General features: G+C 36.1%; 7 protein-coding genes and 2 long non-coding RNA genes across 17 annotated transcripts; 4 read left to right on the top strand and 5 right to left on the bottom strand.

Moving 5' to 3' along the window:
* Positions 1-5,778: 5,778 nt before the first annotated feature.
* LOC109193339 (5'-3' exoribonuclease 3-like) lies at positions 5,779-12,702 on the bottom strand. Of its 4 annotated transcripts, XM_019344203.1 has the most exons (26): positions 12,364-12,702; positions 12,173-12,275; positions 11,909-11,985; positions 11,589-11,771; positions 11,371-11,490; positions 11,183-11,245; positions 10,976-11,086; positions 10,697-10,861; positions 10,519-10,596; positions 10,364-10,441; positions 10,227-10,271; positions 10,059-10,124; positions 9,864-9,959; positions 9,388-9,458; positions 9,164-9,292; positions 8,986-9,062; positions 8,866-8,906; positions 8,628-8,702; positions 8,382-8,539; positions 7,529-7,633; positions 7,364-7,439; positions 7,172-7,254; positions 6,938-7,072; positions 6,720-6,853; positions 6,360-6,602; positions 5,779-6,275 (listed from the first exon to the last, which is right to left on the bottom strand). In XM_019344203.1, the coding sequence occupies exons 1-26, from the start codon at positions 12,565-12,567 to the stop codon at positions 6,112-6,114; spliced, it is 2,880 nt and encodes a 959-aa protein (XP_019199748.1). In that variant the 5' UTR covers positions 12,568-12,702; the 3' UTR covers positions 5,779-6,111. The 4 variants fall into 4 exon arrangements, 3 of the variants coding, with proteins under 3 accessions (XP_019199748.1, XP_019199749.1, XP_019199750.1); XM_019344204.1 differs by lacking the exons at positions 6,360-6,602; positions 6,720-6,853 and having other exon boundaries at positions 5,779-6,277; positions 12,364-12,700; XM_019344205.1 differs by lacking the exons at positions 6,360-6,602; positions 6,720-6,853 and having other exon boundaries at positions 5,779-6,244; positions 7,031-7,072; positions 12,364-12,700.
* Positions 12,703-14,950: 2,248 nt separating this feature from the next.
* LOC109193331 lies at positions 14,951-36,486 on the bottom strand. The gene is made up of 4 exons (XR_002056262.1): positions 36,353-36,486; positions 32,902-32,914; positions 26,121-26,130; positions 14,951-14,960 (listed from the first exon to the last, which is right to left on the bottom strand). It is a non-coding gene; the product is annotated as an uncharacterized LOC109193331 (long non-coding RNA).
* Positions 36,487-51,260: 14,774 nt separating this feature from the next.
* Positions 51,261-52,522, bottom strand: LOC109193347. Its single transcript, XR_002056267.1, has 2 exons — positions 51,790-52,522; positions 51,261-51,697 (listed from the first exon to the last, which is right to left on the bottom strand). It is a non-coding gene; the product is annotated as an uncharacterized LOC109193347 (long non-coding RNA).
* Positions 51,301-53,378, top strand: LOC109193345. The gene is made up of 6 exons (XM_019344215.1): positions 51,301-51,373; positions 51,551-51,718; positions 51,905-52,403; positions 52,522-52,629; positions 52,728-52,829; positions 52,952-53,378. The coding sequence occupies exons 1-6, from the start codon at positions 51,341-51,343 to the stop codon at positions 53,116-53,118; spliced, it is 1,077 nt and encodes a 358-aa protein (XP_019199760.1). The 5' UTR covers positions 51,301-51,340; the 3' UTR covers positions 53,119-53,378.
* Positions 53,379-53,435: 57 nt separating this feature from the next.
* On the bottom strand, positions 53,436-55,673 carry LOC109193346. Its single transcript, XM_019344216.1, has 4 exons — positions 55,154-55,673; positions 54,947-55,000; positions 54,524-54,649; positions 53,436-53,868 (listed from the first exon to the last, which is right to left on the bottom strand). Exons 1-4 carry the CDS (start codon positions 55,532-55,534, stop codon positions 53,689-53,691), a joined length of 741 nt encoding a protein of 246 aa, XP_019199761.1. The 5' UTR covers positions 55,535-55,673; the 3' UTR covers positions 53,436-53,688.
* Positions 55,674-62,151: 6,478 nt separating this feature from the next.
* On the top strand, positions 62,152-67,215 carry LOC109193349 (transmembrane protein 120 homolog). Its single transcript, XM_019344219.1, has 10 exons — positions 62,152-62,560; positions 62,658-62,736; positions 62,842-62,936; positions 63,532-63,636; positions 63,719-63,798; positions 65,210-65,300; positions 65,461-65,568; positions 65,850-65,936; positions 66,578-66,646; positions 66,801-67,215. The coding sequence occupies exons 1-10, from the start codon at positions 62,333-62,335 to the stop codon at positions 66,954-66,956; spliced, it is 1,098 nt and encodes a 365-aa protein (XP_019199764.1). The 5' UTR covers positions 62,152-62,332; the 3' UTR covers positions 66,957-67,215.
* A 2,366-nt stretch (positions 67,216-69,581) lies between these two features.
* On the top strand, positions 69,582-70,933 carry LOC109193304. Its single transcript, XM_019344168.1, has 2 exons — positions 69,582-70,569; positions 70,674-70,933. Exons 1-2 carry the CDS (start codon positions 69,582-69,584, stop codon positions 70,931-70,933), a joined length of 1,248 nt encoding a protein of 415 aa, XP_019199713.1.
* Positions 70,934-73,199: 2,266 nt separating this feature from the next.
* Positions 73,200-75,149, top strand: LOC109193303. The gene has a single exon (XM_019344167.1). It carries the CDS (start codon positions 73,200-73,202, stop codon positions 75,147-75,149), a length of 1,950 nt encoding a protein of 649 aa, XP_019199712.1.
* A 37,743-nt stretch (positions 75,150-112,892) lies between these two features.
* On the bottom strand, positions 112,893-120,369 carry LOC109193290 (membrane protein of ER body 2-like). Of its 6 annotated transcripts, none has more exons than XM_019344147.1 (10): positions 119,786-120,369; positions 118,474-118,623; positions 117,111-117,689; positions 116,250-116,384; positions 115,774-116,028; positions 115,457-115,699; positions 115,188-115,358; positions 114,318-114,545; positions 114,078-114,139; positions 112,893-113,548 (listed from the first exon to the last, which is right to left on the bottom strand). In XM_019344147.1, exons 1-10 carry the CDS (start codon positions 120,093-120,095, stop codon positions 113,078-113,080), a joined length of 2,604 nt encoding a protein of 867 aa, XP_019199692.1. In that variant the 5' UTR covers positions 120,096-120,369; the 3' UTR covers positions 112,893-113,077. The 6 variants fall into 6 exon arrangements, with proteins under 6 accessions (XP_019199692.1, XP_019199693.1, XP_019199697.1 ...); XM_019344148.1 differs by having other exon boundaries at positions 115,188-115,310; positions 119,786-120,368; XM_019344152.1 differs by lacking the exon at positions 119,786-120,369 and adding an exon at positions 119,381-119,777.
* Between the last annotated feature and the right edge of the window lie 908 nt (positions 120,370-121,277).

Genomic DNA, 121,277 nt, shown 5'->3' with positions numbered 1-121,277 from the left:
ATTATTATTATTATTATTATTATTATTATTATTATTATTATTATTATTCTACTAAGCATTTGACCCAAAAAAAAAAAAAAAAAAAAAAAAAAAAAAAAAAAAAAACTAAGCATTATGACGAAATAATACCAGAGGTAACTGAGTTAAGTTTGACACCAATATATACCAGCCGATGTCATCCCATTTGATCTGTTACGGTTGGATAAACCATCAATGTTACGGTTGGATAAACCATCACAAAACAACACTCACCGTATATATGGATCTATATAGAAATGTGTCCCATGCGATGCATGGTATATTATTAATTTAACAAATGAGTGATGAATGTCTAAAACTAATGCTTTTTCCTTGCACATTTTGATATTTTTACTGGTTAATCATTATATTATGGAGTCAATATGGTAACTTATGGAATGATTGTTTGTGACTTTGTGCTTAGGTGACTTGACAAGAAAATGATGTTTTGAGCCAAACATTGAGTTATTTGATCAAGATTTCAAGTCATCATAGCATGAGGATATTTTTGTGAGGCAAAATAAAGAAAATAAGATTGAACAACACTCTTTCATGTGTCAAATATTTGTGTCGTAGTGGTCTTGATGATATAGGCAATTCAGTGCAAACGGCAAAGCAAAAGATAGTAAGGTGGCATTTCTCGCCTAGATTGGCGCTGTCTCCGTATTTTGACCATATCTCGATGTAGGAGTCTCCAAATTAAGTAATGTTTATATCATTGGAAAGCTAACTTCAAGGGCTACAACTTTGATGAAGACCACAAATGCTAATTCAAAGGTTTTGAGCGTGAAAACTTGCCTAGAAGAGGAACTCAGTGCACAGATAGTGCACACTGCCTATGGCCACACCCGTGGCCACTGGGCAGTGTAAACTGCATTTCTGGCCACGGGTGAAGCCACACCCGTGGGTCGTGGCCATCCCTCTGCAACTCATATCAGCTCGTTTTTGCTCATTTAAAATGGGGATTTTTTACCCCAAAAACACATCTTTCATTTTCCTTTTCATTCCTTAGTTAGGTTTAGCTCTAGTATAGCCTAGATTAGTGTAGATTTCTTGTTCCTTTCCATTTCCAAGCTCAAGAACACATTGCAATCTTGAATTTCAAAGCTTCAATAGAGAAGTTTTCTTATTATCTCTTATCTTTACTTTCCATCTATGCTTTTAATTACTCCTTTAATACTGTGTATCTATTGTTATATTATGAGTAGCTAAGTGTTTTGGGACTAGGATTTGGCGCCGTTGCCGGGGATGGCTTGGTTTTGATTGTTTTGAGGTAGTTAACATTAGTGAATGACTATTCTAGAAGACTAGACCATTTTTTCTATGTTTTTATTTTCTTTTTATTTGTCTTATGTGCTCAAGTGCTAATTGCTCAAATATGTATGGGTATGAGTTTCAAGGCTCCTTACCACCATTTCAAATTCCTCCCCATGGATATGAAATGAATTGGAATATGAGCCAAACATATGGAGGAATTGAACAACAAGAACCACATCTCAATCTTGCCTACATGAGTCAAGAAGCTTTTCAAGGAGGTACACCATCATTTACTATGTCACAAACTTTATGGTGTACCATTTGTGGAGGAGTACATGACGCCGAAAATTGCTATACATATGCTCCTAACTACCAACATCTGTGCCAATTTCAAGAGCCATCTTACCAAGAGCCTCAACAAGGATTTCAATCCCTTGATCAAGAGTCCGAGATGATGTCCAAGTTGATGAGTTTGATAATGCAAACACCTTCTCGATTGGATGAGTTACAAACCTCCACGGATAACATGATGGCTCAAATACAAAGTAGGGCAACTCAAAAGTCCATTCAAGATTCATTGTCCAAAGAAGAGGTTCAACAAGAGTTGCCCTTATCTAATGAAGGGAATGAGGTTGAGGGAGATGAGAATGTAAGGGAAAATCTTGAAAATGAAGTGCTTGAGGAGTGTTTTGAATCCAATCATTTGAATGAAGAAGATGACAAGATTGAGACTCAAATTGAGATTGAAGATAATGGGGCCAAGGAACTTTTGCAATATGACCCATTTGAAGAAGAAGAAGAAGTAAAGGAGAGTAAAGTTGATAACATACAAGGTGAATTTGAGGATTGCTCTTTAATGGATGACACTCTCCATAGTAAGAATTTTACAAGAGTTTGGGAACCGGGCGGAGTTGATGTTCTTGAAAGTGGAGGCCCACATTGGCCTATATTTATATCTAAGGACTCCCGATTCATATTGGTGCATGAGAAGGACCCACGGTTCCCATTGCTTGTTCAAGAGAAGTGGAATGTAGATCAAAGAGTTGACCAAGCTTATGTTTACTATCAAAGTCCAAGGTTTAGAAAGAAAACCTCATTTGATTTATGGATCAATATGGATTTGAAGAAGGATTAAACTTGAACTTTTATATGAAGAAGTGTCAATTCTTAAGCTTTAAAGTGGTGGAGTTGAGCTTAAAAGAATTTGTTGATGGCCACCACTTGAGAAAATATTTGGAGGACAAGTTTGCTAGGAAGGATGAGATGTTCTTTCTCCAATCCAATGATGGTTGATCTTGAGAGGTTGAGTCGAGCTAGCGACATTAAACTTAGCGCTTCATGGCAGGCACCACATGTTATCGTTCACTTTATTGCATTTTATTTTATTTTTTCTTTATATTTTGAATTTTGATATATTATGCTTTCACTTGTGCTTTCATGTGTATATTTCATTGACTCTAGGAGTGACACTAAGGAGTCTGCTCAATTTCAAGAAGGCTTTATGATGATTCTTTGGCACAAGAAGATTCATTAGGGGAGTCTCATCTACCTTTTCTACTTTGTTTAAATGTGTTTAGTGTTTTACTTAGTGTAAATAGTAGAGAATGTGCTCCTTGTGTTTATTGTGCCGTCATTTCTCCTCTTGTGCTTTATTTTCTTTCACATTGAGGACGATGTAGTCTTTAAGTGTGGGGGAGGGAATAATTTGGGTGTTTTCTAAAAAAAATTTAAAAAATTAAACTTTTTGAAACCTTGCTTGGATGACTCATTGTGCTTTGTGTTGAATAAATTACCTTTATATACTTGAATTTGTGATTACTCCCCTTTGTTGGTTTGTGGTTTGCCTTGGTGGGACTTGTTACAACGCAACTTGTGATTGATGAGTCAAGGTGTAACACATGATTGATCTATTCTCTTGCCAATGGTCTTGTTAACCCCTTAATAATTGAATAAATTCTTGATCTTGTGCGTTGCGCTTTGCTAGTGAAGGCTTATGTGAGATTCCGGTAATGGTTGCTTTGCTAGAACTTGCCTCATTACTCTCCAAGTGAAATCTAAGATTTGCATGTTTTGAAATGATTTATGCCCTTTTTGTTTAACACAAGCCTTTAAGCCTACCCTTGTACACATATGTTTACCCCTAGTTGTCCCCATTGAGCCTTTTGTGTTTGTTCAATAAGTGCTAAGCACTTAATCCCCTTTGTGTTTGTTTTTATTGTGTTAACCCTTGTCATTTAACCCTTAAACCTTAGCCAAAATGTTTCCATCCACCCTTGAGAGAATAAAGCACTTGTTTTTTTTCTTGGAAGTGATTTTTTTTCTTTTTGGAGCTTGTTTTGTTAGCAACACTCTCTATAATGTTATCTAAGTGTGGTGGTCTTGATTTATTGAAAAAGTTTCTTTGTTGATTTTTTTTTTTTTAAAAAAACAAAAAAAAATGATAAGAAAATTGAAAAAAAATCATGAAAATGTTGAAAAGAGATGAAGAAATGGAAAAGAAGAAGTTCAATAAAAGTTTGATAGTTTGCTTTGAAAATTGTTCTCAACCTCCACTACTTTAGAGTGTTGCTTTGTGTTTAGTTGTTAGTTGCTCCTTAGTTCTTTGATGTCATATATCTTCCAATCTCAATTGTGAATAAGTGTGAAGTTCTCTCTTTTGTTTGATTTTCTTACCCCTTCTTTGCCAACCATTCACCCTTAGCCACATTACAAGCCTAATAAAAGTCCTACTTGATCTTAGCATGCAATCTTAGAGTTGAACTAGTGGGAGTATGACGGGCAAGCCTATTGAATCTCATTCAAAATTCAAGTTTTGCATAATCTCAACTTAATATTTGTGCACACTTGATCCTCACGTTCTATAATAATTTTGGTGCTTGGTTATTGGCTTGAGAATGGAACTTGTGTGGAATGCTAAGATGATTCTTGAAACAAGTGTGTTGTTTCGAGTTGGATTGTAGTTTGTTAAGTTATGCAAAATGGGAGTATGATCAACTTCGGTGCTATATTGGTGATTTAGTTCTTGTTTTTGCTTGAGGACAAGCAAAAGTCTAAGTGTGGAGGGAGTTGATGAATGTCTAAAACTAATGCTTTTTCCTTGCACATTTTGGTATTTTTACTGGTTAATCATTATATTATGGAGTCAATTTGGTAACTTATGGAATGATTGTTTGTGCTTAGGTGACTTGACAAGAAAATGATATTTTGAGCCAAACATTGAGTTATTTGATCAAGATTTCAAGTCATCATAGCATGATGATATTTTTGTGAGGCAAAATGAAGAAAAAAAGATTGAACAACACTCTTTAATGTGCCAAATATTTGTGCCTTAGTGGTCTTGATGATATAGGCAATTCAATGCAAAGGCAAAGCAAAAGATAGTAAGGTGGCATTTCTTGTCCAGATTGGCGCTGTCTCCGTATTTTGACCATATCTTGGTGTTGGAGTGTCCAAATCAAGTGATTTTTATATCATTGGAAAGCTAACTTCAAGGTCTACAACTTTAATGAAGACCACAAATGCTAATTCAAAGAATTTGAGGGTGAACACTTGCATAGAAGACGAACTCAGTGCACACTACCTGTGGCCACTGGACAGTGTAAACTGCATTTCTGGCCACGATATCTAAACTCTATACTTTCAGTTGCTTTATAATAACAGTTAGCCAGCAGCAACTGTAGTGTTTCATAACAAACCATTTTGTGCACTGATCTATATCCACCCAATATAACGCATCATCTTCAGTATTCTTCCAGTTACTCTTTATATTATGTTAGATGGAGCAAACACAAATGTTACCGAGTCTCACATTAAAAATATAAAGAAAAATAGGAGTTAATACCCAAAATCGTCCTCGACTATAGTGGTTTTTCTCAATTTCGTCCTAAACGACTTTGGTGACCTAATATCGTCCCAGACTTTTGTGTTTCGCTCAATTTAGTCCCACATTTGTTATTCCGTCAAATTGGTGTTAAATAAATGGACAATTCAGTAACGTCAATATTGATCTCTCTTTACTTTCAATTTGTGAAGTGCGAAATTCCTCTTTCTTGTACGAATTACGCCCAGAATTACTCCCGGACCTACAAATCAAATTTTATATTCGCAGTTTTAGGAGTAATTCTGAGAGTAATTCGTAAAATAAAAGGGATTTCGCAGTTCACATGTCTATGAGTAAAGAGATGCCAATATTAAAATTAATGAATTGTCTATTTATTTAACACCAAATGGACAGAATAACAAATGAGGGACTAAATTGAGCAAAAATGCAAAAATCTGGGACTAAATTGAGCGAAACACGAAAGTCTAGGACGGTATTAGGTCACCAAAGTCGTTTAGGACGAAATTAAGAAAAACCACTATAGTCAAGGACGATTTTGGGTATTAACTCAAAAAAATAGATTGATTTATAAAGTTATGAGTTGAACTAACTAATTGATTGGATTTAGTCTTTTTAGTATTGATTTACCCACCCATGTACATAATAGTGACCTACACTCAATCTTAAATTCTAACATTACCCAACAACATATATCAAACTCAAACTCGTACATTCAGGAATGTTACTCAATAGAAAATTTTACACCGATATGGGTGTTAGGACTCAAGGGGTCAAAAGAACAAAATTGAAGCAATGGCCAGCTACAGCTACACAATACTAAACATACAACAAAACCTCAAATACAGCAACTTCAGGTAGGTTGGTAAATCAATAGACTAAAATGTCTCCTGCACAATAGCAAGAAGTAATCGAACCATCCAGAATTTGATACCTGCAAACAAGTGCTCAGGTCTTTTGTTATGCCAGGCACTCCTGATTACACGCAGGTTGATATATCACCAGATCGTTTTCCAGAAATCGCTGTACATTTGCTGGGGATCGTTATACGCTTCCTCTTCCTGTTGTTTAAGTTTCTGTATCTTGCGTTTGCGCTGAGCCTCTTTTTTTTCAGCCTTACGCTTCCTCTTCCTGCATTCATCAAGGTTTTCATTGTCAGGACATGTCTGGTTTGACACAGGTGCTTGCAATGCCATGTCAGGACATGGCTGGTTTGACACAGGTGCTTGCAATGCCATGTCAGGACATGTCTGGTTTGACAAAGGTGCTTGCAATGCCATGTTAATCCCATTTTCCTGTTGTTTAAGTTTCTGTATCTTGCGTTCGCGCTGAGCCTTTTTTCTTTCAGCCTTACGCTTCATCTTCCTGCATTCATCAAGGTTTTCATTGTCAGGACATGTCTGGTTTGACAAAGGTGCTTGCAATGCCATGTTAATCCCATTTTCCTGTTGTTTAAGTTTCTGTATCTTGCGTTCGCGCTGAGCCTTTTTTCTTTCAGCCTTACTCTTCATCTTCCTGCATTCATCAAGGTTTTCATTGTCAGGACATGTCTGGTTTGACAAAGGTCCTTGCAATGCCATGTTAATCCCATTTTCCTGTTGTTTAAGTTTCTGTATCTTGCGTTCGCGCTGAGCCTTTTTTCTTTCAGCCTTACTCTTCATCTTCCTGCATTCATCAAGGTTTTCATTGTCAGGACATGTCTGGTTTGACAAAGGTGCTTGCAATGCCATGTCAGCACATGTCTGGTTTGACACGGGTGCTTGCAATGCCATGTCAGGACATGGCTGGTTTGACAAAGGTGCTTGCAATGCCATGTCAGGACATGTCTGGTTTGACAAAGGTGCTTGCAATGCCATGTCAACCCCATTTCCTTGTCGCTTCACAATAAGATTTTCCAAAACAAGCCGATGAGCTAACCTCGCCAAACAAGATCCCGATATAGACTGGGGAGGCATAGGCCTGGAATGGTTTGTCAAGTAGAGAGATATTAGAGCTCAAAAGCATGATTCCTTTATAGAACTATTCATAACTCGTTGCAAACATAATAGAATTTCTTACTTTAAAGCGACTCTCCCTTTGGTAATGGCAGTCTTCTCATGCCACAGCACTGGAGGCGGCTGGATGTCATACTTTTTGATAGCCTGATATACAAAAATATATATAGCTTACAAGTTATGCAAGGAGAGATTTTGATTATAAAGACCCGAATTAGAATAGAGAGGAGCAAAACAGAGGATGAAAGTCACATACCTTTCCAGGCAATATTACTCCTTCAGGCAGTCTGCTAATATGAGAATGAAAAGAAGGGCCTTTATAAAATACACATCTGCAAAAGGGAATAAAATACAATCTTTCAGCTCCACTTCCACCAATGCCTAAAGTAAAAGCAAAGCCTCTACTGGGAGAACGCCATACATTACTTTGTTGTCTCTTATCATATCCATGCCATTGATTGGTGAAGGTATCTCTATAGGACACACGGGTTTATCAGAAATATACAAGTACCCATTCATTCCATGGCTGCAAAATTTAAATCTCAGCTTCAAAGTTGGAGAACCAAGAAAGCAGTACATAAATCTTAAACAAATAAATAAATCTAGTGTCTTAACTTGCACAATTATCATCAAACTGTAAATCCTAACACATAAAAGATTAGCAATAACCAGGAAAGAAAGAGAACTCCTTGCAGAATGTCTTTCCCTTTGTCTCAAGGGTTGTAGTGCAAAGGTAGACAGTATAAAAGATGAATGACCAGATAACTTCAAGTAAAGAAAAAGCGGCGCATCAGATTTAGTGAGCATTGAAGACTTTACAGTACTTCACATTCATCCAAATACACAACCAACCATTTCCCATCTTAAACACGCACACAAAACAGCAGTTCATGTTAGCAATGCTGCATTCCATGAATGGCCTTAGTACAGTGTGCATAATATTTGATACATGGCATCATTGTGTACAAAGTGCAGCCATACACCAATGTTAATCAGAATCTTACTCCATGTTCATCATGACTGTTATTTCATTTCATGCAAATTTGTAGCCTTTATGGAAGAGCATAATTCAATGAACATAGAGTACAATTGTGATGAACATCAGAGACAAGGATGTACCTTGCTCCATACACATGGTGCATGATATTTCAATTTCCCAGAGGTTAAACATTAAATTATGTGCATATCAATCAGTGAAATACCCTTTTTTCCCAAAACACACAGGTCAAAAGGTGAATTCTGCTCAATGTTATAGCTCCATGAACATATCAAACCTGAATTCTGGGTTGATTTTCCTCTTCACTTTTGCCTGTGTCAACTTTGGATTATCTTTATTCCGTTTACAGAATGAAAAGATCTTTCCAGCTAAAGGATGTGATCCATGAACAAATAGCATATCAAGTCCAAGGCTGTTTCTCTTCTTTTCTTCATCCTATATAACAAAGATACCATTCAAATTATCAAAGTTGCAACCAAAAAATGTAAAAATATGACTATTTATCCACAGCAAGAACAACTACCGTCAATGTATTCTCAACTTTTGCCAACTCTGAGAGAAGACGGAATTCATCAATAAATGGTAACTTACACACAGCCTGCATATCAAAGGAAAATAAACCGGAGCAATCAATGGATGCAATTAAGACAGGAGCAAAACTAACAAGTGGAAATGTGGAATTGCAGGAAAGTTAGTTTCAGAGGGGGCATTCCAGAACTGAGGATGTGCATAAATGAAGAAAGCAGGTTATCAACAAATACCTGCCATGAATGCCTTTTTCCATTGATGTCAAGCTCAAAATCTGCCATGAAAGAAGAATCATACTTCACAGAAGGAACTAATCAAGCAAAAAAAATTCAAATTAGTAGAATTCATCCTACCAGGAGGATAGAAGTCCAAAATGGGGGATAGTGGATCTGTCATCAACTTCCTGTACGAAAGAGGGAGTGCTTGTGCACTACGTGTGTGCAGCATTTTTGGTTACAATAAGAATATTAATATTTGCATATATAACTAATATAAGAATCTTTAAAAAAAAGTATAAATAAGTCCAAAAACCTTGCAGCTGGAAGGACACCCATCAACTGATCAAAAGGCTTGAAGGGCTTGCCTAGTGTGAAAGTTATGTCTAATTGATCAAAACCATGAAAATCAGATGCAAAGGGAGCATAGTGGTAAGGATAAAACCTGCAACATAACAAATTCAGGTTGAGTAAAGCAAAGATCATAATTATTACTAATATCATCGTCTGAAAACAGTGCACATTGGATACAGGGCATACCATTGCCAGGAGCAGACTCCTTGGTAGTAATAATGCATCACCCAACATATCCCTTCAGCATATTTCAAAACCTATGTAAAAATGAAAGCTGTTATTGAAAGGAAAATTGAAGATGAAGTTCAATTTCATGATAAGCGAGATGATTAGTTTGCAGCTGATTTGAGTATGAGATGCAGCAGGTACATGTAATATTCATTTATACCTTAAAACCAGCCCTAATTTAAACATGTTTTAGAAGTAAGAATGATATACAGAGTAATATTCTACATTGTAAGGACCATTGCAATTAAATCAGATGTAGTATAGAAGTCACAATCCACACAACCCAAGAGGAAAAATATAAATTAGACCAAACAAGAAAGAAAAACAAATGACCAAGTGAATCAACAAGACAAAAAATAATCCTTACAACTGGATTGGGATCTTCTAGTTTTTTTCATGTTTAAAGGCAGTACAGCAAGAATGAATACTCTTACCGTATCCCTACGAACCCTATCACAGTCTTCAACAGATTCAACCTCAAATTTTTCTGCATAATATCTGTCTTTCCAGCCCTCTTCCCCTAATTTAACCTGAAATTATAAGATTTAGAATAATGAATTAGAAACATGTCAATGCATGTTAATGATGTTTATAAAGTCACTTGAAAATAAAATAAAAGATCAACAGACCTTGTCATCTTCCAAAGCAGTCTTGAAATTTGCATGGCTTTTAGTCTGATTCCCTTTAGGATCTGACTGATTAGACAACCATCACAGCATATTCAATTCAAAATTCAATAACAAACTCCTTATTCACCAAGAACTCAAAATAAGGTTCAATGTTAAAATCATACTCACATTAGTGGAATGATGTCTCATTGGCCTCTCCCATTCTTTTCTTGCCTGAATTTACTCATACGTTCAGAATGAGGCAGTATTGCATTTACTCTTTAACATGTTAAGTAATACTGTCAATAAGTTCAAATAAACAGAACCTGTATGCGCCTTTTAAAGATCCTATTTTCATATGAACCAACAGCTTGTATGAAATGCTCCACCCTTTTCAAATTAACCTGCACAAGTTTGACGAAAAAAATAATGGAAATGACAGAAGAATTAGGAGGCAAGTTTTGAGGTTTAACATGTATACCTCAACAGAATTAGTCAGGTAACCACCCATTTGGACAAATTCCTTCTTGTAGACATTCATGAGCAAGTCAATGGCCCCCTGGAAGAAATCCAAATGAAGGAAGTTAGGTAAGAAATAGACCTTACTAATTCAAACACCCTCAATGAGAAACACTAACTAGCACTACAAGAAGACAAACCTCTGATATCTCCAACGAAGGCATGTGTGGTAGAAAATCGTTTCCAACAAATAAACACATAAAAATGAAATCATCTATCAATCGTTCCAGGTCTGTTTTAACTGCTGAATCTGGTATTTTTAAATCATAAGCTAGATAGTCCCTGAGAACCCATATTCTGAGAAGCTGGAAAAAGAAAGGGTGAGGGGATGTTTAAAATACAAGTGGAACATAATGTTAGGAAGATCATTGGTTATATGGAAAGGGTGGGAAAAGGAAAGAGGAAGAAGTTTTACCAACCTGAAACGTCTGTTGTGATATAAAATTTTCTAACTCCTTGCCACATTCTGCAACTTTGACATGTTTCTGATGTTTTGGACCTCTATCCTTGGAGTGTGCTTTGCGAACATCCTATGCACACCCCATAACATGACTTATTTAATCTCATACAACTTTGACAATATGCCAAGCATAATGGTAGCAAATAAAATTCAACATAATACATACTTCTCTTAGAACCGTGAAGTGAACTTCGTGGGTGGCAAGTGCAAGCATAATCAGATCTGCATCCTAAAACACAACCTCACAATGTGTTCATAAATTGGTAAGGAAATGCAACATGTACAATAAATGTGCAGAGGCACCATGTTGTTTGGGGTGCCAGGTGGGAATCAAAATTAGGCATCAATATTTACCAATCCATACAAGCAATGCCGTGTGTTAGGATCAAATCCATGCAGATTCCTTTGCAAGCGGATGTAAGAAACAATCTTGTGCTCTCCTTCACCAGGTACACTAGCATCAGAGAGAATAACCTAAAAAGGTCATACCATAAAATCAGAACAAATGAGAAAGAGCAAGTTCTGAGCAACAAAGAATCAGACAAAATGCTTTAGATGATACAAAATCCTACCTTGATTCCTTTCCAGCCCGGGTCCTCATTCATTCTGGTCTGTACATAGTATTGTAGTGCAGACGACAGCATAGCCATGAATTCAGTTCCAGGAGTGATTACATTAGAATCCAGTATTTGAGTATCTGATGAATCTTTCCCTTTTGATTCATGTATCCTTCTCAGATTCTCTGTTCCAGAAGCCTGATAGGATTCAAATTTCAATTTTCTTATAGAAGGGAGATAACTTGCGGAGATCATAGGATAAAATCTTGTAAAATCTTGTTTTAAAGTAGTACTCATATAATAAAAAAAAATTTAAAAAATATGAGAAAACTCACTGCATCAGCTGCATCTTTAGCAGCTCTAAAACGCCTTGCTCGCTGTTGATTCATTTTAGCACGCGGTGCAACTCCATCTGCAGACAACACGTCAAAACACAAGTTCTCAGTACTACAGCAAAATGTTACATACAACGTGCTTTCTAAACATCATATATCCTTTCAAATCCAAACCAGCTCGGTCACCCTAATTTCTGAATACCAAGCTGCTAATCCAAGAAATTAAAGATTATTTGCATAAATGAATTAAAGAAGCTCACTAACCAATCGCCATGAATAAAAGCTTCCGGGGCCTAATGATTGAAAAGACCCTATCAAGATACTTGAATACCGCCATGAACACATCATCGTAGGTCTTCGGAGGAGGCTGTGAACATCAAAGCACACTTCTCAATAAGACAACACTCCCAAATCAATCAAGGTAATTTGAAATTTTTGGAAATTTGTGAATTTACCAAGCCTTCAGGATGAAAACAAGGGTGCACAATCCCATTCATATCGAGATACAAGTTATCAAATTCATATCCGTTAGGATTTGGTCCGGAAGTGTCAATTGGGACGGTAACGCCGTTGAAGACCGCCGGAGTTTCTTCCACTGCCGGCTCAACGGAACGAGGGTACCGTTCGAGCAGCCATCGATAGAACGCAGGTATACCCATCTTGAGAAGCGGTTGGTTTTGCTGGGTTTTGTTGTTCAGAGAAAAGATATTGTTCAGAAATGCAGGGTTTAAGCTAGGGTTTGCGGACCAGCAAGGGTGGAATGATATATTGATATGACAAAGGGCTTTCGAAGAAAACCCTACAAAAGCTTAAAATTGTGATCAGGTAGTGTAAAATATTTTACAATAGATTTAAGTTGGATTTGTACATTTTGAAAAATATTTTTCGGAAAATAATTTCTAAAAAATATAACTCATTTTTTATAAAATATTTTAATATTTTTGTGTTTGGTTGAATGTTAAAAATTTATATTTTTTTATTTGGTTGAGAGTTAAAAATTTACATTTTTTTGTTTAGTTCATTTTCTTGAAAAATGAACATAATAATAATAATAATAATAACAATAATAATAATAATAATAATAATAATAATAATGAAAAAAAGTCAAATAGCCTTAGAAGTTTAGCTAAAAGTTAGTTAGCCCTTAAATTTTTTAAAAATGTAATTACACCATCAACAATTTATTTAAGTGCAATGAAGTCTAAAACAGGTTAATGACCTGCTATCACAGGTCATTAGGTTCAAGCCACCCTCCGACGAATTTTCTGACAAAAAAAAAAAAAAAAAAAAAAAAAAAAAAAAAAAGTGGCCGACAATTGACGAACGATCGCCAGTCACGGAGAAACACCAAGATCGCCTGCACTGTAGAGAAAGCAACCACTAGGTCACCTTTTCCTGGGAAAAGTGCCAAAATTAAGGGAAGTCGAACTTCGGCTCCCCATATGTTTTTTTTTTCTTTTATTAAATTATTATTATTATTATTTTTTAACAATTATTATTATTATTATTATTATTATTATTATTATTATTATTATTATTATTATTATTATTATTATTATTATTATTATTATTATATGTATATACTCTTAGGTCATTTTACATGTTAATTTTTTCAAATATCTTTTTACCAACCATTGATATAATTCGTTAGTCAAAACCGTTAACTGCTGATTGTCAAACAAGGACATTGCGTGATAGTTTCTCACTTCAATTTGTAGTGTGTTTTGAATACTCTATTTGTCAACAAACCCCTCAAGTAGTTAATATGATTGACTTTATTATTTTTTTTTCATGGTATTAATAAAATACTTTGTAACTAAATATATAGCATTGTTTTGTATTATAATTTTGATATTTAATTAAAAAATAGTGCACAAAAAAAGACAATGTAGTGAATATAATCAATTGATGAATTTGAATGTAAAGAATTTTTACATTGGAGAAAAATAAAGACAATATAACTAATAGAATTATTTCTCTTAATTAATTTATTGATAATGAATAATTTTTTTTTTTGAATAAAGACATTGTAGGAACAAGGTAGTGAATATAATCAATTGATGAATTTGAATGTAAAGAATTTTTATATTGGAGAAAAATAAAGACAATATAATTAATGAAATTATTTCTCCTATTTAATTTAGGGAAAAAGGTAAAATAGGCCCTCAAACTTTTGCTAAAAAGTCAATTAGACCCTCCAACTTTTTAAAGGTGCAATTACACCCATGAACAATGCATTTTGAGGCAATGAAGCCCAAATACAGGTAAATGACCTACTATCATAGGTCATTGAAGATCGGGCATATTTCCTATGTATTTTCCGGCAAAAAGTGACCGGCGACCTGTCGCCCCGGTCACTTTTTGTCGAAAAATACATCGAAAATATGTCCGATCTTCAATAACCTATGATAGCAGGTCATTTATCTGTATTTGGGCTTCATTGCCTCAAAATGCATTGTTCATGGGTGTAATTGCACCTTTAAAAAGTTAGAGGGTCTAATTGACTATTTAGCAAAAGTTTGAGGGCCTATTTGACCCTTTTCCCTTTAATTTATTAATAATGAATAATTTTTTTTAAGTAAAGACACGGTAGACATATAATTCTAAATTAAAGAAATGCATACATACATACATACATACATACATACATACATACATACATACATACATACATACATATATATATATATATATATATATATATATATATATACTAGTTTTTTACGCGCATTGCGCGATTGGGATAATGCCCAATGCTTTTTTGTTAAATAAGTACTTTAAAGTATATTAAAGCAAGATTATATTGCAATTGTTCATGCATAGATAATTGAAGGTTGAATTTGCATTTAAATAGGTAATTCTTCTCCCAAAGGTTGAGTCCCCAATCCCAAGGGCCCCCCACACTCCGACCCGACAGAGCATTGTGGGAAGTTGTAAATCACGGTGACTCAATGGTTCAGCAGACAGGGCCAAATGCTGATACGCACAAGGAATCTGCCCACTTTGGACATAATTCCCGCACTGCCGCCGCCGAGGTTCAAAACCTTGGTCTCTTCTCCCAAATACTACCCACTAAACCATTGAGCTAAGCCCGTGCGAGTTAAATAGGTAATTCTAAGTTTACAAATGCAAGATAATATAGTCAAGATTGATTATAATTGTCAATAAAATAATTGTATAGGTATAGTTGAAACCAAATACGGGACATAAGGAAAAACAAATAAAATTTAGGGCATAAAATATTAAATATATACTAATATTGTTTGAGGAGATTCCGACATTAGGATTTGTGGTTAAGTTCTATTAAGACTTTAATATTAGAATTAGATTAACGATGTAGTTATAATTCTATATTAGACTTTAATATTAGAATTAGACTAACGGTGAATTAACGGAAAAGTTAAATGGATAATCATATAATTAAGGATAAATTAGAAAATCTTAAAAGAAAAAAATTAAAACCTGAACAATATGAACCATTCATTTGATTTCATAATTTGGCGATCATTTTTTATACCCAATGTTAATAATTAAATAAATTCGCTGGTCAAATCCGCTAACGCTAACCGCTAACTGCTGATTGTCAAACAAGGACATTGCGAGGTAGTTCTCAGTTCAATTTGTTGTGTGATTTGAATACTCTCTTTGTCACAAAATCTCTCAAGTAGTTAATATGGTTGGCTTTATTAATTATATTTTTTAAATTTTTTCATGATATTAATAAAATACTTGGTAAATAAATATATAGCATTATTTTGTATTATAACTTTGATATTTAATTAGAAAAATAGTGCACAAAAAAGATAATAGATAATGTAGTGAATATAATCAATTGATGAATTTGAATGTAAAAATTTTTACATTTGAGAAAAATTAAGACAATATAACTAATGAAAATATTTCTTTTAATTAATTTATTGATAATTAATATTTTTTTTGCACTGAATAAAGACATTGTAAGGACAATGTAGCGAATATAATCAATTAATAAATTTGAATATAAAGAATTTTTATATTGAAGAAAAATAAAGACAATATAACTAATAAAATTATTTCTCTTATTTAATTTATTGATAATGAATATTTTTTTATTGAATAAAGGCATTGTGGACACATAATTATAAATTAAAGAAATGCATATGTATTATTTTTTGTTGTAACTACTAAATTATTATTTATATCTACTATACTAATAAGAGCCCAAGAGAGTTAGGCCTATAATGGGTAGAAAAAATGGCGGTCACAGATTTTAATCAAATGAATGGCTCAGATTGATTGAAAGATTGATCAGATTTAAATTTTACACTAAAATTTCCTAAAATACCCACACACCATTACTAATTCCGTTAAAATTTTAAGAATTGCCGTTAGTTCATCGTTAACTTACTCATTAATTTCAATAGAAAAAAGTCTTAGGTTCGAACCTCATCCCAATCAAAGTTGGCATAATTAGTACTCTATTTTACTCTTATTAAATTATATAAATAATAATTTAGTAGTTACAACAAAAAATAATACACTAATAAGAGCCCAAGAGAGTTAGGCCTATAATGGGTAGAAAAAATGGCGGTCACAGATTTTAATCAAATGAATGGCTCAGATTGATTGAAAGATTGATCAGATTTAAATTTTACACTAAAATTTCCTAAAATACCCACACACCATTACTAATTCCGTTAAAATTTTAAGAATTGCCGTTAGTTCATCGTTAACTTACTCATTAATTTCAATAGAAAAAGGTCTTAGGTTCGAACCTCATCCCAATCAAAGTTGGCATAATTAGTACTCTATTTTACTCTTATTAAATTATATATAAATAATAATTTAGTAGTTACAACAAAAAATAATACATATGCATTTCTTTAATTTATAATTATGTGTCCACAATGCCTTTATTCAAAAAAAAAAATTATTCATTATCAATAAATTAAATAAGAAAAATAATTTTATTATAGTTACTAATAAGAGCCCAAGAGAGTTAGGCCTATAATGGGTAGAAAAAATGGCGGTCACAGATTTTAATCAAATGAATGGCTCAGATTGATTGAAAGATTGATCAGATTTAAATTTAACACTAAAATTTCCTAAAATACCCACACACCGTTACTAATTCCGTTAAAATTTTAAGAATTGCCGTTAGTTCACCGTTAACTTACTCATTGATTTCAATAGAAAAAGGTCTTAGGTTCGAACCCCATCCCAATCAAAGTTGGCATAATTAGTACTCTATTTTACTCTTATTAAATTATATAAATAATAATTTAGTAGTTACAACAAAAAATAATACATATGCATTTATTTAATTTATAATTATGTGTCCACAATGCCTTTATTCAAAAAAAAAATTATTCATTATCAATAAATTAAATAAGAAAAATAATTTTATTAGTTATATTGTCTTTATTTTTCTTCAATATAAAAATTCTTTATATTCAAATTTATTAATTGATTATATTCGCTACATTATCCTTACAATGTCTTTATTCAGTGAAAAAAAAAATTATTAATTATCAATAAATTAATTAAAAGAAATATTTTCATTAGTTATATTGTCTTTATTTTTCTCAAATGTAAAGTTTTTACATTCAAATTCATCAATTGATTATATTCACTACATTATCTATTATCTTTTTTTGTGCACTATTTTTCTAATTAAATATCAAAGTTATAATACAAAATAATGCTATATATTTATTTACCAAGTATTTTATTAATACCATGAAAAAATTAAAAAAAATATAATTAATAAAGCCAAACATATTAACTACTTGAGAGATTTTGTGACAAAGAGAGTATTCAAATCACAGAACAAATTGAAGTGAGAACTACCTCGCAATGTCCTTGTTTGACAATCAGCAGTTAGCGGTTAGCGTTAGCGGATTATACTAGCGGATTTGACCAGCGAATTTATTTAATTATTAACATTGGGTAGAAAAAATGACCGCCAAATTATTAAATCAAATGAATGGTTCATATTGTTCAGGTTTTAATTTTTTTTTTAAAAGATTTTCTAATTTATCCTTAATTATATGATTATCCATTTAATTTTTCCATTAATTCACCGTTAGTCTAATTCTAATATTAAAGTCTAATATAGAATTATAACTACACCATTAATCTAATTCTAATACTAAAGCCTTAATAGAACTTAACCACAAATCCTAATGTCGGAATCTCCTCAAACAATATTAGTATATATTTAATATTTTATGCCCTAATTTTTATTTGTTCTCCCTTATGTCCCGTATTTGGTTTCAACCATACCTATACAATTATTTTATTGACAATTATAATCAATCTTGACTATATTATCTTGCATTTGTAAACTTAGAATTACCTATCTAACCCGCAGGGCTTAGCTCAATGGTTTAGTGGGTAGTATTAGGGAAAAGAGACCAAGGTTTGAACCTCAGCGGCGGCAGTGCGGGAATTATATCCAAAGTGGGCAGATTCCTTGTGCGTATCAGCATTTGACCCTGTCTGCTGAACCATTGAGTCACCGTGATTTACAACTTCCCACAATGCTCTGTCGGGTCGGAGTGTGGGGGGCCCTTGGGGTTGGGGACTCAACCTTTGGGAGAAGAATTACCTATTTAAATACGCAAATTCAACATTCAATTATCTATGCATGAACAATTTCAATATAATCCTGCCTTAATATACTTTAAAGTACTTATTTAAAAAAAAAAACATTGCGCATTATCCCAATTGCGCAATGCGCGTAAAAAAACTAGTAATTTAATAAGAGTAAAATAGAGTACTAATTATGCCAACTTTGATTCGGATGAAGTTCGAACCTAAGACTTTTTTTATTGAAATCAATGAGTAAGTTAACGGTGAACTAACGGCAATTCTTAAAATTTTAACGGAATTAGTAACGGTGTGTGGGTATTTTAGGAAATTTTAGTGTAAATTTTAAATCCGATCAATCTTTTAATCAATCTGAGCCATTCATTTGATTAAAATCTGTGACCGCCATTTTTTCTACCCATTATAGGCCTAACTCTCTTGGGCTCTTATTAGTATAGTAGATATATATATTATTGTAGCTACTAAATTATTATTTAATTTAATAAGAGTAAAATAGAGTACTAATTATGTCAACTTTGATTGGAATGAGATTCGAATCTAAGACCTTTATTGAAATCAATGAGTAAGTTAACGGTAAACTAACAGAAATTAACGGAAAATATAATATTTAACGGAAAAGTTAACGGATAATCATATTCATTAAGGATAAATTAGGAAATCTTAAGGAAAAATTAAAACCTGATCAATCTGAGTCATTAATTTGATTAAAAATTTTGACCGTCATTTTTTCTACCACTTATAGGCCTAACTCTCTTGGGCTCTTATTAGTGTACTAGTTTTTTACGCACATTGCGCGATTGAGATAATGCCCAATATTTTTACTTAAATAAGTATTTTAAAGTATATCAAGACAATATTATATTAAAATTGTTCATGCATAGATAATTAAATGTTGAATTTATGTATTTAAATTGGTAATACCATGTTTACAAATACAAGATAATATAGTCAAAATTGATTATAATTGTCAATAAAATAATTGTATGGGTATGGTTGAAACCAAATACGGGACATAAGGGAGAACAAATAAAAGTTAAAGCATAAAATATTAAATATATACTAATATTGTTTGAGGAGATTCCGGCAGTAGGATTTGTGATTAGAGTTCTATTAAGACTTTAATATTAGAATTAGATTAATGTTGTAGTTATAATTCTATATTAGACTTTAATATTATAATTAGACTAACAGTGAATTAACGGTACTTAATGGAAAAGTTAACGGATTGAATAATCATATAATTAATGATAAAGTATGAAATCTCAAGGAAAAATTAAAATCTAAACAATCTGAACTATTTATTTGATTTAATAATTTGACAGCATTTTTCTACCCAATGTTTATAATTAAATAAATATTTGAAAGTATATCAATGCAAGATTATATATGAGAAGTTCAACATAAGTAATTTAATGTCTAATTTGTTTATTTAAATATATAATTCATAGTATATGAATACAATGTAATATATGCTATTCATTATAATTGTTACTAAACTTTTTTTAAATAGTAACCAAGTATTTTTGTTGCAAAGGGTTCTAATATATTTAATGAATGCACATATGTACAAGATCAATGAATGAATTAACGATACCAATCATTTAGGTGTTTTGCTTAGTGTTCATTTAGTTCAACCATTATTGTAGAATAAATTATTATGAATAAATTATTATGGATAAATTATTATGGATAAAGAAATTCCTAATTTAATTATAATGCAACCCAAAGATATTGGACGATTGGTAAATATGATGTAACCCAAAGATCAAAATGCTAAAGAAAGTGTATTGGTTATTCAACAATTTGAAGCAACAATTTGTTCCAAACCACTGAAAATACAAACATTGCAATTTACAATATTTTCACTTAGCGTTTTTGAAAATGATTTACCCAAAACACATCTATATTTTTTTAAAAATTATTATTAAAACAATTATTATTATTATTATTATTATTATTATTATTATTATTATTATTATTATTATTATTATTATTATTATTATTATTATTATTATTATTATACCCTTAGATCATTTTAAATGTTAATTTAAACAGCTAATTTTTTCAAATATCTTTTTACCAACCGTTGATATAATCCACTAACGCTAACTGCTAACTACTGATTGTCAAACAAGGACATTGCGAGGTAGTTTCTCGCTTCAATTTGTTGTGTGATTTGAATACTCTCTTTGTTAACAAATCCCTCAAGTAGTTAATATGATTGGCTTTATAAATTTAAATTTTTAAAATTTTTTCATGATATTAATAAAATACTTGGTAAATAAATATATAGCATTATTTTGTATTATAACTTTGATATTTAATTAAAAAATAGTGCACAAAAAAATATAATAGACAATGTAGTGAATATAATTAATTGATGAATTTGAATGTAAAGAATTTTTACATTGGAGAAAAATAAAGACAATATAGCTAATGAAATTATTTATCTTAATTAATTTATTGATAATCAATAATATTTTTTAATAAAGACATTATAGGGACAATGTAGTGAATATAATCAATTGATAAATTTAAATTTTGAATGTAAAGAATTTTTATATTGGAGAAAAATAAAGAAAATATAATATAACTAATGAAATTATTTCTCTTATTTAATTTATTGATAATGAATAATTGTTTTTTAATAAAAGCATTGTAGACACATAATTCTAAATTAAAGAAATGCATATGTATTATTTTTTGTTGTAGCTACTAAATTATTATTATTATTTTATTTAATAAGAGTAAAATAGAGTACTAATTATGCCAACTTTGATTGGGATGAGGTTCGAACCTAAGACCTTTCTTATTGAAATCAATGAGTAAGTTAACAGTGAACTAACAGAAATTAACGGAAAAGATAATATTTAACGGAAAAGTTAACGGATAATTATGTTCATTAAGGATAAATTAGGAAATCTCAAGGAAAAATTAAAATTCTAATCAATCTGAGCAATTCATTTGATTAAAAAATTTGACCGCCATTTTTTCTACCCGTTATAGGCCTAACTCTCTTGGGCTCTTATTAGTATAGTAGATAGTAGATATATATATATATATATATATATATATATATATATATATATATATATATATATATATATATATATGATGCATAGAAAATGGTGCATGTGATGACCGAAATAGTCCCTTGACTATAGCAAAATTACCAATTGGTCCCGAGTTAACGGATTTCTAATAGAAAAACAAACGGAGGACCAAATTGGTTATGATTTTTAAAGTTGAGGGACTTAATTGGTCAAACAAAATAGTCAAGGACCAAATCGTAATTTCATTATAGTCAATGGACCATTTCAGTAATTAACTCTAATATGTTTATATCTACATCTACTCTACAAATTTAATAAAAGCTAATAAAGTTAGGTCCCTAACCGGAACTAAAAAATATTGGTGTAATTATTTGTTAAAATAAATGGTTCATATTATTTTGATTTTAGTATTTTTTTATGATTTCCCTTCTTTACCCTCTATTATATTATTTTCTTCTCCCGTAAATAACCTTGCATTTCGTTAGTATAAACTTGAGTAACGAAATATTCTGCTAACTATTTATTATTCTTAACTTACTCATTAATTTAAATAAGAAAGGTCTTAGGTTCGAACCACATCCCAATCAGAGTTGGCATAATTGTTAAACATATACTACGAATATATTTTTTTTGAATCTATGGTCATAATTTAGCCAACAGGCAATTATGTATCGGAATGTAGTTTAGTAGTTTTATTAGTGATGATAGAAATAAATCAATTTATTTGTAAATAATTTCCAATTCTATCATTAAGTTTAATTTTATGATGTAAACTTTAGATCATATTTCTTAATTTGTCCACAGGGATTAAGAAAAGGCACATGATTTCTTAAGTTTTATCATAATGGTTGTAATGAATCTTATTGAATAAAACTTTAGCCTATAAGCAAGTTTTATTTCACTTGATTCTTCAACTCATTTGATAACTGTTTCATCATAAATAAAATTTTTTAGTTGGATCTAATTGAGTAAATCTTTAACCCACAAGCAAGTTTTATGTCTCTAGATTCTTCTGACTATTCAGTAATTGTGAAAAATATTATCATAAGGGTTTCTTAATTGGATTTAATAGAATTAAAACTTTAGCCCACATGCAAGTTTTATGTCAATAAATCCCTCAACCCATTAGATAATAATTTTATCACAATTTCTTAGAATTTATAAATTTAGCTCAATTATAATTTTAAGTTTCATGGTTTGCATTGTCAAAACATGTTTTCAGTCACTTTCCAAAATTTAGCTACTTTAATTAATTGATTCACGAATCTTGCTCGGTTCTTCAGACTAACTGTAGTAACGTGATTTGACATACACCTTTTGGATTCCATTAATTTAAAAAATGTATCTTTTGAGCCAAATTCTATCTTGGTTTTGGAAGGTGTATTTTGTTTTTTAGTATGTCCAACTATGGTGGGGAAACATATCTTCATTATTTAGTTGGACTATAATTGGAACAAAAAATTGATTATCTAGTATGTCTAACTAATGATGGAGAATTATGTCTTCATTTGTTAGTTGGTCAAATCAATTATGAGTATGTATATTATTAAGTTCACTTTATTAATTTCGCTGAAGAATATCTTAATCAGTGGGAGTGATCATTTAGAAAAAGATCATTAAGATACTCCACTAAAGTTTATGGATTTAATTGGCTTCATACATTTCAAATTGGATTGTATGTTAAACAATAAGTCCATAAGATTCCACAAGTATTAATTTTGTATTTGTTCATATAAACTCATAAGTTCAAATTATTGAACATTTGGTTGTGCAACATATTTATGAAAATGTTGTAACAATATTAAGGAATTTATTAGAACAAAAGCATTTAACTTGTGGTGCACTGTAATTTAATAAATTCTTCAGTGATTATTAGAGTCTTTAGTTTCTTCAAAATTGATCCTGGGCCATTTTGGTTTGTAAGGCTTAAAACAATTTTGTGAGACATATAAGTAAGACTCATTATGTTCAGTTCATTTAAAATGGACATTGAAGTTATTTGGGAAGTTATGGTGTATGATTAAGATTCCAAATTTATGGACTTAGACGTTTGGTTTATTGTCTAAGTTATTGGAATGCTTCTGTGACTTGACTATCTTTTGGCTATTTTTTGATGAGTGGGAGTGACTGACGTGTCAACTCCAAGCTCTTAGCTGTTAGAGATAGTACTTAAAGTTAACTAATAAAGAAGTCATAGAATATAGTTAGCATTATGCTAACATTAAGAGATCTCTACTTAATGCATGCTTATAAAATTTTAGAGATCATACAGTGTACTCTTTTGTACAATTTGGATGTGTTTTCTCTTTCAGTTATGCACATAATGTATTTTGAGAAACATCCCTTAAGGTACCAAGAATAAACATAGGGTTTGTTCATAAAGGACCTAAGTTGGAGAATTGAAATGCATGTGACCATAATGGACACTACTCTGATTAAATAGAGGACATGTCACTATGATTCGTGTGTTTTGTTCTTTGATGAGGGTTGTGCTAGTACTTGCACCAAGTGGGAGAATGTAAGATTTTTCCTAATAATATATATTATATATTATATATTAGGCCTTAATTAAGTGGTGCAAGTTGACTAGACTTATTAAGTGGTCTGGTTAGACTGAATAACTAGAAGTTGTTAGTCAACCAGACTCTGTGCCTAATATAATCCTGGATTGATGGGATACAAGATGATTGATGTTATCACATTCAGTTATGGTACTCATACTGCTCAGTAGACACCAATACACCATCTAGGGTTCTGAGTTAGGTATGAGACAAATAATGGCTAACGGTCTACTGTTAAGAGGCAACATAACAGGAACGTCAACTGTGGCTGGAGATCAACATAGCTACGCTTCCGCTCTTATATGAGGGCAGATCTCTCGTATATTATTGTTCAGTATTAGTTAGATTATTTAGATCTAACATTTGTAAATAATTTCCAATTCTATCATTTGCCAAGCACCTTGTGCTCAGATGACACCCGGTGTAACACCCCACTTTTCTAACTCTTAATTACAACTCTAAACAACCAATAACATCACTAAGCAGCGGAAAAACTAAAAGATAATTAGTGCGAGTGTCACCGTCACAACCACCATTCCGTGGTGATTGCACAGGCTAAAGGGGTAAAACTAGAAATAAGATAAAATCTGGCATCCAAATATAAATACTGGAAACATAAGGGGGAAAAACGTCACCCCAAAAGTCTACATCATCCTCAAAAACATAAAGTCAATAAGTCTAAAATCCATAACATAATCATCGATAAAACTAGAGTTTAGATATCTCTAACTACGAGACTAATCTAACTCGACTTCTTCTCATTGTTGGGCCCACCTGAAAGGGGTTTTGCAAGCAACACGTAGACAAATAGGAAAACACCCGTTAGCACGAAGCTAAGTATAACCACACTCAACCTTGTAAAGCATTCTAGCATATACTTTGAAAACAAAGATTTCTTTATAAGCAATAAACTCATCTCAAATCATCTTTAGATCTAACACATACTTTCTAGATGCTTACACCCTATTATATCATCTGGCATGTTCATATATATATATATATATATATATATATATATATATATATATATATATATATATATATATATATATATATATATATATATATATATATATGAGTTAATACCATCTGAGGTCCTTCGAGTATAGTGGTTTTGCCACGTTTAGTCCTAAACTTTCAAATTGACCATTTGTGGTCCTTCGACTTTCAAATTTAACCATCCGTGGTCCAAGTTAACCACCTATGGTCCTTCAAGTTTCGAAATTTAACCAGTCGTGGTCCTCTTAAAAGGACCATGGTTGGTTAAAATTTAATAGTTGAAGGACCATGGGTGGTTAACTTGGACCACGGATGGTTAAATTTGAAAGTCGAAGGACCACATATGGCCAATTTGAAAGTTTAGGACTGAACGTGGCAAAACCACTATACTCGGAGGACCTCGGATGGTATTAACTCATATATATATATATATATATATAAGACTGTTCACTTAAATTCATCAGCATATAAACTTCTCAAATATCTTAACAAGCAAATCATGCTTACAGATAGGATCATGCTAATAAACCATATAACAGGTATTCTCATACTTTCATATTCTCATCTCATAATTCGATAAACAAGACTTCTAATACAACAAAACGATTATAAATCGACATTCTCATTATGTACTCTCATGCGATACTTTACTCAAACGAAAACTTGTGCAAGTATATACTCATACTCATATGCAATCTCGTGCAATGCTTTAATCATATGCAATCTCGTGCAATACTATAATCATACTCATATGCAATCTCGTGCAACTATATACTCATACTCATATGCAATCTCGTGCAACTATATATTCATACTCATATGCAATCTCGTGCAACTATATACTCATACTCATATGCAATCTCGTGCAATAATATACGCATACTCATATGCAATCTCGTGCAACTATATACTCATACTCATATGCAATCTCGTGCAATAATATATACATACTCGTATGCAATCTCGTGCAATACTATAAACATACTAATATGTAATCTCATGCCATACTATAATCATACTCTTATGCAATCTCGTGCAACAATATACTCATGCTCTTATGTAATTTCATGCAATACTATAAACATACTCATATGCAATCTCGTGCAACAATATACTCATGCTCTTATGCAATCTCATGCAATACTATAAACATACTCATACACTCTTTATAAAATAGAGTACTTTCTGTGGAGGTCTCATTCTTACTTTCTCGAGTCTCTCTCGACTCTCTTTCTTTCTCTTGAGTCTCTTTTGACTCTCTCTCTTTCTCTTGAGTCTCTTTTGACTCTATATCTTGAGTCTCTATTGACTCTCTTCTTTCTCTATACTCGTAGACGGCTTAGGGTTTCACCGAAGCGTGAATTACCCCATCGAGAACGGCATAAATCCGACCCAATATCTCCTACCGTCTACGGAACCAATCTCGTGGTTCAAACTATGTGGAATCAGGTATCGAACTATTAGTGTGCACACCCCCTAACCAGGATTCCAAGCCTGGCGGAAAGTTTCCAACCTCGTAACGTAGGAATACGCCGCGTTACATATACTGGGACCGCAATGTCCATAAATATCTCCCGAGAGGACATAGTCCAAACGGTATCCTCCAAAACCTCACCGATATAGATAATAAATAAATATATCTCTCATTCATCAGTCTCATGCATGCAACAACTCTACTACTTCTCAATGCATCAAAGAATGATATACCACATGCTTATGGTTTTTGAAAGTATTCTTGGGCTCACGCTGGCCCCTTATGCATTTTTGAAATATGACACATGTGAGATGTCAAAATGCTCTATAACATGCTTCTAAATCATGTATAAAATATCATGAAGTATTCAAAATATAAAGTCACGCTCGATTTGCAAATAGGCAACTTCTATACATTTCACTTCAACAAATATACTTCTATTCTCTTGGATCAAATAATACAATTTAATCATGCTATAATAGTGAATCACATTCTCAAATTATCATGCTTCTATACTTAATAAAAACATCAAACAGATCACAGAGATAATAATTCCTCATATACAGTGCATAGCAAAATACATACTTTATGTAGTATATCTTAACAATTTCCTTCATAACATACTCATTTTAGATCCAAATTCAACGAAATCAAAGCCAAAACGTGTGTCGAGACGGTCCCAAAGAGCCGAGCTACAAGGGCCCGTAACACTCGGCTCGAAACGACACGTAGCTGAGCCACAAAGGCCCGGCAACTGCACAGATTCTTCTCAGAATCAAAGTCAGGGACCTGGGGCGGGACTTCTCATGGTCCACCCCTTGTACCCCGTTACTTCACCGGGACTAGGCGGCGGCCCTCCTCTAGGGCTGTGCCCTTGTCCCGTGTAAGCACGGCTCTAGCCGGCGGCCCTCCTGATGGGCCGCGGCTAAGGCCGTTAATCTGATCTGGTGCACACTGTGTTGTGCACCAGAAGGTTTTTCATATGCAAAATCCAATCCAAACAAGTCCAAAACAATCTCAACAACTTACAAACAAATACTAAATCACTTCTAAGCATGAACACATCAAAAATTCATAGTTTCTACTCATTTCTACTTAATATAAAGGCTTCACAAAACCAAAATCAAAGAGGGAGTCCATGGGATTATACCTCTTGTTGTCTCTTCTTCTTGTATGGATTCCCCCTCTTCCCAAGCTAACTACACCCTCCTTCACCTCCTAAATACCCCAAACAAACCATACATCAACATACTAACAAGTCTCAGAGAAGAAAGAAGCTTAAGGAAATGGAAGACTAGGATTGAATGAAGAATGATGAAGAAACTTACTGTGTTGTCTTCTTGAATTGCAAAGCTGATAAATGGGAAGCAAGGAGTGGAATCAAAGAGGCAAATGGTTGATAAGGGTTCTATTTATAGGAGCACAAAACCCTAGGTTGATCCCATATGATTGGTTGATGACAAAAATGTAATTTCATATGGCTAGAGATTGAATCAGGCAAAGGTTTTGGATGTCTAGTGGTCCACCATGCTCCATGGAACAAGGGCTAAAAATGCTAACTTTAAATACTTTGGGGTTGAAAATGAATTTTCTCAAAAAGCCATTTGGATGAACACTTGTTTAAAATCTTTTTGAATTCTCCCGGTCTCACTCAGATAAATTTCTCGATTTAAATCTTGGTACGCGAAGTACCCGAAAGCTTAGGAATTTTCGAATAGAATCAAATTTTGATGTCGAATTAATTTAAAATGTGCCGAAAATATTTTATTCAAACACCAATTGATCGCAAAAATTTTTAATGGAGTGAAAAAAACTATTTTGGAATTTTTTAATACCTGATTTATAAAATGAAATTTTGGGTTGTTACACCCGGGTTGGACTCCCATATGGGAGGTTGTGAGTTCGAGCCTCCGTGGAGGCGTTATTGGCTCTTTGTGCCATTGTAATAGAGTCAGTAGCATTCAAAAAATATACTACGAATATATATGTTAAAATATATTTAAAAAAATACAATATAAAATTTAACATAAACTTTGGTCAAATAATTAGCCCGGCGACTAAATACATATCATTCAAAGTTGAGACTCAATATTTCAATTATGTTTTTGCATTATTGGAATGATTTAAGTCATTATGGTATTAATATTTTTTTTGTATGTATTTATATAATGGTATAATTGTACATTAATTTACAAATATCGTACTATTATTTTTTTTATCAGAAATAAAATTGTTCTTACATCATTGTCAGACCTGCACGACCTAACTAGTTACAAAGTTCTTGATCAGAAATACAACTGTTGGAAAAAATTGCTTGTAATATGTAATACATTTGAAATACAACAAAATACAGAAAACAACAGGGAACAAAAACTGGATCATTTGATATCCTCAGGCGTGTAATCACTTTCCTATATGCTTTAAATCTCCCTCTATAAAAGCAACAAGGTTCAAGATTTAATCTTATGGGATACAAGAAGATGAATGAAATTCTCAAGTTGCTTTGTTTAGGAATTTCCTGTTGAGATGCAGAACTGTGAAATATCCCAGTGTACTGCAATTTTGCTTTTTGTATATGTCTTTTTCAGATGATTCTCCAAATATTTATAGATGCAAATAAACCAGTTTGGAGAAGTTACCTGGAAGTTAATTATTTGAATTTAAAACTTAACTTCCATAAAATATATCTTAAATGATATATTTATCATAGGAGAATATTAATTACATAAATCATGTTCAACATGAATATATATGTAATTATGAACCTTTGTAAGGTTGTGAACCGCATGCAAATAACTGTGCAAATTAATATATATATATATATATATATATATATATATTAATTTTCTAGCACACTTTTGCATATAAGTTTGGGAAAATTGGAAGCTCACATGCTGTGTAATCATTTTTCAAATGAAACAAACAATTCCCCTATATTGGGTAATAAACTCCAATGTTGGGGAATAAACCCCAATGTTGGGGAATAGACAAAGTCATCCAACAAACTCGTTCTCCAATTAACTTTCTACCAAACTAAAATAATATTTATAACTCCACAACTCCAAATATTATTTAAGCTTTCATGGTAGTCCATCTGAACCATTAATCTCCATTACTATATAAATTTCCAACAACAACTACACCTTGACTCTAAACGGTAGGACCATTGCCCAAAGAATTGACAATGTTAACATCTCACTGGCTCCAATTGAACAAGTTTACACATCATTCTCCATAATTTTATCAATGCATAAAAAACTTCTAAAGAAATTTGTAAGTTAATTTTTACTATATCATTATAACAATATTTATTGTAACTATATATTTCGAATTATTTATTATCATCAATCCTCTATTAACAACAATTGTAGCAATTATCATTGACAGACTCCCAAAATAAATTGTCTCAACAACGAATGGAAATAAAAAATCAATGACTTCATTGTTGTGGATAAAAAGTAAAATTTTATTACTCTTATTAAATCAAATAAATTAGTAGCTACAACAAAAAATAATACATATGCATTTGATTGAGAAAGTAGAACAAATACTATATTGTAATAGAGTCAGTACTATTCAAAAAATACATATGCATTTATTTAATTTAGATTTACATGTCTATGATGCCTTTATTCAATTTTTTTGTATTCATTATCAAAAAATTAAAAAAGAGATATAATTTCATTAGTGATATTATCTTTATGTTCTACAATTCAAAGATTTGTTACTTTCAAATTCATTAGTTAATTATATTCACTATATTGTCCATTGTTTTCTTTTTACACCATCTTGTAATTAAGTATCAAAGTTATAATACAAAATATGTTATATATTTATTTACCAAGTATTTTATTCATACGATGGAAAAAAAAATACAGTTTGAAGTCAATCAAATTAACTACTTGGGGAGGATTTGTTGACAAAGAGGGTAGTCAAATAATCTAAGAAATTGAAGCAAGAAACTAGCTCGTAATATCTCTAAATTACATTACAGTTGTTCACTTTAAAGGCAAATCTTTTTTTTTTTTTATTAAGATGATTTAAAATGTATTAATTTTTATTATATTAGCTAATTTTATTCTATAAATAAACTAAGAATTTCTCTATCCACAAGAACTCATTTAACAATAATGGTTGAACCAAAAGTACATCGAGTAGAACACCTAAAAGACTGGTATGCTTATATGCTGATAATAGTATGTAAATGGTAATTAAATCATTATCTTACGTAACTACATTTAAAACTCATAAGAGGAAGAAGATAAAGGGGAACCATGGGCTCCCCTTTATAAATGATGTGAGATCATTTTTTATTTCACATAAAAAATATTTAGAAAAATGAGCTCTTGAGCTCTTGCTGATCAATGTGAGCAAGTATTGAAAAGTAAAAAAGGCTCTTATTTAAGAAGTCTTAGCTTGATGAATTCTTATTTTAGTTTTTTTTTTTTTTTTCATTTATTAGGGGGGTTTGGAAAAGATTAACCCAAAATGTATATGTGTTGTTTTAGGTTTTGGTAGTTTGGAGCAAATTACTGAGTTATTAAATAATATTTTTTGTGTTTTGATTAAAGACAAAATGTTAAAATGGTGAATTTGATACGATTTTGGTGAATTTGTCAATAATCAAACAAGGTCATTATCTAATAACAATATTATGCCATTTAACAAATTAATTGTATTGATATTAAAGTTCGTTTGAAAAATACGAAACGAAAATGATTTCTGGAAAATAAGTTATTTTTTAGAAAACTTTTTTTTTTTTATAAATGTTTGGCTACATAGCAGAAAATTGTCTATAAAAAAATTTATATTATTATTATGTAATAATGTAATAATAAAATAAATTACAATAATAATATTATTAATATAATAATAATAATAATAATAATAATAATAATAATAATAATAATAATAATAATAATAAAAACAAAACTATATACAAAATAAAATTTAAATTTAAAAACGAAAAGGCAAAGCGGAGCCCGTGGCCCCCCTTTGTAAATGACGTGGGATCATTTTGATCCCACATTGAAAATGTTTGGAAAATGTCTTTGTGTATTTGAAAAATTATCTTTGTGTATTTGAGTCATTTTTCAGAAAATGTCTTTGTGTATTTCGTTCTTTTTTCCATATATATTAATTGTCATAAATATATATTAAAAAAAAACAGTTTTACTGTTTTGTTTATTATATAACAACTTTTATTTTAAATTCCATGCAACATAAGTTTTAGCTGTATTCAGTGATGGTGGGCGGCGGTGGGTGATTGGCTGCTCCACTGCTGCAAACAGAAAAATGGGACTTCCTCTACAAAACAGGGGAAGTCATTTTCCAAAAAAATTCCCCTCTCAAGCCAAACAATGAACACCCAGAAAATGATTTATGAAATCATTTTTCGAGTTTCCAAACGCACCTTTAGTATAATTTACTAATAATTATTATGATAATTAAACCAATAATCTATTGATACTTATGATTAAAAACAAATTCCTTCTTTTATTCTTGCTCAAACATTTTTTCCCAAACAATAGAAAAGGAAAAATGAAAAAAGAAATGGAATTAACTTAATAATAATATTAATAATAATAATAATAATAATAATAATAATAATAATAATAATAATAATAATAATAATAATAAAATAAATAAATAAATAATCTACATCTATAATTAAAAACAAAATCCTATTTACTTAATTTTCCATCCAAACAATACTAAATTGTAAAAGTAAATTAAAAAAGGAACGTAAACTAAAAAATGAATATAAATATGTCACATTAATATTCTACATCATCAATTAAAAATGGAACGAAAATTATGTAATTGGAAAATGAAATGAATATTATTAATTAACTGAAAATTAAAATGAAAAAAAGAAATGGAAATTAGGAATGGACATTTGCCTAATTTATTAAAAAAAAAAATACTAAACAGTGATAAATAAAATCTCTAAAGTTACAGCACCGCATGCGTACATCTACACATTAGCTATTAATTTGACCAATTATTTGCTCAAATTCATGCAATGATAACATCAAAACACATAAATGATTCAAATCTCATCTTCAATTGCACTATATAATATTTGATGTTCTAATTTAAATAATTATATATCAATCCAAATATTTTTAATATATTACAACAAATCCATTCCGTGCACCGCACGGGGGTAAATACTAGTTATTAAAAATGCCAATGTAGGGCAATAGAACATCGTGACACACTTGATGTATCGAAAAGATGTGACTACAACAATGCTACAATCAACATTGCAAATCCAAAAAATGAAGAAATTTTAAAAATAGTTATCGTTACAACATTCATTGATCTTGTATGTAAAATACTTATTGTGCATCCTTTAAATATATTAGAACTAATATAGTTCATTTCATTTTCTAGACTCAACCTGTTTGGATTAAAAGCAAAATCAACATCAACCTTGACAATAAAACACTTAGTATTCGGACACCTCTACAGTCGTTGTTGTTACTATCAAGTAAATAAATTATGGAACTAGAACACGAGGTACTGCTCATGAACTTTTTACAAATATAATAAATATTAATATTTTGTTCAATACTTTCACATGAGATTCTACGACACATATCTCACAACACATGAAACATGTAGGAAAAAACTAGCATTGCCAAATATCAATAAGCGCTTGCAAAATAAAGAGTTCATAATACAAATAAGATCCCCGTCATATACACAATAGGACAAATCTAAAACTTTATACACCATAATCTCATTGAATGCCAATGTCCTCTATGCTACCACCAATAACTCAATTGCACATGACACACTACCAATAAAAAAGAAGATGACAAGTACTGAAGATGAAGACAATGACAATACTACTAAAAAATTAAGAAGATTTAGAGAAATTCAAATCAAAAGTTGTATTTATTTACACCATCATTTTTAGACTAAGTATTTACTATTTAGACTAGCGTTATTACAAAGTTGCAAACATTTATTTCAGTGACAATTATAATCAATCTCTCATATATTATCTTGCATTCATATACTTTGAATTACTAATTTAAATAAACAAATTCAACATTCAATTACCTATGCATGAACACCTCCTATATAATCGATCTTACATTGATATACTTTTAAATACTTATTTTAAAATAATCATTGGGCATTATCTCATTCACGCAATACGTGTGAAAAAGTAGTTTATATACATAATGTAATTTCCGTCAAAACTAACGAAATAATTATAACCATAGTTATATTTTAGGCAAATTATGTCGTGCAACCGTGTGCACCATGCATGGTGCACACGGAATTGGATCCATAATTTCTATACTATAGATTCATAATTTCTATACTATAGATTCATAATTTTTATACTATAAATTCATAATTATTGAACTCTATATTCACAATTACAAAACTCTATGTTCATAATTTTCAATGTTCATATTCCGAATTATTGAACTCTGTATTCACAAATCACTGAACTATATGTTCATAATTTGATAACTATACAGTTTAAAAATTATGAATCTATAGTATAAAAATTATGAATCTACAGTTTAGAAATTATAAATCTACAGTATAGAAATAATGAATTTATAGTATATAAATTATGAATCTATAGTATAGAAATTATGGATCCAATTCCGTGTGCACCTTGCATGGTACACACGATTGCACAACACAACACTCCAGAAACGCAAATTTTGCTGTGCAACCGTGTGCACCATGTAGTTGCAAAAACGATGTCGTTTTGACTAAAAACGCGCGTCCCACTTTTTTCTTTTAAAAAAAATCAGGTTCAATTCCCGGCAATAGCATTTTTTGTGCATAATTTGAATTATATATCCACAAATTCATAACTATATACCCACAGTGAATGAATAACACAAAATTCGGAATGAATGAACTAAATATCCACAATGAATGAACTAAATATCCATAATGAATGAACTAAATATCCATAAATTCATAACTATATATCCACAAATTCATAACTATATATCCACAATAATGTTGTTGAGGAGAATCAAAACTGTTTTTTTTTTTTTAAAATGGGACGCGCGTTTTTAATCAAAACAGTGTCGTTTTGCAACCGTATGCGGTTGCACAGCATAACTATTGTTAAAGAAAGCATGCCTTAATAACTTGGACGAACTAGGATGAGCCTGTCCCAAATTAGAAGCTCAGACACACAACCTAGGCAAATTATATTATGCACCGCGGTACATAATCGATTATGCACCGCGCGTTTTTTTTTAAAATGAAAATTAATAGTGTTTATTTCCGCTGTTTCGCACCCTTTTGCAAAAAGTAACTCTGTTATTCAGTGTCATTTTGTATACACTGCAGTTTCAGTTGAACACAACTACAGTTTCATTTCGATATAACTATAGTTTCATTCGATATTGAGGATACTCAAATATGTGAAAATATTATTTAATTTTATTTTATATACACTATAGTTTTATTAAAATACAACTACATGATCATTTTGATATAATTACAGCTTCATTGTACAATATACACTCAAATATGTGAAATGTTATTCAGTTTCAGTTTATATACACTGCAGTTTCATTTCACTATAACTACATTATTATTTTGATATAACTACAGTGTCGGTTTGGATATACTGTAGTGTCAGTTGGTGTTTAATACACCAAACAAACGGACTCCGTTAACTCTAACGGTGTACCGTTTCTTTACTTAAAGAAACGGCGCCGTATATGGGCCGCGGTGCATAATCGATTATGCACCGCGGTCTATAATATAACAACTGCACAACCTAGTCCAAACAAGCATCATTTTTCGACAATCAAGCATTCCTGGCATGAAAAATAGGCAATTTATATCGTGCATCAGGGCGCGCATTGCATTGTGTGTCCTGATGCAAAACGACGTCGTTTCACATAATTGTATAAAAAAATACACATAATTGTATAAACAAATATACATAATTGTATAAACAAACACACATAATTGTATAAAAAAATACACATAATCATGTCAACTCCCTACCGCGCCTCCAAAAACGACGTCGTTTTGGGAGGCGCGGGGCGCATAGTGCAATGTACGCCGTGGTGTAGGGTATAATGATTGTGAAAAATACTACTTAGAACTCTCAAATTTCACACATAATATTTATTTTTTCACTCAAAATTTTTATATAAATACTTTTTGAAACTCATAGAATAAAGATAACTTATCATTAATTGTTACTTCGAGAATAAAAGCAAAAAAGTAAAGATTAAAAGTTCATATAGTAGTAGAACTCTCATGGTATTGTTCAACATTACACGCTAAGTGAGACAACAACAACAAAAAAAGGTCAAAAACCAAGTAACATCAAGTGTTTGTGTACATATATAGTAGGGTTTTAAACGAGCCGAGCTCCAACTCGATAAATAATAGGTAGGCTCGAGCGTGATCAAGCTCAAAAATAGAAGCTCCAGCTCGGCTCGGTTATAAAACAAGCCAGCTCGAGCACGAAGTTGACCGAGTTCGAGCTGAACTTTGACCAAGCGGCTTGCGAGCTGTTCGGCTATATGCTCCGGTAGTTCAAGGGTGAGACAGTGTTGATGAACAAATGAATGTGACTTGCGAGCGAGGTACAACAATTATTGGGAAATAATCGAGTTAGAGCGGTAACTATGAGTGAATGAGTGATACAGATGGTCTAATGAGAGGAATGGAAGTGATTTACACGGGAGCTCTATAAGTGTTCCCGTTGGTGGATCGACTCTGGGATGAACTTTCAATGTGCTCGGAGAACTTGTTGATAATATTAGTATTAGGATTATGTGGGAATTTTGTGAAAGATTCATGTGATCAAGTCTCATTAACGCCGAATTCATGTCGAGTAGACCTTGTTGTTGTGATAATTCTTAATTCATGAGTTGTAGGGAGGGATTTAAAGTTGATTCCTCACTTTTATCTCACATCATGAGATAGGTGTTTCTCCCACCATGACATACGTATGCAGTTATATACAAGGTTGTAAAACTCGGCCGCCTAGGCGCCCGCCTAGGTACTAGGCGGCACCGAGCCTTAGAGTTTTGGCCTAAAGGCGGCCAAAACTCGGCCGGCCGCCTAGGCGGCCAAACTCGGCCGAGTCGACCGATTTCGTCCGATTTTGACCGTTTTTGACCGATTTTGACCGATTTTGTCTGATTTTGACCAATTTTGTTCGATTTTGACCGATGTCGTCTTTCATTAATTATTGATTTTAATATTATTATGACGTTATGACTTATAAATTATCATTATTTCATTTATTTAGATGTGTTATTTGAGTGAATGTTGAAAACAACCTCATTAAAATTGTCAAACTACAAGCTTGTCACTATTTTTTTAAATTTTTTTGGTGCCCGCCTAGCGCCGCCTAGATTCCGCCTAGGCGCTAGGCGCTGCCCGGCCGCCCGACTAGCGCCTACTGCAACCTTGGTTATATATATGACTCACTAGCAGTTCAACGAACCACGAGCCAAAAATATTTGAGCTCAAGCTCGACTTGATTACAAAACGAGCCGGTTTGAGTTCGACTCGAGCTCGAAATTGACCGAACTTGAGTCGAATTTGATCGAACTGCTCACGAGCCACTCGCAAACTGCTCAACTCATTTACACTCCTACTACATAGTTGATGGTTGCCCATAGTATATATCATACGAAGCGCGCTGAATGTTTGTCTTATATAATATATCAAGTGTATTTGTTAGGGTAGGAATCTTTAAGCACACATGAAACATAAATTTAGAACGCACTAACTTTCATGTTTATTGTTTACTATTACTACACCTCTGCATACTATCAATACTATGAGTACTGTAACATTCTCAATAAAATATGACTACTTTCACTACCATACTGTGCATTTATTTTTTTACTGTGCATTTTCATACCTCCATATTTTTCACACAAAGATCCTCATTTAATAATCAACAAATTAATTAGAGACAATTTGTAACCAGCTTGGTTGGCATGAGTGGCTGTACACTCTTGTTTCTTAAGAGAGGTTGGGACACTACTGGAAATTATGAAATTTCCGACCACCTGAAAGTGATCTTAAATCAAGTCGAAAGTCTTGTTCCGACCACTTTTGGTACCCGGAAAAACCTTTGTTGCTATTTTCGACCACTTTTTGGTATCAATTTGATTCAAGATCACTTTCAGGTGGTCGGAAATTTCATAATTTTCAGTAGTGGGAGTTCGAACCCCCTCTTGTATGGAAAAATCAATCTGGCTAGCACTTTGCATCTTAATTGCGCCGACCCGGTGCGAACATGAATTAGTTTGAATATGGTACGTGCTTAAAGATGCCCATACAGTTAGGGTCTACTCAGGACACCTCGTATTCTAATAAAAAATAGAAATTAGAGACAATTTGTAAGTTTACTAATACAATTACAAGATCATATACTAAATCAATATTAATTTCACAATGATGTAAACACCATGTGTTATATGCAAATAAATAAATCCTTATTTTCCTACTAATTTCATTTGCCATTCAAGTACGATTGGTTCTGCTAGATTAGAGGCTTTCAATCTTGCATGCCTTATTGTATTAGATTATGCCACATAAGGTATTCTTTTGTTTTGCTCTTTTAAAAAATAAAATAAAATAAAAATCAACTTTTGCAAGGGTTGCAAGTTGCAACATAGGAAAGTTTGCAACTCAGAAAAGCAGACTTTTTAGTTCTAAAAAAAACAAACAAACTTCAATTTTAATACTATTATGTTATATTTAAGTTAAAATTATATAGATATTAGAGAAAATGTCAAATTATATCATAGACCAAGGTACATCTTGCATCATGGATCTAGGTACATAAAAATAATATTACATGTTTATAAAAAGACACCAATTGATCAACTATCATTTAAATATATTATTCTCTATTTCTTGTTGTATAAATAAAATCAATATTTAAAATAAGCGCATTTATATATTTCAAATGACATATGCGATATATTTTTTCAGTATATTCTTTTCATAAATTAGACTCCGTAATAAATTTCTTGTAGTGAATTTACGTATTTTCAGTTGTGACTTCATGAACCAACGGTAATGTAGTAATTTTTTTTTTTTTCTATTTCTAAAAGGAGGGGGGTACCCACACAACAGGTTGATTTACACTTGCCGCCATACAGGGCAGCCAAACATATCATCCTCTAATACATGCACCAAATTGCCAGTAGGCTGGTCGATTAGTGAGCTACCTACCATCTTGCATTAAGGCTGCTTTCGCTAGATAGTCAACTGCAGTGTTTTGATCTCTTGTTACCAAGGTAAGCTGTCATTCGCCAACATCCTCTAATTCACTCCTGCACTTGAGGATGATATTATCCGTCGTATTGTTGAGGTTGACCTTGAGGTTTATGGCATCAACGATTACTTTAGTATCACTTTCAAATACGAAGCGTCTTCCTCCAGTCTGCTTTGCTAATTGTATTATTATTTGTATACCACGAAGGAGAGCCCATGCTTCCGCTATGGCTGGTGAGCATGCGCCGAGCCTATGCACAAGGCCCTTGATCCAAAACCCTTTGTCATCTCTTGCCAAACCACCGCAGCCTGCCTTCTGTGTTCGCGGGTTGACGCTACCATCTACATTGATCTTCGTCCAACCAAGTGGTGGCTTCAACCATCTCATGGGCCTCCAAATCTGTTGAGCCTCACTGGAAGTAACTCCCTTAGCTTTCGAAAATGCAGTGTTGATATTTGAAATCTGGGAATGAATCCAACGCACTCTGTATGATAGTTGCAACTCATTGGCATTAAAAACCCTTCCATTCCTCCACTTCCACAACCACCAGGTGGTTACAGCGAAGGATACACTCTTCTTGTGCTTTTGGCCATCTCTAGCAAAGCCATTGATTCCCATGTCCAGCCATTCCAGAAAAGGTATATCTTGAGTCATTTGCAACATGTTCGGGAAAATAGCTTCCCAAATTTCCAAAGCCTTAGGGCAATTGCGAAGGATATGCTCTGTGATTTCCATGAGTGATGGGCAAAGACCGCAACTGCCATCAGAGGTTAGATCACGTCTCAGTCTATTCGCATTTGACAAGAGTCTATCATTCCTTGCTAACCATAAAAACATGTGAATCCAGCTGGGTATTTTCAATTTCCAGATGTTTTCCCATGAAGGAGTCGTGATCGCACCGACTGAGCTTAAAATCATATTATAAGCCGACTTAACAGAGAACATCCCTGTGTTCTCAGACTTCCACCCAATTCTGTCATCGAGACCTTCGTCGTTGCAGATAGCTACTGGAGCTAGAAGATCATGAATGTCAGTGGGCAAATACTTATAGATTTCTGCCCACTCCCTCCTGCCTCATCATCTCAATAATCCTTAACTAACGCATAAAGCTCTGGCATTGAAGGTCTAGCTATAGTCATCTCAACAAGAGGGTTGTGACCTATCCAAGAATCGATTAGTGAATATCAACTTGTGTATTCAATGTGTTCTGAAGGGAATTACATGAAGCTATATATACAGGACTAGACCTCTGAAGTAGGAAACTAACATTGACTATACTAAAGACTTTAACTAAACACAGATGTATAACCACTCAATACTCCCCCTCAAGCTGACAGTGGACACATGACAACGCCGAGCTTGATTCTAAGCTCATTGAACCAAGCAAGCGAGAGTGGTTTGGTGAAGATGTCCGCTAATTGATCCCCAGTCGAAACGAAGTTGACTTTGAGAGCACCTGACGAGACCTTGTCGCGAACGAAATGGTAGTCAACCTCCACGTGTTTTATGCGTGCATGGAAGACGGGATTCGAGCACAGGTATGTCGCCGCTAGATTATCGCACCAGAGTACCGGAGTAGTAGGAGGAAGCAACCCAAGTTCTCGCAGTAAAGACTGAACCCCAAGTTACTTTTGCCGCAACGTCGGCAAGGGCTTTGTATTCCGCTTCAGTGGACGACCGCGCAACCGTCCGCTGTTTCCGGGAGACTCAAGATAGCAAATTTGGACCTAAAAAGACTACGTAGCCTCCGGCGGACTTCCTGTCGACAGAACAGCCGGCCCAGTCGGAGTCGGAAAAGGCATGAATCACCGGCGCAGACTGTGGTGTAATACATAGACCAAGGTCCAAGGTGGCCTTTACCTAACGTAGAACACGTTTGAGTGCCGACCAGTGTTCATTCGTGGGATTGTGCATAAACTAGCACGACCTGTTCACTGCAAAAGGACAAATCCGGACGTGTGATCAGGACATACATTAGTGAACCAACAAGCTGGCGGTACGGGGTTGGATCATCAAGGACACCCGAGTCATCGGACGTCTATATGGCGTTGGAAGCCATCGGAGTGGATAGAGGCTTGCAGGGCTCCATTCCTGCCTTGCGTAGGAGCTCCGTCATGTACCGTCGCTGTGACAAAATCATGGCATCTCAGTATAGACGACCTCAATGCCTAAGAAAAACCGAGGCCTACCAAGGTCACGAATCTTGAACACTATGGATAGCTTAGACATGATACTATCAATCATGGATGAATGATTTCCCAACAAAAGGATATCGTCTACATAAACTAGTAGATAAGCACGCATGTCACCGGATTCATAGATAAATAATGAGACGTCTGTCTTTGACAGACGAAACCCATTCTGGACTAGGAAATCGTGCAACCTCTTGAACCACGCTTGAGGCGCTTGTTTGAGGTCGTACAAAGACCTCTGTAGCATGCACACATGTTCAGGATGATTGGAATCAACATATCCCGGTGGTTGCCGCATGTAAATCTTTCATCGACGCCCCCGTTAAGGAAGGCGTTATGTATGTCGAGCTGTCGCATAGACCACCGGTGTGAGACGACAAAGGCTAAAAGAAGCTGAATGGTGGTTGATTTGACCACCGGGCTGTAAGTCTCGGGTAGTCGATGCCTGGGACTTGGTTAAATCCTTTGGCGACCAGGCAAGCTTTGTAGCGCTCAATGTTGTCGTTGGATTTTCTTTTCACGCGAAACACCCATTTACACCCGATGACATTCATGTCACGGCGCGAGGGTACCAACTTCCAGGTTTAATTGTGCATAAGGGCGTTAAACTCCACATCCATAGCACTCCGCCAATGGGGCAGCTTGACTGCCTGTGAATAACATGTTGGTTCTTCATCGTCTACAGATGCCACCAACGCTGTGGGCCGCCGTCGCTGAGCACCTGTAGAAGTTCTCAACTGCATTACATGGGTACGGATGGTGGGGCGTTGGCGCCTGCGTCGACCTGTCGTGGTGGAGGATGTTGACGGTTGATAAGATGACGCTGTTGTACCTGCGGTTAACAACGACGGTACGGGCGGTGGGCGCGTAGCATGGTGTGTCACCGGTGCAGGCAATTGATGGACTTCATTTATAGGTGCAGATTGGCGCAGTTGAGCAGAACCCCACGACAATGACTGCCAAACAACGGGAGGTGATGGTGCTTCAGGAGCCTTTGAAAACGGGAACACCTGTTCATTGAAATGAACATATCGCGCAATATAGATGCAGCCAAAGGCCCTATCTAAACACCTGTAGCCACTGAAATTTCCGGGTATCCCAGAAAAACACACGGAACGAAGCGATAGTTCATCTTGTGAGTGTTGTATAGCCGGAGACACGGGAAACATTCACACCCAAAGACCCGTAATATCGTATAGTTGGGGGGTTTTCCAAAAAGACGGGAGTATGGACTTACATTTTGCAAAACTGACGAAGGCATGCAATTTATCAAATAAACCGCAGCCTCGAACGCATAGGACCAGTATTTTTGTGGGCCTTGACCCTGCGCTAACATGGAAAGCCCCGTTTCTACCACATGACGATGTCTGCGTTCCACACGCCCATTTTGCTTGTGCGTGTGAGGGCAAGAATGTCTGTGTAAGACCTCGGCGGTGGTGAATACCGAATGTAGTTTGTCGTATTCTCCACCCATGTCAGACTAAATACATTTAATAGGCCGTGAAAACTGTCTTTCAACTAAAGTGCGAAACTCAGCAAATAGAGAATAAATATCTGACTTAAGTTTCATTGGATACAACCACATAAAACGTGAATAATCGTGTCAACGAAAAGGACAATATTTACGTCCATCAACGGACGGGACCGGAGCTGGGCCCCAAATGTCCGTAAAAATTGAATCCAAAACAGAGCGACTAGAACTTTTAACACGTGACAACGAGAAGCGCGTAGACTTTCCCATCTGACACTGCCTGTGCGCATCTAGTGCAAACGTTCTCATTATGCAATCTCGTGCAATACTATACTCAAATGCAATCTCGTGCAAACATTCTCATTATGCAATCCCGTGCAATACTATAAGTATACTTATACACTCGTTTGTAAATAGAATACTTTTCTGTGGAGGCCTCTTAGAGCCACAAGGACTCGCTTACTTTCATTTCTTAGAGTCGCAATGACTCGCTTTCTTTACAAATGGATGAGGTAGGAACTTCACCGTAGCGTGAACGAACCTATCCCGGTACGGCCTCTAGCCGACCTATGCTCAATCTCATCCACCGAACCACTCTCTTGGTTCTAAACTCATCTCTGTGGGATCAGGTATCGAATTTTTAGCTTGCACACCCCCTGACTAGGATTCCAAGCTTGGCGGGCAGTTTCCAACCTCGTAACGTGGAATACACCGCGTTACAACACATCGGATCGCAATATCCGGTCAACATCATCCGAAAGGACATAGTCCCAACGGGTCTTCCAAAACCTCACATATATAGATAGATAATATATATATCTCTCATGCACTAAACTTATGCATGTCACAACTCAACAACTTCTCAGCGCAACAAGGTAATGATATACCACATGCTCGTGAATTTTGGAAAATAATACTAGACTCACGTTGACCATTTATGCACTTTTAAAACATGAAATGCTTGGAATGTAAGATTACTGTACAATCATACTTCAATTCTATAAATCACAATGAACTCTCAAGAACACACCACCATGCTTGGTTACAAAATAACATACTCTGTACATTTCTACCATCAAAATAGACTTCAATTTCCATTGAACATACAACACATTCTAGTCATGATTTTCTAACAATTCTTATTCACAAAGTGTTCATGCTTCTCTATTCAAATACTAAATAACATCAGGAAGATAAAAGCAAGCAAATCTCAAAGGCAGTAAACTCTCAAGAACATTACTGTGAAGCATTTCATCACAAATTTTACCATACCATGCTCATTTCTAATCCAAATTCAACAAAATCAAAGCCAAAACGTGCGTCAAGACTGCCCCGAGGCACTGAGCCACAAGGGCCCGTGACACCTGGTCCGAAACGACACGTAACTGAGCCGCAAGGGCCCGGCCACTGCACAGGGAACAACTTCACGGACCTTGGGGCGGGGCTCAACTAGGCCCGCCCCTCGAACCGCCATCTCACCGGCTCTAGGCAACGGCCCTCTCCTAGGACCCTTCCCTAGGCCCGGCTGGCCACGGCTCTAGCTAACGGTCCCCTTGTTGGGCCGTTGGCTGGGGCCGGTGAATCTACTGGTGCACACTGCCTGTGCGCCAGATGATTTCTTCTCATCTGCAAAATATTTTCAGGCAAATCTAGCACACCCAAAACCTCAACAACACATCATAGACAAGTAATAGATCACTTAATAGCTCAAACACTTCAAAAATCTAGCATTTCTACTTATTTCCACCTATAAAACAATGGCTTCACAGAGCCAAAACTTAAGATGGGGTCCATGGGGTTATACCTTTGTTGTTTCCTCTTCTTGTGTGGATCCCTTCTTCCTCTCTACTCAACCACTTGGCTTAGGTTTCTCAGTTTAAAACTTGGTACGCAGAGTACCCGAAAATTTAGGCTTTTGGAATTAAAATAAGTTCCGGTGTTGAATTAATTAAAAAAAAATGTAACTCAAAATAATTTATTCAAACACCAAATTTATCTCAAAAATTTTTAATAGAGTGAAAATGGCTATTTTGAAATTTCTTAAAATTGGATTTATCAAATTAAATTTTAGGTTGTCACAAATACGTTGTCCCGAATGACTAAAGAACGTTTCAAGGCATTGGTTCATGATCTTCGCCTACTGAGCGGTAGCCTCCCCGGACAAGTTCATATCATCTGCGAAAAGTAAATGAGATAATGTTAGGTCTTCTCTTGTAAAACTAATTCCTTTCTAGTTACCTAACTTGACCATTTCGCTAATATGTTGGCTAACGCGTTCAATGCACAATACGAAGATGAGAGGGAAAATAGGATCTCCTTGACGGATTCCACGACTCGGCCTAAACCAATCCTACACTTTGTTGTTACACAAAATTGCTAATCTTGAAGAAGTGATACAAGACATTATGTTTCTGATCCAGATATGGTTAAAACCAGCTTCCTGCAAAGTTACCTGAATAAACCTCCATGATAATCTATCATAGGCCAGAGAAGCAACTTTGATAATCATCCAACCTGTGTTGCCTTTTCTCATCCGCATTGAACTTAACACTTCTTGATACACTAGAATGTTATCGGAGATTTGTCTCCCGGGGACAAAGCTAGCCTGGTAAGGACCGACAATTTTTTGGGCAATTGCTTTCAACCTTATCGCCATAGTCTTTGTTAGAAGCTTGTATGTTGTGTTACACAAACCTATGGGATGAAGCTGCTTTACGGACTCGGGCTCTGGGACTTTAGGAATAAGAGTAATTATTGTATCGTTAGAAGTTTCTGGCTGCGTTCCATTAGCAAGAAATCTTCTGCAAACTTAGTCAGATTCGCCCCCACTGTATCCCACGTTTGCTGAAAAAAATCAACCTGTAAGACGTCAGGTCCCGGTGCCTTAAAGGGTTCCATCTCAAACAAGGCACTCTTGATTTCATCTGGTGAGAATGGCTAGTTAATTCTTCGCCAATCCGAAGGTTGAAGACACGGAAAACTACCCAAAAGCTCCCCACGAGGGGCAATGCCTTCATCTGTGAAAAGAAAGACGAAATAAGTACTAATATGATGGATAAGTATGCTCTCATCCGTGATCAGGCTCCCCAGCTCGTCCCTTAGTGTCTTAATTTTCAAAACACTTTCTTCATGGTTGTTGCAGCATGATAGAACCGAGTGTTTCGGTCTCCTGAAACAATCCATTCCTCACGGGAGTGTTGGAATCCCAAGAAGTTCCTCTTGGAAAAGGATGTCCTCGTATTCCTTTCGCAATTTACGGTCAAGATTTATCAAGTTCAAACTCGGATGAGAGGCCAAACATCTCTGAACCCCATTCGATCTTGCGAAAGTCCTCTTTTTCTTATGGAAAATATTACCAAAGACGGTCTTATTCCACTGCTCTAATTTCTGACCCATACATAGCTTGCGAATTTCCAAATTTGAGCTAGATTCCCAATTTTGATTCACAAACTTTAGGAAGTCCAAATGGGTGGCCTAAGAGGCGTTAAACCTGAATTTCTTCACTCTATTAGAGACACAAGGAGGTGTAAGTCAGACCAACAGGGGGGTGTGATCCGAACTCACTCTTGACAAATGAATGATTTTTGCATCGGGGAACCGAAGTCTCCATTCTACGTTACACAATGCCCGATCCAATCTAGCGCCTTTAAATGAAGTGGAATTAATGCATCTTGCCCATGTATATTTGGAGCCAGAAAAACCAATATCGATAAGCCCTTCCCTCAAAATCCACTTGTTAAAACCTGCACAACAAATAGAAGAGAAATTATTCTTATTCGAAACTTCGTCACTAGAAACAATGGAGTTAAAATCCCCTATGGATAACCATCCGTTTTGGGAGTTGAACTCACAACGGGAAATTTCGGAATATAAATCCTTCCTTATAGAATGGTAGGGGCTGCATAAACCAAAGAAAGATTCCATGAAGGAGAGTTATTCTATGTAACCTTAACAACCACAAATTGTGGGTGGGTAAATAGGACATCAACCACAATAGTTTCCTTCCATAGCACCCAAATCCCACCAGAGTATCCAAAGGCCTCAACTCTTAACCACTGGTCAAAGCCAAGGCTAGAACAAATGACATCTGCATGAGAACCTGAAACCTTAGGTTCCAGCAGGTAGAGGATCAATGGTTTATGCTCGTGGATAAACTGCTTCAAGGTACGACAAAATGATCTTGACGCCGCACCTTGACAATTCCATACAAGAAGATTCATAATAACGAAAAGAGAAAAAAGCTCAAACGAGCTGGCGGACATCTGCCCCCGAACCAAACCGACCCTCCATTCTATCATCTTCTTCCATTGCATCGTTGGATGGATCGTCACAATCGAAGAAATCCAAGCCTTCATCCAGCAGAGTGGAGGGTCCTGGGTCTCCCATATCCGTTGGCGAAGCAGGATTATAGGCACGATGATGGTTGACAATCGTTCGAGTGATGGCTCCACCCCTGGCAGATCCCCGAACAACCACATGCTCCTTTTCAGCAGCAGCCATTCTTGGTGTAAATGGTTTATTTCCTTTGCTCCTGTGAATCGAAACTATTCTGGCTACGAGGTGATGCCGCATTGTTAGGATACTCCGTCTGGCCAGTGCGGGGTAATGATATACCCCCCTTCTTGATCACATGTATACCTAGTTGTGACGCAGTAGATTTTACCATTCCCATAGCTTTGGATGATGATTCACCACTCATCTTATCACTGAGATGTCTGGTTGGACAGTCGGACTCCGGTTCAGTTCTACCATCTGGTTTGACATTTTACCCCCAGTTTTGATCACTGGAATATCTGGTTGCGGCATCGGTGTCTGAATGATCTCTGCGACATGGGCTGAGTCTTCCAACTCCCCAAGTGGTGCAAATCTCGAATTAAAAAGCTGGTTTTAATAAACTTTCATCGTGCCGACAGCTTGGTTAGACTCAGGGCGACGGTATTGTTGCCCTCGATTATCTAGCCTCCTCAAAGGTCTTCTATCTCTGTGTGTTACGAGCATCCAAGGGCCATATTTCCCAAGAGGAGGCGCTGGGAAAGATGCCCATTTTGTCATCAATGGTGGTGTATCGAGGTTCCCATTCTTGAGGTTTCCGTCCAGAGTCGTCTCACCTTATTTAGTTTCCACAGCTTTAGGGGAACCTTCCCCATGACCACAATGTTCCTGTCTATGCGCATACATTCCGCAAGAGAAGCAAACCAAATGAATGCCTTCGTACTCAACGGGCATGTATGCTAGCGAAGGTTGAACTTAGATAGCAGTGGTTTGGTTATGTCGATCTCGACGCAAATCCTTGCGAACTTACCCCTTGATATCAGACTCGTGGTATCATCGATCTTAATCAGCCAACCTATCTTCCAGGCAATCTTGCAAAGAAACTCCTCGTCAAAATATTCAATGGATATTAAGGGCAATCTAATCCACGCAAGGATCTTCTCCGTTTGTCTTCCGTGTAATGTAGTGACTTATGTACATAAGGAATGACTTTATGTACATGTAAATTTAATAAAACTTGTGTGTGTGTGTGTGTGTATATATATATATATTCTTTATACATTAATTTTATTTGTACAAAAAGAAGAAAAAAATTAAATTTAATTTGGAAAAGAAAATTTAAGGATAAAAGATAGAGATACATTGGGTGTATGTTAATACATGTACCTTGGTCCATGATATATATTTACGAAAAAGGAATAGTAATAATATGACGATAAAGTTCACTTTTGAAAGTGATATTCTAAAAATGCAAATAGCGATTCCTATACATAGGAAATTAGGAATGTCAATCGGGTCAACCTATTTTGTTTTAAGCTAGTCCGATGCCTATCGTGCTATCAAGCTTATCAATTTCGCTTAATCATTTTTTTTTTTTTTTTGTTTAAAACTTCAAGCTGTTGAACTTATTAGATGGCTCAACTAGTTCTAAATTTTCAATTTTAATACACTAGTGCACTTATACTAATAAATATAAACTTATACATCATTCAATCAATCTAAACCTTCGTTTTAAATTTCATCTAAAAATAATTAATATATTTACACTATAGTATAATAATAATTATAATTTTTTTTAATAAAAGTATTTTATTTTGTAATAAACTTATTAATATATTTATTAAAATATTATTTACAAATTTAGTAATAAAAAATACTAAAGATGAACTTACATATAAACTCAATGTATATTTTATTCCACATTACTTGTGAAACAAAAAATAGTCTTAAGTGACTTGAGCTATCAAGTTAACCCACTAAGTTTCGAGTAAATCCGTTCAGGCCACCGAGCTTATCGGGCTAAAAATTTTTGACCCTAACCTTAAGATTTTTCATTCTAATCGAGCCACCATTAATTTCGGACTATGATTAACAATGCAATCTATACACCAACCAATCATTATTGTGTGGACCATAAATAAAATGTACATTTTTAATATACTAAAGATAAATTATTTATGTACATAAGGTACATTTTTTAAAATACATTTTTAATATACTAAGGGTACATTATTTTATATAATGTACATTCAGTATAAAAATAATGTACCTTCAATATAAAAATAATGTATTTTTAATATATTAAAAATGTACCTGATTTCATGGTCTACACAATTGTGTGGACCATTGCCTACACCAACACTATCTATCAATTATTTGTTCAAATGTTAATATAATTTTCATAAGTGAGATAAGGACGTAGGCAATGTTGAAAAAAATAGTTAGGTGCCCTCTAGGCGCCTGAGGACCGCCTTGGCGAGCGCCTAATGCCTAGGCGACGATTAATCGGCGTCTAGGCGCGATTTTTGCAACACTTGACGTAGGTGAAAAATCCCCCATAATAAGGTCGCAAAAAAAAAATCCAATCCTTATACAGGTATACCATGGACCAAGGTTCACAGTTCACTGTAGACCCTAGTGCATATTTATGTACCTTATGTTGTGAGTTTTTGTGTCTTGTATTATGAAATTCTATACCTTAAGACTTAAGAGTATGGATTCTGTACCTGAAACAAATTAGTAATTATGTCTTATGTTATAATTTGTGTACCTTGTGTTGTGAAATTATGTACCTATGAACACAAATTATGTACCTAAATTAGATTTGAAAAATAATTAAATATATAACATGTGTACGTATCTTGTATTGATTTTTTGTGTTTTGTATTATGAAATTCTATATCTTATGAATATGAATTTTGTACTTCATCGTTTTGATCCAAGTCCACGTCCATAATATAAATTGCCAAAAAAATCCCCCTAATGATCCTCTAGACCTTTTCAACCTATAATGTGCTTGGAGAATCAAAGAGAAGATTATCATCCCATTCCAATTCCAATTCCACGAAAATAAGTAATGGAAAATTAGTACTCCGTAGCTCCAACGTTGTCCAATGAAAATCGCGCGGGCAGGTGGCAGCCATGAAGCCAGCTGCTGATTGTCCTTAATTTTTTTGTTTATAAAAAATTTGAAATAAAAAAATCCAACTCTCGAAAGTGAGTATACCTTGGTAAAAGTGAATTTGCCTACTTGTTCACCATTACCATGCAGAAGGTGATTGGGCAAAGCAAAATCTTTTCATGCGCAATCCATCTGCTGTTGCTCAATTGTTGTGTCAACATGGAAAGTGGACCTCATTCTACTCTACTATAAACAGTAACCACCCTAGCTTCTACTTTAGTGGCATTGCATCATACACGTGATCACTGTTCAGAGACCACACTTCATCCTGCATCATCCCATCTTTTATCAACTTCTAAAGGTATATTCTTCACACTCCACATCACATCATCAAATCAAAATCATTGTGGGTAACTCCAGCCAAGATGACAAGAGATCCACACTTATAAACACAAAGTCAAGGGTTCAAATACTTGCCTAGTTGCCTCTTTAGTTTGAGCCGGTCAACTATGAGTAACCTATAATGGTTTACTTTCTTATGGTCCTTTACCGGCTAGAGTCACAAGGCGGGGTTTACCTACACCTAAAAGGGTTGTGGGATTCCCTCTTCATCCAAATCAAAATCATTGAATTCATACATTATATAACTAATGGTCCTCCTATGTGAAGTTTTAAAGCAGAAGTGAGAAATTTTCATGCAATAGCAGGCAACAATAATACAAATATAATAAAACAGTAAGCAAAGGTCTAGCATCTGTGTTCAACTGAGTTACCATGATTTACATCCTCCCAGATGCTCTGTCGGGCCGGGGTGTGGGGGCTATTGGGGTTGGGGATCCAACTTTTGGGAAGAATATAATAAAACAGTAAAAGATTGTTAGAATTCCAATCATCATGATGCTTTGTTAAGTGGTATTTAGTATTTACGCATCACCATGGTACATCTAACTTCTAAGCCTATAATTAAAGTATGCATTGCCTAAAAAAGAAAAGTAGATGACATTGGACCACAATCTTAAAAACCATTTATTGGTGATAGGCCAATGCAAGGTGGGAGTGTTAGGTACCATCACTAAGAATTGAGAATCCCACAACGCTTACTCCCTTTAACTATGGCCATTCTTTTCTTTCCATGCAACTTTAGATATAATACCTTCCCTAGTTCCCTTATATAGAAAGTTTATCTTATTTTCTTCTTAGAAATCATTTGATACTTAAGTATGGAGATATGGGTTTTCTACTCTTGGAATGATTTCGCGCTAGCCTAAGCTTTCCCTTTCAAGCAAAACTCTAATCATCATTCATCATTCATCAGTCAGGTACCATATATTTTGTGCTTAGTTTCTATTTTCGTACTTCAATCAATAGTATTCAGATTTAAATATAATTTCTGTGGCAGTTTGGAAACTTGAAACTACAAGAAGAGAGTTCAAATTATGGCTAAGCAAAACTCAGTGTCCTACTCACCTGTGAGTTCTCACACTATTTCTTTTTAGTGCATCATGAGAGAGAGGAATGATGATGGAGCTTTACCCTACCACTGGGCTAAAGCCCTCCTAAGTTATAGCTCTATATATGCACAGTTGATGAGTCCATACAGAAATCTTACCTAACATGTCGGGTTGTTTTTCTGCCCCAATTCTTAGGCCATTGAACCAGAGAAGATATGCTGGAGAAGAAGCCAACAGGCAAACCCATTCCATTCTTACCCTCAATCAAGAGAGATGACATCAACTCAGACCAACGCCATGGAATTCTTGTGTAGAACATGGAGCCCTTCTTCCAACGAATTCCTACATATGTTATCATCTGGTGTAAGAACATTTCTAGGACTATACAAAATGAATTATGAGCAAAAACAACAAACATAAACTTAGCATTCTACCTTCAATAGTTCAACGACAGCCTTGGTGTACACAATTTGCACTCTGTGAAGTGAATTAGGAAATTCACGTACAATCCCCTGCTCTTACAATCTTTTCTTTTTTCTACCTCTGCAGAACCATCTCTTGCCAGTGACAAGCACAGACCTAGAATACCAGCAAGAACAACTCGAGGAGATGTCTCGGAATACCACCAGTAAAGCACTAGCAACTAGAGAAGATAATTCCTCTGTAATGAAGCAATGGTCAAAGGGCAACTTATTAACTAGGTTCTTCAGATCATCACATCAGGAGAAGAAAGAGAAACTCCGACTGAGAACTGCAAAAGTGCATGCTGCACTCTCTCTTACACAGCTTGCTGCAGCAATTGCCGGGCTTGCCAGCAGTAGCAAAGCAGAAACAGAAGAGTTTCACTTCAATAATGCTATATCAGGAGAACAGAGAAACAATATGGGTGCTGTTCTTGCTTCAGCAGCAGCTCTTGTAACAACAGTATGTGCTGAGGCAGCAGAATCTCTCGGTGCAGGAAGAGTTCAAGTTGCGGCTGCTGTCAACTCTGGTCTCGCCATCCATACTCCTATAGATATGCTAGCAGTGACAGCAACCACAGCAACATGTAAAACCTTTCTCTCATCAATTCCCTTCACTTTTGACACACACACATGTCTAAGAATACAGAAAATCAAGTACAAATTCACAACCCTAATCAACTGGAGCTAACTTCTTGTCACCAGGTCTAAGAGGTGCTGCAATTCTCAAATCTAGAATCCTTGAGGATTCCCTTAGTAGGACCCCATGTATTACGAGAGTAAGTGCTAGAATATGGATAATCATGCCCTCAGGTGAGCAACACAACCAGAATTTACCACCAAAACATTCTATTAGTGTATATTCTCAAGTTTGTCCTCAAAACCTAACACATGCTTAATACAAAATGCAGGGCGTATAGAGGACAAATGGGTAACTGTGCATCTAAAGCAAAAACAGCTCATTCTGAGTGTTGGAAAGAATAACTTTTGGGCTCTAAGAACTTCCAAAGACTGTAAGCTCTCATCTATTGTTCCACTACTTGAATTAGCAACTATTACTCTGAGGTCATCCTCCCAGGCTGTGTTGGTATCTAATACAGAAGATTAGCTGATGAAATACATCCCCCCCTTGCAGACAAGCTCATGAGAATTGCAGAGGAATGTACAGAAGGTCAACACAACTACATTCTGAGTTTAAAGACAGAGAGTGGAATAGTTAAGCTTCTCTTTGAAGATATGAACCAATCAAGGATCTGGATATCTACCATCTCCTATCTCTTAGATAAGAACAAAGCATCTTGAAAATGAGGTTGTATGTGTTCATCTTGTTCTATCATGTAACCTAAATAGCACATGAATGATCTCAAATTGATCCATCAACCGCATCTCAGAAAGCGATCAAGCACGCAACATAACTAACCAAAGGGAAAACATGCCTCAGCAACACTTATTAGACTTTACGCTTGCAGTTGATGGCATAAATAAGCAGATTTCTAGGGCCTCTAAGGCCATGATAGTGAAGTAATATGGTTGTTTTAATTAAGAATTGATGTTGATGAGTACTGTTCATATTCATGCTAATTTATTTCACAAGATTCTCTCAACCAATACCAAAATTACTAAGATGAATGTGATTTTAAAAAAACAATGAGAGATTTATAGCACATCGGAGGTAAAACCTGCAGTTTAGTTCTCCATCTAAAATCTCATGAACTAAAAAAGGATAACCACAATTGGACTTACAAGGACATTAAGAAGATATAGGAAGAGACATTTAACATACTCCTCAAATAACTTCGTTCTTGTTATGTAGTAATATATGTTCTGTATCCCCATGTAGAAAAGCCGTAAGTGCCAAATAGACCTCTAAGTTTATTTCTCTTCAAACTCAACATCAATGACATCTGGCTGTGACTTTGACGACTTAGAACCTCGACCGCCTCCGGAGAAGAAATCACCTTGTGGTTGCCACACAATGTTTCTACAAGTAGTGCAGCGAATTGTTTGGTTTTTATATCCAATAAACTGCTTTCTACAAGCTGGGCATTCTCCCTGCACAAGTGAATCAGGACTGTTGTCAATTCTGCAATTTCCTACTTATAAATGATTAAGGGTGTGTTTGGTTGACAGGTTTAGCTCTAAGGAATGAGTATCAAAGTGATTGGTATTGTTTGGTTGATAGGTTTTTAGAACAATACTATGGGTTTGAAATACCCCCTTAATTGAAAAACCCATACCAAATAAAATAAGGGTATCATCCCCTTTCATTCCCTTATTCCTTCTCATTCCCTTTGATTAGTGCTTTTAGATTTTTATTTTTATTTTTTTGTTCATACTGGTGTTTTGGATGTCTTTATATTAGAATCAATTGTCTTGATTTTGTGTTCTTGTATTTTTAAAATCTTTATTCCCATTATAGGATTATACATAACCAAACAGCATTATTGATAATCATTCTCATTCCACCCTATTACCAAACAGCTAAAACCCATTACCATTACCAAGTATTTGATACCCATTCCGATTCCGATTCCCATGTGCGAACCAAACACACCCTAAATTAGCTCAAAGCCTCAAACTATAATAATATGACCATCATGTGAAATTGTGAATAACACCCTTTGCAATTGCAAACTCAAGAGTCAAGACCATTCAACCAAATAATTCAACCACAAATTGATGAAGGCAGCACAACAAAACAATTTACCTGAATTACAAGATTTTTTGCAACAGCACCTATAAGAAGAGGAGCAGCAAATGGCAAGACCCATAATGCAAATATCAGAAACTGAAACAGCCATCCTGATAGAGCAAACCATAGGAAGAAGAATGTCTGCAAATGTGCACACTTAGATAAGGATTTTGCAAAATGATAACAAATATGATCTATAGAACCTCAGTAAATGGACATATTTAGATGCAATTTGGCAAATTATACTAAAAATTGTGACCAAAAGATACACTGGGATGCTGAAGGAAAGTACAAACCTAATAAACTCTAAAGAGCAAAATAGAACAGAAAACTCTAGCGTTCATAGTAGTTGTGGTAAAGCCCAAAACAAGAACAAAAGACTTCCCGTATAAGTCTGTTAGAAAAATTGGTGCTATTGGAGTGGCGAGGATCACTTACCGTAATAGTTCTTCCTATCGGAGTATCCAAAAAGTCATTTAACTGCTTCCTGTACTGCAGATGCAACGGAAATCTAAATAATTACCCAGATTGAGACAAAATTCTCATAACTTATGGAATATACATACTAGCTTCGTGGTACGGTATACTCATTTTATGGATTGCGCAGCTTAATAACTCTATAATACAGAGAGAAAATGAACAAACCCTCGGCCAATTTCTGCTGAAATCGAGAGTAAAGGTACGCCAGCGATCAGTAATCTCAAATTCGCGGTCAATTTCACGGGCACGGTAAAGAGTGGATTGCGCCGCCGCGTGCAACCGCTGCGAGACACTGTATCTCCGATCGATGCGCTCAGCTGTCTTCTTCGTTTCGAAAACGAACTGCTCGAAGCCGTCGTTTGCTCGGCGCCACGCGTCTCTCCAAGCCTCGCCGGAGCTTATTCGCCTGGCGAACATATCAAAGTCGCTGCGCCTGAAGGCCTGTACGGGAGTCATGTGGCGGATAGGAATGAACTGTCTTGGAGTACGATATAGAAGTTTGGTTCTCGAGGGTGGTAGGGGGTGCCATGGAAGGCTCGTCGCCATGGCTGCAGCCTGCAGGGTACAAAGCTGTCCGGAATTATCTTAAACCGTTGCTCCGTAGTTTTCTTTGTTCTCAAGGCCGGAGAAAGGGGGGCCAGTCGCTTGCAATTCTGGCCAACTAAAATTTCACGGAAATTCAATTTCGACCCCTGTTTTCTTAAAAGCTTTTCAATTATGCAACATATGCTATGAGTTGGCGATATTGGACACGCACCTCAACTTTTGAGTGTTACCTCATTTACAATGGACTATATGTTCATAATTACTTTCTCAATCTTAACTTAAAATTATTATTATTATTATTTTAAAAGTGAAGGGCATGCATTAATTAACTAAAAAAAGTCACGAATACAATTTGGGGGAGTGTCTTTCCAAATAATAAAACCAAACTGGGAACCCGATGCCTTAGCTAGAGTGTGAGCCACACGATTCGTTGATCTTCTAACATGATGAATACTATTGTTCTCGATTCTCCAAAGGATGTTAACACAATCCTGAATAATAAGACCGAAATAAGACATTACTTGTGTAGTACTTTTAAGAGCAGCAGCACAAACGACTGCACAATCTAACTCAATGGTGACGTTGTGGAGTTGTTTAGATTTGAGCAAGAGAGGGCTTATTGGACAGCCATCGCTTCAGCGCACAATGGATCATAGGAAAAATTGTATTTTTCGTCCGGATAATTTATATAATTTGTCCCCAATTATTAGTCTAGCTCACTTTTCACGCCTAAATCATTATTGATGTTGCACTTTTCGTCCTTTTATTAACTTATCGTGCTCATTTTTCGTCTCTAAACTAACTTCTCGTACTCACTTTTCATCTCTAATGTTTTGTTAGTAAATGGACGAAAAATATAACGACAATAATAGCTTAGGAATGAAAAGTGAGCAAGGCTAACAATTAGAGACGAAATGTTTGAAAGAGCAAACATTCTAGAAGCCTTCAATAACTACCATAGCTTCAAGATCACTCATATGTATGATCATTTGGTGGTAGAAGGCAACATTGTAACAACGCGTAGACATATCAAAAAGATTTTGGATCTAGCTGTTGAGAAAGCCAATAAGCATCAACATGAGCATGGACTGAAGCTGCATAACTAATTTTTGTAATGTTTATTTACTTAACGCTTTTTGTCCACTGAATGTAATATATAATATTTTTGAGCAATTAATGAAATATTTTCAGTGTGTGTGTTGCGTAGTGTTTTAAATTTCCAGTACTTTAATTCCTATAACAATATTTGTCAAACTCAATTATGGACTGAATTGTAATGAAAAATCAATTCAAGTTTTAAAACAACCTTATAATTTGGGTATAGGTTTTGGCATCATTAAAATGGGGGAATTGTTAGGAACATTTGTATTTAGATTTTGATTATACCATAACAGGGCGTTTGGTTGGAGGGAGGGAATTATGTGGGAAAGGAATTGTAATTCCATGGGAGTTGAATTACTGGGAATAAAGTGGGAATTTAAATTCCAGTGTTTGGTTGACAGGAATAAAATTACTGGGAAATTCAATTCCAATGTTTGGTATACATGGGAATTGAAAGGGAATAAGTAGTATAAAGTCAAAAATGTTCATTATTGTTGTTAGACATTAATTTTAGGTTAAAAAAGGAATGAGTAATTTTGACTCATCACTATCTTTTTTTCCCAGGAATTAAAATACCAGGGGGGGACATGGGATTTTAATTCCATGAAAATGGGGGAATTGCAATTCCATGGAATTGTAATTCCCACCAACCAAACTACGGAATTTAATGGTCTTTGGAATTAGGTGAGAATTAAATGGGAAGGGAATTTAAAATCCTTCCAACCAAACGCCCTGTAAGTAGTTAGGAATTTTAGTCCCCTATTTATTTTGTCTTTTAGACCTAGCTTATTTATGCTCAAATTTGATTAGTCCGAATAGTAACTCAAGAAATCACAATTCGAATAGACAAAACAATCCAAATGATAACTCAAAAGGTTACGTTCGGTCGGTCTCAACAAAATATTCAAATGGTAACCTGAATAGTTACCCCTCGAACATCTTAAAGATGAAGACCTCGAAGATTTGAAGACTTGAAGAGCCCGAGATGAAGATTCGAAGAGTCGAAGATTGCAAGACCAGAAGATTGCAAAGGCCGAATAATGGAAGGACCTACCTTTCGAAGTAAAAAGATGGAACGAATGGTAAGGTCAACCATTCATATCTGAGAGGTTGTAGAGTGTTAAGGTTCAAAACGTTAACTCGAATAGTGACAGTTAACCACTCAAAAAGAACTGCTCGAGACATTCTCTAAGTTGACAGTTCAGAACCTTAAAACACTAATTCTTTATGGTAGAATGTGACAAGGCAAAGAGAGTCCTAGGTTCACATTCCAAGGAGGATTTTCCTTAAAAAGCCTAGACATTTTGTGTAGAACAAAAATTATGTTCAGCGCAAATTAAGTGGTCTAACGGCTAGAAATTCTGACAAGTCTACCTAACCTCCGGATTACATACTAGTCTCTACACGCGGGTCAATAGACGTTTGAAATGGGTTTCCCTCCAACGGACACATTTCTAAAATGCCTATAAATACCCATTTCCAAGACTGAAGAAGAAGTTGGTCATTTCTAATAATTTTATTAAGTGGTCAAGCGTTCAAAAGCTTTACAACTCGTGACCAGTGAGAGAGATCCAAAGCTACAAAGATATATCTAGATTTTTTAGAAGCTTGTGCTGCTCAAATTGTGAAGTTCAAGTTCATCCATCAAAGCTAAGCTTTCTAGTTGGAGATTGAAGAACATTTATATTCAACCCTTTGTAACTCTACTCGGTAAAAGTATAAAGAGGCGGAGTAAACTCGAATGAGTTGAAAAACCTGTGGAGTTCAAGGCCAGCTTTGTGTTTAAGGCTTGAACACCCCCTTTGTACAAAAAGGATTAGCGCAAACCTCCTTAGGAATTTTAAGAAGAAGAGTGAAGTATGCTTGGTTTGGCCGAACCAGTATAAAAATTGCTCTCTCTCTCTCTCTCTCTCTCTCTATCTTTATTTACTGCTCATTGTATACCATCTCTCACAACAACTCATAAGTTTTAAGAATAGCAAACTTACGTGCAAACTAACTAAAAATGGTTTAATATTTATGCTATGCAAACTCAACAATTCGTTGAAGTGACCATTCGGTTTACTTAGACGAAACGTTAATTTTTTTATCATAACAAATCTATACACCCCCCCCCCCCCTCCTAAAATTGTTCTCAACCCTTCGGGGACCAACACTTATTAGGTTATTTTGTACGTATAGGTTTGTTCAAATAGAGAGAGAGAGAGAGAGAGAGGGGGGGGGAGAGAGAGAGAGAGGGAGAGAGAGATTTTTATAGTGGTTCGACCAACTCAGCCTTCTCCACTCTTCTCTTTAAAACTCCTAAGGAGGTTTGCACTAATCCGTTAGTAAAAACAAGGGCGTTCAAGTCTGGAACACAAAGTCAGCCTTGAACTCCACAGGTTTTTCAACTATAACCAGTCTACTCCGCCTCTTTATACTTCTACCGAGTAGAGTTTATAAAGGTTGAAGATAAGGTTTCTTCAATCTACAACAAGAAACCTTGGCTTTGAAGGATGAACTTGATCTTCACGATTTGAGTAGCACAAGCTTCTAAAATTTCTGGATATTTCTTTGTAGCTTTGGATCTCTCTAACTGGTCACGAGTTGTAATGTTTTTGAACGCTTAAACACTTAATAAAATTTTTAGAAAGACATGCACCTTCTTCAGTCTTGGAAGGGGATATTTATAGGCGTTTTAGAAATTTGTCCATTGGAGGGAAACTAATTTCAAACGTCTATTGACCAGCAGGTAATCCGGAGGTTAGGAAGAATTGTCAGACTTTCTAGCCGTTAGAGACTTATTTTGAGCTGAATATATCTATTTGCTCTCCACAAAATGTCTAGACTTTTTAAGGAAAATATTTCTTGGGATGTGAACTCAGGACTCTCTTTGCTTTTGGTCACATTCACTAGTGTTTTAAGGTTTCGAACTATTGGCTTAGAGAATGTCTCGAGCAGTTCTTTACGAATGGTTGTCCTTACCCGTCATTTCATTCTTTACTTCGAAAGGTAAACCCTTCCATCATTCGACCTTTGCAACCTTTCGGTCTTATAAGGCTTCTACTCTTCGAATATTCGTCTTCAGTCTTCAACTCTTCAAGGTCTTCATCTTCAAGCTATTCGAGAGATAACTACGGGTTACCATTCGAACGTTTTGTTGAGACTGACCGAAACATAACCTTTCGAGTTATCATTCGAATTGTTTTGTCTATCTGAATCGTGACTTCTCGAGTTACTATTCAGACTAATCGAATCTGAGCATAAATAGCCTAAGTCTAAAAGATAAATTAAATAAGGGATTAAAATTCCTAACTTTTGGTATCATCAAAATCTAAATACAAATGTTTCTAACACAAACTAATATAGAAGATAGTTGATAAGTTTACCTTAAAGATGATGAAATTATAGAACATGTCCTAGTGAATGTGTATAGGACCCTTGGACAGGCAAGACAAAATATGTTTGCAGATTGGTTCTCTCAAAGTCCCAGGCTCCCTAATATGGATGACTCCTCTCTTATTGCTATGACATGTTGGTTTATATGGTTGGCAGAAATGATAAGATTTGGAGAGACATTTCTACTCCAGGTAGAAGTATTATGGAAAGGGCAAAAGCTTATCATATGGACTAGAGAGAAACAAATGAAAATATAGCACAAAGCCTCCCTGCCAATCACAACTTCACTGTTAAATTGGATAAACCCTACCTGGGTTGGCTTAAACTAATGTAGATGATGTCATTGACAAGCATAGAGGTATGATGGGGTTCGGGTGGGTCTTGCATGATGACGTTGGAAGTTTCATGGCTACTGTAAGTACACCCTAGAGGGGAATTTGCTCACCAAAAGAGGCTGAAGCCATTGCAATTAGGAAAGCTCTCAACTGGCTAAAATAAAAACAAGTAGTAAATTTCATTGTGGAATAAGATGCACGGATTGTTGTTCATGGCTTAAGTATTGCTATAGGAGTTTATTCTTTTGATTCCATCTTGCTTGATGTAAATGGTATGTTGAGTTAGCTTGCTCGTGTCAATATCTTGTTTGTTAAGCAGTATGCTAACCAAACTGTCCACTTGTTAGCTCGAAAGTCTATTTCCAAGCCAGATCGCAATGAGTGGTCTTCCTGCCTTCCTCTCTTCCTCTATAATATTTTGTTGGATGATTCTAATTAAAGTCTAGCATTTATTTTTATATATATAAAAAAAAAATTAGTTCAATGGTCGTCCACGCTAAAATATAAGTCATGTTTGACAGACCTTATAGCTTATTTTAAACTACTAATAAGCTATAAACTCTGTTTGATAATGTTCCAAAAATAAGCTAGTAGCTTAAAAATTAAAATAATAGCTTATTTTGAAACGCTACCCTATGTACCCTTTCAAAACTAAGTTAGTAGCTTCTAAACTTTTTTTCCATCTAAATCTTTATTATTTTAAATGAATGACATCTTTTACCCCTAATTAAAACTCTTTTGGTCTTTTCACTTATATATTTTTTTATTCATCCTCGTTCCGCAACTCCTTCACCGCCAAACATATTCCTTCATCTTCATTCGAACAACTTTTCAACAACCGTGTAATCTCTGGTATGGTTTTTGTTTATATTTTGTGTGTTGTTGGTATATATGTTCTTTGCGTGCGTTTGTATGTGAGACAAAAATTTGTCTATGATTTTTTTATTTTACTTTTTATGTTAGTCATAGGGTAGTGAAAATATTTTTGTGTATTATGTTAAGCGATTTTGTTTTCAAATTCAGTGTCTTGCCCGCTCCTATTTTAGGCCATTGCTAGTTGCTTGTTCGGCTCTAGATTTTTATTTAAAAATGTGTTCTTTGCTTGAATTGGTTGTTAATTGATTCCTATGTCATATCTTTACGAAGCTTCAAAATAGAATGACCACATTTGCACTACATAATTATATTCGAAAGAATTCGCAAGATGACATGATGTTTAATGTGCTTGAGCAACATCCAGATTACATACCGGCCCAATGAACTTCAAGATTCAAGTAGTAATATCTCCATCAACGAAAATTTAAGTGAGACCTCTATTGAGATGAAGGAGATTCGCAACAATATTGCTACTTCATTGTGTAATGCTAGATCATGATTATGCTAATAGTTTCATTTCAATATGTTAAATTTTAATACGAGGTATGTAAACAAACCTATTTAAATTTTATGAAAATGTCATTTTTAATCTTTTACATTTATCAACTTATCAAAAAATTAATTTTATCAAACACTTGCATAATCAGTTAACTTAACAACTCTTCAATTTTCAACTAGCTTAACAACTTTTCAATTTTTAATTTTTCAATTTCTAGCTTATAACGGTTCAACTTTTAACTATTTTTCAGCTTTTAACTATTTTTCAGCTTTTATATAGTAGCTAGGTTAGCCATAATTTGCGGACATCTAATTGGGAAGAAGAAGAAAACGAAACTATTAACTATATTCATTGCGTCTGCCAAGCGCAAGTGGTTCTGAAGTGGTGGGCCCATCTTTGTTCCGCTTCCATTCATTCCTATTTCCTACTCAGCTACTCTGCGACTGCCTCCCATCCCATCATCAGGCGTTAAAACATTTCCCCTAGTTTTTCTCCCGCCGCTTTTATACGACGATCCAGTAATTATATTTGTATTTTTATATAATCGTATATATAGTTTAGTACAGAATAGGAATCAGGACAATCGAATCAGCGATCCGTCCATCGGAGATGGGCGACGCGGCGGCGGCAGCGGCAGCGAATTTGAACTACGCTGAGGAGATTCCTAAAGTGGTAGAGCAAGCTAAGGAATTGCTGGATGCCGCTGGCTCTCTGATCTCTCGCAGCTCTCGCGAGGAAGACTCCATCCGCCAGCGAGTCTCCTCGCTCGATTCACAAATCCGACGCTTCCGAGACTCCATCCGCTCCGGCAACTTCGATTCCATACAAGCTGAGAAAGTACGTTTACATGCATGTAGTTTTTATGTATTTCCTTACTGCATGTCTCTACTTGCTTATTTTTTTTACTTTTTCCCTTCTCCATTTTGCCTTTCAGTGGGACGAGGAACTAATCAAAGCTAGTTACATACTGAGCGAAGGAGATGCAGCCGCATTTCTTCCCAGCAAATCTAATGGTGCTCGTCTTGTTGTCATGATTATTATTATTTTTTTGCTACACTTCTTAAGTTTTTATGTGTTTAATTTATTGGTTGTGATTCATGGTATGTGGTTAATTGCAGGGCAGTTCCTGAGGATGCTTCTGGGTCCGGTTAATGTTCGTGCTAACAGGAAGGATGTTCAGTTGAAAGTGAAAGAGGAATATAATAGTTTCAGGGTATGTTTTCCACTTCATAATCATTGGACCAACTTGTTTGGATTTGTAATGGGTGTTGCTTATACAGTTTAATTTGCACCAGATTTTGTTGTTGGAGTGATGGACTAAATATTTCATGTACTTCCAGTTTTCCACTCAGATGCAAGTTTGAAATCTGGCAGATGGAATTTCTGTTGGAGGGCAAGCGAAATTTGATTAGATGTTTGATTTGGTCTCTCTATTATACATGACCTAGGAATTCAATGTATCCCCTGTTAATTTTGCTTATAATAAATTTAATTGTCTTCATTATTAGTAGATGAGTACGTATTTATATGTGGGATATGGGATTCTTGTTTTACCATGTGGCCAGCGGCTTATGTTTTGACAAACTACATAACAAGGAAGCCTAATGATTTGAGTTTTATAAGCTTTCATAAGTAGTCTGATGGTATCCACTCTATGATCAACCCTTGGCAGTATATTATCAGATCTGTGCACCTTTCTCACTGAGTGTGGTAATATGAGTTTGAAAGGCTAACTAGAAATCATGTTGCATACATAGATGGCAACTTCTACTTTATAATTATTATCATTTCATTTATTCTGATGACAGGATCGGACAGCATATCTATTCCTTATTTTCCCATCACTACTACTTATTTTAAGGTCTTGGATTTGGGATGAATGTCTGCCTGCATTGCCGGTCCAACTGTACCAGGTAGCACATTTGTCTTGGCTTACATATTTTGAAATATAATTATTCCATAACTGAAGTACACTGAGCATCCCACTCTCAACAGGCATGGTTGCTTTACCTTTACACGGGTTTATCTTTGCGAGAGAACATTTTGAGAGTGAACGGAAGTGATATTCGTCCATGGTAATTGAATATAATCATCACTTTTGCTGGAAATTTGATTCTTGTTCACTGATTGTAAATATGCTATGACTAACATTCATAATTCTTCTCTTTTTATACAAAGTGGAAAATGTCATTAGCTAATTTGGTTCACAGTAGTCTGTGATTCTTGTCTTCATGCAAATTCAAGTGGATATCATAAGTTGGCCAAATGATGAATTAATGAAGGTCATACCATTCAAAATGACCATAGTACTTTTGCCTCGGTAATTAACAGGCCTGCTAGTTACCGAATTTTTATTCATTTTTCATTTTCAGTTTTCCAAAAGTTTTCAAGTTTTGATTTTCTATTGAAGAAGTAGAAAATATGTTCAAATTCAATTATTTTTCAATGTATAAAATATGAAGTTATTTGAAATCTATTTGTTTTGTACATATAGAAATACCAATATCTAAGGTAAGTGATAATGGTTTTGAGTAGTGATGGTAGTAGTGGGGTTAGGTAGGGTGTGGTGGGGGATAGGTTCACGGGGTGAGGGTATATATATAGTGGTGGTTGAAAGTAAATGATAATAGCAATGGAGGTAGTGGTGATGGTGGTAGGTAGGTAGTTCGTATTGGGGGGGGGGGGGTAAATGTAGGTGAGGGTTGGGTACCTAGATAGGTGGTGGTAGGGGTAAGTAGGCATGTAATGGGATAAGGTAGGCAGGTGTGGTGGAAGTTCGGCAATGGAGATTATAAGTGAAGTTGTGTATGTTTTTGTATTTGGAAAATATGGGAATAGAAAAAAAAAAAAACATTTTTTCCTAAATTCCTTTATAAAGTTCAAGTTATTTTCCATTTCTTGTTTTCTAATTTGAAAAATAGTTGATTTTTAATAGAAAGTTTTGTTATTTATTTTTCCAGGAATCTTTAGAATTCTCCAATTTTTCCTGTGCTTTCTCCTCCCTTATAAATCAAAAGAACTGATACAGTTGGTACTAAAGCAATGCTATTGAGATAAGAAATATTTGGTGACCTCTAGAGTCTAGACTCTAGATTGTGGAATTATCTCCTAATATCCAAGTCTTTTGTATCTTCAGTTGATTCTTCTATATGTATTTTCCCTGAAAAAGTGTTGGACAGTGAGATTTTTGCTGTTGAAAAGACCAGTTATGTGATTATTGGTGCAGTTCTCTTCGATATTGATTCCAAATTGTCTCATTCCTTGTAAGGCTAACTGAAATGGAAAAATATTTTAAAGAATTTGGCTGCCTTGCTGGTTACTTGTAATACTAATTTATTTTGAAGAGTTGTGTACCATCTACTGATTCTTATAGCACTTTGTATAGATGTGTGTGTGTACATGGATTCATGTATATTAATGCATTATTAGTATAGCATATTGTAAGCAGCAACATTTTGAAATGTCATTTTGCCTGTGCTTTTGCAGGTGGATAAAGCATCATTATTGTGCTATGGCTATGGCAATTATTAGTCTTACCTGGGAAATAGAAAGGGAACCTAACTGTGCCTTAAAGCAGGTTTTGATATTTTTAACATATATCTCCCTTCATTTTCATGCTTGTGCTGACTTTATAAGAAAGAACTTTAAGAGTGTTATTTCTGGTTGTCTTCTGGATCTCTCTCTCTCTCTCTCTCACACACACACACACACACACTAAAAGTGACTCTTTACTGCAGAAAGGAGTGCATCTATTCCTGAAATGGGCAGTTATGCAAGGTGTTGCAATGATTCTCCAAAATAGATACCAAAGGCAAAGACTATACACACGTATTGCTCTCGGCAAGGTGCAGTATGCATTCCCAGAAGATCTTTTGTATTTGTTAAGCAATTATAGTCGAGCTTCTTTAGATCTTTATTTAAATGTCCCTTTTGACTTTGTTTTGCCCAGATAAGGTTAGTTGTTTGAATATTTTTATGTACTTCGTTAGTAATATACTGACACTAGAACTATTAGTTTGCCAATTTCATAGCAGTTCTCAAGTCTGGTCATATATGTATATGTGTGTATATATATATATATATATATATATATATATATATATATTGAATCCACTTTCAATTTCAGGCCAGGAGAATGGATGTTGTCTGGGGAGAAACTTCTGGTGTTGAGGGCCAATTGTTGCTTTTATTCCCTATACTGTTCATCTTGCAGGTAATTTGTCTGTATTTTGATGTATTGAAATTTAGAAATCACAAATGATCTTTCTGGAAGTGTTTTATTTATTTGTTTGTTTATCTTTCATTTTGGGGTTTATGTGATGCTGTACTGATGATATTGGATGAATATGTCATTGGCCTGTTAGACTTAAACATGATATGAATACATGTGTTATACTTATACATGTTAAGCACAATAAAGTCTAACCTCATAGCGATCAAGTATACCTCCTGCCATTGTTGATTTCTCCATTGTTGTGTTGCCTGAAGAACTGCAGAGAGTTTTGTCTACCATTGACTCTTGTGCAATTAGATAGTGTAGTGTTTTCTGTAACGGGAGCACTGGGAAGGACCAGTTTGCATAAATAGCCTATGGGGTTATAACTTAATCAGATAAGTTCATCCGCCACCATGGTTGTTGGTTATTGTAGGTTCCACTAGATGGCAGAATGGTAACCTCTAGCAGCATATATATATATATTCCATTTTTGGTACTAGGCCATATTTATGCGTGGCATGTTTGATACCAAAATACACAATGCACGAAAATGAGGCTACACAGTTGTTTTACTGTAGGAGCCACAAGAGCGCCACAACTAAAGAAGTAAATAACAAAATATTATTTCTTGGTTTCAGGGTTTTGAAGCATATGTTGGGTTGTTGTTACTTAAAACTGCTGTTGTGGGTGTTGTCTCTGAGTGGCAGGTAAACAAATGCGGCCTGCAATTTTTATTTTATTTTATAATTTGGTTTTCTTTTCTGAATAGATATGAGCCTGATACTTGAATATTCATAACTAGCTTTAGCTTTTATTATCCATAGTGCGTTTCTATAATTAATTATAATGCTCTTATGGCAGGTTGTTACCTGTGGAATCCTTTTGATAGTCATGGCAGTTGGGAATTTCGCTAACACGGTGCAGACACTTGTGACAAAATCTCGTGTCAAAGCAAAGATGAGAAGATGTAAAAGCAAGCAAGATTTGAGTGCAGAATCTGTTGACAAAAGTTCGTGATTGGGAGGGAGGGAGGGAGGGGGGGAATTCCATCCCTGGTCCAAGATTTGAGTGCAGAATCTGTTTGTCTGTCTTTATTGTATTAATTAAAATTATATGTAGGCTTGCATCCAGCCATATGCAATTGTTCTTGTGTATTAATTGGTTTCTTTAAGAGGTAGAGTTTTTCATGTATCAGGTGTATTTCCTAATTATACAACAACCAACTTAGATTTTTTTGCCATTTCTTATAAATCACAACTTTGTTTACCTTCTGAAATGTAAATGTGATGGGGTCAAATTACAGGGAGTTAATACCAATTAGGATCTTTCAAGCTAGTATAGTGACACTGTTAACGTTTAGTCCTAAATTTTTAATTTTTAAATTTAACTATCTATGGTCATTTAACTCTCAAGTTAATTACTTATGGTTTTTTTAACTTTTAAATTTTTAATCATTCTTGTTCTTGACCTTGTCCTTATTTAAATTAACAAAAAGATTGTGAATGGTTAAATTTGAAAGTTGGCAGTTAGTATTGAGGTTAATTTTTAGTTAATCAATTTGAACTTTAATTAATTTACTTATACATTGGGGTTTGGGGTATTGTTAATTTTTATCAATTTTAGATTAGAAGTATATAAATCAAATTTAATAAAATTCAGTTAAATCAAATCAATATAATGACCGCTCAGTAGCGTTGGGGTGCGCCGTGCGCGTATACCGACCCACTGAAAACACGGATCAGAAATTCACAAAAGGCAATCAGTTGGCTATTTTTTTTTTGGGTGTAATTAGGTTTCTACCATCGGATACAGATGCAACAATTGACATGGAAATTTAAGGTTATTCCATACTCAAAGTTTAGAATTGAACCATTGACCTTTGATTAAGGATGGATGAATCACTTCCACTCAATCACACCCCCAAGTTATCAGTTGGCTCAATTGAATGATTCAATCATATGATTACTAAACCAAAATCAAAATCCTAATTGGAATCATTATTTGTAGGAAGTGTTTGACAATTAGCTGATAGTTGATTGTATTAGTTGTATTGACTCGCTGATAGTATTAGTTGGTTATAGAAAAGTGTTTTGTAAATTAATTATTTACTCTTTTGATTATATATATATATATATATATATATATATATATGTGTGTGTGTGTGTGTGTGTGTGTGTGTGTGTGTGTGTGTGTGTGTGTGTGTGTGTGTGTGAAAATCTACCTTATTGTGTGAACTTGAGAACATGTGCACACTCTTGATGTTGCATCATTCAACAACCCAAAACATGGTGCACGAAAAAAGTCAACCAGGATGTGATGCACAACATGTGTGCATTGTGTTTCCAGTGTACTACGTGTGTGCATTGTGTTTGCAGTGCACTACGTGTGTGCATTGTGTTTGGTAGGATATATCCTGACCGACACAACTCGGCTTCTCTCGTTCTTTGTGCAGGTTTTACAGGTTGGACATAAGGAGTGACAGTTGGACCCGACCGGCGGACTTCCCGACTAGGGTTTTATCACCCGTTCGGTGGGCCTTATCTTACGAGGAGTCAAGGATCTTGAGAAGAGGCACGTGGCAGTGTTACACGTTGACAGAGAGGGCTCGCCGGGTGAAGACGTGTGGAGGCTACGTGGGTTACATGCCGGCCGGCCGAAGATGTGTCTCCGGCCTAGCGGCTATAAATACCCGCGGCGGCTACAGTGAGAGGGACTTTTGGACGATCGATAGATTATCTACAAAGCTGCCTGAACGCAGTCAGTCGGCCCTCGGGATAATCATTTAGATTGTATTAGGTCCTTCTTGATCAATAAAATACCTTTATTTGTTATTACTTGATCTCGTTTAAGTACTTAGACCGCTTAATACGTGGAATTAGTACTATCATTTTGGCGCTGTCCGTGGGGACCGGGTACGAAAGCTATTGTAGACGAGTACTAGATCCTTCTTATCACCATGTTTCCGTTCATGTACCAAGCACCCGAGGATGAGCAAGCGGATGCAGCAAGTTCATCCGACCACCAACGTACTCAGACAGTTGACCTAAACCTCAACCTATCACCAACACGATCAGCGGGCCCGAACCCGGTCAATTATATTCAGTCGACATATCCACCGCCTGGACCACAATATCAATTTCTCGGAATCCATATCCAGTTCCACTTCCTCAATATGGGTGTTGGCTTGGGACACCGATGTATTATCCACCACCAACCGGTTAACCGCAATTTATGCCTGCGTACACTGCTCCAGCTTCCGCTCCCCCGATCTACCCGACCATGCCGACCGAGCCGGAGCTTCAGCCCGCTCCCCGGGCTAGGCGCTCGGCTCGTTCGAGGTTGGGGTCGCAGGGGGCTGAGGTCATGGAGGAACCACGGCAGGCTCCACATGTTCGGTCGGAAACACACGCTCAGGTGGTTGAAGACCCTGAGATAGAAGCCAACCGGGCGATGGCATTCGAGCGGCTCTGACCAGCAATGCGGCAAAGATTGGGACCGCAGGATCCAGACAGACGCTCGGTTGATTCGCCCATGCGAGCGGCAAGCTGGGAGGGGTCGTCCGGGCATAGTGGGTCTAAATCACATCGATGACGCCGGGCTCGGGAACCAGCCCGAACGGTCGCACAAGACGAAACCCGAGAAATGCTGAACGAACTCCGGGCAGAATTCACTCGCTGGCAGAACGAGCACGCTGTAAGGCCTCCTACCGATCATACAGCCTCGTTATTGAGGACACCCTTCACGGCGGAGATCATGGCTCAGCCTTACCCGCGCGATTTGCGCATCTCCAGGAATAAGGAATATGATGGGCGGACAGACCCAGAAGTTCATGTCAATACATATTATGGCAACATGTTGATGATGGGCGTATCTGACGCCGTGATGTGCAGGGCTTTCTATTCCACGCTCACTGGTCGAGCGGCGAAATGGTTCAGGACACTGCAACCGGGCTCTATCTCTGATTTCGCCAGTTTGGCGATGAAGTTCAACCGGAAGTTTGTAACCTCCAAGGTTATCCGGAAGCCTTACATGTACCTCGAGAAGGCTAAACAGTTGGAGGGGGAAAGCTTGACCGAATTCTTAGTCAAGTGGAAGGCGGCGGTCGGGGAGGTTGAACCTATGGACGACCTAACGGCCATTCACATGTTGCACATCTCCCTCCGGGCCGGTTATCTGTACCAGGATTTTATACTCCATCCGCCTGCCACTTATGAAGAAGCCCTCCGTAGAGTGACGGATTATGCCAATGCCGGTGAGGCAAATGCCGTCAAGGGGTCACAAGAGGTCGGCATATCGTCCCGAAAGCCTTCCGGTCGGGCGGATGATCGGTCGGTTGAAGATCATCCCCGACCCCGAACCCGACTGGGAGAGTTCACGGCGTTAAACCGATCTGCGGCGGAGGCCATGCAATATGCCCAGTCCTGCAACCTCATTCGTCTACCTCAACCCGGACCGGATGGGAAGGATAAGTCCAAATATTGCGCTTATCATCAGTGTGCTGGGCATGACACGGAGGAGTGCACGCACTTAAAACAGCTGTTGGAAGACCTGCTTCAGTTGGGAAAATTGGATAAATGTGTCGGCAAGAGAGAAGAGAACAAAGAGTGGGCGAGAGAAAAGATCATAGGCGGTCTCATCATCGCTCTGACCGATCGGATCAAGACCGGAGAGATCCCGATCCCCCATCGAGTGGTCGACCAACATCTAAACCGACCATCCATGTTATATTTGGAGGTTTGGAAGATGCTTCCCAGGCTCGGGAAAGTTGCCCGGTCGCGATCGTCGACTCCCGGGAAACTGGTAAGAGGCAAAAGATGGAACCAATTACCTTCTCTCTTGAAGACCAGCCGGAAAGCGGAGACAATGGGATGGAAGCCCTTGTTGTCACGATTGATATCATGGGAACTGATGTCCAAAGAGTAATGGTGGACATCGGGAACAGTGTGAACGTCCTTTATTTGGACGTGTTTGAGAAGCTAAAGTTGGACAAGTGAGAGCTGATTCCGGTCGGCGTGCCTTTGTCGGGATTTACCGGGGCTACCATTCGCCCTGAGGGAAAAATCGTGCTCCGGTTGAGCTTGGAACCCCACCAAGATCAGTAAAGACAGATTTGGAATTTGTGGTGGTCAACCTTCATTGTGCTCATAATGTCATCTTGGGCCGACCGGCCATTATGAGGATCGGCGAAATCATATCAATGCCTCAGTTATGCATGAAGTTCCCAACCCCGGCCGATGTCGGAGTTTTACGAGGTGACATGCAATCGGTGAGAAAATGTTATTCCCGGGCCGTCATTCGGCGTGATGCCGGTTCTTCCCGAGTGAACACTATCGTCAAAGATCGGAAGGAACAACCCGAGCCCTCTGAGGAAATAGAGGAGGTTCCTTTGTCTGAGGAGCGACCGGAGAGGAAGATAAAGATTGGTCGGGCCCTCACCCCTGAACTACGACTGGAAGTGTTGGCGATCCTCCGGGAATTTGCTGATATATTTGCATGGGGGCCTGAAGATATGCCCGGGATTGATCGAACTGTAATCTGCCACAAGTTAGCTGTAGATCCTGCGGCTAAACCGGTCGTTCAGAAGACTCGGTATTTATCCTCCGATCGCCGAGAGTTCGTTCGAGAGGAGGTGAAGAAAATGGCTGCAATTGGGCACATCCGCCCTGTCACTTATCCCGAGTGGGTGGCCAACATTGTACTCGTTCCAAAGCCTCCGTCCTAGAGGATGTGCATTGACTTCACCGACTTGAACAAAGCATGCCCGCTAGATCCTTACCCGTTGTCGAGCATCCATCAGATGGTTGACGAAATGGCCGGGGCTGAGCTGATGAGCTTCATGGACGCTTTCAAAGGTTATCATCAAATCATGATGAACCATGAAGATGAGAGTAAGACAGCCTTTGTCACACCTGACGGGTTGTATTGTTACCGGGTTATGCCGTTTGGCCTCTGAAATGCAGGAGCGACTTATCAGCGGATGATCAATATGCTCTTTGAGGACCTGCTAGGCCGAACGATGGAAGCTTATATCGACGACTAGTTTTTACGCGCATTGCGCGATTGAGATAATGCCCAATGTTTTTTTTTAATAAGTACTTTAAAGTATATCAAGGTAGGATTATATTAGAATTGTTAATGCATAAATAATTGAATGTTGAATTTGCGTATTTAAATAGGTAATTCTAAGTTTACAAATGCAAGATAATATAGTCAAGATTGATTATAATTGTCAATAAAATAATTGTATAGGTATGGTTGAAACCAAATACGAGACATAAAGGAGAGCAAATAAAAATTAGGGCATAAAATTTTAAATATATACTAATATTGAAGAGCTAATTGTTGATTGTCAAACAAGGACATTGCGAGGTAGTTTTCCACTTCAATTTGTTGTGTAATTTGAATACTCTTTTTGTAAATAAATCCCCCAAGTAGTTAATATGATTGGCTTAATTATATATATATATTTTTTAAAACAATTATTATTATTATTATTATGACAATATAACTAATGAAATTATTTCTCTTTTTTGAATGCAACTAGCTCTATTACATTGGAATATCTGTTCATATACTTTCTCAACCTACTGAAACACAAAGAGCTAATAACGCCTCCACTGAGGCTTGAACTCACAACCTTTCCAAATAAAGTCCAACCCGGGTACCATTGGACCACATAGTCCTGGTATTTTAATTGATAATGAATAATTATTTTGAGCAAAAACATTGTAGATACATAATTCTAAATTAAAGATCGAAATGCATATGTATTATATTTTGTTGTAACTACTAAATTATTATTATTTAATTTAATAAAAATAAAATAGAGTACTAAATATGCCAACTTTGATTGGGATGGGGTTCGAACTTCGAACTTAAGACCTTTCTTATTGAAATCAATGAATAAGTTAACGGTGAACTAACAGAAATTAACGGAAAAGATAATATTTAACGGAAAAGTTAACGGATAATCATATTCATTAAGGATAAATTAGTAAATCTTAAGAAAAAATTAAAATCTGATCAATCTGAGCCATTCATTTGATTAAAAAACTTGACCGCCATTTTTTCTACCTATTATAGGCCTAACTCTCTTAGGCTCTTATTAGTATAGTAGATATGCTGGTGAAGAGTTGGGACCTAGCAGATCATACTCGGGATCTCCGATAGTGCTTTCAAATCATGCGGAAATACTAGCTACGTTTGAATCCCAACAAGTGCACATTTGCTGTGCAAACGGGAAAATTCATTGGCTACATGATGACGAAAAGAGGAATCGAGCCCAAACCCGCCAAGGTCAAAGCAATTCTTGACATGCACCCGCCCACGACCGTTCGGGAGGTGCAACAACTGACCGGGAGATTGGCAGCCCTGAGCCGATTTCTTTCAAAATTGGCCGAGCGCGCTTTACCGTTCTTTAAGGTATTGCGAAAGGTCAATGGGTTCGTATGGGATGATGAATTCCGAGCGGCTTTTGATGAGCTGAAAGAGTATCTGATGTCACCGATCGTCTTGTCAAAGCCCGAGCTCGGGGAAGAGCTAGACGTCTATTTAGCCGTTTCCGATCGAGCTGTCAGTGCAGTGGTATGCCGAACAGATTCGGAGGGGGTGCATCGACCGGTTTACTATGTGAGCCACGCGCTCCATGGTCCCGAGCTCTGTTACTCCCGGCTGGAAAAGATAGTCTACGCCTTGTATACAGCAGCGAAGAAGTTGGCCCGCTATTTTCAAGGTCGAGCCATTCACGTGTTAACCGATCAGCCAATCAGGGCAGTTCTCCGTACCGCTTCTTCTTCCAGACGTCTGGTCAAATGGGCGTTGATGTTAACGCAGTATGCCATTGAATACCGACCGAGACCAGCCATCAAGGGCCAAGCTTTAGCCGATTTTTTGGTCGAGTGCACCGCTCGGGAGACACGACCTCCGGAGGTGGAAGATCCCGAGGCGGCATGGTGGTCGTTGGCTACCGATGGGTCGAGTAGTAAGAAAGGAGCAGGCGGAGGAGTCGTGATAACGAGCCCGGAGGGCTTCAAAGTGTACTATGCCCTGATGTATCAATTCAACCCGACCAATAATGAAGCCGAATATGAAGCGTTTGTCAATGACTTGCAATGCGCTTGGGAATTGGGGGCTGAATACATCTGGGCGCAAACTGACTCAGCATTGGTGGTCGGGAAAGTCTTGGGCGATTATGAGGTCAACGGAGAACGACTACAAGCTTATCGGGATCTGGCCATGGAGAAGCTCAGCTTGTTCCGGGCGTCCACCGTCCCTCATGTTCCCCGACTAGATAATGCCGATGCAGACATCTTATCCAAGTTGGCACAGGATGCCCCTGAACACATATCGAAGATCGCTCGGATTTTGATGATTCCGAGACACAGTATTCACCGCTTGCCGGTCGCGCCTATCCAACCGGCCGAAGAAACTTGGATTTCTGATCTAATGGAGTATCTTCAACATGGTCGTTTACCGGATGATCCTCTACGTGCCCGAAAGGCGAAGTTAAGAGCACCGAGATTTCAAGTCCAAGATGACCGTTTATATAGGTGGTCGTATGGAGGTCCGTTGATGCGGTGTTTGACTTCCTTCGAAGCAGACCTAGTAATAAAAGAATTGCATTCGGGAATCTGCTCGTCGCACCAGGGGGGCCGATCACTTGCCCGACGCATCATGGTGATCGGGTACTATTGGCGCTCTATTCAGTTGGACTGTGAAAAGCTTGCCAGAGGGTGTGAGACGTGTCAACTATATGCCCGGATGCCTGGTCGTCCGGCCACGTTTTACCAGCCGGTCACGACCGCGATTCCTTTTGCTTGTTGGGGGGTAGACATCTTGGGACCCTTTCCGCAGTTATCCGGTCGAAGGCGCTTTGTCATTGTGGCCATTGACTATTTCTCCAAGTGGATCGAGGCCGAGCCTTTAGCCACGGTCACTTCTCAACAGTGCGCCAGATTTTTATGGCGGAATGTTATTTCCCAGTTCGGCGTGCCAGTTCATCTTATCAGTGACAACGGTCGGCAATTTGTAAGCCAGTACTTTCAAAATTTCTTGGCAACGATCGGGACAACCTCAATCCGATCGTCGATGGCTTACCTGCAAGGTAATGGTCAAGTAGAGAATGCCAACCGAACAATCTTGGAGGGTTTGAAGAAAAAGTTGCACTCAGCCAGTCGTAGCTGGGCTGACGAGCTCCCATACGTGCTTTAGACATATCGCACGACCCCTAGAGAACAACGTTGGAAAAGTCATTCGCTTTAGTTTATGGCGCTGAAGCACGGTTACCGATCGAAGCATGGATCCTGACCGCCAGAGAGCGATCCTATAATGCGGAAAAGAATGAACACTCTATGGCCGTGGATCTAGACGGCGTTGAAGAGAAGAGGGAAATTGCGGCTCGGCGCATGGCCGAGTACCAGAAGAGGGTCAAGAGCACGAAAGACGTCCGGGTTCACCCACGATATTTTCAAGTCGGAGATTATGTGCTATGACGTCGAGAAGCGAGCCAGCCGTTAGAAGGAGGCAAGCTGGCCCAAAATTGGGAAGGCCCTTATGTAATCACAGCCGTAGTTCATCCAGGCACTTACCGATTGGAGACAACGACCGGGAGAGTGATAGAAGGGACATGGAACTCAGAAAATCTAGTCTTATTTAGACAGATGGAGTGGGGGCTCAACCTGCGAGTGAGCTCGACCGTTTGCACACGGCAGCCCGATCGGCTCGCGAGTTATGTAAATATTAAGTAGTTTGGTTAAATCTACTTCGAAAGTTGGTTTTGATCGAGCTTCGCCCAACCGAGACTCAGCATCAACAATCGGCAGGGGCGAATAGCCCTACTACCACAATGTCGCTTAAACTTGCCCGATTATACAGGGGTCTAATCTCAGTTATAACTGATCAAGGTATACACCTCTCGCTCGGTCCCGACCGATAGGGGTATACACCTTATGGGCTTAAAAGTCATTTGTATTTCAGTCGGACAACTAACACCGCCCGGTTTACAACGCTCATCTTCGGCGGACATTCGGGTCACGCCATTGATCGGGGATAACAAAGCTCCAGACATTTTGCACCCGATTAGCTTCACTTGCCACTGTCGCACTCACTCGTGCCTCGTGGGCACGGCAGTGTGGGGGCTAGGGTGAAGGAAGGGCCAACCTTGGCCAACCGGGCCAACAGGTCCTCATGCCAAAAGGCCAACCTAAAAGGCTAGGTTAGCCAACAGGTCCTCATGCCAAGAGGCCAACCTTGGCCAACCAGTCCAACAGGTACGATCGACCGAAGTTGCAAAAGTTCGAACAAAAATGACCAAATTTAAAATGCGTGTAAAACGTGATGAACGCAAAAGTTGACAAAAAGTTAATTTATTTAAACGATAAAAGTTGCGCGGTACAAACGGGACCGGGTTCCCGATGGGGTGCAGTTCACAACAATTCAAAAATTATTACATGGTCGGCAACTACACGACCTTTTCTATGTTCTTCTCACCGGCGCTGGGCTCAGCCGTAGCTTCTGATGGCTTGGTGAAGGGGGCCGGGCCGGGATCAGGCACTTCGTCGGGAAGGGTGGACAGCACGGACTTTAGGTTATCACCTTCGAAGACCTCCTCTATAATCGATCGGGCCTCCTCCCGCATGGCCCGTTGACCGGACTTGAAGGCCTAGTGCCCAAAGGTCCAGATCATATCCTCCCCGAGCTTGTTCTTCATTAACTCCTTGAAGAACTTCTCGGCCGAGGCCTCATCCCGACAAAGGAACTTTGCCAGGCCTGAGAGGTTGCCCAGTCGGGATTTGAGCTCGGCCGCCTCCACCAATGCTTCCCGAGCGGCTTTCTCGGCAATAGCTAGAGCATCCTCGGATGACTTCAGCTTGTCACGAAGCTCCGCATTCTCTTCTCTTCGCCGCTCGGTGATCTTCCTCAGAGCGTCGGCCTCACTGGCCAACAGCGCTCGGCGCTGGAGATATTGGATCGCTTGGGACAGCTGCAAAAGAAAACACATTAGCTCGAGCGACTATAGTTTGCTGAAACTAAAGAAGTAACGAAATCATACCTCGACCAAGTCTTGGCCGCTTTTCTCGGCCACCTGCCCGGGCGTTAGCTTGCTGATATCCTCCTTGATCGGCCGGAGATTACCGATCCGGGTGAGGATAATCTCATCGCCTGTGACAGCCCCGCTCGGGGGGCTGTTCTATTTTCGTCGACACTTGAGTGCGCCCCCTTCATCCGTGTCTTTCACGGCCATCTTTTCTTTCCACTTACGACCGACGGCTCGGGGAGCCAATGCATCGGTCGCTGTCTCCACGACCACGGCCCCTTCGGCCGTGGTAATCGTCAAAGCCCCCAGCGGACGAGCGTTCGGGATGGAGCCACCTTCGGTCTCCTTATCGCTGGATGACCCGGCATCAATTTTCTTCTTCCCGAGCACTATCTTGGCTCGGGGGGCTCGGGGTGCGCTGGCCGTCTAAAAGTTGAGTGGCGGACCCATCTCTGTAAACAAAAATCGCATGGTTAAAAAAGCAAATCAAATTACGATCGGGAGATTTACGGTCGGGAAAGCTAGGTTAGCGTTAGACCTTCATTGACCGACTCGGCCTGAGGAGCCGCTACGGCAACCGATACGCCCGTTGGTCGGGGTTTGTACTTCCGGTCCAGGTCGTATCGAGGTGGCGGCAGTCGGGCGGCGTCGTATGTCTCCCTCATCCGGAAAACCTTGTACTCGTAGATTTCACTAGAGATCCGGAAGGTTGCTTCACGGAGGGCTCGGGTCTCGTCCGGCTGCACTTACTTCCTATAGTGCGTCCCCCACGTACGGTCGACCAGGAGAATCCATGAGTCATACTTGACCGAAAAGATCCGATTCTTCCAACCTCGGTTGTTCCCGGGCAGATTATCGATTGAGCACAGATCGGCCCGGGACTGAATCATTAGGAAGCCGCCCCCGTACTTAGCCGCCAAGGGCTTAACCTGGTAGATGAAGTTGAAGAGCTCCATCGAGCACGCAACGTCGTGCCGAGCGCAAATTTTCGAAAAGCACCCCAAGATGCGATGTGCGTTCGGGCATATTTGGGCAGGTAGTACCCGGTAATAGCCCAAGAATGCAGTCAAAAGGGGGGAGAAAGGGAAAGTGATCGAGGCTTGCAGCGAATCGAAGTGCATCCCGATCCACTTCCCTTGGTGGCGTTCCTTTATGTTCCCTAAGCACCGTCGGGGATCGAATTGCACCCGACCGTTTAGCCTTGCGGCAATCTTCCCCGCTTCGCCGGTCGTCAGCAGGCATTCTTGCTGCTCGACACTTTCGCTGTTGAGGAAGATGAACTCCGGCGCGGCGAGTGCTGCAGTCAGTTCTTCGTCGATCGGGTCAGGTGTGGCTTCCCGGTCATGTGCAGAAACGGAAGCCCCGTGGTCGGACGCAATAGTCCTCGTGGGCGTTTCTCGAACCTCTTCGGTTGGAGATTTGCGGCCGCTCGTTGAGGCGCTGCTATCGCTGCCGCTGCCACTACTCGAGCCGCTCGACCTCAATGAGCTCTCCGAGCTAGAAGAGCTTTGTCGCTCAGGAACCTTGCTCGGTAGTTGAACGACCTCGATGACTTCAGGCGAGGACGCTTCTATCATCGTCTCCTCGCTAAGCTGCTCGACCGCGTCATCATAATCCGCTCCCGAAACGTTTTGGCTGTCGGTGTCTGACATATCCCCTTCATAAAGGAGATGGTCGGGTTTCAGCGGAGGGGGTCGGTTATTATTCGGTCCGGGTTAGTGGGGCGCCGAAGTCGGCCGTTGTGCAGTAAGATAAAAGAAGAAAAGGAAGAGTAGGGAAACGAGAAACTTACCGATTGAGTGATGTTTGTTGAAAAGGTTGGAAGCCGTTGCTCGATCGATGCACAGTATTGCTCGCTCGGGAAGCTCCGGTTGATTCTCGCAGGGTGGTAAAAGTTTAAATGAACCTCAGAAGGGCCTATTTATAGGAAAAATTTGGGCGGGAAAATGGCCCACTTGCGCGATTTGACCGTTGCAGACTTCAAGACGCGCAGGGGCCGACACGTGGCACGACAAGCGAAAGCTGTCCAGTCGGGATTAAAGGCCGAGTGATTAGACCTTTTCATCCCGTCCCATTTTTTCCCGAGCGGTAAAAAAGGCCCGGGCTGGGGGCTCTTGGTAGGATATATCCCGACCGGCACAACTCGGCTTCTCTCGTTCTTTGTGCAGGTTTTACAGGTCGGACATAAGGAATGACGGTCGGACCCGACCGGCGGACTTTCCGACCGGGGTTTAATCACCCATTCGGTGGGCCTTATCTTACGAGGAGTCAAGGATCTTGAGAAGAGGCACGTGGCAGTGTTACACGTTGACAGAGAGGGCTCGCCGGGTGAAGACGCGTGGAGGCTACGTGGGTTACATGTCGGCCGGCCGGAGATGTGTCTCCGACCTAGCGGCTATAAATACTCGCGGTAGCTACAGTGAGATGGTGAGGGTAGAGGTTTGGGGGGCCAGGCCCCTTACCCCTAAGGGCTAAGAGTAACCTCAATAGTTTGGTTTTTTCTTCAATTTTTTTTTTTTTTTTTTTTTTTTTTGTAAGTCCCAGCATACACCTCATCATCTACTATCTCACTTAGATTTTTCTTAATTTTTTATGGACCCACCATTTTACTCCACTATATTTTAATTATTTCTTTATTTATTATCATTATAAAAATTCTAATTACAATTATTATTTTTATTATATTTAAATTAAACATATCAAATTTAAATAAATATATAATTATAAATGTTTTAACATATCTACATTTAATTGAAATGATAACTATAAATTTAAAATTAAACTACTAATAAATATAATATTCAAATTAAAATTATTTACTACATTTATATTATATAAACTAAAAAAAATATAACAACAAAATTAAATAAAAATAATTTTATAATAAATAGATAAATAAAATGATTGGCCGTTTCTAGCGACCAAAAAGATTTTTAAAAAATGAAAACAAAAAGAATCAGAGTGTGCTATGCGCTCCAACCGTTTTTTTTTTTTTTTTTCTTTTCCTACAAAAATCAAGTCTTTGTAGGAGAAAATTTTGAGTAAAAATCATGGTCTCCTTCAACCAAAAACCAGCAGCCTAGTTTTTTCACCTGCAAAATATTTTTCAAAAATCACAATTGTGGGTGCTCTAAAGTAGTTCCGTCCCTGTGGATGATGACTTTTTTTTTTTCTCCTCATTTTTTTTTTTGGTACATCTAAAGCCCTCAACAAAGAGCATTAGTGAATTCTTAACGAAGGTGTGCCATGAGCATCAGCGATGAGAAAGCCATTGATCTCGATCGGGGCATCACTGCCGGAAATCTCGCGTTTTCCGTCCAACAATAATTTGGTCGGTAATGTAATAAAAATTTCGACTTTACGCCAGTAAAGTTTTGTGGACGGAAAGTTGGACGGAAGTTCCGTCCAACATATACTTTTGGTCAATAAATTTGAAATGACTGGTAGGTGGGTAGTAAATGTGGTAGGTATTTTTTCCGTCCAACACACAACGTTGGACGGAAATAACAGTATTCATATCTGCCCTGCGTATTTCAGCTCACTTGTTTTCAACTTTCTTCTTCATTTCTCTATTCTCTTGCTTTTTCATGGGTTCTTAACGATATAAAAAGTGATTTTCAACAAAGTGTATTCCAAATTCAGGTATGATTTGAGTATAATAGCTTTTAATTTGTGTTTGTATTTATATATATATATATATATATATATATATATATATATATATATATATATATATATATACATACACACACACACACACTCTTGCAATGCTATTATATATTTTTTTTATCATGCTTGTATATATGTATTAATATTAATTAATTATTAGTTCTCTAGTTTCCTAATCATTTTTATTAGATACATTATTAATTAAATTGACAAATGGTGATAATTATTAGATTAAATAATATTTAACTGTTATCTAACAAACTAACAGTATATAATCATTTTGTGATATAGATTAAACATTTTTATTAGATATATTTGTGATTTTGTGATATTTGTAGTTTAATACTAGGTATATATGGAAAGTATACCAGAACATCGAAAATGGATGTATAATCGATTGTTACCTGGAAATAGGGAAATCACTGATGAGTTTTTAGCTGGTGTTGAGCAATTTGTTAAGTATGCATGTACACTTTCTGTATACGAGTTGACAAATACAATTAGGTGTCCATGTAGTAAATGCAAGAATAGAGTACATTTATCTGCTGATGATGTCCGTGTTCACTTGTATAAGAAAGGATTTGAACCGTATTATTGGGTATGGACTTGTCATGGTGAACCTATTCCTACAGTAAACGAGCAAGTTTTGGAGACACGTAACGAAGATAATCAATATGAAACAATGGTGTTTGATGTAGGTGGTTCATCATTTATTCCATTTCATGTGAAAAATAACCAAGAAGAAGAGCCAGATACAAGTGCACAAAACTTTTTTGATTTATTAAACACGGATAGACAACCTTTGTCACCTAGTTGTGTTGATGAAACAGAGTTGTCATATGCGTTGAAGATGATGAATATAAAGGCAACTTTTAACATTCCACAGCTAGCAATGGATCAAATATTTGAGTACAATAAGCATATAATGGGTCCAAATAATCGAGTGCCATTTAGTTATTATGATTCAGAGAAATTGATTTCAAAGCTTGGGCTTGATCATGAAAAGATTGATTGTTGTGTTAATAGTTGTATGTGGCAATTTATATCCTACACCACGGTGCGCGTTGCACTGTGCGCCCAGATGCAAAACGACGTCGTTTTAATTTATTTATTTTTTTTTTTGAAATTTCCCGCCCCAGTGAATGGCAGTAATTTTTTCTTTAAAAAAAACCCGTTGTTCAAAAATGTACATAATGTTATACTAGAATACACATAATTGTATACATGAATGTACATAATTATATAACAAAATATACATACTCTTTTTAAAAGATAATACACATAATCTAACATAATACATAATAAACATAAACTTTTAACATAATACACATCAACTCTTAACATAATACACACAAATTTTCTGATTCGGATGTACATAATTGTATAAAAAGAATGTACATAATTGTATAAAAATTGTACATAACTGTATGAACAAATACACATAATTGTGTGAACAAATACACATAATTGTGTGAACGAATACACATAATCACAGCAACTTCCTACCGCGCCTCCCAAAACGACGTCGTTTTGGGAGGCGCGCGGCGCACAGTGCTACATGCGCCGTGGTGTAGGGTATAGCGATTGGTTGTATGTTGTACTATAAGTCTGATATCAATGAGAGACATTGTAAGTTTTGTGGCGAGGCTCTATTTAAACCACGACCGCCTACTTGTGCTCGTGGGAAAGAAGTTCCTAAGAAAAGGATGCATTACTTGCCTCTCATCCCTAGATTGCAACGATTGTATGCATCACAAAGTTCTGCTGAGCACATGAGGTGGCATTATGAAAATCGCCATCAACCAGGTATTATGTGTCATCCTTCAGATGGTGAAGCGTGGAAACACTTTGATACTCAGTATCACGACTTTGCAGCAGATCCTCGGAATGTAAGACTAGGTTTGTGTGCTGACGGATTTTCTCCTTTTGGTTTAAATGCTAAATCATATTCTTGTTGGCCGGTTATGGTTGTTCCATATAATCTTCCACCTTCAATGTGCATGACTACCCCGTATATATTCTTAACTTGTATTATTCCTGGGGAACACAACCCAAAGGCGAATATTGATGTGTATCTGCAACCTTTAATCGATGAGCTTCAGTTGCTATGGGATATAGGGGTTTTAACTTATGATGTCTCGTTAAAGCAAAACTTTATGATGCGAGCTATGTTGATGTGGACCATCAATGACTTTCCTGCCTATGGTATGTTATCTGGATGGCAAACAGCAGGAAAACTAGCATGCCCTTATTGCACTCATTATACTAAATCTTTCTATTTAAAGAATGGGCGTAAAACATGTTGGTTTGATTGTCATCGAAAATTTCTTCCAATGGATCACCCTTTTAGAAAAAATCGTGATTCTTTCTTAAAACATCGGGTAGAGAAATCAAGACCCCCAAGGATTTTGACAGGGGAAGAGTTGTTGCCTACTATTGAGATGTTGCCAAAAATTACTAATGGGCTAATTGGTCGACTTGAAGGGTTTGGATGTTCACATAATTGGAAGAAAAGAAGTATATTCTGGGATTTACCATATTGGAAAGATAACCTCATCCGTCATAACCTTGAATTCATTCATATAGAGAAGAATGTGTTTGATAACATCTTCTACACAGTTATGGATGTTAAAAGAACTAGAAAAAATAAAGACACACTTGCTGCTCGTTTGGATATAAAAGAGATATGTCATAGGCCACAACTCGAATTGGTGGAACATAATGGTCGATGTCTTATGCCGAAGGCGAGTTACAGTTTGAGCCGAGATCAGCAGACTGTTGTGTACGAGTGGCTAAGAACTCTAAAATTACCTAATGGGTTTTCTTCAAATATAAGTAACTGTGTTGATTCAACGTGTTCAAAATTGTGGGGGATGAAAAGTCATGATTGTCACATTTTTATGCAATGTCTTCTGCCAAGTGCCTTTATATTTTTGCCAAAATCACACTGGAAGGCTTTAGTTGAGTTAAGCAGATTTTTTCGAGATCTATGCTCAACTTCTCTCAGGGTTGACACGTTGAATGAAATGAATACTTCCATTGTCCTTATACTCTGTAAGTTAGAGCGTATTTTTCCGCCAACGATGTTTGATTGCATGGAGCATTTACCTGTACACTTGGCTAATGAAGCTCGTCTAAGTGGTCCAGTCCAATATCGTTGGATGTATCCATTTGAAAGGTTCATTAACCATCTCAAATCTAAAAATGAAGAATAAGAGATATGTTGAAGGGTCGATATGTGATGCATACTTGATTGAAGAGACAACACATTTTGCATCATTTTACTTTGAAGATAATGTGCAAAGTAGGAGGACACGGATTAGTCGAAATTTGAATGATGGTGGAATTGACCCTAACTTGCTGACAACTTTATCAGTTTTTAATCGACCAGGCCGTCCAATCGGCGCGAAAGGTCAAAGATATTTGGACACTAAAGAGCGGTTCGCAGCTCATCAATATATATTGCTTAACTGTGAAGAGGTTCAACCAATTTTAAGGTATGCACTATGCCTTTATTTAAATGCATTGTTTGTATTGGACATTTTACAATTGTTTTCTTTGTAGGTTTGTATGAGACAGGTTTACGGCATTGGACATTTTACAATTGTTTTCTTTGTAGGTTGTATGAGACAGGTTTACGGCAGTACAATCCGGGTGTCACTGATGAAGACATTGATAATGAAGTCGAAAAGAATTTTGCAAGCTGGTTTAAAGATTATGTAATATTATAAGAATAATATCCTTATATTTTTATTTTTGTAATTCATATATGCAATTAACTAATTTTAACTATTAAACATTGCAGGTTTACAATCCTGGAAATAATATTTGTGACCAATCGGTGATTGATTTGGCATGCGGCCCATTACTGCAAGCTACTACATATAATGGGTATGTTGTTAATGGTTTTAAGTTTCAAACCAAAGAACATTGTGTTCGAAAGTCAACAAATAATTTTGGAGTGTCCATAAAGGGGACAAGTTTGTCACATGAAGAATCATTTTTCTTCGGCACTTTGAAAGAGGTTGTTGAAATTGAGTACCCAAATATTCCATTGAAAAGAGTGGTGTTGTTTAATTGTGAATGGTTTGACCCAACTCCAAATACAGGTACCAAATTAGATTTTGATAGTGGTCTTATAGAGGTGAATTGTAGGGATGGTATAGAAAGTATGATCCTTTTATAATTGCACAAAATGCATGTCAAGTGTGTTATATTCCATACCCTAGAGGTATAAGAGAAAAAGTGAATTGGTGGATTGTTTTAAATGTCCGACCAAGAGGAACCATCGATAATGCTTATAAGCACATTGAGAGTTATCAACATGATGGCATTACCTATGCCAACATATAATGTGGGTTTAGTTCAAGAGGATGGTGATGATTTACTGCACAATCCACTAGTTTTGACTGAAGTTGAAGTTAACCCAATTGGAAGTACGCAAAGACTAGATGACCACTATGAAATAGAGGATGAGAGTGAAGAATCTGAGCAAGATGATGAAGTTGTTTATGAAGATAGTGAGAATGATTATGCAGAGAATGTTGAATTTAATAGAGATAGTGAAGAAGATGACTGAATGGTGTTGTGGTTTTTTTTTTTTTTAATTTAATGAGATATCTATAAACATATATAATGTGTTGTGCTTATATTGTGGATTTTTATTTTAAATATGTATGAAGTAAATCTGTAAATAAGCCAAAAAAAAAAAAAGAATAATGGACAATAGAGAAGCGGGAACTTTAAGGGGGAAAAGGGAACTTTCGGGGAAAAAAAAAGAACTTGGGAACTTAATGTGGGAAAAAGATAACTTTAGACAAAAAAATAGAAGAAATCGATCTCTTACACAACCCTACCTCTTCGAGTCTCTGGCGAAATTTCCTCCTGCAAACAGAGTGAAGAACAACCGTCATGTGCCGCCACCATTTGCCACCGTAGTGCAGAGCCGTCAGTTTGAGTCTCATTTGCTGCTTCGTCGTCTACCAGCGTAGTGCAGAACCATCGCCGACCGTTTGACCGTAGTGCAGAACCACCGTCATGTGCCGCCACCATTTGTGAAATCTCCTGTAATGCCTCGCTTCCCCTTTTTTTTCAGCTTTAATTTCAGTTTATATAAACTATCATGGTGATATTATTAGCAATATTGTTGTATGTGACTTTCACTGCCACAATTGCCTTCCCTAAATCCCTAACCCTAAGGAGTAATTTCCAAAATCCTATTTTCCCCATTATTTCTTTTACGTTTGTTCACTTCCATGTCTACTGATTATATTTTTATTCTTTCCCCCTATTTTACAGTGTGAGTTCATGTTAATGTAGGAGACTAGTTTAGGTTTACTGGTTATTTCATTTTTTTGCATTTTGATGCAAAGGGTTACTATTATTATTTTTTAAAAAAATTTCCACTCTGGTATATCTAAAATCTCTTTGGCCTGTGAGAGAGAGAGAGATAAAGAGAGATGAGATTTTGTTCTGGAACCCAAATATGCATTTTATACTCTGATCTACATGCCAAAAATGCTTGCTTTTGTAAATCCATCAATTTGTAGGTCTGCCAAAGTGTCAGCTGTCTATGTATATATATTTGTAGGGTGAAATGAAAGGGTCCTGGCAACCAAGTTGCTGAGTTTCTTTTCATAACTCATATTTTCTTTGCTGATCACTTTACTATTATTTAGATGTCACAACAGCGTAAAAGAAATAAAGGTAAAGGTAAAACAGTTACAGGTAGTCATTCACAAGCCGACATCTCACAACCGCCATCGTTGCATGCATCAATTAATGATCCGGAAGAAGGAAGTACAGCTGTAATGGAAACACCATGTAATCAAGCCCATAGACGGTTGGAGGACACTAACTCTGAGCGTACTCTCTCAAGTTCAAGGCCCACAGAGCATACTACCGAAGAGCCTAGTGAGCATACTTTTGATGTAGCTTCCGGGCGTATTGATGAAGCTGCTTTAAGTGGAGGAGGACAGGGTATGACAACAGAATCATCACCAAGCGCGATTCCAGCAGACCGATTTAGGACTTTTATTCGCACAGTTGGCGGAGCTGCGTAAGACTTCATTTAATTTAATTTATGATTTTTGCTGCAATTAGTTTAGTTAATTAGTATGATGGATTTTAAGTAATTGTTTACATGCATTAGGAAAGCGATTATGCAGTCCAATAGCTGTAATTATTTTTTGCCATTCTTTTTTGCATGATAATTCAGATTTGAGCCTCATTCAGCACACCGTCAGATCATACTTTGTATACAACGGATGTTCACACAACCAATAAAATCATTTAAGTACGCTCCTCAACATTTGAAAGATGTGTGGTTTAATGAGTTTAGGGTAAGTAATGTGAAATCACTTCTTTTTGTGACTCAATAGCAGAATTTACAAAACATTCATGGTTTTAAAAGTTTATCTTAATTGTTAATAAAAAAAGCATCATTGGGATCCATTGGAGGAGGATATTGTTCGCCGCATATTTCTGAAAAAGGTGCAAAGTTGCTTTCAAACCATCTTCGACTAGCTTGTGAGGGCTTGGCAAAAAATAGGACCAAACCAGACTGGATTTCAGAGGACGTGATGTCTAGCTTAATTCTCATTTGGCAGAGTGAGGACTTCAAAAAGCTCTCCGAAAAAAAAACAAGAAGAATAAAAATTCAGATTCTGGCGGACTAGGTGCATCACTTCATAGCTGTGGTTCTATTCCAATGACTGAGCATCGTAGAAGATTGGTAAGTTTGAAAATAATTAATATAGTTTATCTTATAATATTATACTAAGTATGTTGTGTATTTGGTATATTGTTCTTGAATAGAAAGAAAAGTTGGGAGAAGATCCAAGTCATGCAGCCTTGTATGAACACACTCATAAGCGCAAAAATGAAAATGGAGCATATGTTTGTAGAAAAGCACAGAAAGTTGTTGTTAGAAATATTCTTCGTACTACTTCTATTCTAACTATCACATGAAATTATTTTAGTATGTGAACATGCTTTGTCTTTTTCTATAGGATACAACGAATGGCTTACGACAAACTCAGCCTAGTGTATCAAATGCACAGTTGTGGTCAGAGGCCACCGGCGGTGTAAAGAGAGGAGGCTATGTATATGGGTTTGGCTCAGATACCCAGTATTACTTCCCGGAGGCTTCAAGGGTTTCAAATTCTAAATCAGGAGCGTCATCTTCCAATGCAGCTTTGATAGCAGAAATTCAACAAATGCGAGAAGAGAACAAGATGTTCCGAGAGCAGGTTGAAAAGATGGGTGCTATATTTGCACAGTTTAGTTCGAATTCTGAATGGTTAGCCTCCTTGAACGTAAACAACTCTACTTCAACAAATGATGAAACACAAGCAGCTAGTGATGAAGATTAAGCGGTATATATTTTGATGACTTTTTGTTGGTGTGTGGTAATACTCTTACTGCTATGTAGTTTTTAGTTGTTAAGCACACTCCAAGTCCCTAACCCGGTAGTTTTTTTTTTTTTTTTTTTTGAAAGGCCTAACCTAGTAATTAGTAAAGGTAGGTTTAAGTTTTTTTGGACAATGCTAGCCTCTCTTTTGTTATGAGGTCATTAAGCTAGCACATGCTTTATTTTGATGGGAGAAACTCGTACATGCTTGTTGGAAGTACTATGGAAATAGCATGTACATACTTGTTCCTAACATGTATTTGGTGTATGGAAATAGCATGCTGTTGCAAGTACTATGAATATGACTATATTTTTGTTGTAAATATTTTTTATGTTTAAATATATTTTCAATTTGAAATTTAGTGTGTCCATTGATTTGTTGGTGATATAATTTATGAATAACAGCTAGAAATAAAATTATGATAATATAAAAATAATAAATGTATTTAATATGATTTAGGATTTTTCTACCAACAATTGGAAGGAAATTTATAACATTTAGTACTTGATATTTCCATCCAACAGTTTGTCAAAATTTCCGTCCAACAATTGGAAGGAAAACCCAAAAGTATGATATGCTCATTTTTCGTCCAACGTTGGTCAGAATTTTCGACAAACAATAAAAATTGGACGAAAATTTCCACGTTTTAAAATGGTGGGTTTTTATCCGAAATTTCAGTCCAATTTTTGTTCGTTGGACGCTATTTCCGACGAAATATTGTAGTTGGACGAAATTTCCGACAACGGATTTTCCGAACATTCGTTTTGGTCAGTATGTTGGACGGAAACGTCGTTTCCGACCAATATATCGCGTTTTCCGTCCAACTTAGTTGGACGGAAAACGCAAAATTTCCAGCCGTGCATCTTGCAAAATTTGAGTCCCCCAGCCAATAGTCTGGTCGAGGTTGTTGGAAAACTAGAGTGTTTGATGATAGGGAAGTGAGGAAACAGGATCTTCAGGCGTGTGATCACTTTCCTATAAGCTTTAAATCTCCCTTATATAAAGCAACAAGGTTCAAGATTTAATCTTATGGGATACAAGAAGATGATGAAATTCTTAAGTTGTTTTGTTTAAGAACTTCCTGTTGAAATGCAGTACTGTGAAATATCTGAGTTTAATGCAAGTTTATTGCATGTTTCTTTTCAGACATTTCTCCACATATTTATAGAAGTAAATATAGCAGTTTGGAGAAGTTACATGGAAGTTAATTATTTAAATTTAAAACTTAACTTCCATAAGATACATCTTATCTGATATATCAAGCATGGAAAATATATAATTGAATATTATATATATTCATATGACATGGACCTACGTAGGTTCACTGCATACAAAACGAAGTAAAATTTATATTATATATATATATTTATTTACTTAACGCATGAAACCATGCATACTAAATAAACAAATAATTTATAATAAAACTTTTACGCATGCAGCAAACATAAACCAAACAAAAGGTTTGAAATCTAACTTTCGTTAGTTTCAAGAGGCCGAAAGTTAAATATAATCAACTTTCCTTAGCTGCTTTCGAAATCAACTTTCGTTACTTCCATGTACGAAACCATATTTCGTTCAGAAGGTCGAAACCAAATTAACGAAAGGAGAAGGTACAATGCATGCTCCACACGAACCAAAGTTTCCTGTAACCAACGAAGAGAACGAAAGGACATCTACTCGTTAAGCAATGCAATTATCCAACTCGAAACAATTTGAGAACTTTCGGTTTCAACCATACGAAAACATATTTCCCATTTTACTTTCTACCAAACTAAAATAATATTTATAACTCCACAACTCCAAATATTATTTTAGCTTTTCATGGTAGTTCATCTGAACCATTAACTCTCATTACTATCACTACTACAGAATATAGCTTTAACCTCGGCTAAATGACCCCATTTAACCTCGGCTATCCTACGACGTCGACTAAATCGACGTTGTAAGAAAATAAACGACGTCGGTTATTTAACCAACGTCGTATGTATTTAATTATTTTTTTTTAAATGATACGACGTCGGCTAATAGCCAATTAGCCGACGTCGTATCATTATTTTTTATTTATTAATATACATACGACGTCGGCTATGACCAATAGCCGACGCCGTATGTATTTAATTTTTTTTTTTAAATGATACGACGTCGGCTAATAGCCAATTAGCCGACGTCGTATCATTATTTTTTATTTATTAATATATATACGACGTCGGCTAAGACCAATAGCCGACGTCGTATCTATTTTTTTTTTTTTTTTATACAAAAAAGATTTTATGCTCTAGCCCAACCTGCGCTGTGCAATCAGAACCTGTGCAGCTAGTTACATTCAGCATCAACATCAACTAATTCAAACTATATACTAAACATGAAACTAATTAAGCACAATGCAACAAAACTACATACTAAAACTAAAATTAATATAAATAACACAATGCAACAAAACTACTAATTAACATCAAACCAATAAACACAAAGTAGTTTTAAACATAAACTAGTATCAAATTAACAACGTTTTATTAACCCATTTATCAATAAGAAACTTAGACCATTTGTTTCTAACGTCATCAATCTCTTGTTTGTTGTAGGGCAATCGTCCTTGTCTTTCCAAAATCTACAAAGTTAAAAAAAAATAAAAATAATAAATAACTAAATATTTTAAACAACATTTGAAAAAGAAATATGTATTATTACATTACTTGCCTTATCCATTCCTTTGCTTAGGTTGTTGGAAACAATTTCCCACATGAATTTCATCACATAATAACCACATTCGGTGCTTCCTTTTTGTATAGCACACTACATTTGAATTACAATAAAATTATTTTAAAATAGAAATAAAAAACAATAAGTTTGCATGTTTTACAAAGTGAAAGAAGTACTTACCAAACATGTAGTCCATTTCGATGAACGAGATTGTTTCTTTCCACTCATCATGCTTGTTGCAGTCATACACTTATTCATATAAGATATAAAATATATATAAATATTTGGCATCACTTGTTTAATAATAACTATTAATTCATTATATAAATTTACATACGTTTCCATTATATGTTTAATGTCTTCACGCGGCCCATGACCAGGTGAATCAAACCAAAAAATTTCATTTAATCTAGGACAAATCGCCATCAGCATCCAATGCTCGCTACAAATAAGTAATTTATTAGTTATACGTAAATAAGTAAATATAATATAATATAAAAATATATTATATGTAAGCACTTTAATTTAAAACGTAATTAAAACTTACTTGAGAACGTATGGGGCTAAATACACATTTTTCTTCCCATACTGCATGGTGGCATTTATATATGATTTCCTTTCTTCTATATTATTCATTTTTGGTTGAATCCAATATGGATCTAGGAAACCATAAGTGTCTTTTAATGCCAACTCAAAATTGATGTAAATACCCCTATTCATAAATAGAACCAATTATACATAAATAATCAAGAATGTAAATATAAAACTATTATGCATAAACAATCACAAAGAACTTATTATTACCTTATAAAGAACTGAACTAGAGAAACATCGATGGTGTCCATACTTAAGAAACGCAATATCTCCACACTTTCAAGGTGCAAGTCATACTCAATCTCGCCCATAATACCACGAGCCACATGGATCACAAGATTCTGTTCGAAACGGCGAGCTATTGTAAAAGCCTTTTTGCACTCAGCAGTCAAAGAATCTAGAGCAATACTATTGTCCATGGTATTGTCTTTTAACTGTGAATTATAATACAAGTAAGAATTATAGTTTTAAAAAGTAAATTATTTAATATTTTAAAATAGAAATATTATCAGTATACATACCGCACTAGCTTCAGTACATAACTCTACCAGCTTCTTTGGCCAAACGATAAAGTGTTGGCTTGCATCACTTACAAGCTTAACCTCACCGGTGGGGAATGGTACATGTGCAGTTGGATCACCAACATCAGTTATACTCACTTTCACATTGTTTACATCCAGTACAACCCCATGAACTTGTCTACCACTGTAAGCTGTCCCATATGCCACTGGACGTCTAATTGGATCTTCTAAAAACAATTGACATCGTGCCCTAACTAGAATAATTTTTAATTAAAAATCATATAAAATTTTATTGATAAATAATAATAAGATAACTATAAACGAATACTTACAGCCGGTAAATTACTAAAAGGGTCTGGGGAACTAGCTTTGTCACTGGGAGGTGGTGGCACAGCATCCACACATACGGTTGTCACCTGCTTTGGCTGTAAAGGAGTCTGCATAGCACTAAATTGCAACATCATACTAGCTATTTTTGCCTCAAATTGCTCTGTTATACGTTGACCAAATTCCTCCGTTCAGAAATATTTTCCTGCTTTTGTTTTTCTAAAACGCTTCTGCAACAGCAGCACCAACGGCAGCACCAACAGCAGCATCAACCAGTTGTTGAACATCTTCAGGAGTCTTTTGGCGACATTTTACATGGCCAAAAACACTTTTGATGCCATGTCCTCTTCCCATGGCTCTAACACGTCCACAATGCTCATCGGTACCCAACGCAACAGTCAATGAATCCTTTCTTCCATCCTCAATAAATTCTCCTTGAGAAATTTGCAACTCAAGAGCATCCTAACATATATAAAAATTATTCAATAATAATAATTACTATTACTGTAGTAAATGACAAGATATGTACTTACAATTTTTTCCGCCACCACTCTAGTTGAATCAGTGCGATAATTTCCTGACTTGTCCATTCTTGCTTTCTTCCATTTTTCGGCTCTACGTATGGGACTTGGAGGACTCATTGTATACGACGGATCCGCATTAGCTAATGCTTGTTGTTCTTTCAACTTCTCGTCCATCATCATCTTCTCCAACCTTTTATAACCACCTCGAGCTAAAAGATGTGGATGAATATTCTTAGCTTGTATGTCTTGATATTTTTTCCTTGTTGCCTACATACATACCAAATATTAATCATATGATAAATTTCATATCCCTTGTTCAAAATATTGATAGAATAATAATGATACCTCATATGATTCACCCGTATGCGACTGATAAAACTCATTCCATGCCTCTTGTTCAATGAAGTCGTATGTTTGACAAGGGTTCTGACCTGCATAGCAACCGTATATATACTAGTAAGAAAACAAGATTATTTATTAGTAATAAATGTAATTATAAGTACAAGGGTTCTGACCTGCATAAATACCATATATATATTTGTTCACCAATTTTGTTTTAAAATCTTTCCACCTATCACCCACATAGCTTAACCAATGTCTCTTCATATCAATGGTGTCGGGAATATCAAAAGTACTCTACAAAACAAGATTATTTATTAGTAAGAAATGTAATTATATTAACTTTTTAAATAAATCTAAATCTATCTTACCAGGATTTCTTTCCAAATAGTAGCTTTAGTATCTTCTGGGACATCCGACCATTCTTTTATTGTTATAGGAGTATTGATTCGTGCCACTAATCCAACATAACTTTTAAATTCATTGCCAGCTTTCCCGTAGACAGGCTCGAATCCATCAAGCTCAACTTGTAGTTTCCCAAAAGCATTACGTTGCCTAATGATTTTTTTGCATACGAGTGGCACCCCTCTTCTTTGTAGTTTGAGTACTACTTTGAGTATTATGAGTACCTTCTGTAGTACCACCATCATCTGTGGAATCCATACGCCTGTTTAGAAAGAAAAATTATTAGAATATATATAGAAATATTAGAATAAGAAAATATAAAAACAAAATAAATACCTAATTAAAGCATTACATATATAATAAATCAATTCTCCCATATCCCTTCACGATGATCATCTCGTGATGCATGCACTTCATCTATCTCATTATCAATAACGGGAGGCAATAAACTTGACGAAAATGGTGGTATTTCCTCAATATCAAAACTAACATCTTCATTCTCATCTACAACAATTTGTCTCTTTCCATGAAGAACAATGGACCATTTTTTGTCACAAGGATCACTAATATAAAAGACTTGTTTTGCTTGGGATGCCATTATAAACTGCTCATTTTTGTGTCCTTCCCGATTAAAATCTACAAGGGTAAATCCTAACTCATCAACTTTTACACCATGTTTATTATCTACCCATCTACATCGAAACACCGGGACCCTAAAAGAAACATAATCAACTTCCCATATTTCTTCAATCACACCATAATATGACAACTCTGCAAACACGGGATTTGGATCTTTCGAACTACTGAAATGCATTGAATTTGCAACCAAAGTAACTCCACTGTTTTGCATAGTGCTCTTTTCATCTTGAGCTTTTGTATAAAAAGAAAACCCATTAATGTCATATCCATTATGACATAAAACATCCAAACCAGGACCATGTGCTAACCATGAAACAGTTTCAGAAACATTATTCTCTTTAAGAACTTTATTTTTGAACCAACTAATAAAAGTTCGATTATGTTCGCCCACAATCCACATGTCTGTCTTTCTTGGATTTTGCTCCCTAATCAACGCCTTGTGTTCATCTAAATACGGTTCGACTTCACTTGTATTATGCAAGATGTACAAGTGTTCCTGCTCAACATCTTCACGAGGCATAACATTCACTTTGACTCCTCGAGTACCCTTTCCAGTAATTCTTCCTTCATGCCGATTCTTAGAAACTCCAATAGACTCAACTCCTGCCAAATATTCAGTACAAAACTCAGTAACCTCCTCAGCAACATAGCTTTCAACAATAGATGCTTCCGGCCTATATCGGTTCCTAACATAACCTTTTAATACTTTCATGTACCTTTCAAATAGGTACATCCACCTCAAATAAGCTGGACCGCAATGTTTGATCTCTCTAACCAAATGCACAAGCAAATGAACCATGATATCAAAAAATGAACGTGGAAAGTGCATCTCTAGCTGGCACAGTGTAACAATAATTTCATTTTGCAATTCATCTAATTTGTCTGGATCAATAACTTTTCCACAAATTGCATTGAAAAAGAAACAAAGTCTTATGATGGTGTATCTCAACTTTTTAGGCAATATGTCTCTAACAGCCACTGGCAATAGTTGTTGCATTAAGGCATGACAATCATGAGACTTCAACCCCACCAACTTTAAATCTTGCATATTAACAAGTCTACTGATATTTGATGAATACCACTGTGGTACCTTTACTCCACGTAAACACTCACAAAAACTTATTTTCTCCTTTCTTGATAAAGTATGAGCAGCGGGAGGCAAATATGTTTTCTTACCCTCGGAACGTGGTGCTAATGTAGGTCGTATACACATTTCAACCAAATCCAATCTAGCATTGAGTCCATCTTTAGACTTACCTTTTATGTCTAAAAGAGTTCCAACCAGACTATCACATACATTTTTCTCCACATGCATCACATCAATACTATGTCTCACATCTAGTGTCTTCCAATATGGAAGATCAAAGAATATAGATTTCTTTTTCCACTGACTCTTCTCATTTGTAGATTTTGGTCTCTTTCCTCTTTGAGATTTAAGCTTCTGAGTCTTACCAAAAGTAACTTGAAGGCATTCAACTCGTTCATATACTTGATTCCCAGTCAATGGTTGTGGAGCATCTGTATAGTCTTGCACCCCATTGAATGCCTTTTTTAATTTTCGATAAGGGTGAAATTTATCAAGAAATCTCCGATGCCCCATATATACCGTCTTTCTACCATGAACAAGTTGATGATAACATGTATTATCTTCACATATGGGGCATGCCTTATGACCTTTGACACTATATCCAGACAGATTTCCATACGCTGGAAAGTCATTGATTGTGCAAAAAAGCATTGCATGCAACTTAAAAGTCTCCTTTCGGTATGCGTCAAACACTAACACACCTTCATCCCATAATTGCTTCAAGTCATCAATTAAAGGCGCCAAATAAACATCTATATCATGACCTGGTTGTTTTGGCCCAGAAATCATCAAACATAATAATATGTATTTTCGTTTCATACACAACCAAGGGGGTAGATTATAAATTATCAACATAACTGGCCACGAGCTATGCTTGCTACTTAGATTCCCGTGGGGGTTAATACCATCAGTACAAAGTCCAAGTCTAAGATTTCTCGCCTCGTGACCAAATTCAGGAAATGCATTATCAAATGTTATCCATTGAGAAGAATCAGCCGGGTGTCGAAGCTTGCCATCAGAAATCCTTTGATCTGCATGCCATGTTAAGTTCTTCGCATCACTTGGATTTGCAAACAGGCGCTTAAATCTTGGAAGAATTGGGAGATACCACAAAACTTTAGCTGGTGGCCTTTTCAAACGTACTTTACCAGCAACATTCTCGCTTGTTTTATAACGAGATGCCCCACATATTGGACATGCATGCAAGTCTTTGTAATCATTCCTAAACAATATGCAATCGTTAGGGCAAGCATGTATCTTTGTATATCCCATACCCATTGGACACAAAATCTTTTTGGCATCATACGTACTATTGGGAAGTTCATTACCATCTGGAAGCATGTCCTTTACTATTTCAAGTAACGCAGTAAAGCTCTTGTCGCTCCACCCATTCCCAGCTTTCAAGTTGAATAATTTTAATATAGCAGATAATCGGGAATATTTACTACACCCCGGCCATAACGGTTGTTTTGAATCATTCAATAATTCATCTAACTCATTTGACCGATTGGTAAACTCTTCTCCAACATCGCGAAACATTTCATCCAACCGATCTTCAGACTCATTATCTTCATTGTCAACATACACATTAGATGTCGTAGACACATCGCGTTCACCGTGCCAAATCCATTGTGTATAATATGGATTAATCCAATTAACGATTAGATCATCATATATGTCCTCTTCACCTAACTTTTTCTGATTACAACATTTCTTACAAGGACACAACCACCTGTTATTACTATTCGGAAGGTTACTCTTTGCAAAGTCTAAAAATTTTCTAACTCCATCTTCGTATTCCGTACTAAGTCGATTAGCTATCATCCAACTTTTATCCGTCACGTACAAGCCAATCTAGATAATAATAACTCTAATTAAACATTTGTTAACACTATTTTAACAAATTTCGATAATAATAACTACTACAACAACTACAATAATTTTAGCATTTACATAATGCAAACAAGTAGCATTTAATGGACGCAAACAAGGAGCATTTATTCATCACATACAAGTCAATTTAGGTAAAATAATAATAATCATTTGTCAATTCTAGATGCTTTCTTATACATCCTAACTAACCAAAGAACATGTCAAACACAATGTGAATTGAATCTTGCTAAACACAATAGACAAATTGCGTACCCGAGAGTGGCGGAGAACAGTGGAGGAGGAGCGCAGCAAGGACTGAACTTAGTCAAACCGAATTGACGCCTAACAAAAAATAAACCAATCAAATATTTTCGAAGTAGCAATATAAATTATAGGCTAATTTTAGCCTAAGTAATCTCAACCTCTATATGGCAACCATTCAATGGTATGTGATACCCAATATTTTATAGTGTATCAAATACAATATATTACTGTATGTATCATTTAGAAATTTATTGCCAAACATAACAATAATACTTCTTTACATTCATTAGATACTATTCATGAATTGAATAACCATATCATGAATTTAAAAGGAATAATTAAATCAACAAGAGTACGCATTCAAGTCAAAGAAGAAATCAAACACTCGTTTTGACTAAAAATATATTGAGAAAATTATAATTTATGTCCCTCCATAATACCTCAACTATTAATGTCACTTCTAATAAACATGGTACATTAGTGCAACAGAGAGTGCACCGACACAAATATGAGAGTGCACTTACTAATAAACATGGTACATTAGTGCACCAACGACAAAAAATTAGTGCACTTACGGTATGTATCAATAATATTTCTTGAAATGGTATATAGTTAAACATAAAATTCCCAATAATTCATAAAATTTCGAAATATACACACAACAATTCATAATTTACCCAATAACTTATAAAATCAAAAATATATACAAAATTATTCCTAAAATTTCGAAATATACACAATAATAATTTATAAAATTCAAAATTCAAAAAATACAAAAGAATAATTAAATAAATAAATAAATATATATATATATATAACCATTTTAACATATAATATAATATATATATATATACGTACCTGCCGTATATGCCTCGATCGACGACGTCCGGCGTCCGGCGTCCGGCGAGCGGCGAGGCGAGGCGGCGGGCGAGCGGCAAGCGGCGAGGCAACGATCGGCAGCGACAAGCAGCGAGGTGGCGGCGAGCGGCGAACGTCGAGCGGCGAACGGCGAACGGCGACAGGCGAGCGGCGAACAGCGTGGAGAGATCAGATCTGTCTACGGTGGCGGTGGTGGAGGGTTTTGGTAGCGTTTCGGCGATGAGATGATGAGAAGATGAAATGAGCTTGGTGGCGTTTCGGCGGTGGTGGAGGGTTTACGTTGAAATGAGCTTCAATTCGATCTGATCTGTAAGTGTATTCTATTTTACGCTGAAATTATTATACGGCGTCGGCTATATACGTAGCCGACGCCGTATACTATATATACATATATATATATTTTTTTTAATACGAGTATACGGCGTCGGCAATATACGTAGCTGACGCCGTATACTATATATATATATATATATATATATATATATATATATATATATATATATATATATATATATATATATATATATTTTTAATACGAGTATACGGTGTCGGCTATATACGTAGCCGACGCCGTATACTATATATATTTTTTTTTAATTCGAGTATACGACGTTGGCTTTATATTAGCCGACGCCGTATACTATATTTATTTTTAATTTTTTTTTAATAGGATATACGGCGTCGGCTTTATAAAAAGCCGACACCGTATAATATATTTATTTATTTTTTTTTTATTACAGATACGACGTCGGATTTACCAAAAAGCCGACGCCATATGTATTTTTAAAAAAATAAAAATTAAATTTAAATATTTAACGTCGGTTTTTCAAAAAATCAACGTTATAATAGCGACGTTAAATCCTTTTTCTGTAGTAGTGTATATAAATCTCTAACATTCCTCCTCCATTTATATAGTAAAAATTAACACTGCACCAAGATAGATCCAAAACTCATGCATAAATGAAAGTGTCTTACAGATTGAACTTTCACATAGTATTATATGCGTTACATTAATTCGGATTGAAGTGATGGACGAACCTTGAATCACGCAGTCTCTTTGAAGAAACGTAGATATAATACACACAAACTTTACAGTTACTACAACTCAAAATAACTTGACACTATTAAAGGCCCTGTGTCCGTATCCATTCATAAGCATTTCCAAGCTAAACCCAAACTTGTTGAAGCGGCCACACTTCATGCTCACATAGGTTGATCTTTTATTTCATGCCCTGCATTAAGCATTTTTTCAAAAGATCAATTAAGAGTAAAACTCATCCCTACTACAATGCAGACCAAGTACTGACCTTAGGGATACCTTTTAATATAGTACTTGCCGCCAATAAATGAAGTAATCATCTACATTGAACTCAAGGCCTAACGTGATAACTTAGGCGTGAGTTGAGCTTTCCTTCATCTCTTGACTAACAACGGGTTTCAAACCTATCCCTTCCGATGTCTTTAAAACCATGTCCCTTGCCAAGGCTTTTGTAAACGGATCCGCTAGATTGAACCGGGACCGTACAAAGTCTAGTGCTACAACACCATTACTTAAGATCTCTTTCACATAGCTATGTCGCAAGCCTATGTGTCTTGACTTGCCATTATAAACACTGTTATATGCTTTGGCCAGTGTAGTAGCGTTGTCGCAATGTACTAAAACAGGTGACATCGGTTTTGGCCAAACTGGAATTTCAAGAATTAAATTCCTTAGCCAATCAGCTTCTTTGCATGCTGCTGCCAATGCAATAAATTCAGATGCCATAGTTGAGTCTGAAATACAACTTTGCTTTTTAGAAGCCCAGGAGATAGCACCTCCTCCAAGCAGAAATACCCATCCACTAGTTGAGGAATAATCTTCCTGATTAGATATCCAACTGGCATCAGAATATCCTTCAAGGATGGAAATATCTTTTGAATATTTTAAACCATAATTAATGGTTTTATTCAGATATTTTAAAATTCTTTTTAATGCCATCCAATGTACTGCACTAGGATTACTAGTGTATCTACTCAGTTTCCCTACTGCAAAAGCAATATCAGGCTGAGTACTTGTCATTGCATACATAAGGCATCCTATCACTTTAGAATACTCCAATTGTAAGACCGGATCACCTTCATTTGGTATTAACTTCAATGAAGGATCCATTGGAGTAGAAACTGGGGAACCACTAAAATGATTAAATCTTTTTAACACTTTCTCAATGTAATGAGATTGTGTTAAACTTACACCATCCTGAAGTTTAATTATTCTTATTCCAAGAATAACTTCTGCTTCTCCTAAATCTTTCATGGAGAAACTGGAACTAAGAAAATCCTTAGTTTCCTTAACTTTTTCCAAATTAGTACAAAAAATCAACATGTCATCTACATATAAGCAAATAATAACCCCTTGTCCTTGGTTATTAAATTTGCTGTAGATGCATTTATCTGACTGATTTATTCTATACCCATTAGCTAGCACCACTTGATCAAACCGATCATGCCATTGCTTAGGGGCTTGTTTTAAGCCATAAAGTGACTTAATCAATTTGCAAACTTTACTTTCTTGGCCTGCAACCACGAAACCTTCTGGTTGCTTCATGTAAACCTCCTCCTCCAATTCACCATTTAAGAATGCAGTCTTAACATCCATTTGGTGAACCACTAGATTGTGTATAGCCGAAATGGCAATTAACAATCTAATAGTAGCAATTCTTGCTACTGGAGCATAAGTGTCAAAGAAGTCAACTCCTTCTTTCTGCTTAAAGCCCTGTGCGACAAGTCTGGCTTTAAATTTATCAATGGTACCGTCAACTTTCATTTTCTTTTTAAAAATCCACTTGCAGCCTATTGGTTTACAACCATTCGGTGGATTAGTTAAAATCCACGTATTATTCCCCATTATAGAATCCATCTCATCATTTATTGCTTCTTTCCAGAAAGCAACATCTTGAGAATTCATGGTTTCCTCAAAAGTATTAGGATCATCCTCTATATTAAAATAATATAGATTTTTAGTCTCTGTAGTCCTTCTATCAAGTACATTTGGAAATCTGGTCCAAATGTTTTTTCTTTTCTTGTTCTTTTACTTTTTCTAAGCTCAGGTTCCCGTGAACTTGCATGATCATGAATTTGATCATCAACTTTGGTCCCACTAGAGCTAGGAATTAAATCCTTAGTTCTATTTATTGATGAAAAACGATTTTCATCAAAGACAGCATCCCGGGACTCTATTACGGTATGAATCGAAATAAAGTCATTTGATTCTATAACATAGAACCGGTATGCTTTGCTGTGTTCCGCATATCCTATAAAAATACAGTTTATGCCTTTTTCTCCCAGAGCCTTCCGTTTAGGTTCCGGCAACCGTACCACGGCCCTGCAACCCCAAACTTTCAAGTAATTCAAGTTTGGTTTTCTTTTGTGCCAAAGTTCATAGGGAGTTACCCTATTTCTTTTGTTAGGAACTCTGTTGAGAATATAACATGCAATTAGCATGGCTTCTCCCCAGAAACCTTCACTTAGACCGGAAATTGATAACATGCAGTTTACCATTTCTTTGAGTACTCTATTTTTCCTTTCTGCTACACCATTTTGTTGTGGTGTATAAGGAGCTGTGGTCTCATGAATGACACCAACAGATTGGAAAAATAATGGGTCATAATATTCACCACCTCTGTCAGTACGTAAAATTTTTACTAACTGACTAGTTTGCAATTCCACCTCCAATTTAAATATTTTAAATTTTTCTAAGGCTTCATCCTTAGAATGCAGGAGGTACACATAGCAGAGTCTTGAATAGTCATCAATGAATGTGACTATATATTTTTTATTTCCCAAAGATGGGGTGCTATGAAAATCACACAAGTCACTGTGAATTAATTCAAGTAAAATTGAATTCCTTTTTATACTAGGAAAAGGATTCCCAGTTATTTTATTTAACATGCATGCACTGCATTGTTCCATATTCAGATCAAAGGATGGAATTAATCCATCTTTAGCCATCTCACATACACGTTTATAGTTTACATGACATAAACGAAAATGCCATAATGAAGATGTACAAACTGAATACACAGAACCAACAATATTATTAATATTCAACTTAAACATATTGTTTGATAGAAATCCTTGGCCTACAAAGATACCGGCCTTGGATAAAATAAATCTATCTGCTTCAAAAACAAGTTTAAAACCACACTTGTTTAATACAATGCCAGAAACTAAATTTTTTCTAACATCTGGGGCATGATACACATCTGTGAGTGTCAACTTCTTTCCTGAAGTAAGCAACAACTCAACTTGTCCAATGCCTTTGACTTTCACCATGGAATCATTTCCCATGTACAGGCTTGGACCATCATTCAGACTTTTATAAATCTTATAAAGATTTATATCCTTGCAGACATGTCTGGTTGCCCCAGTGTCAACCCACCACGAGTCATCAGTCTGCATGACACAAATTTCAGATATCATAGCAATGAAATTTTCAGTACTATCAGAAACAAGATTAATTATTTTACCTTGTTTCCATTGGCCACTTCCCTGGCCATGATCACCAGAATTTTTACCTTCCATTTGTGCCTTTCTTTTCTTCCAGATTTCACAGTCTTTTTTAAAGTGTGGACCGTTGCACACCCAGCATGATACAGATGCCTTTCCTTTTCCTTTTCCTTTCTTCTTAAACTTTGAAGAATTTGTGGCCTTTCCTAGCTTCCCTTTCCCTTTACGGTTCCCACTTGATTTGCCTTCATCAACATAGTTGATGACAGAACCTGAAGCCCCGGTGACCTTTGCATTACCAGCATTCTTGCTTTCCTGCAGTCTGATTCCCTCCTCAACCCAAAGGTCGACCCCCAACTGTTCCATGGTAAGAGCTTCCTTTTTATGCTTTAAGGTACGTTGTACCTTTTTTTAGGAAGGGGGCAACTTATCAATGATACTGGCTATGGCAATGGAATCATCCATATGCATATCATGTTGCCTCATTTGCCCGAGTATCCTGACAATCTCATGGAATTGTTCCATGACCGGACGATTGTCCACCATTTTATAATCATTGAATTCACTTACCAGGAATTTCTTACTGGAGGCATCCTCAGATATGTACTTTGCTTCAAGTACATCCCAGAGGTCCTTTGAGGATTCCTCATACTGATAAATATCAAAGAGGGTGTCAGACATACCGTTCAGAATATGGCCGCGGCAAGCAAGGTCATCATTCTCCCATTTGAGTCTCTGGCGAGTTGCCTCGAGAGTTTCATCTTCTCATTCCTCCGGCTTTGGGGTACTTAGTAAATATGCCACGTTGAGAGCCGCAAGGAGGAACTTCATCTTCTTCTGCCACCTACGGAAGCCCATGCCTTCAAACTGCTCCAACTTAGGGAAGTTGATTGCAATTCTAGAAGACCAGAATTCATCCTTCCTCAGAAACAGATCTTTAACGCTTATAGATTGTTGGAAAACTAGAGTGTTTGATGATAGGGAAGTGAGGAAACAGGATCTTCAGGCGTGTGATCACTTTCCTATAAGCTTTAAATCTCCCTTATATAAAGCAACAAGGTTCAAGATTTAATCTTATGGGATACAAGAAGATGATGAAATTCTTAAGTTGTTTTGTTTAAGAACTTCCTGTTGAAATGCAGTACTGTGAAATATCTGAGTTTAATGCAAGTTTATTGCATGTTTCTTTTCAGACATTTCTCCACATATTTATAGAAGTAAATATAGCAGTTTGGAGAAGTTACATGGAAGTTAATTATTTAAATTTAAAACTTAACTTCCATAAGATACATCTTATCTGATATATCAAGCATGGAAAATATATAATTGAATATTATATATATTCATATGACATGGACCTACGTAGGTTCACTGCATACAAAACGAAGTAAAATTTATATTATATATATATATATATATATATATATATATATATATATTTACTTAACGCATGAAACCATGCATACTAAATAAATAAATAATTTATAATAAAACTTTTACGCATGCAGCAAACATAAACCAAACAAAAGGTTTGAAATCTAACTTTCTTTAGTTTCAAGAGGCCGAAAGTTAAATATAATCAACTTTCCTTAGCTGCTTTCGAAATCAACTTTCGTTACTTCCATGTACGAAACCATATTTCGTTCAGAAGGCCGAAACCAAATTAACGAAAGGAGAAGGTACAATGCATGCTCCACACGAACCAAAGTTTCCTGTAACCAACGAAGAGAACGAAAGGACATTTACTCGTTAAGCAATGCAATTATCCAACTCGAAACAATTTGAGAACTTTCGGTTTCAACCATACGAAAACATATTTCCCATTTTACTTTCTACCAAACTAAAATAATATTTATAAATCCACAACTCCAAATATTATTTTAGCTTTTCATGGTAGTTCATCTGAACCATTAACTCTCATTACTATATAAATCTCTAACAGAGGTTTGCAAGCCCGTCAGCGCATGGGAATGGGAAGAGGAATAAGAATGAGTTGTAGGATTACTAAATAATTTGAATATGATAATGTGGTTGCAAAAGTAGATAAAAAAAAATAAGGTAATTGATGTCAAATCTGATAATAGAAAAGTATCCAACGAAACACCACCTTAGCATATAGTTTTTAGAACAAACTCCACTTTTAGCCATTGACTATAGTGACATTGTTACATTTAGTCATACTCTTTTAATTTTGTCACATTACATCATTGACTTTCATTTGCTTACTACATTTAGTTCTTATAAAATTTTGTTACTACCATTTAATAAATATAGCTAACAGGAAATTTTATCATTTAATTAAAATAGTTTACAAGAGAATGAGAGAAATTACATGTTGGAGCAAGAGATTTGAATGATACAATTACATGTTAGTGTTTAGAAATCATAGAACAAGCAGCGATCAACAAGAAGAGGAATACAGAGAATGGAGAGGGAAAGACAGATCATCTTATTCCTTATCTTCATCATAGTACAATGATCTATATATACAAGATACAATAAAGAGATATAATAATAGAGAATAATTACATCCGTTACAGACGTTACAAAGCTATCATTAATGTCCACCATAAATCTATTTACAACACTCCCCCTTGGACATTATTTGACAATGATCTTGCCTCGTTAAAAGCTTGCTAGGAAAACCCTGTGGGAAAAACCTAGACAAGAAAAGAGTACAATAAAATATATTCATGTCTCATTAAAAACTTCACTAGGAAAACCACGTGGGAAAAACCTAGTTGAAGAAAAGAGTACATGATATATGTAAAAACATATATTGTATTGGTTGCCTCATTAAAACCCTTAACTTAAGAAAACCCTGTGGGAAAAACTTAGTTAAGGGAAAAAGACTACAACCATGAGCCTTCAGGGCGCAAACTGCATAATCTTCAGGATTTTGGGGTTTGTCTATTTAAGCAATTATTTTGCAATATTTTTCCATTTACATCATTAATATCATACTCATGCCTCATTAAAAACCACACTAGAAAAACCCAATGGAAGAAAACTAGTGAGGAAAAGAGTACATGATATTTTTGTATTTACGTGTTGCAAATAGTGCGCAACGGTTAGTCTTTTATGACTTAATCTTCAGGATTTTACGTCCAATCTTCCGGATTGATTCGAGTAAATGTACTTCCCGTCTCCCCCTGAAGATAACAATCTTCAAGTTCTACATACATTTCAAAAATTTGAGAAAATGAATTGGACAAATCTTCTGGATTGTCACTAGAGTAAATATCTAATAATCTTATGGCTCTTCTAGAGCTCACATAACATTTGTGCAACACAAGTGTTATTGTCCTCATTTTGAACATTTAGGGAAATTCATTGTATAACCAGTTTGGACTTGGCATTGCGGGGATCAAACAAAAACAGCTAGTACTCAAGTAGCCTATTAAAACCGTATCATGGTTTGTTACATAAATGTCATATCTTTGTATCTCGAAGATGCCGGAGGATATGTTAATCATTATTCAAATACTTCATTTGTAGGGGAGCACTAGATTTTGCTAGCAATTTCATCGCAAATATGTTGCGATTATGGAACTTCTGGTTCTATAATGGTGCTCCAACGATAATGAAGTAAGGGACTTCGAGTCCAAAAAGGCTCCTTATCTGCTTCAAGAGATTATTAGGCAACCTTTAATTTGATAAAAACATGACACTTATATGCATATAGACATGTGAAAAAAGCATTTTTAGATATAGGCTGACTGGTGTATATAAAAAAACTCTTCAAAGAAAAACTCGATCTTCAAGTCGAGATAATACTTATAGCTTTCACAAGCTTTTATTTCAATGTCTCAGTCTTTAAACATGAACTGACATCATCAAGCTCTTTATATCTTTCATTGATGTTTACACCATCAATCTTGACTGAGATAATAAATAATAAATAAGTTCATTATCAACCCTTTATCGAGCACACAATGGTACATATTATTCCTTCAATGAGGATATTAACTCCATTTGCAACCCTTTAAAGAGTAAATAATGACACATAATAATGCTTAAATAAATCCTCACTTCGAGAATTATGAATCCATCCAGGATTTCTCAAAATAAATTTAACTGCATATCTAAATTTATTATTCTGCCAATTGTATTATGTAGCGGAACTTAATGCCATTTACCGTGGGAGAGTATATTTGATTAAAATCAATTAAGGGTATCTGCGTGAACCCATAGGCTACAAACTCGCTTTATCACCTCATTATTCTTATTTCTCTTTCATGCACACACCCTTTTGTAACCTTCAGGGTTAACGCTCAAATGGTGTATTGTTATAAAGAGAATTTATTCATTTTAGCAAGTCGAGCTATGCCTTAATTGCTCCTTTATACGTTAAATAGTTATGGCACTTCCGGTGCCTAACTCTGGATCCAGATTATATAACGAGCAATTTGTAATGGCAATTGTGTTGTCGACAACTATAACATTTTTGTAAAACTCCCATATTTGTAAAAGTAATGGCAATTTCTAAAACAACCAGATTCTAGACATTTCCCAAAGATATTTTGATCTGGTGGTTCTGCATCCCTAGTATTGTGTTTGTTTGGTGCACCTATAAATTGACTAGGGTTTCTCGTCATCTGCACGAGCGTCTCAGGACTAAATTGTTCAATGCTATTTCAAGAGTGACAATGTTTCTTTACTAGATCTAGTATTATTATGATCCATATCTCTTTCACCGATAGATCTCCTACACTTCTAGTGTCAAGGAGTATCGATAGATATGTTTGGTCCAAGGATATAGGACCTAGTCACTTCTTTTATGATCATTATGATCAATAGATGTATTTGACAGATTATTTGCTAAAATCGCAAATAGATTATCTTTTGAACTTCGAGTTCAATCTAACTAGTACATGGATTTAAATAATGAAGATGTTTTTATTCTTATGAAATTTCTTGGCATTCGATTAAATTTGAACTCTTATCTCCCCCTAATGCCGAGAAACAATCTTCATTAGGAATGCAGTCAACGTACCCTGTATTGATCCCCTATCATGGGGTTTCGGTATTTAATCAATAGACGGAGGTTTCTTTGATAGCCCTTTTAGAGGTACGTTGTGGTGGTGATATAAAATAGACTGCGCAAAAAAAAAAAATAACGCAGATAGGGAAATGTTACTTCTGAAACCATGTACTAGGTGAAAAAAAAAAGGTATAGCAATCCTTGAGGGATTGATTTGTGATATGCATTGAGTTAGACTTGGGTAAAAAGAACTTGACTCATAGTAACATCATAGCAATCCTTCATGGATTGATGGGATAGGAGGACCATTTTTGGTCAAGAATTTATTGTCAAGATTCATCCTAAAGGGTGACTCATAGAATTAAAGTCCTTAATCTACCTTCTGGGAAAATAAATATACAAAACAATGAGGGCTATAAATTTAAATATCATATGCCCAAATCTCATGTCAAAAAGTTTCTATAGCAGAAACTAACATTGTAAACATGTCATAGTCTTTAATTGTTATCACATGCAAGCTAAAGTTTAGCAACGACAGGTGCAACCTAACCATATTGAGAATTCATACTATTGCCTCACTTATAAGTTGTGTGATGAATTTCAATAGCTATGGCCTATAACAAATCATAAATTGCCAACAAGAGAAATAACAAAATCTCTTATGTGAACATAATCAAGAGATTATATGCTAAATGTTGTCAATTAAAGAGAAGCATGCAATAGCATGTGATATAATTGTCCCTTATGTCTTGGACACCAAACTCTAAATTTAGTCATGCACATCATATTTGGTACACACAAGGCATGACATGACAAGAGATATTCTTATTAATTCATAAATTAGAAAAATGAGAGAAGTACCGTTCACCGAAGAATAATGAGCACATGTTTGCTGCCGGGCCCATTCATTCCTATTTTGGGGAGTCAAAAACAGTACTTTTCCAAGCAAGCTCTCATTTTATCTCATAGTTTCATATAGGTATGAAAACATCACAAAATAGCAAGATATACAAGCTGAAATCGGCAGAAAATTTCAGAATTTTGAACGGTAACACATTTTGACACAAAATTTTGCAGATATGTAGTTCAGCAAGTCTAGAACGTACAAGAAAATTTTCATGCCAATCCAAGGTCTAGAAGTATTTTTTCTAAAAATTTTTCCAACATTGCTCCAGGCAGAAAAATAATTGACAGCACAGTGCCAAAACTTTAATTTTTCTGGAATCACCAAAGCATATTTTTAACAAAATCTTTTTACAAACATCAAATACCACGAGTCTAGGTTCTCTAGAAAAAATTCCATACCAAAAGGAGTTCAAGAAGTATTTTTCACGAATTTAATTTTCAAACTGCCCGGTCAGAATTTTTAGGCAATGATTACAGTGTAAAAAAATTCACAATTTGTTTGCCTCAGGCAAACCAGCATTTCATAGAGTGTTGACTCTCTTCAGTGTTTTTGACACCACCATTTGTCCATCTATGGGGACTCTTAGTGGGAATTACATTCTAATGTATTAAGTATCCTTTCCAACATGAATTTTTCCAGCTTTAGATGTCAAATTAGGCGAGAGGCTATTAGCATACTTAGCTATGACTTCAGGCATAGCATCCTCTACTACCTTAATCTCCAAATAAGAGACTAGATCCAACTGTTTTCTTGTTTGACAATCTAAATCACTTCCAGATTCAGACTCAATCTTTCTGATTCTTCATCTCCAATAGAATATTTAGATGTACTTGAATGTGTATGCAAATTCATTTCCAAGGTTTTTCACTAATACTAATTCTATCTTAATAATATGCAAGTGTATCAATTTCCAGTATAGAAAACACTGATTTTTGTTCCAGAAAAGTGACTGAATTTAGGTTCAACCTCTTGTTGAGACATGTCAGTAATGGCACACAAAGCCTTCTCAAGACAACCATTTTGAGAAAGATTATCAATGATCACATTCCAAGGAACTGCATCTGGTTAGGAATTTCATCAGACGTTTTGCTTGCCTCATTTGACATACACATACACATACAAATATACATTGCATTGATTGTATTCTAAGGATCAAGACATATATATATATATATATATATATATATATATATATATATAATGAATTCTAGGTGCATGCAGTATGCAGATATACTCATAAGTGGCAAGCAATCAGCAAGAAACTCAATGATCTAGTCTGCTAAACATTTAAAGATAATACTGCCTAATCAGGGCTATCCTAATTGCAATAATTTTGGGGCAGCAGAATATATATGCATATAATAAGTTTCCTTAAATCTAGTAAATAAGCATATAAAGAATGTACTTATCTCATGCATGCTCAATTATTAATTTGTTGGTGCCCAGAATCTGCTAGGAAAATAATCTGATGCCCAGACGAACCAAAGATTACCAAAAAAAACCGGATATATTAATTCAGGCACTGCCGGAATTAATTTGGAGTTGTTGGAATCAAGAATGGTTGCCGCCCAGAAATCTTCACTGCCAACCAAGGATTATCCAGAAGTTTCCTTCATCTTGATCCCTTAATTTTTGGTTTACAGATCAGAGTTATTACGTCGCCCTCTGCGAACTCTCGCGATCTTCCGAAGTCCCGTCGAAGACATCTTTGTGATGATTTCGACGTCCGATCGAGGCACGGACGTACGGCACGGCTACGTTCACCCCATCATCGCGGTCAACTACTGATGGTCAGATCGTCGATCGGCCAGCAGCGAGTTCTCTGGCCGTTTGTAAGCAGCCGGCGAATTTCCGGCGTGTAGAGGCGGCGGACGAAGAGGCTCGACTTGGGTGCAGTCGCCGTTGCAAATTGCTTGTCCCGTTGGAGAAAATCTCGGGCACCATTAGTCTGAAATCATCATCTCCAACCAACAAATTCGTTCTGGGATGTAGAAACACAGAGACTACTACGGATCATCTGGTTCCGTTCACTATGATGACGGAGGTAGAGCAAAGTACTGATAACGTGTTAAGAAATCATAGAAAAAGCAGCGATCAACAAGAAGAGGAATACAAAAAATGGAGAGGGAAAGACAGATCATCTTATTCCTTATCTTCGTCATAGTACAATGATCTATGTATACAAGATACAATAAAGAGATATAATAATAGAGAATAATTACATCCGTTACAGACGTTACAAAGCTATCATTAATGTCCATCATAAATCTATTTACAACAGTTAGCCATCTTTAAATGATGACATGATAAAATTTTAAAAGGACTAAATGTAGCTCGCAAATTAAAGTCAATGATGTAATGTGACAAAATTAAAAGAATATAACTATATGTGACAATACCACTATACTCAATGGCTAAAAGTGGAGTTTGTTATAAAAACGAAGTGTTAAAATGATGCACCCTTAAGTGGAGAACTTATGCACTTAAATGTATAACTAACGCACCTTAAGTGTTAAAAGGACTTACCTTAAGCTATGAAAAGACGCACCTTAAGGTTTAGAATGACACACCTTAAGTTTAAACAAAATACGGACTTTAAGTTCTCAACTGAAGAACTGACGCACCTTAAGTATAGAAACCACGCAACTTAAGAAGGAAAACGACGTACCTTAAACACAAAAACTACGCACCTTAAGTTTGACCAATACTCAAAAAGACCAAATTACCACCGCGTTTTCTTTAATCTGTGTTCATCCTGGAAGTTGATTTTGGCAAGATCAATGGCTCTCATCTCACCACATGTTTCACATCGACACAACTTCCGCATCTGATCTCTTTTTATATATATACATATATATATATATATATATATATATATATATATATATATATATATATATATATATATATATAATTAGGTTCTGGTGCGGTTAGGTTGCTCAGGTGCAGTTGTGCGGTTTAATCTGGGCCATTCATCTCGCTTAAATCAACGTCCAGGATTACCAAAAGTTAAAAAAAAACGCGGTGGCAATTTTGTAATTTTTGTATTTAGGTCAACATTAATGTGAGCGGTTCTGTGATTAATGTCCGTGAGTTTTGTGTATAATATGCGTGAGTTAATATTTAAAATGCATGAGTTTTGTGCTTAATGTGCGTGAGATTGTGATTAATGTGTGTTGTCTAAATGACCAAAAGCATCTACCAAAACCAAAAGCGTCTACCAAAACCAAAAGCGTCTACTAAAACCAAAAGCGTCTATTAAAAGCGCGTCTTCTTGTCCAACAATGTGCGTGGATTTTGTAATTAATGTGCGTGAGTTTGTACTTAATGTGCGTGGGTTTTGTACTTAATGTGCGTGAGTTTGTACTTAATGTCAATAGTTGTTGAAACTTAAAGTCTGTGAGTTAATATTTAAAGTGCGTGAGTTTTGTGCTTAATATGCGTGAGGTTGTGCTTAATGTGTGTGGGTTTTGTACTTAATGTGCATGAGGTTGTGCTTAAGATCTAACACTTAAGTTGCATGTTTCTATCACTTAAGGTGCGTCATTGTTTCTATTACTTAAGATGCGCCATTTTTAGCTTATGTGTCTTTCTTCCCGACACGCTTTTTTTTTTTTTTTTTTAATTTTCATAGTCGTTGATCTAAATTTGATCAACAGCTCAAATCTAACCGCACAACCGCACGGGAAGCTATACCTGCACCTAAACCCTTCCCTATATATATATATATATATATATATATATATATATATATATATATATATATATATATATATGATCGTATGAGAACACTTGCTTAGGTGAGAACGTGAGAACAAATCGTGTGCATCCATCTAATATTTTTTAATGGTTTAGATTATATTAAGTGTGTGCGAACGCGAATTAAATGTGTGCAAACGCAATTAAGTGTGTTTGCACACATTTAATTCGCATTCGCACACACCTAATCCGCGTTCACACACACTTAATCCGCGTTCACACACACTTAATATCATCTAGACCGTTACAAAATATTAGATGGATGCACATGATTTATTCTCACGTTCTCATCTAAGCAAGTTTCTTATTGTAACCCTATATATATATATATATATATATATATATATATATATATATATATATATATATATATATATATATATATATATATATATATATATATATTCAAGGAACATTAGGGTTGCAAGCATTTTTGCATTGCAAGATCTGCCTACAAAGGAATACTGTAATTATAATTGACAATCTATGATTAAAGTGAAAATAGCTTAATTCTAGACCAGAACCCGAGTGGAAAGGAACAATGTATCCATTAAAAAAGCATTGCAATTATAAGTGTGCAAATACAAATTTTCCTGTTCCCAAAAGAGGACAAAAACACTGCATCTAACATTCTTACTCCTCATATTTCAAAATCCTTCTTCTCAGCCGCAAAGAACCCTAGTAAAAATAAGCCATTTATTGAGAGTTGATCATATGATTAAGCTTTTGTAGCTCCTTAGTATGATGCCCATGCTGCTTTATGGGCTGGAGTCACCCCAGGTTGGAACAGGTTGACCTCTGAACTTGACTGGAACAAACCAAGCTTCAGCAACAGCCTATTGATTAACTGACCGGCTGCAAATGAAACTCCTGAGACCACGAAACCTAAAACAACGTAAAACGTGATTGTTTTAAGGTAAGACTTGGGTGGTCTCTGGGCATACACCTTTCCAGTTGCCAGAACTATGGTGCATAACAGTGAAGCTGCAGCAGCTGCAATGAGCTTGAGTTCCATGTCATCGCTCTTGCGAAATGAGAAGCCGTACACAGTTGGAGGCACTAACCCGAATACTGCATATGAGAGCACAATAGCGATGGCATGGATCACGAAATTTTCCCTGTGGCCCAGCAGTTTTCCGTATCGATCTCCTGGCTCCATAATTTGGTTTGAGGCCTGCTCAGGGCAATCTTTCTTCAATTCCCAAAGCTGTAAAACGAAAGTCAGAAGCTTAGTTGCGCACTTGGACTGCAACCATTTTCTAATGAAAATGGAGCTAGAGATCAAGGATGATGAATACTTGAATCTATATCGTTTGAGTTAATACCCAATTTAGTCTTGGACTATAGTGGTTTTTTTCGATTTAGTGCTAAATTACTTTTTTGTGCTTAATTAAATGTTGGACTTCGATGGTTTTACCCAAATGAATCCTCGACTGTTAGAAACTTAGAATCAAGGACTAAGTCGAGAAAACCACTATAGTCAATGACTAAATTTGGTAAAATCACTATAGTTGAAGACTAACTTGAGTAAAACTACTACAATCGATGACTAAATTGGATATTAATAGAGGTGAAATTACCAAACTATCTTAACAGATGACTCAATTATAGGTAAAATCATCAAAGTTGAGGACCTAATTAAGCACGAAGTCATTTAGGACTAAATTGAGAAAAACCACTATAGTCGACAACTAAATTGGGTATTAAGTGTAATAGGAAAAGCAGAAACTACTCACATTATTTAGGATTATGAGAAATCCTCCGACTAGATTAGCAGCACTGAGGGCAAAAATATACACTGCATGTAGTGGGGCAAGAAAAAAAATCCATCAACAATCAAAATATATAGTTGGTCTAGAATTGAAGAGAGATGGTTTGCCAAAGCTTATGACTATGGATTATGATTGATTAGTTGTTTATTGTTTACTATTATGGGTTGTGAATACTCCATGATCTCGACTTTCTAAATTACTTACACGTAGCAGTACCAGCAGCAGCAGCAGATGATACAATGCTTAGGCTAGTGATCGACTCAGCTAGACCACCATACACAATACTTTTGATGATCTCGATTTTGTTCCCTTCTCTAGCATTGCTTCCTTGTTGCTCCACTGCACACATTTCAGTCGCAAGATTTGGCAAATTCATCGATTCTGCAGTTTCAGTTGGCCCTGCTTCTACTACAGAAATTATGGTATCTTCGCCTAGGCCATATAGTAAAGAAACCGTGTAATCAAAGAAAATTGAAAGTAACAGCAAAAGAAGTGAAATGCACCAAAATGGGCTATAATGCAATCATTATTGTGTGGACCACAAATAAAACGTACATTATTTGTGTATATAAAGTACATTATTTTGTATACTATCAAATAATGTACATTTAGTACACAAATAAAAATTTTCGCTATAATGCACATGAGCCAAACCACACTAAAAGACTAAATTTAACCAATTAGGTAGTCTAACCCATGACCTTATAAACACATGTTTTCTCTTATATTTTCAATATGGAATTCTTAACACTCCCCTCAAGTGGACAACCGGACCATTTTGAATCTAACTGGTTAACCAAGTGGACCGAACAAGTGGGCTCACGAAATCTTGGACGCACCAATACCACATCGAACAGACTCCAATACCATGTACGAAAGTGAAGAGAATGTTTCTAAGTCATTTAGTAGAAAGAATACACAGCCCTATATATACATGCTAGGAGACCACTCAGAAGGAAACATGACCAATTCTTTCCTTGTGACCCACCTACTCAATTCCTTTAAATCTCCATGCTACCTAATATATATACATTCCATAAAACAAGCAAACTAATATGAAGTCTAGTCAGATACCTTTAGTAACAGTTTGGAACATTGTATCCATATTTTCAACCGGAGGTTCACTGAGAAGAACGGCTCCAATGTGTTGTTGAGGAGAATCTGTTGAAATATCCAATTTAGTTTCACCTTCTGATCCTTTAAGTACAGAAACTGGTGGTGTCAGTGCAATTTCAGCTTCATCATCTGTACATACACCATTTAAATGCACAAAAAGGTTTCCACATGAAACTTAGAACACTAGTTTATAGACATTGTCTTAAGATAGTCATTATTCACATTACCTGGACTGTCACATATTTTATCAGCTTGCTTCTTCTCAAGAGTCATGGACTCCTCATTTGAAGTTATCAAAATCTTCAGCCCAGTTTGGGATGCTGACAAAGTACTCTCTACAAAGCTTTCAGTACCAACTTGAGTTTCGTTAGCAGGAGTCAATGCCTCGTTAATTGCACCATTTACTTCAATTCCATTTGATAAATTTAATTGATGATTGGTATCTACTTCGAAGTGGTTGACTGGATCTCCTGCACAAAAATGTATAGGTAAGAAAGGACAAAATGGCAAGAAGGATGATTGTATAATGCATTAGACATGTTACCGTTCTTGCCCATTATTGCAGAGACTGATATATCTTTTGCGTCATTCATTATTTTTTCAGCTCTTTCTAGCTCGGTGTTTTGAGAAGTTGAGATATTAGCTCCAGTTTCACGAAGGTCAATGCTTCTGCTGTCAACATGAACAGGTGGAATGGTTTCTTGAATGGACGAGGATTGATCACTCTTATCACACAAGTTGGATGATGGTAAAATTACTTCGTTATTGTTTTTCCCAACATCTAACCTATGATCTTCTCCTGCATAGCAACATTGTTCAGTGAAAAACTACCTGCCGAATTAGTAAATTACAATTGAAGGTTCATCCAAAAATGCTCAAGTTAAAATTATGCATGAAGATAGTGTCTTAACTCTTAACTTTGAAATACCTCTCCATATTCAAAACAAGAACAGAAATCAACATAAAATGAATAGGTTACAACAGAGGAGTCACACTGTAGCCACAAACAAGGAAATTTACCTTTATCAGCAGACCCTTTATCCGATGCAAAAATGGAGGAAAACCAGTTTTTGCTCATTCTCACTCCTTGCTCATCTCTCTTATTTTCTTGATCGTCTTTTTTGCCAAAAATCTGGAACAACTTGAAGCCACTCCCTGAAAGTTCATAACGATGGGTGAAGTTTTTGAATTCTGATTTTTTTTGTTTCCCTGACTGCATCCTAATGCGATAATGATTTTTTTTTTTTAATTACAAAATACTCAAGGAGGTATCATTTAAGGGCCATTTGTTAACACTTAGGGTTTTGTGTGTAGAAAACCAAAACAAGTTTTAGTTTAAAATGGCTCCCTGACTGCATCCCCTTGTCAGCCAAGTACTTTGTGCTCAGATGGCATGTAGTGACTCTCTCATATGGGAGGTCATGAGATCAAGCCTCAATGGAGGTGGTGTTGATTGACTTTTTGTGCTTCAACGGATGAGAGGTCATGAGATCGAGCCTCAATGGAGGCGGTGTTGATTGACTCTTTGTGCTTTAACAGGTTGGCGGTGTTGATTGACTAACTCTTTATGCTTCAACAGGTTGAGAAAGTATAGATGAACAGATACTACAATGTAATAGAGTCAGAGTCAGTGGTACTCAAAAAAAAATACCCTTGTCACCAATTGTTGGACTTGGCCCTTTACTGGCCTCCGCCCAACAAAAAATAAAAAGGAACAACTAGAATGTGCTAGATATGGCTCCTTCACATAGACTACAGAAAAAGAGCAGAACTTATCTATTTATCAAAGAACACATGTTCAACAATTAGCTGTCAAACCTCAGTACTTGGCAACCATATATAAAGTCAGGAAATTTCTCTTTTCAGAAAAGGGTATGTTACCTGTTGGAATAAAAAAGCTGAAGCACGATAAACATCTGAATATCTCTGGTTCACGATCACGATCATAACCATTGACAGCTGATATTGGAGTATCATCAAGAGAGATCAGTGGCTCATCATGACATTCATCGCTACTCAGTTGTGTATCAAATTTGGATTCACTTGCAGTCCCCAATTTGTTACGTTTAACTTCTCCACTAGAAATTCGAACATTTCGTTTTCTTTTACGAAGAATAACTCTTCTGGTTACGCAGGAATGACAGTTTGGGCAGTACAGATCATGAGTATTCTGCTTACGTAACACATTCTCAACGTCATAATCCTTCGCATCAATTTCACTATCCGTTATCTGGTCAACATCAGCACTTTCTATCTCTTCAACAGTTGACAACTTGTGAACTGTACCGGGCTCTTGTGGTAAAGTTCCAGTGGGCAAAATATTAAAATTTGGCAGGTTTTCATCTTTCAAATTTCCATGATATTGAAGATCAGTAAGAAGACTCCCCTCGATACAAACATCTCCTGGATTTCTCTTGTTACTTTCTTTTACAGATGATGATGAAGACGTTAATTTACCATCTGTAGTTGCACACAAGTAAAACGCTAATTATCCAAACTGTATGTTCAAATTTAGTTATTAACAAAATATGAAGACAACTCAGAGAAATTACCACATTATTAAAAGAAAAAAAAAAAAAAAAAAAAAAAAAAAAAAAAAAGACAATAAAAAGATAGGACAATAACAGCTAAGAGGAAACCAATTTGTAAAGTTGACTGTATGTGAAATTTATACCAAAATTACTCTTTAATTACCAAGTGCAATACCTCAAGTTAAAAATTAAAACAGTAAATGTTTATATAGTATATGATATCTTAGGGCATTATTGCAGGAAGAGACATATCATAAATATAATAAGACCTAGAATATGAAGGACATAGGCCCTGTTTGGTAAATGGCGGTTAGCTGATAGCTAATTGGGTTAATTAGAGGGTATAACTAGTTGATAATATTAGCTTATTGTAGAAAGGTGTTTGGTAATTAGCTGTTAGCTGATAGCTGTTTAGTATAATTTCTTTTCTCAAAAAGCTAATTGATTGAATTTTAGTATTTTGGAGTTGATTTTTTAACTAAGTCAAATAATTAATAGTGGTCAAATAAGCCAAAATTAGCTGTTAGGCTAATATTTTACCAAACATGGCCAATAAACCCTCCAGTCCAACTAACTTCTATTAGTAAAGTATCTTTTTCCGGCAATCCTCATATTACAGTTCTTGTTCTTTTAGTCTCCCAAAAATCCCTCCTATTTTTCACCTTACTGATTGCTGAGTCTAGGGGTTTTTACAAAGCACAGTATTTACTGACCTTCACTTTCAAAACTGAAATATAATCCACACTGGTCTAAGGTTTTGTAATCCAGCAACTTATGCAATTGCCCCTTAGGCATCTGAGGGAGACCAAAACAAACACTTTCGTTTTGGCAGTTCCAACGGCAGACTCGACACTTCCATATTCCTTCAGTCAAACAGAAAAACCGTGATTGCAAATTGTTTTTACTTCCTAGTAAAATAACCACACTAAAAAACTGAATCCAATGAATTAACTAGTCTAACACATCGCCTTATAAACTCATATGTTTTCTCTTATTTTTTCAATGTGGGACTCTTAACAGAGACAATAGGCAAGAATGCAAGACATAACTGCTTCAACACATGGAATATTTGGATTGATCTATAAGGAAAATGGGTAGGAAGTAGGAACATTTAGCTAAGTTTCTGTATTGACATTACACTGTGCCCTATCTTCAAATTGTAGGTGGATCTAATACCTGTGTTTTTTACAAGTAAACTGACTAGAGCCTAGCTTTCAATGGTCCTTATAATGTGAGATCTAGAAATTTCATTTATAAAACCCAGAAAAGCCATGTTTCTTTCTGGTGTTACTTGAAGCTTGAAGGCGACTCATTAGCTATACACTATACTCGAGATCAAACTGCTACAAGAAAGGGGTTTTACATGGAAGCGATGGCTCTCTAGATCTATACTTCTACATAAGCACTCAGTTTAAGTATACCCATTCTTTTCAAAATCAAATTCGTCGAGTTGCAGGCTTTAAAATGTTAAAAGAATCAGATGGAGTATGGGTCGCCCTGGAGCAGTTAAGCTATAAGAAGATCAAAGATCATAGTGCAGATGAAATACCAACAAAGACTCTAAGAGAGCTGTTTAACAAATCAAATGTTGAGATCAACGGCCAAGGCTCTAAAACTCACCATGAAAGCACAAAATTATGAATCTATTGTTCAAGGACAAATTAAAGAAGACCAAATACATTAACAGGAAGAAAGATAAACATATTCCCTTGATGCAAAATATATTTCTTAGCAGAAAGACAAATCCCTTATAGATGGCAGTCAAAGAACACACTTCAAATGATTGCAGAAATGGGCCCTCAGGTCTCACTGTCTCAGTTTAATAATTTAAAAAAAAAAAAAAAAAAAAAAAAAAAAAAAAAAAAAAAGGTAGGGTTAAGTGACTTAAGTCTCAGGGTATGAAGTGGGGTTCAAGGAGAAGGAAATGTTTGTCTACCCAACAAGAATAGACATCAAAGACCAATAAGAACATAGCAGAAATTCAAGAAAAAGACAGCATATTAGAGTATTGTTTCACACTTTCACCTTCATCTTTGTCAAAGTAAACACAATTCTCCAGTCTTGGCAGACAATCTTTGATTCCAGCTCTATCAGCTGGTGTTGGGTCAACATGCTCCTCTGCCCCTTCTTGGTCACCGTCAAAGGTTGATTCTTGACCTCCATTTTCAGTCACTGAGGGTAAATTTGCATACCCATTTTTCTCAATATGACAATTACTCACTTCTTTGGAAATATTATATTTTGAACCCCTCACTAGCATCCCAACTTCTTCTTCTTCTTCTTCTGCTTCCAACACCAATTCCTCTGGCTCCCTCTTATGCCCTTCTTTTTCCATTTTCTCACCACCTCAAAGCCCCAAGCCCCTCTCTCTCTCTCTCTCTCTCTCTGTATGTGTGTGCTGGTTGGCTGGCCCTGGTTGCAATTTATGGGAAGCAAGTAGAGTAGTTATGGGTATGGGTAGAGGTGTTAAAATATAAGCATTTTCAATTCACACAAGAAGCTAAGATAATCCTGGTTTATTAAACTATTTTACAAAATCGATGAGTCAAAATGGCTATAATACAAGAATTTGCTTTTTTTGTTTTTGTTTTTTCATAGATCAGGTGAGCGTGAGCCATCCTACATGGCTACAAGCCTAAAAGGGTAGTTGGTGGTGGGGTTTCCTAGAAATACTTGACAATTTTGGGGGCTCATGTGTAAACATAACTTTGTATTATGCAAACACCAATTTGATAGAGAATGTGTTTGGGTACGGAGTTGCATTAAATTTTTAGGCCACCTATCTTATTCATTAGATGTGCTTATAATTCAGTGAGAAAATTAATTATTGTCTTTAACGGTAAAAATTTTGGGCTATAACCAAAAGAAAAAAAAAAAGAATGTGTTTGTATGTGGGATGATGACTACTCAATCAGATGGAGCTGAGCATGAGCAGCCTGGCCATGGGTTGCTACGGCGACAACACAGGTCTTGAATAATTATATTTTTAGAATTTATAGATTGGTCTTCATTGTAATTGAAAATAAAATTTTAGAAAGAATTGACATTATAATTTTGGTGAATAATTTTGTATTTAAGTATGCACGATAAATATCACTTTTAAATTAAATATAGTCCAAATAAATTTGAACTCAATTATTTTAATTATAAAGGTCTTCTATATTTCTATTGTTATGTTTCAGAGATCTCTTAAAATTATGTTTCTTACCTCTATAAATACTCCAAATTTGTTTATGAAACGCCTGGGCATGAGTCTGTAATAGGACACATAAAGGTGTGGATTTCCATGGCTGCATGTGCTAGTTCTTGTAATAATGTCTGCTTTCATAAACAGGTATGGCTTCTTTAGCATTCATTTTTTGAGACAAGAAAAACAAAAAACAAAACAAAAAAAAAACAAAACAAAACAAAAAACAAAACAAAACAAAAAACAAAACAAAAACAAAAACAAAAACAAAAAACAAAAAAACAAAAAAAAAAAACAAAAAAACAAAAAACAAAAAAACAAAAAAAAAAA

Source organism: Ipomoea nil, unplaced genomic scaffold, assembly GCF_001879475.1.
Source record: "Ipomoea nil cultivar Tokyo-kokei standard unplaced genomic scaffold, Asagao_1.1 scaffold1868, whole genome shotgun sequence".
Classification (NCBI taxonomy): Eukaryota; Viridiplantae; Streptophyta; class Magnoliopsida; order Solanales; family Convolvulaceae; genus Ipomoea; species Ipomoea nil.
Note: the sequence above shows the minus strand (reverse complement) of the source record. Positions and strands in the feature narration are given on the sequence as shown.

Coding starts and splice junctions, on each gene's coding strand:
- LOC109193346 (XM_019344216.1), bottom strand. CDS start 55,534: ATGGCGACGAGCCTTCCATGGCACCCCCTACCACCCTCGAGAACCAAA. Junction 55,001..55,153: donor TCAGCAGAAATTGGCCGAGG/GTTTGTTCATTT, acceptor TTGCATCTGCAG/TACAGGAAGCAGTTAAATGA. Junction 53,869..54,523: donor CAAAAAATCTTGTAATTCAG/GTAAATTGTTTT, acceptor TCACTTGTGCAG/GGAGAATGCCCAGCTTGTAG.
- LOC109193349 (XM_019344219.1), top strand. CDS start 62,333: ATGGGCGACGCGGCGGCGGCAGCGGCAGCGAATTTGAACTACGCTGAG. Junction 65,569..65,849: donor CACGTATTGCTCTCGGCAAG/GTGCAGTATGCA, acceptor TTTCAATTTCAG/GCCAGGAGAATGGATGTTGT. Junction 66,647..66,800: donor GTGTTGTCTCTGAGTGGCAG/GTAAACAAATGC, acceptor CTCTTATGGCAG/GTTGTTACCTGTGGAATCCT.
- LOC109193339 (XM_019344203.1), bottom strand. CDS start 12,567: ATGGGTATACCTGCGTTCTATCGATGGCTGCTCGAACGGTACCCTCGT. Junction 9,960..10,058: donor CTGCTTTGGAAGATGACAAG/GTCTGTTGATCT, acceptor TTATAATTTCAG/GTTAAATTAGGGGAAGAGGG. Junction 9,063..9,163: donor GGTGTCCTTCCAGCTGCAAG/GTTTTTGGACTT, acceptor GCACACACGTAG/TGCACAAGCACTCCCTCTTT.
- LOC109193290 (XM_019344147.1), bottom strand. CDS start 120,095: ATGGAAAAAGAAGGGCATAAGAGGGAGCCAGAGGAATTGGTGTTGGAA. Junction 116,385..117,110: donor CAGCTTTTTTATTCCAACAG/GTAACATACCCT, acceptor ATGAACTTTCAG/GGAGTGGCTTCAAGTTGTTC. Junction 113,549..114,077: donor TTCTCATAATCCTAAATAAT/GTGAGTAGTTTC, acceptor TTCGTTTTACAG/CTTTGGGAATTGAAGAAAGA.
- LOC109193304 (XM_019344168.1), top strand. CDS start 69,582: ATGCTGAACGAACTCCGGGCAGAATTCACTCGCTGGCAGAACGAGCAC. Junction 70,570..70,673: donor GAGAGAAAAGATCATAGGCG/GTCTCATCATCG, acceptor TTATATTTGGAG/GTTTGGAAGATGCTTCCCAG.
- LOC109193345 (XM_019344215.1), top strand. CDS start 51,341: ATGGCTAAGCAAAACTCAGTGTCCTACTCACCT. Junction 51,719..51,904: donor TACATATGTTATCATCTGGT/GTAAGAACATTT, acceptor CTACCTCTGCAG/AACCATCTCTTGCCAGTGAC. Junction 52,830..52,951: donor TCTAAGAACTTCCAAAGACT/GTAAGCTCTCAT, acceptor CCCCCCTTGCAG/ACAAGCTCATGAGAATTGCA.
- LOC109193303 (XM_019344167.1), top strand. CDS start 73,200: ATGACGAAAAGAGGAATCGAGCCCAAACCCGCCAAGGTCAAAGCAATT.